The 144179-nt window shown below is 40.3% G+C and overlaps 1 protein-coding gene across 6 annotated transcripts; it reads right to left on the minus strand.

Moving 5' to 3' along the window:
• Positions 1 to 12380: 12380 nt before the first annotated feature.
• Positions 12381 to 90689, minus strand: LOC140483081 (exportin-1). Of its 6 annotated transcripts, none has more exons than XM_072581005.1 (26): positions 90132 to 90673; positions 88831 to 88940; positions 87814 to 87971; positions 75429 to 75530; positions 72818 to 72890; positions 68066 to 68127; positions 67938 to 67982; positions 65368 to 65549; positions 65222 to 65270; positions 65024 to 65143; positions 64801 to 64929; positions 61082 to 61240; positions 60784 to 60981; positions 59984 to 60122; positions 51848 to 52029; positions 44067 to 44223; positions 42317 to 42480; positions 42047 to 42181; positions 40159 to 40342; positions 38221 to 38327; positions 28371 to 28565; positions 20071 to 20239; positions 19846 to 19980; positions 17404 to 17563; positions 17222 to 17318; positions 12381 to 13499 (listed from the first exon to the last, which is right to left on the minus strand). In XM_072581005.1, exons 3-26 carry the CDS (start codon positions 87937 to 87939, stop codon positions 13353 to 13355), a joined length of 3216 nt encoding a protein of 1071 aa, XP_072437106.1. In that variant the 5' UTR covers positions 87940 to 87971; positions 88831 to 88940; positions 90132 to 90673; the 3' UTR covers positions 12381 to 13352. The 6 variants fall into 6 exon arrangements, with proteins under 6 accessions (XP_072437106.1, XP_072437108.1, XP_072437109.1 ...); XM_072581007.1 differs by having other exon boundaries at positions 90526 to 90669; XM_072581008.1 differs by lacking the exon at positions 88831 to 88940 and having other exon boundaries at positions 90526 to 90689.
• Positions 90690 to 144179: the final 53490 nt, after the last annotated feature.

Below are 144179 nucleotides of genomic sequence, written 5' to 3' on the forward strand. Positions count from 1 at the left end.
AGATGAGGGAGGGGTATTTTGATATTTTAGGGGAATTTGATATTAAGGTGGTGGTGGTGTTGGGTGTCTTGAAAAATGTTAAGGTAGATAAGTCCCCTGGGATCTACCTCAGGATACTGAGGAAGGCTAGGGAGGAGAGATTGTTGAGGTTTTGACAGATTTTTGTTTCCTCTTTAGCCACAGTCAAGATCCCAGAAGACTGGAGAATTGACAATGTTGTTCCTTTGTTTAAGAAGGATGACAGCAATACTCCAGGAAACTATAGACCGGTGACACTTGCACCAGTGATAGGGAAATTATTGGAGAAGATTCTTAGGGATAGGCTTTATTTGCATTTGGAAAAGAATGGACTTATTAGACAGCATAAGGAAGTCTTGTCTCACATACCTGATGAGTTTTTTCAGCAAGTGACAAAGACAATTGCTGAAGGTAGGACAATGAATACTATCTACATGGATTTTACATAAGCATCTGACAGGGTCCCTCATGGTAAACTGGTCCAAACATTTGTCATATGTTGAGTCGGCAAGTTGGATACAGAATTGGCTTGGTCATTGAAGATAGAGAGTAGTGGTGGAATGGTGTTTTCTGACTGAAGATCTGTGACCACGAAAATTAGTGCTGGGACATGTTATTTATAAGTTTGCAGATGACATGAAAGTTGGTGGAGTTGTGAATAATGAGGAATGTTGTCAGCAGGATATTGATCAGTTGGAAAGTTGAGCAGAGAAATGGCAAATGGACAAATGTGAGTTGATGCATTTTGGGAGGTCAAGTGGAGTCATAGAGTCAGAGATATACAGCACAGAAACAGATCCTTTGGTCCAACTCGTCCATGCCGACCAGATATCCTAGATTAATGTAGTCCCATTTGCCAGCACTTGGCTCATATCCCTTTAAACCCTTCTTATTCATATACCCATCCAGATGCCTTTTAAATGTAATTGTACCAGCCTTCACCACTTCCTCTGGCAGCTCATTCCATACAAAAGCCACCCTCTGCATCAAAATGTTGCCCCTTAGGTCCCTTTTAAATCTTTCCCCTCTCACCCTAAACCTATCCCCTCTAGTTCTGGACTCCCCCACCCCAGGGAAAAGACCTTGTCTATTTACCATATCTATGCCTCTCATGATTTTATAAACCCCGATACGGTCACCCCTCAGCCTCCGACACACCAGGGAAAACAGCCCCAGCCTATTCAGCCTTTCCCTATAAATCAAACCCTCCAACCCTGGCAACATCCATGTAAATCTTTTCTGAACCCTTGCAAGTTTCACTACATCCTTCCTATTGATGGGAGACCAAAATTGCACATAACATTCCAAATATGACCTAACCAATGTCCTGTACAGCTGCAACATGACCTCCGAACCCCTATACTCTATGCTCTGACCAATAAAGGAAAGCCTCCCAAATGGCTTTTCACTATCCTATCTACCTGCGACTCCACTTACATGCAAAAGTATACAGTAAATGGCGTGACATTTACGAGCATCTATGTGCAGTGGGATCTTGGGGAACAAGTTCATAACTCCCTGAAAGTGGCAACACAAGTGGATAAAGTGGTAAAGGAGGTATACAGCATGCTTGTGTTATGAAGATGTGGCTGTACTGTACCTTTAAAAGAGTTGAAAGCTACCAGTGACAGCACCAAGTGTTCTCAATAAGCTAAAGTGTAATGGGTGCTCCATCTGCTAGGGTAGCTGGTTGCGTGAAATGACAAAACAGATTTAAATTAGACCAATCAATTTACATTATACCCTGAAAAATACCAAACTCCAATCCAGTTTGAATTTAGTATATTGACAATCTTAAAAGCCAATGACACAATCTGATACTTTGGGGCAATAAGACCAGGGAAAATTGAACAGTTGAGAGGAGAACTGCCAAACTACCAGTGTGTAAAAAGACTGCCTGAAAAATAGCTCTCTTAAAAGTACTTTTGTCGATCAGTAACCTGTTAAGCAAAATTCCTAAGAAGAAAAGAAGACACAGGAAGATCCAAATAGAAGAACAAACGCTGCATGGTTTTGATAAGATTAGATTCCCGACAGTGTGGGGACAGGCCCTTCAGCCCAACAAGTCCATACTGACACTCCGAAGAGTAACCCACCCAGACCCATTTCCCTCTTATTAATGCTCCTAACATTGTGGACAATTTAGCATGAAAATGTGTTGCTGGAAAAGCGCAGCAGGTCAGGCAGCATCCAAGGAGCAGGAGAATCGATGTTTCGGTCATGAGCTCTTCTTCAGGAATTCACAAGGCAATTTAGCATGGCCAATTCACCTAACCTGTACATCTTTAGACTGTGGGGGAAACCGGAGGACCCAGAAGAAACCCACACAGACATGGGGAGAACGTGCAAACTCCACACAGTCGCCCAAGACTGGAACCAAACCCGGGTCCCTGACTCTGTGAGGCAGCAGTGCTAACCACTGATCTACCATGCAACCCCATGGCCAAAATAAAAGAAGTTTTGTTTTGCAAGTCTTAATTGGGAGTTTTATCAGACTTATAGAAGGGAAGGTAAAAGATAGGTTAGAGTAAGGAATTGTAAATAGTTGTTAGTTAATTATTCTCTGTTATACAGGTACACAATCCTTTATCTGAAACCCTCAGGGCCAGCTGGTTTATGGAATTCAGAATTTTTCAGATTTCAAATAAGTGACAGTTTCATGGAGAAATAAAAAAACTTACCAAACAGCAGATACACCTGTGAATACTACGAGCCCCGAGACAGAATTGACGCCTGCCAGTGCTGGGCCATGTCCCCATCTGAGTGACGTGGGTCAAGTGGGTGTAGAGTTGGGTTAACTGTTTGCACGCCAAACAATCTTGTTATGGAGAAAAAAGCATCACGAAAAGAACTTTGGATTTCAGATAAAGGATTGTGTACCTGTACTTTAAGAAATAAAGTTGTTAATTTTTACTTTAATTCTTGGCTTCTCGAATTTTCACAGATTACTGCACTGGATAAATCTTTTGTGTCGCTGGTTTTAAATTAAGCAGGAGAGCTTACCCTCTGTCATAACAGTTGACATCATTGGTGCACTGAGTATAAAAGCTGGCAACTTATGTTGTCAATGTTTAAAACTTCAGTTAGGCCATATTTGAAATACTGTGCACAGTTCTGGTTGCCACATTATGGGAAGGGTGTGGAGGCTTTGCCGAGGGTATAAAATAGGTTTACCAGGATATTGCCTAGATTTAAGAGTATGAAGTACAAGGGGAGGTTGGATGAAACCTGAATTATTTTGGCTAAAGTGTCAGAGACTGGGGAGTGATCTGATGTCTGTTCCTTGAAAGTAGAGTCCCAGGTAGACAGGATAGTGAAGAAGTCATGTGGTATGCTTGCCTTTATCGATTAGTGCATTGAGTAGAGGAGTTGGGAGATCATGTTGTGGCTGTACAGTTCATTGGTTAGGCCACTTCTGGAATAGTGTATGTAATTCTGGTCTCCCTGCTTTAGGAATTATGTTGTGAAACTTGAAATTACTCAGAAAAGATTTACAAGGATGTTGCTAGGGTTGGAGGATTTCAGCTATAGGGAGAGGCTGAATAGGCTGGGGCTGTTTTCCCTGGAGCATTGGAGGCTGAGGGGTGACCTTATAGAGGTTTACAAAATCATGAGGGGCAACTCTGGAAATCGCCAACCGTCAATATAACAAAGTCCCAATTTCACTTATTCCTCCCCCTGTTTTTAAATAAGGTCCCCTGATCCTATTCTTGCTAAGACCGATTCTTTCGGGCTGGACTAGAAAATAGATTTGGGGGGGGGGGGGGGGTGTTGGTGGTCAGGTTGGACACAACTTGAATGAAAGGAAAACCAAATGTATATAAAACACTCATGTCTGGCCAGCTGAATTCCTCAACGCTCAGTAGTGATGGACTTCAAGGCTCTTCCACCGCTGTCCACGATCCGTCCTTGCCGAACCACAAGTCACGGTATCAAATGAAGATCTGAATTCCCAGGAGGGACCTCTCAGTTTCGCGATCAGGCAAAAGAATCACTCGGAATGCAGTCTGTTTAAAGCAAGGTTACCAGTTTAATAAAATAAGGCAGCCTGGTGCAGATTTGTCCAGCAACACAGAGGCTAAAAGCTTCTGTGTTCCATGGAGAAATCACACAATTACATTTGCAATTTTTAAATGTTTTTAAGACAGTACAGTCTTAATTACAAGGAAGGACCAATCAAATGTAATAAGTTGACATGATTGACAGTAGGTTAATCAACTTTTTAGGTGCTTTTCCTTCGGACATCTTCCTCCAGAAGTGTTTCAGCCCTTCAATAAGCAGTCATGGACCCAAGTCGAAATGAAATATTTTTGAACCCCCGTTTCCACAAGAACTGGCCAATCCCCTGCTGATATTGGTAACCATGCTGCTGATGTAGCTACAAAACAAGCCGCTCGCAATCTCCTTATGATTGTGCCTAAAATGATGAGTCAGACTGAAAGCTCTGACAAGAGTGGGTCTACCTTGGATAAATTAATGCTAACCCATTCAAGATATTGTTATTTTACAGAGGGACGCCTCTTAGTCTGAAAGGCAGTTGTGGTCCAAAGCCAGCTGTTGTTGTAATCCTGTTATTAAACAATGGACCACTCCAGCTGGATAGATTTGTATGTCTGATGGTCTTGCTTTCTGGGTCATTGATTGTCTTCATAATGCTACACACTGTGATGCTCACTCAACATCTGGTCTGCTTTTAAACACTTGGTGGCATCCACGCCTCCAACAGATGGCCCAACAAGTAAGTGATGGATGCCTCACCTGCCAAGAACACAATCCGGGGAAGGGTATTCCTTGCCCTATGGAACAGACACCTCTCCCTGAGGGACCTTTTCAAACTCTTCTACTTGATTTCATTGAATTAGAAAAGTGTCAAAACTATAAGTATGTTTTGGTTGTTGTTGATGTTCTTTTTTCGAAATAGGTTGAAGTTTATCCTATTTCCAAGGCTACTGCCAAAACTGTTGTAAGTATCCTACTTACAGAGATTATTCCCTGCTTTGGTAGCCCCTTTGTCTATCTTCTGACAATGGTCCTCATTTTACTGGTGACATAAGTGAGGAATTATGCTCTCAATTCAGCATCCGCCATCAACTTCATTGTGCTTATCGCTCACAGGCTTGCAGGTCTTGTGGAGCATTGTAACCAGACTTTGAAAACTAAACTCGCAAAATTAACTTGAGACAGGCCTTTTCTGGGTTAAACTATTGCCTCTGGTTCTGTTTTACCTATGCTGTACTCCTGCTGGTAGAACTGGCTTATCCCCTGCCAAAATAGTTTATGGCCATGCCTTGTGCATACCTTGGAATGACAACACCACCCTTGTCCAGACTATTAGGGTGTAGTTGCCTTTTTGAATAGTAATATTCCTTCTGTTTTAGATATCCTAACCCTTGCTTCAGAAATGACTACCAGGATCAGGATCAATCTGCTATATGGACTTGCCATTGCCAGCATTAGTGCACAAGAAAGGACCATCTATCTGTGTGATCCTGAACATCCAGAGACTGTATACCATTTATGCCAGGATGATGTTCTTGTATGCCATGAAACTGACTCCTTTGATGTGTGGAATATTACTCAAGATGACTGTTGTGGTGGTCAACTACATCAACAAGATCAATTTACAGAACAAGCCCCAATGGTCTTTACCTTGCCAAGGTGTTATGTGCCAGTTTGATTTCAGTTGCCCTAAGGGCAACCCCGGTAAGCCTTGCCCCCATTCAAATAGAGAAAAAGGGGAAATATGATCTTTCACTAACAATTTGTTTCTTGAAAGCCATAATAGAATATTTGGGAAGGATGAAGTGGTTTGTTATGTCCTTACTTCAGCAAAACACTCCTTGACCCCTTTTATCCTCCCAAATCCTAACATGGAGCTATGGAATGGTTCTAAAGCATTTATGGAATATAATATTTCTTTTAATTGTTATTTATCCCCACCCACTACTTGATTATGGACTTCCTCCAATAAATCCGGGATAACCTATCCAAATTGCTACAATGGTAAGGGATGGGGGTGCACTTATGTAAAAGTGCCTAAACTATCCCCTGTGCTATGATCATACGTACCAGTCGCCACTGCTTCCCTGAAGGACTTCACATCTCATGCGTATGCCTTAAGGAGGAATGGGTCTCTATTACCACTAGTATTCAAACCCTTTGTGGGGTGGGTAATAACACCCACCTTCATTATGAAACCCCTAATGGCACCAATATCTTCACAATTATGGGATGGGTGGAACCGTTCTGGGACAATAACCACGTCTCTTATCGAGAGACCCATCTCATTCAATAGGACAATTTTCACCTTCTATGTTTGGGATCAAACTATGTAATCATGGACTATCCACATACTCCAGGAAGTCACAAAGATAGGCCTGCTTCTTATTAGGAAGGTTCCTCCATTATCTATACTAAACTTTTTTTGTTTAGTCATAATAAAGCATCAAACTATTTTGTCTTGAATGAAGCAAATAGTCCTCATGATGCAGCTGGAGGAACACATTTTCCAACTACTGTTCCCTGTCCAATTACCTGGCAATAAGATTGGAATTCCCCTGTCAAACGTTCAGTCTCCCCTGAGTTTTGCGCAGAATGGAAGAATCCAAAGGCTCTACGAAACAGTAAAACTCACTTTTTGGGATATGCAGCTCTTAGTGTTTTTTTCTGCAGGAGGATCTTCAGGAGTTATTAGTCATCAAAACCATAATTATCTCTCTCATTTGTGGTCTCACCCTTTTGGGTAATGAGACAACTGCTGTCCTATCAGAAATTAGGGACATGTTCAGAATTGCACCTATTTACCCAACAAAACCGATCTGCCCTCAAATACCTATTTGCAAAGGAAGATGGAGTTTGCACCAAAGTTAAAAGTAAATGCATCATGGGGGTCACTGACCTCATCGAAAACATTACTAGTCATATAGATAACATCCCAACCTTTGTCAGTCAAATGAATGAAGGTGCAGGATAGGGAGATTGGGGTTTTAGCTCATGGTACAACTGGTTAATCAATATGGCTATATATGCTGCTATTATTTTTAAGTTGGTCTTTTTGTTGATATCACTATTATTAAGTGTATTATTGCTAAGATATTAGCTTCTATTGACAACATTGGTTCCACCCAGAAAATGCTTCTTCTCCACTTAGATGAAGATGAGGAAGCACTGTTGCCTGCTCCTGGTCCCTCCCCAGAAGTAGTAGTATGGCAATCTTTGGCTGCCACTGAATTGGATTAAATTTGATCCATGCCTTCGCATTTATGGTGTGGTCATAGAATGACCAAAAGGGGGGAGACGAGGATTTAAAATTTGAATATAGGCTGTTGTCAGAAGCAGCAAGTATATGTAGGTTTTATTAACCATAAAATGACTTTTCAAATTAAAATAGCACAAAATGGTTTCAAGTTATGATTTGACAGTGAACCTGCATTTCTAATTCAGCTAACTCAGCAAAGCAGAAGATAAAGCAGACAATGGAGTCTTCATAAAATGAATCATAAGACATTAACTAACCACTCAAACTGCCAGTATGAGACGATGACAAAACCATTTCTCAGGAAATATCATTGGATTAACCTGCTGTTAATCATGTCATCTTATTACATTTGATTGGTCTTTCCTTGTAATTAAGGCTGTACTGTCTCTTAAAACATAAAAATTGTTTCTTGTTCAAATGTAATTGCACAATTTCTCCATCGACCACAGAAGCTTTAAACTCCACGTTGCTGGACAAAACTGCGCCAGGCTGCCTTATTAAGGTGCATTCCTAGTGATTCTTTTGACTGATCGCGAAACAGAGATCCTTCCGGGGATCTAGATCTTCAGAAGTACATGAAATTTGAGGGGTATGGATAGGGTGGACAATCAGAATCTATTTCTGGTGGAAATGTCCAATACTACAGAGCGTAGGTTTAAGATGGGGGGGGGGGGGGGGGGGGGGGGCGGGGAATTTAAAGGAGATGAGCAAGGCAAGTATTTTACCCAGAGGGTGGTCAGTGCCAGGAATACATTGCTGGGGGTTGGGAGAAGTAGATACAATAGCAACATTTGAGGGGCATTTGGGCAAATATATGAACAGGAAAATATAGTTGAGATTTGCATGCAGTTGAGATTTGCTTAGACTGACATCATGATCAGCGTGGACATAGTGGCCAAAGAGCCTGTTCCGAAGCTACCATATTCTATGTTCTATATTGTTTATGTATGTTGAGCCTAGGACACTAACTCGAGAAACCCATGTTGTGAGCAAATCCACAGAAGGCACACCAGCACATATATAATACTCAACCTCCTTCAGAATAGTGATAGGCCAGTCCAGCTTCATGAGGTTGGTTCACCATTCATTCCTTTTTCTAGAGTCCAGTGATTTGGACTTTCAGATGGACAATTTCATGCAGAGGTACAAAATGGTCATTTGACAGAATGAGATGAAGTATAAACTAAATGGTATAATTTTCAAGATGGTTCAGAAAGAGAGATTTGGTGGTGTATTTATGAAAATCTTTGAAGGTGCTACGAAATATTGACAATGCTACAAGGCAGCTTGGATGATGCTTGGCTTTAATAATAGCAATTTGAGTGCAAAAACAATGAAGTTACATTAGATGTGTATAAAATCTAGTATGTTCAATTCTGGGCCCCATAGGGAGGACATTCAAGTACTTCAAGGTGGTGCCAAAGAAACTTTCTAAAGAAGTAAGAAGGATGAGAGACCAAAAGAACTGCATATGCAGCAAATCAAATAAAAACAGTGGCTGCTAGAAAATCTCAGCAAGTCTGACAGCATCTGTGAAGAGGAGTTGACACACAGTTAACGTTTCAGGTCCGGTAACTCACCCTCTCATTGCCCAAAGCCGGCTATCTGCAAGGCACAAGCACAAGTCAGGAGTGTGACTGGAGTTCAGATCCAACAACACTCAAAGAGGCTAGACATTCATCCATGAGAAAACACTTAACTGCCACCTCATCCACCAAATGAACATTCACAATCTCCATCAATGCACAGTGGCAATATTCTATCCTGTCTGCAAGATGCATTCCTGCAACTTACCAAACCTCTTTCAACAGCACCATCTAAACCCAGAGATTCTACCATCTAAAAGCAGCAGACACATGGGAAAACAATGGTCTCCAAGTTTACTGACCAGGAACTGTATTGCCATTTCTTTTTAACGGCCAAGTAAAAAACATTTTTTAAGAATGTAAAGTTACAACAGAAATGTACATGTCTCCATACCACAAGCACTGCAGCAGTTCATTAAAGTTCACTGTCCTTTTTCCCCTCCCTTAATCTCTCCCTCCATGCAAACACTCATATGATTGGGTTCATCTGGGTGGGACAACACTAACCAATTTGAATACAACCAGTCTCACTCTCTGCTCCTGCATTGTAACGGCTATTGTCACCCCCACCCCCACCCCAACTCCCAAATTCATCCTCATGCTATTTCTCATTAGTATGCTGCCCCTTGATGACATCAACCAAACTCTCAGCACATCTCAATTATTGTTAAAATTGTCAAACTTATTTCTTTGGAGAAAGTGAGGACTGAAGATGCTGGAGATCAGAGCTGAAAAATGTGTTGCTGGAAAAGCGCAGCAGGTCAGGCAGCATCCAACGACCAGGAGAAGAGACGTTGCGAGCATAAGCCCTTCTTCAGGAATGAGGAAGGTGTGCCAAGCAGGCGAAGATAAAAGGTAGGGAGGAGGGACTTGGGGGAGGGGCATTGGGAATGCGATAGGTGGAAGGTGGTTAAGGTGAGGGGGATAGGCCGGAGAGGTCAAGAAGGCGGTGCTGAGTCCAAGGGTTGGGACTGAGATAAGGTGGGGGGGAAAATGAGGAAGCTGGAGAAATCTGCATTCATCCCTTATGGTTGGAGGATTCCTAGGCAGAAGATGAAGTGCTCTTCCTCCAGGTGTTGTGTTGCCATGGTCTGGCAATGGAGGAGAAACTTATTTCTTTTCCAAGATCATAATGTTCATGGTTTCTTTCAAGCTTGACATTTTTTCTCCTCTATTTCCAAGTTGTTGAATTACAAGCATATACATACATATATAAAATTTGTGTGCATTTGTTCTGTTGCACATAAAAATGGCATCTGCTCAAAGCTTCATTTTCCAAGAGTTGACTTCAGAGGCCACATGACTATGACAATTCACAGTACATTGCCTGCACTATACCTTTTAATTGCAAGTTGGCCATATGCAGTCAAAAAACAAGTTGTCATGCATGGGCAGAAAACAGTTAATTCTAGTCTGTCTCACTCAGGCATCATATGCAATCTTTATATCATTAGAAAATCTGAATGCTTTGTGGGTAGGCTGTTGGTTTTCATTTGGTGTCCCTGGGGGTAAGAGTAACTTTCTTTCTAATTGTTTTACTGCAAATACATTGCATTTATTAGGGAGCAGTCCTCAAAAGTCTGATGATCTATCCATTCCATGTTCAGTTAGCAAAATGAAATCTTCCTTATCAGTGCCAGTTGTGAAAGATCATCATTTTTGGTTACAAAAACAGAAATTACTGGAGATTGCCCAGCAGTTAGTTGAATGTTGTGTTCTTCATTTGGCCCATCAGACAAGTCATTAAGTTACTGGAATATAACTGCATCCAATCTTACCTTCAGTGGCAGGCGACATACCAATAAGTGTGCATTTAAGGTTGTACACACCTGTAAATATATTTAACATTAAAACAGGTAAATGGACACTATTCAATAAAGTTTGTAGAAATTAGGTTTCTTTTGCATTAGATATTGAGGTGGTTCTTGAGCAGTTTCACTCCTTGTGAATGTACATTACCAGTTACTAAAGCTTCTGATTTATTGTAATTAATATTAATGCAGTTACTGACCAAGATATGGTTCTAAATTTAATGATGCATCTGAACAGGAATCTTAACCAGATTTTTTTTGGGGGAGGGTGGGGTGAGTTTAGCTGAATGATTCCTTGGAAACCCACTGATCTGTTCCAGTCAATGACCCAAAACAGACAATACACAACCTACACAACAGTTTTAATATGCCAGATTAATGTACATTTTTTTCATAAATTATCAACTTAATCCTGTGTATTTTGATTAGAAGAATCCAGTAAATAATCCTTTATAGCTAAGCATGGTTCATTTCACATTATGGCCAATCAATAGATTGTTCTTAACCAGTAGATGCAAAGTAGAATATAGTAAATGATATGTTGGTTTTTCCATCAAGTCGTCATCTGGTGATAGCTACTATCAGTTCTGAAGGAGGATCACTGGACTCAAAACAATAACTGTTTTCTTTTCACAGATGCTGCCAGACCTGCTGAGTTCTCCACCAATTTTTGTTTCAGATTTCCAGCACCAGCAGTTCTTTGCTTTATTTTATCACCATGTGGTGTGAAATCTAGGAATGTAATCACAACAAAATGCAAATACTTTAAATTTCTTCAGTAAGCTTAAAACTCAAATTTTAAGATGACCGAAATCATTGTCTGCATTTTAATACTAGATAAATACATTGCATTCACTGGAGTAGGTAAGCAAGGGGCTAGATGAGTACAAATCCACAAACTAAAAACAGATTAACAAAGCCAATTAAATACAAATTATTCACTGGGAGTTATGTCTAGAGGAACTGGGAGAGAAATTGATTAGGCAACATAATTGTGTTCTACATAACACAAAAATAGAATGTAGGGACAGTGTAAAAAATGTTTGCAACCAAGATAATCACATTTGAGGTTGAACATGCATGAAAAAAAAAATTACTAAAGGCAGTGACCCAACAGTTCTTTAAAATTCTGAATAGGGAGAATTAGAAATTTATGGCAGTGCCCAAACACTGGTTACAAATATGAAAGTCAATATTTGCAAAAAGAAATTTAAGATATACTTATTTTTAACTGGAGGGTAGAATAGAATGTGAACTCACTATTGAACAATGGAGGTGAACAGCATAAGATGTAGGAGGATATGTTGAGGAATGAAGAAACAGAAGGAAGTGCTGATCAGCTGAATGGAAGCAGGGGTAGGAGGCAGCTGGTGTGAATACAAGTACCTATTATAGGTAAGGTGGGCTAAATGGCCTGTTTTTGTATCGCAAATCTTAGTAATGCATTCTGCAGAATAGTAATGTTACACCAATGAAAAGGATGGAGTAAGTTGCATTTGAAGTTGTAGCATCATCCAAAGTAAAAGATCTAATTCAATGTGTTGAAAATACTGTAGCAAATGTGGTTCACAACTGATGGATAAATGTCAGCAATGTTAAAACACCTGCTAAAATTTGATAGTGCCAGTGAAACAATTGAGAAATTCAGGTGAATTTTATTATTTTGGGAGAACAAAGACAAGCAATATCAAAATCAGAAGTCACCGATTTTAAATGTAAACCAAATTTATTTTGCTCTTAAGTAGTGTTCTTGAAGCACTACAGCATGGTAAACAATGTAAATTAGTACAAGTCATTTCAAAAGCCATCAGTATTTCCATGAGCTGTTTATAAAGATGCAGCCTATGCTAACTCGATAAATATTTAACCACTTTCACTTAGAATTAATGAAAGCTCACAAATGAGCAACACTCCTCATTGAGGAAAACAAAAAGCTGTTGTCGACAAAGCGACAGCACATACATAGACAAAAAAAATTCATAAAAAATAACCAAGTGTACTGTGTTCCCAAGTCATTCAAGATGCTTTACACTGGGATGATATGCACATGATCTTGCCGCAAACCCATCTGGCTAGAATTGCATTAATTCAAGTCAAGCATTACCATTTCTTCCAACTACCCATGGATACAATTGATAAGCAGCACTGGGACATGCCTGACAGACAACCCTTTTGAACATTGCTTCCCCCATAGATCACTTTAATTCCTAGGCTGCAAAATGAAAAGAAAGGCTACACTATAACAAAAGTAACACACACCTAATTAAAGAAATTGGTGATCATTTCCAGAAAATAATTCCTATATCTGTTGTACACTTTGCAAACAGAGGCACAAGCAAAGTCCACTTCTCAGCTGTCCTCTGTTACCCCCTCGCAAAACCATAAAATGGGGCACAAGTGATCTTTAAAAAGTGATTTAATTCATACAACTGCATGCAAATCTAAACAAAGATGACAAAACTTTTAATTTATAACAATGGAAAAAAGGTATTACACAAGAAAACTGCTTATAGAAATTGCATACTAAGTAAAAAGAGCTACCAGGTGACAAAGGGTTTAATATACATATATTGGCATCGTTTTTGGTCAACACACATAGATGTGCAATTACCTTCTGCAAAGCTACATTAATGGTGGCTGAACAGAAGAAATAGCACAACTTGGTTTACTCCATATATTTCAATCAACCATTTCCTCTGGAATTTCATGTGGGTTTAGAATACCAGGAACAGACATCTGAAGTTTATGCTTTTCTTCTTGGGCCTGTCGTAAAGCAGCTTCTCTCTCTTCCAAGAACAAGTCAGCACTATCTTCCCCAGCAAATTCCTGCAGACAGAAATATTGTTAACAGGCAAAAATAAAAGAATCCAGTTAATAACAATTGTCTGTCACGTTGAAATTAGACTAATTCCATTCTTCTGCTGCAAAAATAGCAATCTCAGTGCCCATTATGTCATATTGACTTGTGCCAATATGAAAGTAATCCTAAAAACCTACTCTGCCTATGTTGAGCTGCAAAGTAGTGTTCTTTCAGAATAATACAGTAACCTTTAGTATATTACATCCTGAAAATTGTGATTTTATATGAATCACAATTTCTCATAGGAATCAATGTTAAAACAGTTATTACTGCACAAGGTATACTTAAATAACCTATGTACAGGTTGAAATATTGTACCCTCTGTGCATTCTTTGCTGAAATACCTTACTAAATAAATACTATAATTTTGAACATTGACTTTTCTTAAGGTTCAAATTGAAAAGCTATATCTTCCTAAATATCCTTGGAATATTAATGGAAATAAAAATTTAAATGCTGTAAGTGTTTTAAAAAATTGCGAACTTAACATTGTTTTACGCTATTATCTAGTGGCAGATTGGTTGACTCAGGGAGCAACTGAATCCCAGGTCTACCTGCACTAACCAACTTTTGCCAATAGCTGGCACCCAAGAACTAAGCACAAATTAAGAATAGAAGCCAAGAGCCAGAAAATGAGCAAGTTACTGGTGGTAGCAGAGGTGGACAAAAAAAAATGGACAATAGGAACAAGAGTCAGATTAAAGGGAAACAAATATGGGCTTCAGACTGGAGGGCGAGAGCAAAGAAAGTATTGAGAAAAAGTGTGTCATGCTTGCATGTCAGGTCACAGCACAGAAGTCTGTGGCAAGCAATATTAAAAAGTGAAACACTCAAAATTAAATTGATATACTAACACTGTTAACAATGTTGTCTATTTACACTTCCATGGTTACTGCTTCCAGTATTTGGCTGAGACGGGCAAAACTACAAATTGAGTACTTTCTTTAAATAGGCATTCATGTGCTTGCTTATCCAGCAGGTACTCAATGTCATTTTTAGAAATAGTTGTCATTTTTAAAACACAAATTAGAATCAGGCATGAGTAGGAACCCTGGCCCACCCCAAAATCATGCTACAATTTGCTGTTAGCAAAAACTAAACTCTAGGGTTCAAATCTGAAACGTTTTGTAACTAACTACTAGGAATGTAGTTAAAACACTCTGTAGTATAGCTCCAAGTCAAATGTGAGAAACCTTGTACAGTGTTTAATTAAATGTTGGGCAACAAGTTTTAATGAAGGTATTCATTTAGAGGATAACCACACAAGTTAAAATCTGCATACAACTTTGTTAAGAAATGAAAACGTCTTTGCCTTTTCTATAAATAGCTCACATCATAAAATTCTATTTGCTCAAATATTTGGAAAGCCAAATTTTCTTTTTCACAAAACTACAGATGGATCAGGAATGAGTCTTGGTTGCATAATGAGATATAGAATAATAACTCTGGAAACAGATCAATGAAATTGGACTGGTTTTGTTACACAGAATAAAATCTCTATGGTAGAACAATGTGCATTCACACTTAAATAGATTCTGCAAGCAACAACTCAAATTTGTGAAAAGTGACTGGAGAACAATGATAAGTTAGAAACTATTAGAAAATTACCTATACTGACTATCAACCAACAATAATGAGGCCCACAATACACAAGGAGCAGCATTAATTTTACAGTCATAGAGCTTTACAGCACAGAAGCAGACTCTTTGGTCCAACTCATCCACGCTAACTAGATATCCTAACCTAATCTAGTTCCATTAGCCAGCTTTGGTCCATATCCTTCTAAATCCTTCCTATTCTTGTACCCATTCAGATGTCTTTTAAATATTGTAATTGTACCAGCCTCCATCACTTCGTCTGGCAGCTCATCCCATACACACACCACCCTCTGCGTAAAAAGGTTGCCCCTTGGGTCCCTTTTAAAATCTTTCCCCATCCCATGCCTTATGCGCTCTGGTTTTGGACTCCACCCCCTGCTCTCCATGGAGAAAAGACCTTGGCTATTCACCCTATCTACGCCCTTCATAATTTTATAACTTCTATAAGGTCACCCCTCAGCCTTCGACACTCCAGGGAAAACAGTGCCAGCCTATTCAGCCTCTCCCTATAGCTGAAATCCTCCAACCCTAGCAACATCCTTGTAAATCTTTTCTGAACCATTTTAAGTTTCACAACATTCCTAGAGCAGGGAGACCAGAATTACACACACTATTCCAGAAGTGGCCTAACCAATGTCCTGTACAGCCACAACATGATCTCCCAACTCCTATACTCAATGCACTAATCGATAAAGACAAGCATACCACATGACTTCTTCACTATCCTGTCGACCTGGGACTCTACTTTCAAGGAACCATGAACCTGCACTCCAAGGTGTCTCTGTTCAGCCACACTCCCTAGGGCCTTACCATTAAGCGTATAAGTCTTGTTCTTGCCAAAATTCAGCATTGCACTTTTATCCACTCCTTGGCCCACTGACACATCTGATCAAGGTCCTGTTATACTCTGAGGTATGACAAGATTGTTGTTGGCTGTCCACTACACGTTCAATTTTGGTGTCACCAGCAAATTTATTAACTATACCTCCTATACTCACATCCAAATCATTTATATAAGTGACAAAAGACAGCAGACCCAGCACTGATCCTTGCGGCACACCGCTAGTCATGGGCCTCCAGTCTGAAAAGCAAACCTCTACCACCCTGTCTCCTAACTTCGAGCCAGTTCTTTTTTCAAATGGCTAGTTCTCCCTGCATTCCATGTGATCTAACCTTATTAGCCAGTCTACCATGCAGAAGCTTGTCACACGTCTTACTGAAGTCCATTAGATCACATCCACTGTTCTGCCTTCATCAATTCTCTTTATTACTTCTTCAAAAAACTCAACTATGTTAGCAAGACATGATTTCCCATGCACAAAGCCATGTTGACTATCCCTAATCAGTCCTTGCCTTTCCAAATGTGTAAATCAGTCCCTCAGGATTCCCTCCAGCAAATTGCCCACCATCGATGTCATGCTCGCTTGTCTATAGTTCCTAGCTTTTCCTCATCACCTTTCACAAATAATGGTATTAGGCAAGAACTTTCAAAAATTGATTGGGGTCAGATATTTGCAGGTAAAAGGATGACTGGGGAATTGGAAGCCTTCAAAAATGAGGTAAAACATTAGCCAACCTCCAGTCTTCTCTTATGGCAACTTGTGATGCAAGGGGCACAGTAATCACTTCCCTAGCTTCCCACACTTCTAGGGTACATTCGATCAGATCCTGAGGATCTCACCCCCTCTTCCTTCCTGTAGGATCTATACCCTGGAACATTAAGCTACTGTCCTGTCCACCCCTTAGCCTTGTTTCTGTAATTGCTATGGCATCCCAGTCCTATGTTCCCAACCATGCCCAGAGTTCAACTGCATTACCAGTCAGGTCTTTCGCACTGAAATGTAGTTTAAATTTATCAGTCCTACCTTATTTTCTGCTTTGTTCCTGCCTGTCTTGACTATTTTACTCTTACCCCACTTTCCTGTTAGTAAGATCAGCTCAGGCTCAAACAGTTAACACATCTCATCTTTCTTTATTTGTTCATGAATACCATTCAATGAAACCTGGAACTCTTATAACATTTTCATGTAACTACCTTGGTAGACAATTTAACAACATTCCAATATTTTATTATTCTTAATCTTCTTTACCTTGATTTGCACAAGAAAATCTCTCAAATGCTCTTTAAAAGCTGCAATATCCTGATTTAAACTGAAAAGGCCCGTTACAAATAATTTCACTTGTGCTCTGTTTGGAAAAAAAGAAAATTCAAATTAGGAAGTAAAGTAACAACTGATTAAAGCAAGCTTTTTTAAAATCAAGACCAACATACTCTTGTAGATGTGGAAAAGCAGATTTCAGCAGATTGGCCACATAATCCTGAATGAATACATGATTAGTGACAGGATTTGTCGGGTTAAGAGGCACTGATATTTTTCCTTCCTCCACCAAGTTAAACATGTATGCAAGTATTGATGCATGCATTGTCAAACCTACAAAAAAAAATAGAATGTTAAAAACTAATTTTCACATGAACATTGACTTCTAGATGCAATTATGCAAACATTTATCTACAATCCTGAATTTCACAGATAAGATTTGGTGAAAATTAGTTTAAACTTTAAAATCAGTTACAAGCAATCTAAATTGCAGTATATCATACTCTCAAATGGCAGAAATAACAACTGCAGCATTCAGAATTTACTATTATATCCAGCACCAATTTCTAATCATCAACTATCATCTCTCAAAGCTTAATTCTGAAATTAAAATTCTTCCATGGCTTTATCCCTACTTTTCTCTTTAAACATTGTCCATCTCTAGTTTTGTTCGTATTCCTTAGTTATAAGTTTTGCCTCTTATTAAAAGTAGCATTTTCCATTAAATATATTACAAACCTGTAAGTTTACACTATAAAGATAAGTTGTTGATTTCTTTGCAGCTAAGCAGGTGACAACCAACCTAACTAGAAGATGGAACCAAGAGTTGGAACATTAAGGAGATATTGAGGGGATCTGGTGGTATACTGATGTTGTCACAGGACTCAAAATTCAGACTCTGGCTAATGCTCAAAGAACGTAGATGGATTTTATTTCAATTATTTGTATCCATTACTGAAATCTAGCCTCCGTAATAGTGACCATAAAATTTACTTTGATCGTTGGAAAAATCCATCTGGTTCACTAATGTCCTTTAGCAAAGGACATCTGTCACCCTTGACTGGTCTAACCCATACATAACATTCATGCCATTTCAGAGGACAGTTACTTCTAGGACAAAAAAGGATTGCCAGCAATACTCACATTTTGTGAAACATGACATTTTTTAAACGTCTGAAGTATCTTTTGTTTTATAACACTAGAAACAGTGTAAATTGTATCTTAAAAGGTGACAACTTTACTGCTTAGGAAATATCATAACAGTTTAGTTTTTACTAATATATCCTCACTTATAATGCCAAAGTATGGAACAGTTTTTGTATCAATAACTTCATAAGCAACTTCGCAAAAAACTAGCTAAGATTTGTCAACCCTCAACTTTATGTTGAATTTACTTTCAATCATACATCACAGAAACTGAAACACAGGCCACTTCTACCTGTGAGACAGTATGAACTTGCAGTAGTAGGACCTGATTCCAACAACCCTTAACGTTAAAGGGAAACCTACTTGCCTTGAAGATAGACTTCTGATTACATGGCACCAATTAACCTCTCAGACAGACCAAAGTACTTTACATTTCAGAAGAACATGATCTGGTATAATCACTATTGTAAAGTAGGACAGTCAGGAGTCAAATTGCACAACCAAAGTCAAACAACCTTCATGTTTCTGTTATAACGCGGTAGTTCTGTTCTCATGCAATCCCATGTTATAAGAAAATTGTGTAATGGCAGCACCATTTAAGTGTTATAACTAATACACACTTTAAAAATTCCCTGTTTAGAAAGTATCCCCAATTCATCAATTGCATCACAGTAAATTTGCATTAATGAAACATGCGTTATAGCAGAACAACCTGTGTTAATTTTAGATCTGCTTCCTTTCATTGCTCAGTAAAGGAATGAGTTGTAATTTTATATTGTTGACAACATCTATTGGATCTATCCTTAACCTTTACTGCCCCAAATTTCAAAATTATCACATCTTCAATGTGAATCTACATTTCTTTTTCATAACCCCAATAAGTTTGCCCAAAATGCCAGTATTCTAGAGGCATCAAAACCATTACAGTCTTAAACTATACTTGCTGTATAATGTTGTTAGAATGAACTAATGGTTTCAAAATTTTTGGTTCATTTCACAAATTATTAATTTGCATGAACAAAACACGAAAAAATGAAATCTTATGAAAGATGAAATTAATGCAGAAGTGGTCTATAGAGTCAAATGGCAAATTGACTACCAAATTGCTACTTGCATAATTACAATTGTAAAGGTTCAGCATTTTGCAGATAGTCTTATAAAGAAAGATGCTGTACAAAACCATAAATATGAGAACACCTAACCTTCAATTCCTGGATTATTTTAAATTAATTTTAAACAGACAATTGTTGGGAAGCTGCAGTAAAACAAGTTAGTAATTAAGAAGGAAACAAAGAATAATTTACTCAACGCAGACATTAATTACATCACCAAAGTTTCCCAATTTCCCCATGCAAATTACTTTTCAAATCAAACTTCTCTACCAATCTGGAACAAATATTTAGTTAGTTGTAACCAAATTCTACAACAGTGAAAAGAAATATTCATTGCTACTTATGCAATGTGCTCACCAGCAGTATGAGATGTATCTGTGACAACAGAAAATATATGCTGAAGAATATCACAAAAGTATGTCTGATAGAAACTTTGGGCAGCTGCCTCTTCTTGGGCAACATTTTGTAGCAGAGTATAGAGGATTTGCAGACCTATTATATAAAACATGGTTGCAAAAAGTCAATGGTCAGAAACAAAATTATACATAGGAAATTTGATAAAAAATATAAAGTTAAACAAACCTGTATCAGCAACATTTCTCATTGTGTGCTTAAAAGCCCATATTATAGAATCTAAAACTAGTTTAAATTGTGCTGGAGGAATGGCTAGGAATGCTGGGAAACAATGCGAATTTACAGCTTGTAAAAGTAAGAAGAAATTTGTTCGATGTTCAGGATATTCCTCGAAGTCCTGAAATTAAAAAAAATAGTTGAGACATTACAGGAACTTTAGAAGAATTCATTTGTAAAGAACACAAACATTCAAATCTCTACAAGTAGAGAAATGCCACTGTACACATGAAAATTCCTGATTATGGCTGCATTTCTTTCAATTAAAATAGTTTTTATTTTGAAAGTGTTAGCCCTTGGACACAATAGTATGCAGTCATGCTACTTTCCACCTGGAAATAGGCTAAGTTTGCAAACAGATTCTGCATGGCCAAGATCAGCAAAGACAAATGTGGGACAAAAGAGAAGGCAGTTCATAAATTTAGATATTAAATACAAAATGAAGGAAAATACCACTTCCTGATGATGCACAGCTTAAAAGTCTACAAATACATTAAACTAGTTTTGAAGATCTTTTCAACCCTACTTCACACTGCAACATTTTCATGTAAGTAGCATCCCTGGCCTCGAACAAGTGATTTTTCTTGAGGAAAATGCCCAGAATGCTGGAACAAGCTGTCACATTTTGTCCCATGTATCCACTCATGACAGCAGGGAAAGTCAGTGTGTGGGAAGTTAGACAATTTACCTGTTGCCCACAACTTTTTGGGTCAGTGTAGAAGAAATCCAATACAGCATCCTAATATGCATTTAGAATGGAAAAAGCTAAAGACAAAATATTGCTCTTAATATCCCTTAATATGCAATAAACAATTAGTTTAATTTTGGTCATCTTTGCTTTCAAACTAGAAATCCTTAGTGGATTCAAACCAGAAGTCCTTATTGGACAATTATTCTCATTCCTTACGGAGGTCGGAGGATCCTGTGGTAGCAGTAGAACCATGCACTTTGAAGCTTACCGTATCAGTTTAGAACTGAAAGGATGGACTTTGGGGGCAGCTTTATCTTGCTCAAAATGTTTACAACTACTCACCTCATGATACTAGCTCAGATTTTGCAACCAATGGCAAAATGACATGGCCCACCAAAACAGGAAAGTGCCCAAACTCTCTTTAATTTTCTATTAATGTGGACAGCCAGTGGGTTCTACCATGCTATTCTCCTTCAAAGTGCTGCACTGCCATGAAACTGGAAAAGAACATGGCTCGTGAACAAATTTGTTTCCTGTGGCATATTCCTTATTGCTGTGCAATCACACAACTTTGAGAAGCTTGGTCTCTTCAAACAGTGAGTGATCTGTGTGGCATTAGTTTCCTCTTTCCCAACATTAGTTTAACTCAAATCAAAAAGCTGTCCAGATGCCCAGCTGAAGTGTAATGAATAAACAGGATAACAACCAAAGTTCTCAGATAGCAAATTAGGAATTAAAGACACTGCCTATTTTTTGTTTTCACATTTTAGAGATCAAAATAAATGATCAGCACATACCTTAATAAAATCTAAAATTAAAAATGTGCAAATCACAAATGGAAAAATTATGAAGTCTACTCCATTTATAAATCCAGTTACATTGCATTGAAAGCCTCCAACATTCCAGGGAAAATCACCCCAGCATATTCAGCCTCTTGGTATAACTCAAGCTCTCCAACCCTGGCAACATCTTTGTAAAGACTTTGCTGAATCCTTTCAAGCTTCACAACATCTTTGCTTTAACAGGGAATGTACTAAGTATTCCAAAAGTGGCTTAACCAAAGTACTGTACACCCCCAACATGACATCCCAATTCCTATACTCCATGCACTAACCAATAAAGGCAAGCACACCAAATACAGTAGCGCCTCAACATACGAACGACCCCATTCACAAACAAATGAAGAGGATTGTACGTAAAGTTTTGCTTCAACATACGTACGAAATTCAAGGTACGAACGCAAAAAGCCCATGTGCAACCATGTGGTTTCAATGTTCTGCTTTGCTACACACTTGTTGAATGCAAAAGCTCTCGGGCCCTGCATGATCTCATTCAGTTAGTCTTTGGCACGCGCGCTGTGTTCCTTACGAACAATGGGAAAAATTGATTCATTTCGCAAACTTTTCGGTTCGCGAACCAGGTCCCGGAACGGATTAAGTTCGTAAGTCGAGGCACTACTGTATCTTCTTCACTAACTTTTATACCGTGACTCCACTCAAGGAACTATAAACCTACACTCCAAGGTCTCTTTGTTCAGCAACACTCCCCAGTCCTTACCATTAAGTGTATTAGTCTTGGCCTGATTTGCTTGTCCAAAATGCAGCACTTCATATTTATCAAAATTAAACACTACCTGCCACTCCTCAGCCCAATGGCCCATCTGATCAAGGTTCTGTTGTACTCCAAGGTAACCTTCTTTGTTGTCGGCTGCACCTTCAATTTTGATGTCATCTGCAAACTTACTAACCATACCTCCTATGTTCACATCCAAATCATTTATATAAATGACTGAAAAGCAGTGGGCCCAGCACGGATCCTTGTGGCATACCAATGGTCACATGCCTCCAACCTGAGAAGTAACCCTACACCACCACCATCTTCTACCTTGGAGTCAGTTCTCCCTGCCTTCCATGTGATCTAACCTTGCTAACCAGTCTACCTAATGACAAACCTTGGTGACCGTCTTAAATGAGGTCCACGTAGATCACACCCACTGCTCTGCCCTCAATGCTCTGTTACTTCTTGCTCATTTTCCCAACTTCACCAGTCTCAAACAGATCTCTTTCCTCACTGTCTCCCTGGGTCCCTCCCAACACTCCCTTCCTAGTTTAAATCCTCCTGAGTAGCTCTGGCAAGTCTCCCCACCAGTACACTAGTCCCCTTCCAATTTAGGTGCAATCCGTCCTGCTTATACAGGTCACTTCTACTCCAGAAGAGATTCCAATGATCCAAAAAGTGAGAGTCCTTCTTTGCATCAGTTCCTCAAACACACATTCAGCTGCTCTACTCTCATTAGCTCATGGCACGGGGAGCAATGCAGATATTACTACCCTTGAGGATCTACTTTTAAAATTCCTGCCTAACTTCCAATATTCTCCCCAGAATCTTGTAGTTTTCTTTTCCTATATTGTTAGTTCCAATGTGTGCATTGTCCTCCTGCTGGTCCTTCTCCCCTGTGAGAATATTCTGCGTCCTGTCCAAGATATCCTTGATCCTGGGACCAGGTAGGCAACAAACAATTCTGAGGTCTCATTGTCAACCACAGAAATGTTTGTCTTTGCCTCTGAATAGACTCCCCTTTCACAATCGCTTTATTTGGAACCTGACATATTCTTTGTTATAGTAGAAACCTGGCTGTCAGTGCTCCATTCCCCCTCATCCCCTACATTTTCCAAAGCAGCATTCTTGTTTGAGACACCAGCACTTGCTGCCTATCCCTCCTACCTTGCACATGTATGGGTTTAATGTTTCAAAGAGCAACAATGGTGAAACCCAATTGTTTTACATTATTACTGCTGGCTCATGAATACTTTTTAATGAATAAATTTATTATAGGCCACGACATAAAAATGACTTTTTTTAAAAACCACAATATTTCTGAATATACTCAGCATAAGTCAAGCACTTTTCAGCCATGATATGCTACACTCATTAGTAGTCAGCCTCAACTTTTTAAGTCAAATAGCTGCTTTACTTCCCAGCACCTTGGAATGAATGGGATCAAGAAAGCCACGTTTCAGGCTTTTTTTTCTAAGAAATATCCTCACACTATTTGACTATTCCTATAATTAGAAGGCTGGATGAAATTTTCGAACCTGGTCAAACACCTAATACTGAAGTAAATCTTAGCATAGTTTTTTGCTTTTTTAAAAACTGCAGCCAATCAAATTACTTATAGCACACCATCACTTCCCGAAAGCTCCTATCAATTACCATGCACTCCAGCATCCAATTGCTTTCGCTTTTCATCTTAACCATTTTAAATTAATATTGTTCATATTGGCTTAAAGGTATCAGTTACTAATCAATATTAAAATTATCTGATTGCATTGCTTCTCATTGCCTCAATTTTATATATTTCAGCATCAAGCATTAATAAATGTTGCTTTCAATGCAATTCTCAAAGAAAAAGCAATGGTAACGATACAATCACAGAAATGTTACAACACAAAAGGAATGCATTCATTCCATCACTGCACCAGCTCCCCAAATGAGCTATTCACTTAGTGTCATTCCCCTGCCTTATCTCCATAACCCTGCATATGTTCTTTTTCAGATAATAATCCAGTTCCCTTGTGAATATCTGTCACACTCACTCAGTCAACAATTTCCAGATCCCAGCTACCTACTGCATGAAAAAGTTCCTCATGCCTCAATTAATCACCTTAAATCTGTGCCCAGGTTTTTGATGTTTTTACCAATTTTTTAGATTAATACATTACTCTTTAACCTCAAGTACATGCTTCATATCCAGATATAAAGCAGATTATCTCCTTCATGACTGCCTGCATTGGTCTTACGGGGGCATCCTTACTGCATACACTGAGATAATCTGTAGTTCAATTTTAGAAATATAATTTTCAGTTTAATGAGACAATTGAAATCATCACCTCTTCTAAATAAGGGTTTATGCAAGTTCTAGTAAATGTTAAATCCCAGTTCATCCCAATGGAATCGGTCTTAAATATTTAAGATAACTGTAAAATTGACCTTTTCACTTGCATTTTCAGATGATTATCAAAATAGAAGGCTGAAATATCTGCAAGTGCCTTCAGTAACAATAGTCAAAAAGGATACCACTGTGCCTTCTCCCAAAGTCTGCACTACATACCCTGCCAACCAAGATAAGCATTCACCAAATAAAAAGAGGGTATAAACCTGAGTATCTTGACTAATGTTAAATAACTCCACACCAAAACAAACGAACCCCAAAGGAGTGTTTTTTGTACAACTATGACATTAGTATCTGCTCAAGTGTGGAAGGTCATAAGGGTTTAGCCAATCTGTCCAAATCTACTCCACCATCTAATTGAATCACAGCTGTTCTCATTATGACCTTAATGCCATGCTCTTGTGCCCTGCACTCCCCCAATCTAAAAACCCTCAATTCTCATGTCAAGCAAAAAAACAGTCCAAGTCAGCCTTAAATATTTTTAATCACCTAGCCTTCATTGCTCTCTGAGGAAGAGTCTAAAAATGACTCTTATCTTTGTCTTAAAAGGGAGGTTCTCATTTTTAAGACAATGCTCCCTAGATCTAGACTCCTTTACTAATGAGAAACATCCTCTTAATCCTCCTCCAGATCGAATGTTTCCTCAAAGTAAACACATTCATCCCAGATATAAGCCTTGAGAAGCTTCTGTGAACAGCTTCCAAAAGCAAGTATATCCTTTCCTTAAGTTAAACCAGTAAAACTGGACATAGTACACCCCTAGATGTAATCTCACCAATGCTGTCCAGTTTTAGCAAGAGCTCCTTACTTTTAAACTCTATCCTTATACTTTCAGGGCAACATTTTGTTGCAACACACTGGAAATTCAGCTGTCCTATTCCTGGAGTCATCAGAAAAGTTAATAGATTTTATATAAAATGCAGAATTCCTTATTTTCTGTCTTTCAAACTCAGGTTGACAGAAAGCAGGGACCAGGTTTCAGCACTCAAGAACTTCTATTACAAAAATTCAAGTTCTTACTACAGATAAACAATTATGAAACATCGGCATATGACTCTAACCCCTTAACCTCAATTTACACACACACACACACACACACACACACACAGATATGAACTTGTGTTATGGGCTAAAGCTATAACTGGAAAGGCAGTTCAACAGACCCTGGCTAGATTTGCCAAGGTGTTCCCTTTGCCAAACAGAATGCTGCTTCTTGATCTTCCTTTTCCAGATACTTTTACTTCCTTGCTGGTGATTTAGTGGCAGAAGCCAAACATGGCAGTGAATGGCTGTTTGAGAGACTAGAGGCTGTTGTCTATAGTGCATAGATTGTAACAGCAGGGACATTATGTTGGAGTTGTACAAAACCTTGGTCAGGCCATAGCTAGAGTTGTGTGTGCACATTTCTGGTCACTACACTATAGGAAAGATGCAATTACACTGGAGGATACAGAGGAGATTCAGTATGGTATGCCTGGAATGCAACATTTTAGCCATGAACACAGGTTGGGTATGCTCGGGTTGTTTTCTTTAGAGCAAAGGCAGAGTGGGGACCTCAGAGATATTTAAGATTACAATAGGCATGGACAAGGTGGATTGGAATCAGGTGTTGCCTGTAGGTAAAGGGTCAATAACAACTTGCATACTTCTAAGGTGAATGACAGGAGATTTAAGGAATATATTTTTATCCTTAATTTTAAATACATTGCCTGGAAGGTAGCACAGGCAAGAAATCTCAACTTTTAAAAAAGGACATGGGTGTACACTTGAAATGTCATAATTTTCAAGGGTATGGACCAAGTGCTGTAAAGTAGGATTTATAGCTCATCAAGTCTGCACTGACTTAAGGGCCTCTCCTGACTTGTATGAGGCACAGGTACACTTCTTATAAAGGTTAATTAACTAGTTAATTAGATGTCATTGCTGAAATCAACAGATGATGGGAAAAACTAGGTTTCAGGCCTGAAATGCTTTCGACCACGGATGAAAATAAGCACCTTCTCTTCCAAGATATGGCTTCTACCCTGAATATTCGTATCCCAAGCTGTTCCGCTGTCTGGGAGCTAATCATATGGTTGCTGGCAGGCAAGGTAACTAAGTGGTCATTGATAACTTGTCACCATTTCATTGAACAATCAGCGACTTGATGTCAGCCAAATATCTCTGGACTCCATCTGCAACTAGTGCCTCCCACCAACGTTTGTATAAAGTAGCAATGCAAGCAGCACTTGAGTGTCAGGAAACTTGCTTTTATAAAGTAAAGAAATCCTTCAAAAATCCATGAACCTTAAATCAGTTATTTCCCCATTTCAATCTGCAATCAAGAATATAGTAAAAGAGAGGGGTACGGACTTTACAATTTTATTTGCCTTCTTAATTACTGGAGGAAAATTACCCTACCCATACTTTGCACACAAATCTAATCTGCTAATCATTGTTTTAATCAACCTCAGTGAATTAAGACAACTGTGGAATTCATCAAATAGTGTCATTAAATCACACCTCAGTCATCATCTGCTCAATTTAGGTATCAGGATAACAATTGTTTTATACCCTATTACAGCCTTGAACCATACACAAGAGCTGAGGGGTGACATAAGGTAGGTAGCCTCAATGCAAAAGTAATTTGATTGAGTATGGTAAAGAACCTCAGAAAAGTTCAGGTCAATTGGAATCAAGAGGGAATTCCTCAAATTGTTGGACAGATATTTGGCAAAGGCAGGAAGTTGAGTCAAATCAATCACAGCCCATCACATAAGTACAAGAACTCCCAGAAGACTACTTAGCCCAAACTTTGTGAGCTGCTTAATGATCTGTATTTGTCAGAACAAAGTTCAGAATTGCTTATTCCCTGAATTTCAGTATTAACTCACTTTCAACAATCTGGACAAAGATGGGGTCACCTTTGGAAAAAGGTGAGGACTGCAGATGCTGGAGATCAGAGTTGAAAATTGTGGCACTGGAAAAGTGCAGGTCAGGCAGCATCTGAAGAGCAGGTGAATCAACATTTTCAGCATAAGTCCTTCATCAGCCACATTCCTGATGCAGAGTTTATTGCCCATAGTGTCGATTCTCCTGTTCCTCAGATGCTGCCGGACTTGCTGTGCTTTTCCAGTGCCACACTTTTCAATTCCGAACATTGAAGCCTCATTAACAAGGCTAAATGTGGATGAGTATTTCATCTTTCAAGAAACTCAAAATCAGCATTATTGTGGCTGTAGGATGTACAATAACAATCACCAAACCTCAATAATCAAAGAGAGGCAGAGGCAATATTACCTCTTAAGTTCTTTGATCACTGACACAAAATCTAAAAGCATCAAGAGGGCATCTTTCTGATATTTGTGGATACTTTCAGAGCATCAACGGATGGACAATAAATGTGGACATGAATCTCTCTTTCTGGGAGCAGAGTATAAAAAAGTGACAAGCTGTCAAAACCTCAACAGTACCAAATTTTAATTTAAAAACCTTTTATTTCCAACTTAAAATCCATGCATCATTTTTGTAATTCCAGGAGCTCAACACATGTCTGGGTATGCTATTTTCTACCTATATTTCTAGTCTGTAAATACAGGATCCTTGTATCCAATGACCCGTTTACCTTACCTTGTTAATCATATTTAAAGTGCATTCGAAGACAGCATCAAATATCTGAGGAATTTCAGAAGTGATATGTCCACCCAGTTTATTCACAATGGTTGCCATGGTGCTAAGTACTTCTGGTTCTCTAGCAGCTGGCACATTCCTCTGGTAATCAATAAGCACTGCATCCAGCAATGGAGGAACAAAGTTTTCGCCTACCTACAATGATCAACATTGTAAAAATTAACTTTTTGCACAAGAATAGGACAGTTTAAACAGTAATAATTCTTGAAAAGAATCAGTAGTCAAGTCTTATCTCCACCCTAGCTTGTCAAATAAACAATTTTTGTTATGATTGTTACTTTAGAGAAAAATCCTATGAGATTGCAAAAAAAACCTCAGTATGGCATTGAAAATGTTTACATCAACCTCCTCCAATGGAAGATCCAATGTTAAATGTCCACATTTAACCTCTAAACAGTAGTTTTCATTGTGATGACTTATAATGTTAAATGTACTGCAGCATACTTCTTCTATAATACCATAGATGTTGATATCAATCTGTTACATTAGGCCGTAAAGTCTAGGCAAACTCAATAGTGTGTACACAGTTTCAGACTAACTCGCAAATGCTGCTGTAGAGGTATTCGGAGATTCTCCACCACCTAAGCCTGTCAGTCATTTATAGAAATGGAGTGATTAGCATGATATACATGCATGGCAATACCAGCTACTTGTAATAGATGTCCCTGTGCCAAAATGAATTTGCACACATGTGGCTGATTTCACTATGTTCTGTGCAATAATCTCACATTGGTTGTTTATGTACACCTCCTGAGGTTCAAATTCGGAGTGCACCAACTGTTTAGCTGAGGACAGACAGTACAGGCTCAATTTGGATTGGAGAAGGAGGAGGGGAAGGGAGTACTGACAGCACCAAGGACTTTCCACCAATCTGGCATTCAGCGATCACTGTTTCACTGAATGCCAGAAGGTTGGTTAAATAGTCCAATCCTGTCAACAGAATGCATTCACTCACTCACAGTCACTCACTAATGACATAGCACTGCCATGTAGAATTTGTGCCTGTGCTCCTTTCACCACCTAGAAGCTGGGTTCTCTTAGCACCAGTTTACACCTCTCACTTCAGCGATTCTGGCTGATTAGACTCCCCTCCTGGCTGTTTCTTGACTTTCGTACAGTTCCTTATTACAGCCAACCTTCAATTAAAACTTGGCTAATGGTAACAATTCCTGCATCATTACTGAAAATATAACAGAAACACAAGTTTCACAACCACTCCTGCACCACATGTGAAAAGTGATCAGCTCTCCTTTGTACCTGAATTGTAAGTGAATATCAATACCCAATCATGCGCAACTTGAAAAGACAATGCATCATTTTAAAAAAAAATTTCAGGATTAAGATAATTAGATTTTGAGTTACGGTCCCAAAGAAATGAGGGGTGATTTGTTGCTGACAAGAAACTAGTTGCAGTTGGAGATGCAAAGGGAATGTAATCATAGCCAAGTCATGCTTAAACAATGCACAAGTTTTCAACTTTACGGACATTTGAGACACATGAAGAGGCCAAACCAAAAAGGTTCACTCAAATCTCAAGATCTTTATGGCCAAAGTAAAAAAAAGTAGAATAGAATAACATTAGGCTGATCAATAATCCTAAGCATTCCCAGTCACTCCCACCATCCTGATCAGCTGAAATTTGCAGCCTGAAATTTCACTCCTTGAATCAAACAACTGATTCAAGCTCAAGCCCATGATTCCTCACTGCCCTCAAAATGATATCCAGACTCAGGCTGAGACCCAAACAGCTCTTGCCTCAACTTGGCGAAATCATGGGCCCAGTCCCAACTGACACATTCCTCACTCAAGTGAGCAGAGTAGTAGCTTCTCAGAACTTGCTTCATCATAGTCAAACTCTCCTTCATGCTGCGGGACAGCCAGAAATACAGATTTCCTCTGCCCCACTCTTGGCCTATTCAATCATTGATTTTGTCTCAACGGGTAGCAAAACTGGGAGAGGGAAACTGCGAATGGAGTAACAGCTCTTCTCAGATCCTGCTCATGTGCAGGGACCTATTGCTCTGACTGGTTATCCTCATGATTGATATCATAGAACACAGAACAATACAGTGCAGAACAGGCCCTTCGGCCCTCAATATTGCGCCGACCTGTGAACTATTCTCAGCTCATCCCCGTACACGATCCCAAAATCATCCATGTGCTTGTCTAAGGATTGTTTAAATCTCCCTAATGTGGCTGAGTTGACTACATTAGCAGGTAGGGCATTCCATGCCCTTTACCACTCTGCATAAAGAACCTGCCTCTGATATCTGTCTTAAATCTATCACCCTTCAATTTGTAGTTACGTCCCCTCGTACAAGCTGACAGTCATCCTAGGAAAAAGACTTTCACGGTCTATCCTGTCTAATCCTCTGATCATCTTGTATGTCTCTATGAAATCCCCTCTTAGCCTTCTTCTTTCCAATGAGAACAGACCCAAGTGTCTCAGCCTTTCCTCCTAAGGCCTTCCCTCCAGACCAGGCAACATCCTGGTAAATCTCCTCTGCACCTTTTCCAATGCTTCCACATCCTTCCCAAAATATTTAGCTGCATTGAACTCCATTTTCCACCTCTCAGCCCAAGTTTGCAGTTTATCTAAGTCCCCCTGCAACCTGTAACATTCTTCCAAACTGTCCACTACTCCACCGACTTTAGTGTTGTCTGCAAATTTACTAACCCATCCACCTATGCCTGCTTCTAAGTCATTTATAAAAATGACAAACAGCAGTGGTCCCAAAACAGATCCTTGTGGCACACCACTAGTAACCGGACTCCAGACTGAATATTTTCCATCAATGACCACTTGCTGCCTTCTTTCAGAAAGCCAGTTTTGAATCCAAACTGCTGAATCACCCTCAATTCCATGCCTCTGCATTTTCTCCATCAGCCTACCATGTGGAACCTTATCAATGGATGTACTGAAATCAATGTATACCACGTCAACTGCCCTACCCTCATCTACATGTTTGGTCACCTTCTCAAAAAACTCAATGAGGTTTGTGAGACACGACCTGTCCTTGACGAAACCATATTGACTATCTGAAATCAAATTGTCGCTTGCTCGATGATTATAAGTCTTATCTCTTACAATCCTTTCCAAAACCTTTCCTACAACAGAAGTAAGGCTCACTGGTTTATAATTACCTGGGTCACCTTTACTGCCCTTTTTGAACAAGGGCACAACATTTGCAATCCTCTGGTACTAAAACCTGTAGACAACAATGACTCAAATATCAAAGCCAAAGGCTCTGCTATCAACTCCCTAGCTTCCCAGAGAATACTCTGATAAATCCCATCCAGCCCAGGGGACTGGTCTACTTTCACTCCTTCTAGAATTGACAACACCTGTTCATAACTAACCTCTATCCTTTCTAGTCTAATATCCTGTTCTCATTCTTCTCCTCTACAATATTCTCCTGTTCCTGAGTGAAAACTGATGAGAAATGTTCATTTAGCACCTCTCAGGTCTCCACAAGGTCCACACTCAACTTCCCACTTCTGTCTTTGATTGGTCCTATTCCCACCCTAATCATCCTTTTATTCCTCACATACCTATAGAAAGCTTTAGGATTCTCCTTTATTCTATTTGCTAAAAACTGCTCGTGTCCTCTCTTTGCTCTTCTTAACTCTCTCTTTAAATGTTTCCTAACTGATCTGTAACTCTCCATCGCCTCATTTGAACCATCTTACCTCATCAACACATAAGCAGAAATTCTTCTTAACAAGAGATGTAATTTCTGTAGTAAACCATAGTTCCCTTACCTTATCACTTCCTCCCTGCCTGACAGGGACATACCTATCAAGGACACACTATCTGTTCCTTAAACCAGCTCCACATTACCATTACCTGCATCCCCTGCATTTTGCTACCCCATTCTATGCATCCTAATTCTTGCCTAATCGCATTATAATTGCCCTTACCCCATCGATGACTCTTGAACTATTCCTATGTACCTATTCCTTTCCATCACTAAACTAAACGTAACTGAATTATGGTCACTCTCTCCAAAGTGCTCACCTACAACTAAATCAAACACCTGGCTTGGTTCATTACCAAGCACCACATCCAGTGTGGCCTCCCCTCTTGTCAGCCCTTCAACATACTGTCAGGAAACCCTCCTGTACACATTGGACAAAAACTGATCCATCCGACATACTACAGTTATAGCTTTTCCAGTCAATGTTGGGGAAATTAAAGTCCTCTATAATGATCACCCTGTTCCTTTCACTCCTACCCAGAATAAATTTTGCTAATCCTCTCTTCCACCTCCCTGGAACTCTGCGGAGGCCTATAAAAACTCCAAGCAGTGTGACCTCTCCTCTCCTGTTTCTAAGCTCAGCCCACACTACCTCAGTAGATGAGTCCTCATCAAAAGTTCTCTCAGCCACCGTCATACTATCCTTGACTAACAAGGCCACGCCTCCTCCTCTTTTACTGCTTTGCCTGTTCTTAATGAAAGATCTAAACCTTGGAAACTGAAAAATCCATTCCTGAACCCTGCTCTTTCCATGTCTCCGAAATGGCCATGACATCAAAGTCCCAGGTACCTATCCATGCTGCAAACCTCGCCTCCTGCCCCATCCCAGGGTTTTCAGGAAAAGCATTCATCTGTCAGCACAATGTATTTTGACACTCACCCCCCAACACAATTTTAGTCTGCTTGCCCTCAAAACTAAAACTGCTACTGTCAAAGTATTTTCATGACAAAAATTGGGAATGTGATTAATTGATTCTGTTTACAGACAACATAGAAATAGTTGGCAGATGAAATAGAGTATGAAAGAATGAGGTGAGGGAGATGTATAGCAAGTGAATTTATATATATTTTAATATCACACTGTAGAATTAGAATTTTGAAGTAGCTTTGAACTAGATTTTAGTTTGTGCATATAAAAAGGAGAGGTGGGGGTGGGAGGATAGGACGAGAGCAGGAGCCGAGCACATGGTGGTGGTGGTTGGGTGGAAGAAGAAAATCTATTTGCAATGCAGAGGTTTCTATGAGCTGACAGAATAAAAATCAAACAGGATAATCTTGCTTTCAGTTAGGACGATCTGGAATTTTTTTTTGCTGCAGTGAGAGGGAAACCCATAGCTTGGGAAAGGACTTCAGCTCGGAAAAGTACTGGCTGGCATTAGATGCAAGAAATAGTTTTCCAACCAGAGTTAACTTGTATGACTTAAGAAATGGGTTACCCCAGTATAAGGAGTTCAATTGGCAAGTTCCAGATTAGAAAGTGTTTGGTTAGAGGGGTTATTTGGAGCTTGGAAAAAAACTCAGCTCAGTTGTATGAAACTCTAGAGGCTATCTTACTTTCAAGACTGGGAATTTAAAACACCAGTTAAATAAAAAACTACAGATACAATAGGAAAGAGACTTTTTTTCTCATATTATGAGAATTGTAAAGGGATGCTATTGGGGGCAGATGGAATATTATATTTTTAAACTATTTTGAAATCTTTCAAATTGTGCTGTATGTAAACAGCTAGATTACATTTAATATTTTCCTCTGCATATAAAACCTGTTTTCTTATTAAATTATAAAACAAAATATGATCTATCAAGCAAGATTTTAGTCTGGGATGAGAATTTTCCTGTAGTAAAATAAACTGGGATCATAACAGGTGACAACTTCAGCAATGTATAGGTGAAATATAAAACCATAAAAGGATAAAACATTGATTTCAGCTGTACAGAAAGAAAAGTTGGTAATCTATTTGGAGCGTGTGTTCAAAGACAAAAGGGATCATAGTTACATAAGAAATAAAAGAACACCAAATTGCCTATCAGAAGCTGCTCCTTCATTTATGGTTCCCACTCCGCTTCTCCATCTGCTCCCCACATTCTACAATTACCTGGGACCAAAAATCTTTTTAACGCAGCCTTAAATATGTTCAGTGATGGCACATCCACAATACCCTGGGAATGAAGAAGTCCGTGGGGTTGGAACTCTTTAGAATTCTCGATTTTTGAAATTCTAGATTTTCAATTGCTAAATATATACACAAGACAAGTCAGTGGAATAGTTTGGATGAAATGCAGAAAATACAAGTGGTAGGCCATTCAGCCCTTCAAGCTTGGCCCACCATTCAATACATTGGCTGATCATCTAATTCAGTACCCTGTTCCTGCTTTCTCCCCGTACTCTTAATCCAAATCTTTGATTTCAATATTTTGGCCCCAACAGCTTTCGGAGAGAGTGAATTCCACAGGCACACCACTCTGAATGAGGGAATTACTCATCTCAGTCCAAAACAGCCTACTGCATAACCTTAAACTGTCAATCTGATCCTGGACTCCCCAGTCATCAGGAATATCTTTCCTGCATTTCTCCCATCTAGCTCTGAGAACTGCATAGGTTTCAAAGAGAGCACCCATCCCCATTCTTTCAAACTTCAGTGAATATAGTCCCAACAGATCCAGCCCCTCTTCATAACTCAGTCCTGCCATCCCAAGAATCAGTCTGGTAACAGTTGTTGTTCTACCTCTATAGCCACATCGTTCTTCTTCAGATAAGGAGAACAAAGCTGCACACAGATCCAGGTGAGATCTTACCAAGGCCCTGTACAACTGCAGCAAGACATTTTGCACATGCACTCAAATCCTCTTCATATAAAGGCCAAAATATCATGTGTCTTTCTCACTGACTGCTGCAGGACAGAGGTCTCATTGCAACTCTCCCTCTCTTAATCTATTGTCATTCAGGTAATAACATACCTTCCTGCTTTTGCTACCAAAGTGGATAATCTCACATTTATCCACATTTTCCCATTCATTCAACTTGTGAATCACACTGGAATATCTCTGCACCCTCCTCACAGCTCAGTCTACCACCCTGCTTTTGTCATCTACAAACTCATCTAAATTATTAATATATATTGAGAATAGCTGGGGTGCAAGCATTGTTCCCTATGATATTCCAGCTAGTCCCTGGTCACCACTGAGAAAAAGATCTTTGTATGCCTACTCTTTTTCAGTCTGCCAATCATTTCTCTATCCATGTTCAGTACACCATTCCCAAAGCCACGTGCTTTAATTTTACTTGCTAATTTCTTAAATTGGACTTAATCAAAAGCTTTTTTAAAGTCACAAGTAAACAACATCCATTGGCTCCCCGTATCAACTTTCCTACTTATAGCCTCGGAAACTTCCAGTAGATTAGTCAAATACGATTTCCTTTTATTAAATCCATGCTGACTTTGTCCAATCCTGTCAGTGTTTTGCACTGAAACCTTTGGCCCTACTACCAATGATGTCTGGCCAATCGACTTATAATTCCATTTGCTCTCTATTGTCTTTTTAAAATAATGGGGTTAAATTAGCTGTCCTTCAAATAGTCAGAATCTACAAATTAGCTGTTTTTCTATACAGATGCTGCCAGGTTTGTTGAATATTTCTAATACGAACTATTTTGTTCTTTCACAGCAAAAGGAAAAAAAAAATTTTGTTTTTATTTCAACTAACGCTAAGTCCCAATGGACAAAATTACCAGAAACCATTTAAGTATAAATGTGAAAAGCTAGGAGCTGACTAGAACAAGTTACATGTTTCTGTAAAAAGCAGATAATATATAACCAAAAGGCAAGGAAGAAATAATGTCCAGTAAGCTCAGAGCATAACAAGGTCAACAATACAAATTTCAAACAAATTACGTGGGCTGATGCACAGTCATTCAAGTTCAAAGGTTGAGACTGCAAATGGAGGATAGGTGAACAAAGGGATTTAGGGATTTAATATTTATTAAGTTTAGAAAGTGGAAGCATGGCCATCAGAGGTATGATGTTTCCTCATGTGGGGGAATCTAGAACATGAGGCAATTGTTTTAATTCTGCTACCCATTATCCTAGAACAGAGATGAGGAGAAATTACTTCTTTCAAAGAATCGTGCATATGTGGAAATCACTATCCTAAAGTGTGATGGATGCTGGGACATGGAGTATATCTGAGTTGATGGGCAGATTTTTTTTAATTCTTAAGGGGTTGAAAGGTTATGGAGAGTGACATTGGTGCCTAGAGGAGATCAACCATTACTGTACCAAATGGCAGAGCTGGCATGAGGGTCTGAACTGCCTCCTAGTTCTTATGAAAAGAAAGGCAAGGATGAGGAGTGTCAAAAGGTGTGGCGGTAGAAAAGCGCAGCCAGCAGCCCACAAGCAGGACAGTCAACGTTTCAAGCATAAGCTTGAAGAAGAGCTTGGACTCGAAACATCAACTCCCCTGCTCCTCAGATACGGCCTGACCAGCTGTGCTTTTCCAGCGCCACACTTTGTGACTCTGAGAGCCAGCATCTGCAGTCCTCACTTTCTCTAATGATAAAGAGTGTTAGAAGGAAGGAAGAATGGAACGATTGAGGCAAGAAAAATACTTGGGATTTACTGCATCTTCACATAATGGTTATCCATCCCAAGGTGCTTTAAAGCTGATGAATTTAGGAGCACCGTTGCATAAGTTAGGGAAACATGACAGCTAACTTCTTGCTGCAAAAGCCTACAAACAGCAATAATAACTGGATGATACGGTTTTAGTGAAATTCAGAATAAATGGTGTTCGGGATATGGAAGTATTACTGACACTATACAGAATAATAGCTAGACCACTGACAATTGGTCTTGAGTACCAACAGGTTGGCAGAGGTCAAATCTGAAATCAATTACAACTACTTACAATATAGGAAATTAGCTACAAGAAATTGGATAACTTTGGAGAATATTCCCTTCAAAGTTGAGAGAGTTGAAGGCAAATCTACAAAACAATGCTAAAATGAGACAACGTAGATGGAAGTCAACATTTCAAGGAATGGAACTTTAACATAAAAGACAAAGCTCTTCAGACTAGAGTGAGATACCCCGTAAACACAGATACACAATCAATAGCAAACCTAATAAAACTTGCAGAAGTATGGGCTTTAAAAAAAGGACAGGGACAAAGATATATGGTCGATGAATAGAGTAGATAGGCTTTATTGGCAACAATCAACTTAGAAATAAGATGGTTTGAAAATATCAAATAAGAAAGATCACTTGCACAAGAAAGCTACAACATGGACAAATGGAGTCAAAGCTCAGTAATGTACAAAATCAGTTCCAGACTGTCAACACCTCATCGGGAATCATGTGATCACCTGATAACTTATAGTAGCCAAAAGTAAAACCACAGCAGGATTACAATTGTAACACTTGCAGAGGATAAAAATAGAAATTGCCAGGAAGGCTCAGCAGGTCTGGCAGCATCTATAAAGAGACAGAGTTAATGTTTCAGATCAAGTGTCCCTTCCTCAGAAGGAGATCATCCCTTTAGCTTTAAAAATTAGAACTGGCACTCGGATAAAATGAAGTGCTAAAGCATTTAACAGTCTACTACAACTATACAGTTCTAAACAAGTGTCTTTTGAATTGGAAAAATTTACTCCGTTTCTGCCCTCAGATGTTGTCAGAACAGAGTTTCTCCAACACTTTTATATCAGGTCTCCTGCAGTACTTTGCTCTTTTGCTACAAAATACCATTGCGTAGTACCAAACTTGTCTCTCTTGGTCATGAGCCAAAATAAAATCAACATTTTCCACACCACCCCCACCACTATTCCTCAGGTGGAAGATAGAATGACGAGAATAGAAAATTTTATGCTGGGTGTTAAGAGTAGAAGATACACATAACACGATGGAGTAGAGATTTAATCAGGCATTCTTGATCAGTTCAAGAAAACACTGGACAACCCAACACAAACTCTGCATCAAAAAATAAATTAACACTTTATTCCTCCACATTCAAGTTCCTATTTATCCATCACTTACCATCTGTGGATCATTGGATCGGCTCACCCAACCGGAAATAAGCTTCAGGGTTTCCCTTTTTACTGTGCGCATACTTCTGATCAGGGGCTGTTTTGTAACGACATCACCTACAATATAACAGATATCAATGAAAATATAACATACCTTGCTGAGAGCCATTTGTTTTTCTAACCAACACACCTAGTTTGTAATGAATTTTCACATGACATTTCTATTCAGGGTGAAATCACAGTTGTAAGTTCCCCAACAAAATCTAATAAAAATCAAACCAAAATGTACAAACTCTGATCATTCGATTGAAATTGTACCAACATATATTTAATTCACATTGGAGATTATTAAATTACAAGAATCAGAGATAACATACTTCATAATAGTAATACAGCATAGAAAGGGGTCCTTTGGCCTAAACGGGTCCGTGCTGACCATGGTGCCCACTCAGTTAATTCCAAATGCCCACATTTGGCCCATTTCACACTAAACCCTTCTTATCCATGTACTGATCCACACTTTAAACAAAATGTTGCTATTGTACCTGCCTCAACCATTTTCTCTGGCAGCCCATTCCATATACCATACGCACCACACTCTGCGTGAAGTTGCCGCCTTTCAGGTCCTCCTTAAATCTTTCCCCTCTCACTTTAAATCTATGCCCTCTAGTTTTCCATTCCGTGTGCCTGGGAAAACTATTATGTGCATTCATTCTATGCTACTCGTAATTTTGTACGCCTCAATAAAGGTCACCCCTCATTCTCCCATGTTCCATGGAATCTAGTCTTACCCTGGCCAACCTCTCCTTCTAACTCAGGCCTACTAGTCCAGGCAACATCCTTGTAAATCTTCTTTGCACTCCTTCCAGTTTAAGTCTTTCCTATAACAGCGAGATCAAAACTATACACAATGCTCCAAGTGCAGCCTCAACAACAACTTATATAACTGTAACAGAACGTCCCAACTCCTATACTCAATGCCTCGACTAATAAAGGTTCGCACTCTTCACCACCCTGTCTACCTGTGACGCCGCTTTCGAAGAACTATGTACTTGTACTCCTAGGTCCCTGTTCCACAACACTCCTCAGGACCGTATCCTTTACTGTACAAGTCTTAGCTTAGTTTGACTTTCCAAAAAGTGTAACACCTCACATTTATCTATATTGAATTGCATTTGCCAATCCTCAGCTCACTTCCCCATCTGATCAAGATCTCTTTGTACTTTTTGATCTTCCTCACTACCAAAGACACCTCCTAATTTTATATCATCCGCAAACTTACTAATCATAGCTTGTATATTCACATCCAGATCACTTAAGTAACAAATTACAAAGATCCCAGCACTGACCCTTATGGCACATCACTAGGTCACAGGCTTTCGGTCCAAGAAATAACCTTCAACCATCACGCCAATTTTGAATCCAATTAGCTAGCTCTCCCTGGATCCCATGCAACCTAACCTTCATGACCAGCTGCTATGTGGGATCTTGTCAAAGGACTTACTGAAGTCCATACAGACAATATCCACTACCTTATCCTCTTAATTACCTCTTCAAAAAACCCCAAGATTTGTCAGACATGACTTCCCATGCACAAATCCATGCTGACTACCTCTAATCTGACCTTGACTATCCAAATGTACTTCAACAAACAAAATGCCCAATCATCCTCTCAAAACATTAAAGTTTGGAAAGCATTGTATTCTTGGCACTGGATCTTAATTAGTATTAACGCTAGTTGACACAAATTTAAACTGCAATCTTCTTTTTAAGTGCAAACAATTCCAATATTCTGATAAGCATTTAAAAAGCAACCAACAAAGCCTTTAAGAAATCAAGCAACTTTCTCATTCATGCTCATTTAACTTGTAAAACAATTTATCTTACTATGAATCCATCATTTCATATTAAACAAGCCTATTTTAGAAACACAAAATATTCAACCAACCATTTGTTTGAATTGCTGCTGAAATATTTTCACTGAGGCACTTGTATACATTCAACATATCCAGATATATTCGACCAAGCTGGATGACAAATGGGTGACCAACTGCTTTGCAGGCTCGAACATTAGTTTTCAGAATACTGCCAAGCTGTTTTACAGTTTCAGGATCCTTGAGAATGTCAACATTCTACAACGGAAAGGTGAAAAAAGAAATCAACTAATTGGTTTGTTCACTGGAGAAGTTCAGAAAGGAGATGCACCACATTCACTTTTTTTGTTAAAGGCAAAAAGCTGCTAGATCATTGCAATGCACACAGACAAAACTACAGGATTTAAATAAGGTCGAGTAATACATAAATGCTTCTAAATAATCAACACAATGGTCAAAAAACAAATTTCAAAACAGAATTAGTCTGAAGGTTAATATATTCCTTAGAACTTATTTCTTCTTACAGAACACTGTTCAAATGAATAATTCTGGAAGATTAAGTTAGTTCCCATTATGATGGCTGTAAAACTATCAAACATTGTAAAAAGCCATTTGGTTCATTCATGTCCTTCAGGGAAAGCAATTTGCTACATGCCAAAATTGCTTACTTGCAACTCAAGACAACTCAACTACCCTCTGAAATGGTATGGTGAGTCACTCAAATCGAAGGGTAGTCAGGGACAGACAACAAATGCCAGTGATACCCACATCCCACAGCCAAATAAAATAAATGCTAAATGACCTCACCAATGCCCTTTCCAGCCACATGACATCCAAACTCCTATACTCAATGCGCTGACCAATGAAGGCAAGCGTGCCAAGTCTCCTTCACCACCCCCTATCTACCTGTAATGCCACTTTCGAGGAACTATGCACCTGCATCCCTACCTGTTTTTGTTCAGCAACACTCTCCAGGGCCCTACCATTAATAGTACAAGTCCTGCCCTGCTCTGCCTTACCAAAATCCAACAACTCACATTTATCTAAATAAATTCCATCTGCCAATCCTCAGCCCATCCGATCAAGATCCTGTTGTACTGAGATAATCTTTTTCACTATCCACTACACCATCAATTTTGGTGTCATCTGCAAACTCACTGACATAACATCTATATTCACAAAGCAGTCTTTGGACTATGGGAGGAAAGTGGAGCACCTGGTGGAAACCCATACAGACACAGAATCTGCAAACTCCACACAGTGACCCAAGGCCAGAGCTGAACCTGGGCCCCTGGCACTGTGATGCTGCAGTAATGACCAGTAAGCCACCGTGCCATCTATTGTGTGCCACCTCCATGAAGACATCTGTAATGGCACATAGACCACACCTGACCACAACTAGTTTACCATAATAAATCAATGATTGATATCAGAGTCTAGAAAAACACGAGTTCCACAACAGTACAGAGGGAAAAGTTCCAGTCTTTGTTGTTTTAGCAATTCTAATTACACTTTTCTGTAAACTTCTTTCTAACATCCATAACATTTGATAAGGGTCAAAATTGTTGTCAGGGACTCATGAGGAACCTCGATTATCCAGCATTCAATTATCCGAATATTGGATTATCCGGCAAGATTGCAAGGTCCCGATGCTTGGCAAAACTATGTAATCCAGTATTCAATTATTTGGAATTTGATTAGCTGAACGAAATACTCCCCGCCCACTTCCTTCAGATAATCAACGTTCCTCTGTAAACACAATTAGTAAAAGGAAAATGCAGTAACAGCAGGGTGAAAAAAGGGAAACACTTTAAAATTTATGCAGCATCAAGTATGCCAATTAATCTGGTTTAAAAATGCAACTGGATTTCAAACAAAATCACACTTCCATGGCAAGAATTAAAATGAGAAATTAAATGATTATAAACTTTCCAATACTTAAACAAAAATACCATTACTTACTTTAGTTGCCTGCTGAATTATACTGTCCCAGACCTGATTTGGCAGCATCATATATTTTTCTATTAAATGTTCTTGAACGGCCTGGTCAGTCTGAGCACCTATCATATAACCAACCGCCTCATAAAATGTGTGAACCTATCGACAATGAAAATATAAACAAACATTTAAAAACACTATTAAACCAACGTATTCTAAAAAATAATTTGCATGTTAGCCTTTCAATCAACATCTAAATTTATTTTTTATTTTCAAACCATTTTGTAGTCTCACCTGTTGTGGCTGAAGATCACAGATTATAGTATTTATATTATTCAGGATCTCATCAATGAATGGCATTACTTCACCAACTTGGACCTGAACAAAGTGTCGACGACATTTTTGTGCAATTTTAATGAAAGTATCACAAGCCATATCTTGAACTCCATCGTGGGTTTCTAAATTCATAAGGTAAAATGAACATACTTTTTAAAAAAAAGTCTGTTTGACCCAAGGATTTTTTTTTAAACCATAAAAATGCACAAGTCTCAAAATTCAAATGCAATTTACTCAGGAACAGATCATTCTTTATATTGCATTAATAGAAAAACTACAATATTACAACAGAAACAGATAAAGCACATGAAATGTCACCTTGTCCAGGTGAGTATCATCTCAGAACCAAAAATGTTGTCGAGGTTTCAAATCCTATCTTGGACATGATGCCGTTACACAAGTTAACTTTAAACTCAAGACTAATGGAGCCTTCAAATCAAGAGCTCAGCTGTTCAGTCAGCAGTTTAAAAATAATGTTATAAAACAAAGTTGAGATGTTATTGCTGTAGTTTGGAACTTGTGATACATACAACAGCGTTAAGTTTGCCTGTAAATCAATAGCTGCTCTGCCTCGAAGTAATCATTAATATAAGAAGCATTCAACACATTTGTGCTGAAGCAAAAACAGAAATTGCTATAAAAGCTCAGCAGGTCTGGCAGCAAGTGTAGAGAGAAATCAAGAGTTAACATTTCATGCCCTTCCGCAGATTCCTGGGATGGCAGGACTGAGGTATGAAGACAGGCTGGTTCAGTGAGGACTACAAGATCACGAGTTTAGAAGAATGTATGCGCGGGGGTGTGTGGGGTGGTGGGGGGAAGATCTTATGGAAACAAAATTCTAACAGGACTACACAGTAAATGCAGGAAAGATGTCCCTGATGACCAGTGAGCCCAGAACCAGGGTCACAGTTTAAGAATACAGGGCAGGCCATTTTGGTCTGTGAAGCAAAGAGAATTCTTCAACCAGAGAGTGGCCAGCCAATGGAATTCTCTGTCACAGAAAGCAGCAGAGGTCAAAACAATGTTTTCAAGGAAAAGGATACAGTTCTTCAGGCTGCAGGGATCAAAAATGTATGGGGAGAAAGCAGAAACATGGCACTGAATTGGATAATCAGCCATAATAAATGAATTGTGGATTAGCCTATACCTTTTCATATGTTTCTATCACCGATTTAGTTTTTATTAAATGAATATGCTAAATAGATCAGTATATTTGTGAAATGACGACACCAGTCACAGCAAATAATCCATTACTTTTGCCAAAAAACTTTTCTTCTTGTTTCAAATAGTGCATAAATAGAAACCATAAATTTCATGACATATGGGTTGTTCTCTTAATTTACATCTTCAAACAATATCATGAACACAACTTTGAAACGTACGATTTAGATGGAATCGATGACTTTATCATATAGCTGGAGAAAAACAGCTGACCATTAATAGATTTGAAGAACTGAAACATTCTGAAACTTTTGGGCAAAATTCAGTGTTCAGATTAAACACACAAAAAATGTATTCTACACAATTTTCACAAACCAGAGTTCTGGTTCTACAAGTATTTTTAAATAATAATGCCTACAAAGTCCCTTCACATTCGTTTCTAAGCAAAGGATCCAAATTCTAAGAATGCTGACTGTCAGCAATTTCTTTTAAATATGCACTTAAAAAAAAACTTGTGTTTCTTCTTTTTCCAACCTAATAAACTTACCATGCATAAACTCAAAGAGTTTATTAACAACAGTCTTTAAAAACTTCCAGTGAGCTCTCAAGAAACGTGGGTACTGACCCACAATATACATGATATTTGAAGCAATGATGGCTTTGTTGTCTTTACCCCTTTTCTGCTCACACAGTCCTAAAAGATCCTGCAAAGTTAACAAGAATACATATCACAATTTGGACCCAAACAAAATCTGAGCAATTTAGACACTAAATTCAGAAATTGTGTTTGGGAGAGAAAAATAAAACAGAAGATATATAGCAATTAACAACTTTTTTCATCAGTGGATAGGTGTGAAAGCACGGTCTTTTAATTGGTTTTATTTATTCTTGGGATATGGACATCACTGACTGGGCCAGCAATTGCGCCCATCCCTAGATCCCCTTGAGATGGTGGTGATGAGGCTGCCTTCTTAAAAATGCTGGAACTGATTTGCTGAAGACCCCTACAACGCTGACAAGGTGGGGGGGGGGGGGGGGAGGGGGGAAGAGAGGAGAAAAGAGTTCTAGAATTTTGACACAGCTACAATAAAAGGTACAGCAATATATTTTCATGTCAGGACACAGTGACTTGTAGGGGAACTTGCAGGTGTTCACATGTATTTACTGCCCATATCCCTCTAAATGGAAGTGATTTTAGGTTTGGTAAGTGCTGTCTAATACAATACAACCCTAATGTTAAGTAAAATTGCTTCAAAATGTTAAGTGGATCATTAGAGTGAGGACAGAAGGAGAAATAACATGTTTAATTATCTTCTCCATAGAATTGCTTTTAATTGTTATAATTGTCCTTGTACATGAATCACCCAGTTAGGACCCATTGCTGGATACTGTAAATCAGAGACAAAAATAGAAATTGCTGGAAAAGCTCAGCAGATCTGGCAGCATCTGTGGAGAGAAATCAGAGTTAGCATTAGCTCAGTTGGCTGTACAGCTGGTTTGCAGATGCAGAGTGACGACAATGGAGGTTCAAGTCCCACACCAGCTGAGGTTACCATGAAGGCCCCGTTTTCTCAACTTTGCCCCTCACCTGTGGCATTGTGACTCAAGTAAATCTCACCCGCAGTCACCTCTGAGACTATGGCAACTTTATGTTTTACCAAGGAAAAAATAGGAACAGTCAAACTTTTGAGGAAGTACTACAAAACAACCTCGATTACCCGATCGAGACGGGCATGGAGTATTTTGTTCAGATAATAGATAACATTTTTACGGAACCTTGAGATCTTGTTCAGATAATCCGAAATTCAGATAATTGATGTTTGGATACCCGAGGTTGCTCTGTATAAATTTACTCAGAGACAGATAGAGTCAGACCCAGGTGAATCTTGGAGAAGTGAAAAAAAAAACTGTAGGATTTTGAGTATCCCGATATTAACAGAGATCGTTTTAGTTTGAAAGGAATTGGCAGAGAATATCGCTTGTCATGCATTAAGGAGAATTTATTTAGCATACCGTAAGACCAACAACAAAAGCAGCACAGGAAGTTCTGAAGGGTCACTGGTCTCAAAAAAAATGTTAACACTGTTTCTCTCCAAACCTGCTGAGAGTTTCTCCAGCAATTTGTGTTTTGTTTCAGATCTTTAGCATCTGCAGTTCTTTATTTTGGTTAAGAGAAGTTTAGGACTTAGTTCTAGGAAATGACATTGAGCAGGTCAAAAGACTTGCCAGTGGGAGCATTTTAGTGGTAGTCCTCAAAATCCAGGTGGCTTTCACATGACTACAAAAAAGGTCAGATAGATCAGGAGATAAGAGTTCTAAACTGGGGCAACACCAATTTTATTAAGCTGAATGATTTAGCAAGAGTTAACTGGCAACAGCTATGTGAGGTAAATCAGAGTTAGAGTAATTGGGGAGGGGGGGGGGGGCAGCATACAAATGATGTCACACAAGATATTAATGTGAACATGCTTTCAGAAAGAAAAACAACTGAGATGGCCAAATCCAGAGACCCCTAGACATGAAGAAATTTAAAGGCAGAGAAGGAAAGCCTATGTTTACCCACAGAACCTGATAATAGAAAATGCTGCAAGTGTAGCATATGGACAAGGGAAATCGAACAGCAAATTAAAGGTAGCAAAAAAAAACCCACAGAAAAAGACATTAGCAAGCAAATCAAAAGGTAAACTCAGTAGAGGAAAACAAAAGGGAACTACAGGCCACGTAAAAGTCCAAAAAGGCAACCTTTGTAAAGAGGCAGACATTGCATAGTGCTTAATGAAAAGTTTGTATTGTCTTCACAAAGGGTGGGACGATGCAGTTAGTTCTCAGTCTGGAGGAATGAGAAGTATTTGACGCAATAAACATAGGGCGTGGGGAAGAATGAATGGGATGCACATACATTGAAGTCATAAATCATGGGGTTCAAATGAAATGTACCCCGAGCGTTAAAAGAAGTCAGGGAGAAAATAGTGAAAGGTCTAACCCTTTTCCAATCCTCACTGGATACAGGTGCTGTGTCAGATTTGGAAGACTGACTTTGTACCTTTGTTTAAAAAGGAAGCAAGGGATAGACCCAATAAGTATAAATTAGCCAGTCTAAAAACTTAGTATTGGGCAAATTGTTGGAATCAATTGAGAGGGCAGATAAACTGTCATTTAGAAAGAATCAAGGATAGTCAGCTTGAACTTGACAACGGAAGACCATATCTGACTAACAACTGTTGTGAAGAGGTAACAAGTAGGATTGAGGAGGCAGCGCCATTTACATAGTCCGTAAAGATTATGCCAAGGCTTTTGATAAGGTCCCACATGGCAGACAAGTTGAAAAGAATGCTGGGGAATGCAGCAAACTGAATACAAAATTGTCTCAGTGGGAGGAACAAAGGATGGTGGAGAAGATCAATTTTGCAGACAAGAAATTCACTATGTGGTTGATAGCAAGGAGGGTAGCTGCAGATTGCAGGAAGATATCAGTAGACCGCTTAGGTAGACAGAGAAGTGACAGATGAAATTAAACCTAAAAATGGGAGAAGATGCATTTGGGGTAGTCAGATAAGGCAAGATAATGCATAACTTAGTGGGGAAATATTGAGAAGTGCAGAGAAAGTTAGAAATTTCAGATTAAGTGTCCATTTATACCTGAAGATAGCAGAACAGGTTAATAGATTGGTTAAAGATGGAATTAGAAATTCCTTCTTTTATCAGCTGAGGTACAGAATACCCAAGTGAAGGGAGGTTATGCTGGAGTTGTATATATTATTAGTTGGGCCAAACAGGAAGACTGTGCACAGTTCCGGTAACCCCATTACATGTAATTGCACTCCAGAAAATACAGACTAAATTTACATAAATGGTGGCATGAAAAGACTAGAAAAATGCAGTTATGGGGAAGAGATCGGACAGACAGATTGTTTCTCCTTAGAACAAATGGAGGTTGAAAGGTGATCTAATTGAGATGTACAAAACCTAAGGAAGCTGGACAGTGTGGACAAGAATGAACTACTTACCTTAGCACAGAGGTCAGTGACTAGCAAGTGTAAATTTAAACTAAGTGATAGAACAATTATAGGATAGATTAAGAAGTGGGAAGGCAATGGCCTAGTGGTATTACTGCCAGACTATTAATCCAGAGATCTAAATGTCTGGGGACCCAGGTATGAATCCCGCCACAGCTGATGGTGGAATTTGAACTCAAAAAGAAAATCTGGAAGTAAGAATCTACCGATTATGAAATCATTGATGACTGTCAGAAAAACACATCTGGTTCACTAATGTCCTTCAGGGAAGGAAATCTGCCATCCTCACCAGGTCTGGTCTACATGTGACTTCAGACCCACAGCAATGTGGCTGCCTCTCTCCTGCCATCTAAAACTGCCTAGCAAGTCATTTCAGTTGTACCAATTGCTACAAAGTCTCAAAGAAATGAAAACTGTACACATTACCTGGCATTTACCGAGGCATTAGAAAACACAATGGCAGAAACAGACTTGTCAACCCTGCAAAGTCCTCCTCACTAGCATTTGGGCTGACAGTTACACACACACACACACACACACACACACGGTGATGTCTTGTCTCACGAGCAGAGGTGGCGGCACGGTGGTATACAGTCAGGCAGGTATTGCTCTGGGAGTCCTCAACACGGATTCTGGGCCCAAGTCTCATGGCTTCAAAAGGAAAGGAAACAAAGGCAAGGAAACCTCTTGCTGAATAACACATTCCGCCCTCCCTCAGCTAATGAATCAGTATTCCATGTTGAACAACACAGAGGAAGCACAGGGGCTGGCAAGGGCACAAAATGCACTCTGGTTGGGGATTTTAATGCCCACCAAGAGAGGCTCAGCAGCAGCACAACCGATAGAGCTGGTCGGTTCCTAAAGGACATAGCCGCTAGACTGGGTCTGTGGCAGGTGGTGAAGGAACCAAGAGGGCAAAACATACTTGATCTCACCCTTACTAATCTGCCAGCTGCAAATGCATCTGTCCATGACAGTATTGATAAGGGTGACTACTGAACACAGAGCTGAAAATGTGTTGCTGGAAAAGCTGGAATTCCTGAAGGGCTGATGCCCGAAACGTCGAATCTCCTGTTCCTTGGATGCTGCCTGACCTACTGCGCTTTTCCAGCAACACATTTTCAGCTCTGATCTCCAGCATCTGCAGTCCTCACTTCCTACTGAACACAGTCCTTGTGAAACAAAGTCCTGCTTTCACATTGAAAATAACCTCCATCGTATTCTGTGGCACTATCACTGCACAAAATGGGACAGACTTCAAACAGATCTCGCAAGTCAAGACTGGGCATCCATGAGGCACTGTGGGCTGCTAACAGCAGAATTGTACTCCAGGACAACCTGTAACCATATCCCCCACTCAACCGTTACCATCAAGTCAGTAGATCAACCCTGGTCCAATGGAAAGTGCAGGAGGGCATGCCAAGAGCTGCACCAGGCATACCCGAAGATGAGGTGTCAACCTGGTGAAGCCACCAAACAGGACTAATTTCATGCCAAACATCATGAGCAGCAAGTGATAGACACATCTAAGCAATCCCATAACCAATGGATCAAATCTAAGCTCCGCAGTCCTGCAACATCCAGTTGTGAATGGTAGTGGACGATTAAACAACCCACTGGACCTGGAGGCTCCACGAATATCTCCATCTTCAATAATTTGCTGAGCCCCTACATCAATGTAGAAAATGAGGCTGAAGCTTTTGCAGCAATCTTCAGCCAAAAGTGTTGAATGGATGATCCATCTCGGCATTCTCCAGGTGTCCCCAGCATTACAGATATCAGTTGAATCCACATATCAAGAAACAGTTGGAGGCACTGGATACTTAAAAGACTATGGGCCTTGATAACAGTCCAGCAATACTACTGAAGACTTGTGCTTCAGAACTTGCCACTCCCCGAGCCAAACTGTTCCAGTATAGTTACAACACTGGCATCTACCCAACAATGTGGAAAATTGCCCAAATATGTCCTGCACATAAAAGGCAGGACAAATCCAACCTAGCCAATTACTGCCCAATTAGACCACTCGCGCTCATCGGTAAAGTGATGGAAGGTGGCATCAGTGCTATCAAGCAGCACCTGCTCAGCAATAACACATTCGGAGACGCCCAATTTGCGCTCTGCCATGGCCACTCAGCTCACTTCACTACAGCCTAGGTTCAAACATGGATTAAAAAGCTGAATTCCAGAGGAGAGTGACAGCCCTTGACATTAAGGCTGCAATCAACCAGGTGTGGCATCAAGGAGCCTCAGCAAAACTGTGATCAATGGATATCGGGGGCACTCTCCGGTGGTTAGAGTCATTTCTGACATCTAGAAAGATGGTAGTGGTTATTGAAGGTCAATCATTCTCAGTTCCAGGACATTCTCATGGTAGTGTCTTAGGCCCAACCATCTTCAGCTACTTCATCAATGACCTTCCCTCCATCATAAAGTTAGAATGTGTATGTTCGTCGATGATTGCGTCATGTTCAGCAGCATTCGCAAATCGTCAGAACTGAAGCAGTCTGTGTCCAAAAGCAACAAGATGTGGACAATATCTTGGCTTGGGCTGACAAGGGGCAAGTAACATTCAAGGCACAAATGCCAGGCAATGACCATCACCAACAAGAGACAATCTATCTACCGCCCCTCGAATCCCATGGTGTTACAATCACTGAATCTCACACTATCAACATCCCGAGAGTTATCACTGATCAGAAACTCAACTGGACTCACCCCACAAAAATGGAGTGGCTACAAGAACAGGTCATAGGCTAGAAATGCTGCAGTGAGTAACTCACCTCCTGACTCCTCAAAACCTGTCCATCATTTACAAGGCACAAGTCAGGAATTGATGGGATACTCTACACTTACCTGGACGAGTGCAGCGCCAACAACACGAGAAGCTTGACACCATCTAGGATGAAGCAGCCCACTTGACTGGTACCACATCTACTCCTTGCACCACTGATGCTCAGTAGCAGTGTGTACTCTCTCTGATGCATTGCAGAAATTCACCAAAGGTTCTCAGACAGCACCTTCGAAACTCACAACCACTTCCCTCTACGCAGCAGACATATAGGAACACCACCACTTTCAAGTTTGCCTCCAAGTCACTCACAATACTGACTTGGAATTATATCACTGTTCTGTCACATCACTGGGTCAAAATCCTGGAATTCTCTCCCCAGTGGCATTTTGGATCAACCTTGGTGGACTGCAGTGATTCAGAAAGGCAGCTCCCCACCACATTCTCAAGGGCAACAAAGGATGGACAATAAATGTTGGCCAGCCAGCAACACCCACAGCCCAAAAAAAAATAAAAATAAATAAATAATATATTTTATCCAAAAGGGTGACAGACATCTGAAACATATTGCCTGAAAAGTAGATGAAGAAGAACTCTTAAACCTGTAAAAAAGATGCTGTAACCTGCAGGATTATGTACTAAAAACTGGAACGTGGGATTAGGCTGGGTGATTCATTTTTTCAGCTGGTACAATCACTACAGAATGGGTGTAAACTGACTATAATTTTCAGGGTTTTTACAACAGTTCAGGGCGCTGATAAGAAAGCACTGAGAATTGTGTGGTTTTGGTAGTCTTGCTCAAGAAAGGATAAATGCTCATTGGAAACAGTTAGATGGTGGCTGACTTCACTGCTTTCTGGGATGAAGAGTTTTGCTGTATGAGAAAAGTTGGAGCCTATGTTCATTGTACTTTAGAAGAACCAGAGGTAATCTGACCGAAACAAAGTTTCGTTGGGACATTTTCAGGGTGCAATTGTGGAGGGTGGGGGGGGGGGGGGGGGGGGGGGTGGAAACGGACCAAATTCCTGCTGTCAATATAAATGAAGACTTTTCAATACCAATTACACAACTCCAACCACCTTGGGTTTACTTGTACTGCTTTCTTTAGATTCTATGTACTTGCTCTATCATTCTGTGCAGTGAGCACCATCAGCAAAGTCTCTGCTTCAAACATGCTTTCTTCTTACATATACTAAGGGGCATTGCTCTCAAGTTCACATTTATTTTCAAGCAACACATTGCTGACACTTCAGGAACATACTACTATTCAAAACTATCCATTCTGTGGACATCACAATTGAAGTATCAACACATGTACCAGCATTCTGCTCAACCAATACAAACACAAACACACTGGGCATTCTGATTAGTTCTCCATGCATTAGATCTGGCAAATTTACTGGAAATAGATTGTCACAGTATTTTGCAATCCTCACTTTATTGACACGTATGCAATTGCGTTACCCAACGAAAACAAATTTCCAACTTTCTAAATGAAGTCATTAGAAATATAACACTTACTTTTATTACAGTCACCAGAAATCTCTTCTCATCTTCCTCATGCATAGCGCCACTAATTGAGCCAATAGCCCAACAGAGGGTGTTCAAATTTTTCCATGACCATTCAGTACCATTTACCTGGTTGTGAAGTTTGTCAGTCATAATACGTTCTGTATCTGCATAATCCAAATGAGTAAGGTATACTGCAACAAAAAAAAAATTCTAGAACAGTTTATTCTCCTTGCAGATCCACTATGAAGATGGTGATACAAGTCTATAGCTTATATTTTGCTAAAAGCAACTTACAGGAATGTAGGGATAGAAATACACCACTTATGTTCAACGCTGATCTACCATTCAATGAGATCATGGTCAATGTGCAAAATAATTTAACCTGCCCAACCTTTTCTTATATCCCTCAGCATCTTTACGGTCAACAACCCATCAACCTCAATTTCAAAACTGACCGACTTGGCACTAACTTCCACTTGCAGAAGAGTTCCAAACTTCTACCAGACTTTGCCTGGAGGAAGTTATTTCTAACTTTACTCAAAAGATTTGCATCGAATATTTAAGCTATGCCCCCAGATCCCAGACTCCCCACACAGCAGAAAGTGTTTTGGTCCATTGAAAAATGTTGATACTTCATTTAAACCTTGTATAGTAAGATCTTCAACAAACAAAAAAAGAGGAAGTACTTCAAATTCTAAAATAGCTGATAAAAATGGACACTAAATGCACAGACAGGGCTAGTGACAGCTACTCATTACAAGCTTCAAGATGCATTCATGCATGCACCCTGGGTGTCACATGCTGGATACAATGATGTTAGCATCAGCACATGCACAAATTGCTCCAACCTTATTGCATATTAGCTTTTAAAAGTGATGACCAATCCTATATACTGCCTCTGCTTCCACTTGCATTCTCTTACATCTCCTTGAGCCACTTCAATTGTGGCAGGAGCAGTGCTAGTTGATCCCATAAGCCTGGTATTTTGTCCCCATGTGGCACATGTTTTCCTCCTGGTTGAATATTTAAAATTAGTTATTTAACTCTATTACAGCCTTAGTGAACAGTCTCTGTTGAACTTAGCAGTTATTAACCTTTATTCTTTCCACAGTAATTTCCAGAATACTACCTAAAAATGTGAAAAACATCCTAGGGACAGTAACATTGGCCAGTTTCCAACTTAATTTAAATTTTTTTCCCACTCACTACAGTTATTCTGAAAATTTCCATTGCTTCCAACTACTGTCATCTTCCTCTGTGCATGTGTGCTCTTTCTTCCATCTAGACATGGAATTTGAACTAGCCACAGCAATATTAAAACTTAAGTTCAGCCACAGTGAGAGGGTCAGTCTGTTGGAGAGTGATACTGAGAAGTTAATAATGGGTACAAGGAATTGCCATAAATCAGAAGAGGCAAAGAGACCAAAACTGTACATAACACTTCAGTGACATATAACCAGGGCTCCATATAATTGTACTAAGATATCTTATACAGACAATTTCTCTTGTAAGCCAGCATATCATTTGGATGAAATGCTTATTATGCTTGCATGTTAATGTTCATTAACTGATGAACAAGGACCTCAACTCCCTTTGGAGGATCAAGCCCTCTTAGTATCACACCATTTAAAAAACATTACTTCCATTTTTGCCAAAGTCGATGACTTCACATTTCTCCATACAGTATTGTGTGTCAATCTGAGGCCCATTCACCTAGTCTCTCCAAAGCCCCTAGATGTGTCCTTGCATCTTTTAACTCTCACTTCCATCTATTTTTGCTGTCATCCACAAACTCGAAGAGTTAGTTTTTATCATATTCCCAAATATTTGACAGACTTTATAAACAGTTGGGGATTAAGCACCAATTCTTGTAGTACCCCACTAACACATTAACCAGAAAATGATCCATTCACTCTTAATAGGCCTTTTGTCCGATGACCAGTTTTCAATATGTCAACATATTCTCCCAAAGTCCATCCATACTAATTTTGCTTACCAATCTTATGTGGGACTTTATAAAAAGCTTTCTGAAAATCTAATGCATCATATCCACTAGTTCTCCCTTGTCAATCCTTCAAGTTACATCCTAAAAACTCCAAAAGGTTTATTAAACATGATTTCAATTTCATAGATCCATGTTGACTGTCCAATCCTAACACTGTGTCCTGTTATCACATCCCTATTACAGATTCTAGTATTTACTTTATGACTGATGTGAGGCATTAGTTCAGTTTTCTCTCTCCCTCCTTTCTTAAAAAGAGTGGGCAAGGCATCACAAAAAAATCTTACTACTCAAGGTAAGACCTCTTGGATAGTGACTGGTTCGCCAACAGGAAACAGTGAGTCAGGATAAATGAGTCATAAAGCTGTACAGCACGGAAACAGACCCTTCAGTCCAACTTGTCCAGGCAGACCTGATATCCTAAATTAATCTAGTCCCACTTGCCAGCATTTGGGCATATCCCTTTAAACCTTTCCTATTCATATACCCATCCAGATGTGTTTTAAATGTTCTAATTGTGCTAGTCTCTACCACTTCCTCTTGCAGCTCATTCCATACGCGCACCACCCTCTGCGTGATAAAGTTGCCCTTTAGGTCCCTTTTAAATCTTTTCCCTCTCACGCTAAATCTATGCCATCTAGTTTGGGACTCCATCCCCCATCCCCAATAAAGGCAAGCATACCAAACACCACCTTCACTATAGTGTCTACCTGCAACACTACTTTCAAGGATCTACGAATGTGCATTCCAAAGGTCTCTTTGTTCATCAACACCCCAGGACCTGACGATTAAATGTATAAGTCCAGTCCGATTTGCCTTTCCAAAATGCAGCACCTCACATTTATCCACTCCTCGGCTCAATGATCATCTGATCAACATCCCATGGTACTGAGATAACATTCTTTGCTGTCCACCACACAACCAATTTTGGTGTCACCAGCAAACTTACTAACCATACTTCCTACATTCACAACCAAATCATTTATATATATGACAATGAGCAGCAGACCCAGGACCAATCCTTGTGACACACTGCAAGTCTCAGACCTCCAGTCTGAAAAGCAACCCTCCACCATCAACCTCCCTCTAACTTCAAGCCAGTTCCGTATTCAAATGGATAGTTCTCCCTGTATTCCATGTGATTTAGCTTTCCTACCCAGTCTACCATGCAGAATCTTGTCAAATGCCTTGGTGAGATCTGTATAGATCATACCCAAAACGGAGTCACTTTCAAACTGAAGAATTGTGACTAGTAGAATTACAGATGGATTTACAAGGAGGCCTCAACTACCTACAAAAATAAAATACCAAATCTGCAAAGGAACAACCTATTTGCTGATGGTCAATGTTTGAGTTCTGACTAAATTACAAGCATGTACAAAAAAAAGGTGACCTCCAGAGGTGAAGTGAGAGGTGACAGCCCTTCATCTCAAGGCAGCATGTGACTGAATGTGTCAAGGAGTCCTACAAAAACTGAGCTCATGGAGATCAAGGAACAACTCTGCTGGGTGGAAGTCCTATGAAGACAACTGTGGTTGCTTGAAGTCAATAGTCTCAGCCCCAGGAATTCCTCCAAGAAGTGTCCTAGAACAATACATTAGCTACTTCATCAAATTATCCTCCCTCCAACCTAAGACTGGATATTTGCATAACATTCAGCTTATTCACATTTGTGATGTTGAAAACGTCTACATCAATTTTCAGGAAGACCTGGACAACATCCAGGCTTGGTGTGATTAATGTCAAGTTACATACTTGTCTCAAGTTCATGCAATAACTATTTCCAAAAAGAGAAACTATCATTCCTGGGCATTCAATGGTATTATCATTGATGAATTCCTCACTATCAACATCCTAAGGGGTTTTTACATGGTAATGACAAAGACGTGACAGAGGAGTGGCCAGGTGCTTGGAATGGGAATCTACCAGGTAAGACAGTGGAATAGCTATGATGGAGCTTCTGGGGGTAATTCAGGAGGCACAGCAAAAATGCATCCAAGGAAGAAGACATGCACTAAGGGGAGGACAAGGCAACAAAGGCTGACACGGGAAGTCAGTAAAGGCATACAATATGGTGAATCTTAGAGGAAAGTTAGAGTCTTTAAAAAAAATCTAGCAGAGGATAATTCACAAAGCAATAAGGGGAGAGGAAACAAAACATGAGAGTGAGCTAGTGAATAATACAAAGGAAGATTGCAATAGTTTTTTTAGGTATCTAAAAAGTAATAGAGAGGCAAGAATGGACAATGGACTGATGGAAAATGAAGCCAGAGTAGTAATAGGAAATAAAATGGCAGAGGGCCAGAATAGGTACTTTGTTTCAGTTTTCACAGTGGAAGATACCAGCAGCTTATCGTACTCCAAGCAAGCCGGGGGCAGAGGCAAGTATAGCGGCCATCGCTAAGGAGAAGGTTCTGGGGAAGCTGAAAAGTCTGAAGGTGGATACATCACCCAGACCAGATGGACTATACCCCAGTTTTCTGAAGGAGACAGCTGAGGAGATTGCAAATGCACCTTTCAGGAATCACTGGAGTGAGGGAGGGTATCAGAGGACTGGAAAATAGTTAATGTATCACCCCAGTTTATGGGAGGGAGGCAGAAGACAGGAAATCCTATGCCGGTTAGCCTAACCTGTCATTGGTAAGATTTTAAGAGTCGATTATTAAGGATGAGATTGCAGAGTACTTGCATGCTCGTGACAAAATAGGTCTGAGTCTGCATGGCTTCATCAAGGGGAAGTCAAGCCGAACAAATCTGATGGAATTCTGAAGAGGTTAGACAAGTTAGACAACTAAGAGCCAGTGAACACGCTCTATTTGAATTTCAAGAAGGCCTTTGACAAGGAGCTGCCATGAGGACGCTAAATAAGAGCTCATGGTGTTAGGGACAAGTATTGGCCTAGATTGGCAATTGGCTGACTGGCAGAAGGCAGAAAGTATGAATAAAGGGGTCCTTATCAGGATGATAGTTGGTGACTAGTGAAGTTCCATAGGGGTCAGTATTGGAACCATAGCTGTTCATGTTATAAATTAACTATCTGGACAAAGGAACAAAGGCAGTGTTGCCAAGTTTGCAAACGACACAAAAGATATGTGGAAGAATGGGCAGGGCTGAGGAAGAGGAAAGGCTACAAAAAAGACTTGCTCAGGTTAGGAGAGCAGGCAAAGCAGTTACAAATGAATACCTATGGTAAAGTGCGAAGTTAAGAGACTTGGGTGAATACTGAACTAGGACCTCCAAGGTTAACATGCAGGTTCAATTGAGTTAGGAAGGCAAATGTAATGTTCGCATTCATTTCAAGAGGGTTTGAGCAGAGATGTACTGTTGAGGCTGTATCAGGCTCTAGTCAGCCTGTATTTGGAATATTGAGCGCAGTTTGGACCCAGTACTGAAGAAAAGAAGTGCTGGTGCTGGAGGGGGTCCAGAGAAGGTTTATGTGAATGATCTCAGGGAAGAAGAGCTTGTCATACGAGCAGTTGAGGAGTCTAGGTCTGTACTCAATGGAGTTTAGAAGGATATGGGAGGGGTATCTGATTGAAGCTTACAGAATACGGACAGGCATTGACCGAGTGAACGTAGAGACAATGTTTCCACTTATAGGAGACTAGGACCAAAGGGCAAAGCCATAGAGTTAAGGGATGGAGGTGGAATCTCTTCAGCCAGAGGATGGTTAATCTGCGGAACTTACTGAGCGCTATGGAGGCCAACACATGGAATATACCAGACAGATAGATAGATTCTTGACTGGCAAGTGGATAATGGGTACAGGGAGAAGGCTGGAGAATGGGGGGCTTGAAACACATCAGCCATGATCAAATGGCTGAGCAATTTCTGCCGAATGGTCTAATCCTGCTCCTGTGTCTTATGGTCAGTGACTAGAAACTGAACTGTGCCATCCATATCAATCCTGTGGCTCCAAGAGCAGGTCAGAGGCTGGAAATTCTGTGACATGTAATTCACCTCAGTATCCCATCCTGTCTACCATCTACATGACTGGATGTCATGCCACCAGGTTACAATCCAACAGGTTTATTTGAAATCACACTTTCAGAATGCTATTCCTTTGTCAGGTCACCCTACGTTGCAACACTGAAATTGTGTAATTTCAAATAAACCTGGGGTCGTGTGACTTCTGACCTTGTCCGCCCCAGTCCAATACCGACACCTCCACATCATGGCAACGATCTACAAGGCACTGGTTAGGAGTGTGATGAAATACTCTCCACCTATCTAATTAAGTGCAGCTCCAACAAGTCACGTTTGACACTATTCCCAATAGAACAATCTCCTGCTCCGTCACCTTCAAAATTTTATTCCCTTCGTCAGCAATGTACGAAGACAGTGTGTACTATCTACAAGACACACTGCAATAATTCATAGAGGTTTTTTTTCTCACAGCATCTCCCAAACGCTCAACCTCTACTACCTAGAAGGAAGAGGGCGACAGATGCATGGGAACACCATGGCCCACAAGTTTCCTTTCAAGCCCCCCACCGTCTTGACTTGGAAATATACTCCTATTCCTTCAGTGTGGCTGGGTAAAAATCCTGAACTCCCTTCCCAACAGCACTGCGGGTGTGTTACACCCCAAAGACTACAGCTCTTCAAAGGTGACAACTCACAGCTATCTTTTTCAGGGTAAAAAAGGACAAGCAGTAATTGCAAACCTATTCAATGGCACTCATATACCCTGACCAAATACAGAGAAACCTCAAATATCCAAATTTCAGATTATCTAGCAAGATGGAAAGGTCCTGATGCTTTGCAAAACTATACTATCCAGCATTCGATTAACTGAATGAAATATTGCCCACCCGTGTCCTTCGGATAGTCAAGGCTCCTCTGTAAAAAGGATATTGATAACTTGAATGAAGGGAATGAGTGTACAGTAGCCAAGTTTGCTGATGACAAATATCAGTAGGAAAGCAAGTTGTGAAGGGGACATAATCTGCACGGGATACAGATAGGCTGTGGACAAAAATTTGGTGGATGAAGTATGACAAAACACACTGCCCACTTTGACAATGGAAAGGTTGAATATTACTTAAGAGAGATAGCAGAAATCTGTGGTGCAGAGATTTTGAATCTCAAAAAGCTAGAATGCAAGCACAGGCAAGTAATGGTAAGATCACAAGAAGATTATCAATTATCACAATATAAGACAAGATGGTGCTACAGTTATACACAAGGTCCAAATGACAGCAACTCATAATACTGCATGGTTTTCTTCCCTCTGCTCAAGGGAGGTACATAATTGCATTCAAAGCATTTCAGTGAAGCTTCATTCACTTAATTTCTAGGGTGAACCACTTGCCTTATCAAGGAAAGGCTCAGCAGGTTAGGTCTATACACACTGCTATTTAGAAGGTGGCTTTATTGAAGCATGCCAGATTCTGAGGGGACTTAGAGTCGATGATAGAATGATGTTTGTCCACATGGGGCAGTCTGGAACGAGGGCCCACAGTTTAAAAGAGACAGATCTCCAATTAAGAAGAAATGGAGAGGGACTTTTCTTTGAAGGTCACTAATACTTTGGAATCTTCAGAAAGCAATGACATTTGGGTGAATACTTTAAAGACTCACTTAAGGTAGATTTTTGATCGACAAAGGAGTCAGAGCTTTTGGGCTATGCAAGAAAGTGACAGCAAAACCATTATCAGAACAGCCATGATGTTACTGAATGAACTGCCCCCATGACTTGTCCTACGTGCCTATCTTCTTTTCCACCTATCCACTCCACCCTCCCCTCGCCCTATCACCTTCATTCCCTCCCCCACTCACCTACTGTACTCTATGCTACTTTCTCCCCACTCCCACCCCCCTTCTAACTTATCTCTCCACCCTTCAGGCTCTCTGCCTGTATTTCTGATGAAGGGCTTTTGCCCGAAACGTCAATTTTACTGCTCCTCGGATGCTGCCTGAACTGCTGTGCTCTTCCAGTACCACTAATCCAGAATCTGGTTTCCAGCATCTGCAGAGAGTCATTGTTTTTACCGACTGAATGGAAGGTTTACTCCTACTTATGTTTAAGTTGATAAACGTCTACAGGCATGGAAACATGTTGGAGTGCTATTGTAACCATCAACTTGCTTAGTTTTAGCCATGTTTATAAATACCCCAGTTGGTGGAATGGAAAACCTTACCAAGAGTTTCTCTCATATTTTTATACAAGTTGATAGAGTCTGTATCCTTCATGAACTCTCGTACAACCTCGCCTTGGTCATTTTCCACCACAAGTACTTCTTCTGGTTTGGCCATGCGACTGACCATTAGAAGGCGCACCTTTGAGGAATATTTTATAGTTATATATCATCAGTCTTACATACAGCAAATGAAGCAACCATGCTAGAATATCATGATTTGGAGGTGTCTGTGTTGGACTGGGGTGTACAAAAGTTAAAAATCATGCAACACCAGGTTATAGTCCAACAGATTTATTTGGAAGCACTAGCTTTCGAAGCATTGCTCCTTCATCAGGTGGTTGTGGAGTATCACAATCTTCACAACCATCTGACGAAGGAGTATTGTTCCAAAAGCTAGTGCTTCCAAATAAAACGTTGGCCTATAACCTGGTGTTGCGTGATTTTAATGAATATCAAGTCACATTGAATGATTCACATTCAAGTGTGACATTTAAATATGCAAACAGCAAATCCAATAAACTGTCAGTTACTTTCAAAGAACTTCAAAGACTGTTTCTAATGAAAGTGAACTAAAATGTTGCTCCAATAAGCACTTACATACAATGAAGTTAGAAAACATTTTGATCTGAACATTAAAGCAAAGGAATGATAGACATTTTATTCACAAAGGACAAAGAATCTAAACGGTGTGATTCCCTCCACAGCAGTACATCTCAGAAGAACAATGCAATGATTATGTCCAGTGATTAAATTTTACTGAAGCAATAGGATAGATTTCTATTAACTGACTGAATGCTTACCTTCGATAACACTGGCAAATAAAGTTGTCTTCTTGGAGGAACATCAAAATGTTGACTTCCAGAAAGCACAGGCGATGCAGGTGTTGAAAATGGACTTTCCCTATAGAGTTCAGAAGCCAAGTGGTTCCAATACTCGAGGCAAATTTTGAATATCTCTGTTTCCTCCACTTCTGACACAAGCAGCATATAGTGAAGAGCCTACAGAATATTCAAAAGATTTAAACTGAATTATTCTTTCCTCAGTTATGCACAATAATTTATGATAGCATTATAAAGAAAGATTTGCTAAAACTCTTACCTCCATAAGTGTTTCTCTCAAATTCAATCGTTTTTCAATAAGTTGCCCATGTTCTTTCAGAAATGTACAAAGAAATAGGCTCAAATTCTGGATGAAATTCTGTTCATCATCTTTTCCATTAGCATAAGCCACTCTAATATTGGTGTTCAAAGGAAGCATCTAATAGTAAGTAAGAGAAAACAAAAGTATTACTCTCACACTGAATTGTCTACAGCCACAGTTCAACTGTTACAAACAAGCTCTTATCTGATCAAATCTAATGGCTATTATTCTTGTATAGATAGGAGATCATTTGCAAAATTCTGCAGAAGAAGAACTTAAAGTTAGATGTTTTTTAAACTGTCATCTTGAATAATATATTTAAATCTCAATGAAGATTGCAAGGGTGTGGGAAATGAGTACACAGAAAACAAAAAAGGCTGTTACAAAATGGCAATTAAGTTTGTTTTCAAATTCACTTAGCAGAATTAGAATTACTGACTATTGTTGTGATACAATTCTCAACTATGCTTTTGACACACTGAAATTATTTACTAATGTCTGCATATTAACAAACCAGTGCTTACACGACAAAGCTGCACTAAGTTTTGGATTTACTGCATAACATTATTAGTCATATAGAGATGTACAGCACAGAAACAGACCCTTCAGTCTAACTCACCCATGCCGAGCAGATATCCTAACCTAACCTAGTCCCATTTGCCAGCACTTAGCCCACGTTCCTCCAAACCCTTCCTATTCACATACCCATCCAGATGCCTTTTAAGTGCTGTAATTGTACCAGCCTCCACTAGTTCCTCTGGCAACTCATTCCATACACGCACAAGCCTCCGTGTAAAAGTTGTCCCTTTTAAATCTTTCCCCTCTCACCATAAAGCTGTGTCCTCCAGTTCTGGATTCCCCACCCCAGGAAAAAGACCTTGTCTGTTTACTCTATCCATGCCCATCATGATTTTATAAACCTCTATAAGGTCACCCCCCAGCCTTTGACGCTCCAGGGAAAACAGTACCAGCCTATTCAGCCTCTACCTACAGCTCAAATCCTCCAACCCTGGCAACATCTTGTAAATTCTTTCTGAACCCTTTCAAGTTTCACAGCATCCTTCCGATAAGAAAGGAGACCAGAACTGCACACAATATTCCAACAGCGGTCTAACCAATGTCCTGTACAGCCGCAACATGACCTCCCCACTCCTATACTCAATGCTCTGACCAATAAAGGCAAGCATACCAAACGCCTTCTTCACTATCCTATCTACCTGCGACTCCACTTTCAAGGAACTATGAACCTGCACTCCAAGGTCTCTATTTAGTAACAGTCCCCAGGACCTTACCATTAAGTGTACAAGTCCTTCTCTGATTTGCTTTCCCAAAATGCAGCACCTCACATTTATTAAATTAAACTCCACCTGCCACTCTTCAGCCTATTGGCCCATCTGATCAAGATCCTGCTGGACTCTGAGGCAATCTTCTTTGCTGTCCACTACACCTCGAATTTTGGTGCCATCTGCAAACTTGTTAACTACGCTTCCTATGTTCACATCTAAATCATTTTATATAAAATGACAAAAAGCAGTGGACCCAACACCAATCCTTGTGACACATCACGGGTCACATGTCTCCAGTCTGAAAAGCAACCACCCATCACCACCCTCTGTCTTCTATTTTGAACCAGTTCTGTATCCAAATGACTATGCTCCCTGTATTCCACGAGATGTAACCTTGCTAACCAGTCTCCCACGAGGAACCTTGCTGAATGCCTACTGAAGTCCATAGACATCACGTCCACTGCTCTGCCCTCAATCCTCTTTGTTACTTCTTCAAAAAAACTCAATCAAGTTCATGAGTCATGATTTCCCATGCATAAAGCCATGCTGCATATCTCTGATCAGTCCATGCCTTTTCAAATAAATGTAAATCCTCAGGATTCCCCACCAACAACCCGCCCACCACCGACATCACACTCACCAGTCTATGGCTCCCTGGCTTTTCCTTACCACCTTTCTTAAAATAGTGACACCAGGTTAGCCAAACCAGAATCTTTCAGCACCTCACCTGTGACTATCGATGGTACAAGGAGTATACTTCAGAGGGAAATTGGGAGGGCAACAGGGGGACATGAGATAGTTTTAGCAAATAGGGTTAAGGAGAATCCAAATACATTAAAGGACAAAAGGGTAATTAGGGATAGAATAGAACCCCTCAAAGATCAGCAAGGCAGCCTGTGTGTGGAGCCCCGGGGAGATATTAAATAAGTATTTTGCATCAGTGTTTACTGTGGAGAAGGACATGGAAGATATAGAATATGGGGAAATAGATGGTATTCTTTCAATTCATGTGATCAAATGTTACTGAACTTTCCACCCAGCTTCAGGAACCAAAGTAGCAAAATAAACCATTCCCCTGATGTACCGAAGAAACACACACAGCCACATCTTTGTCACCAAAAACATTGATGTTACCCTGCTTAAGCACATAACTGAAAAGTTCTTTCCATTTCAAAATCATTAGTGTGGCTTTGACAGGCCTGAGCTCCCATCATATACTTCCACAAAATACAATTCATTACATAAGCCTGAAACATTAAAAGTATTCTCATGCAATTTCTTGTATTTACTAATGACATTCCTGAACCATTTTCTTACTGAAGTAGATATATTTGCTTAGGCGAGTCCAGAAGCCTCATACAGGAGACGTTACACCTATTTTATATTTTCAAACTTGTTTAGAATAATATGCCCCTCAATCCTGATCTGCCATTTAATACCATTAGAGCATCTTTTCTGCCAAAATCCACTTCTATATTCATTTGTTTTAATGATAATCACCATGGTCACTGTTGGGCTAGCGGATTATTCCAGATTTTTACTGAGTTCAAGTTCCACCATTCCCCAAGGTGGAATTCGAATCCGTATCCCAGGGCATTAACATGGATTACCACCCCAATTACATTTCTACAATGTCACTGCATCCCTTTGTTTTACAGATGTTCCTGTGAAGCCACTAGGTCACGTCCAGTATTTTAAAGAGGCACGACAAAGTTGACCAACGATCTTTTGAGAAGCTTACACATTCTACTTCCATTCGCTCCCCTTTATCCGCCTTACTCGATACATTTGCCTTTGTTAAATTATCTTTGTTTTTGATCATACTATGACTTTAAGTGGATCACAACTTTCTTAATTATAATTTCAGCAATTTCTGATGTTTAATTTCAGACTAACTGGTCTATACTTCCCTGATTTCTCTCTTTTTTTAAAAATTAGTAGTGTTTAATATAATTACTTTTAAAACAACTGGGCCTTTCAGCAACTTTGGGGAATCAGACCAGTGCATCCACTAATCACAGAAACTCCCTCTTACAGAATCTTAGGACATGTGTCAACAAGTCCGTGTGATTTGTCAGATTTTAATGTTCAGATTTCTCTCTCCTAGCAGCTCCATGGTTACCTTCTCGATCTGGGTATGAAATTTCTGCCTTCTAAAATAACAAAATATAGTTTCAATATGTCTGACATTATTTACCTTGTCTCCTGTTGTGAAAAAACAGATATACTCACACAATGTGCGTGTATATTCCAGATTAGTTTGCTCTTGATACATGCCCACCCAACAAAGCCCACATGACCAGAACAATTTAAAAATTTTTAAAAACGTAAGCCTCTTTTGATATATTATCATACTTGAGAAGAGAAAAAGAGAAGAGGGAATTAACATACCTGTTTCAGTTGTATCATTGTTAGTGTAAACAGAGTAACAAACTGCTCTTCATACTGGCTGACACTCACTCCAGCAATCTCTGTCAGGCACTTCAGAGTCACATTTCTGAACATAGGCACATTCAGAAACTAAAACACAAAAGCCGTATGTTATTTAAATGTTCTTACCTAGACTAGCTTAAAAGAGGTTTCTACAGATCCTGAAAATAAAGAATGCACATACCTTATATATCAGTGTACTGATCAATTTTGTTTCAAAGATATATCCAAGTGGAATCCAGTTCAAGAATCTCAACAATGTTTCCAAGGTAGCTTGAACAAGTGGGGCATTTTGAGAGTTTTCCTACAATGGAAAATAGTTTGTTGAAGCCTACCTAAATTATTAAAACTGCCAGATTTTAAAATTAAATGACTTATTTACCATGACAAACTGGCACAGCTGGAATATCTGAGAGAATTCATTGCACATGCTGCAAAGAAAGAACAAGTTATATTTATGTATGAGAATAAGTTAAGAATATTGTTGGACCAAAGTTGACTTAAATGAAGTACAAGTCCAGATTATACCTGTCCTTCAAATGCTTTGCTTTAACCTGGGTCATCTGTCCACTGGAGAAATCAAATACTTCCTCACTCAGCAATTTAAGAATAATCATGTTGTTCTGGCACAAGCTCTCACTGGTTCTACTTGCACCAACAATGTCACTGATGAATGTGGGCCAATGTTTTGGCCACTCCTGCTTCAGTATCTGTGTAAATAATGATACCAAATTATGCATTTACTGCAAAATTAAACATCGAAAAGAAGGACAGTTAACATTTTCCTCTGTCAGCTAATACAGCCTGTCAACCTGAAGACAATAAAAAGATAGACGTTCTTTAGGTTATAATTCTGATCAAATTGTCGTCTGTCTACAAGTGCAGAATCCCCATTAACAGGGAGCTTAAAAAAAGCTATATAACTTTGCTATCCCTTGCAATCATTGCCTTCCACTCAAATCTCAGGAGAAGCTAGCTTTAATCTCATTTAAACACTAACCAATTTAGATTAGATTACATTCCCTAGTGCGGAAATAGGCCCTTCGACCCAACTAGCCCACACCGACCCATTTCCCTCTGACTAATGCATCTAGCACTATGGGCAATTTAGCATGTCCAATTAATTTAGCGTGGTTTTTTTAGGAAGTTCTTGTACTAATATCTCTACTCAGTACGGATAATGCAATCTATTCCAGAAGTAAAATAAGTCTATATTGAAAAATCCAGACAGTGCAATGATTTTGGTATGTTAAAAGATTGCATTGCATGTGAATACAATTTCTATTGCTGCCTTGTTTTATTTCTAACAAAGCAGCTGAATTTGTTTTGAATTAAGATTATCTGGATGGGTCTCCTGTGAACTGAATCTACAGCCAGTTGTCACCTAGACATCATCTTCAGAAACTGCAACACTGCGAAAGAAATGTACTACCTCATGTGAGAGTGTAACTTGAGTTCTAGTGTGTTTTGATAACATTTCATGTGCCAAGTTTCCAATTATAAAATTTGAAGATACATTTTTGGTAATATAGTTTCCTTTCACACCCTAATTTTTGTTTAGTGTGACCACTGCAAATACTCAATAGACGATAGGTGCAGGAGTAGGCCATTCTGCCCTTCGAGCCTGCACCACACAAATTGACTTCTATTCCATAAACTTAAAATATTCAGGGTGATTTGACTTAATTTTTCAAGATAATACGGTGAACTGTTCAGGTTAATTGGTAGAAACTATTTCTGATTTGGACATCAACAAGGAGAGCATAGCCTAAAATTTAGAACCAGACCTTTCAGGTGAATTTAGGAAGCATTTCCATATGCCGTGATTGAGGTTTGGAATTCTTGCTTACAGATAAAAGTTAACAGTTGATACAAAGTCAATTGTTAAGTCTGAGTTGATTTTTGTTAAGAAAAGGATTAGGGAAATTGTGAGTATATGGAGTTAGGTTACAGATTGGCTTTTGATTTCATTGGAATTAAAGGGATTAACTGACTTACTCCTCTTCAAGCGTTGTTTAAAAAGTCGCAGGTATTCAGAAATTAACGAGATGCGGGGTCAGAATTAAATGTATGGTTTAGTTACTGCTCATGCATTTCAGCTGATTCCTAATGCAACTTGCCAAACTGGTGGTTTGGGTAAATTCTACATCAGCATTTGTTCTTCAGGTCAAAGAACAGCTAAATTCCCACATTTACAACATTTAAAAGGCATTTGGACAATACATGGAGAGGAAAGGTTTAGAAGGATATGGGCTAATTGCAGAGAAATGGGGTTAGTGTGCTGGTCACTTTGGTCGACATGGACCAGTTTGGGCCAACAGGGCCTGTTTCCATGCTGCAGGACTCTGAGTCAGATATTTAGCAGACAGTATATTCACTAAAGGTCAACACATAGTGTGTTAACACTAAGTTCGCCTTTCAAGAAACACCATTCTGGCTATAAGGAATGAGATCCCAATTAAAATATATATTAGAGTTAGAGAACAGTCTGCTGCTCACCCTTCTTTTTAGATTGTAAAGTCAGGGTTAGAGAGTTTCCAACCAGAAATGTGCAGATACTTATTATTCAATTGTACATTACACCCACTTCCTCCCATTTTGGCAAAAAAGTTCAATTCTATGTGGGAAGAGGTGTCTTTGTTTTGCACCAACCTGAAAAGATTCAACAGGAAAATAAAACCACCAATTTACAATCAGAACAAATTTCAAATTTTTAATTTCAGAGTACAGAACCTTCTTATCACCTGGTAAAAACATTTAAAACCCAAGAGATAGTAGTACCGAAGAGCAAAATAATTCTTGACATCTCTCTTTGGGTACGGAGCACAAAAAGGACAGAATGATCAAGATAAGAGGTGTGTTCAATTTGTAGCCTAGGTTTACAACTTCTGAACATGAAGTGCGTTGAACAAACAATATCCCGTGCCCTAGTATAACTCCAGAATCTTATGCTAAAGTAAAAAATAAATTAGAAATCAACTGAGAAATAAAATAAGCTAACAAGTTTATTTTCAATAAAAACTTTGATACAAATTTAGAAATACAAACACATCTAAAAGAACTAAGTGAATCTACTCACAAATCATCTTGAATCTCACCTGAACCAAAATCATATTTAGTTTTCCAATGTAAACCTTCTCCTTCTAAAACAAAAAGAAAACAACTCAGTATACAATTATGGACTGAATTCAGAAAATCTGCATAATACAATTTAGTGAAAACTCACCTCAATGTTAACAGGATCAGATGAAGTTTTTATAATCAATCCAACAACGTATTTTTTAATGCCTAGATACAATGGAAAAGGAACAATAAAGTCGATAAGTGACATAGGTGGTTCATTTATTAGTAGCAATTATATTTGACTTTAAAAGATGAAAATATTAAACACCTAATCAACATACTGTTTCTTAAAAGCTGCATGTAAAACGTCCTATATTCAAGAGCTCAAATTTGCAACACAACAGTGATCTATTTTCACATGCTTAGCACCAATTAGAGCTGGAAAGAGAAATAATGCTGGAGAAACTCAGCACGTCTGGCAGCCGCTGTGGAGAGAGAAACAGAATTAACACTGCAAGCCAAGTATGACTCTTCTTTAGAACAGGGGAGACTTTACTTCCATAAAATTGGACATTGGAGTAAACAAATTACTCAAATAAAAATACACTATTTAATAGAATAAACTGACTATTTTATTCTTTTTTTTCTTCATAGAGTCATAGAGATGTACAGCATGGAAACAGACCCTTCGGTCCAACCCATCCATACCGACCAGATATCCCAACCCAATCTAGTCCCACCGGCCAGCACCTGACCCATATTCCACCAAACCCTTCCTATTCATATACCCATCCAAATGCCTCTTAAATGCTGCAATTGTACCAGCCTCCACCACATCCTCTGGCAGCTCATTCCAGACATGTACCACCCTCTGCGTGAAAAGGTTGCCTCTTAGGTGTCTTTTATATCTTTCCCCTCTCACCTTAAACCTATGCCCTCTAGTTCTGGACTCCCCGACCCCAGGGAAAAGACTTTGCCTATTTACCCTATCCATGCCCCTCATAAATTTTGTAAACCTCTAAGGTCACCCCTCAGCCTCCGACGCTCCAGGGAAAACAGCCCCAGCCTGTTCAGCCTCTCCCTGTAGTTCAAATCCTCCAACCATGGCAACATCCTTGTAAATCTTTTCTGAACCCTTTCAAGTTCCACAACATCTTTCCGATAGAAAGGAGACCAGAATTGCACGCAATATTCCAACAGTGGCCTAACCAATGTCCTGTACAGCCGCAATATGACCTCCCAACTCCTGTACTCAATACTCTGACCAATAAAGGAAAGCATACCAAACACCTTCTTCACTATTCTATCTACCTGCAACTCCACTTTCAAGGAGATATGAACCTGCACTCCAAGGTCCCTTTGTTCAGCAACACTCCTTAGGACCTTACCATTAAGTGTATAAGTCCTGCTAAGATTTGCTTTCCATAAATGCAGCACCTCACATTTATCGGAATTAAACTCCATCTGCCACTTCACAGTCCATTGGCCCATCTAGTCCAGATCCTGTTGTAATTGGAGGTAACCCTCTTCGCTGTCCACTACACCTCCAATTTTGGTGTCATCTGCAAACATACTAACTGTACCTCTTATGCTCACATCCAAATAATTTATGTAAATGACAAAACGTAGAGGGACCAGCACCAATCCTTGTGGCACTCCACTGGCCACTGGCCTCCAGTCTGAAAAACAACCCTCCACCACTACCCTCTATCTTATACCTTTCGGCCAGTTCTGTATCCAAATGGCTAGTTCTCCCTGTATTCCATGAGATCTAACGTTGCTAACCGGTCTCCCATGGGGAACCTTGGCGAACGCCTTACTGAAGTCCATATAGATCACATCTACTGCTCTGCCCTCATCAATCTTCTTTGTTACTTCTTCAAAAAAAACTCACTCAAGTTTGTGAGACATGATTTCCCACGCACAAAGCCATGTTGACTATCCTGAATCAGTCCTTGCCTTTTCAAATACATGTACATCCTGTCCCTCAGGACTCCCTCCAACAACTTGCCCACCACCGAAGTCAGGCTCACCGGTCTATAGTTCCCTGGCTGGTCTTTACCGCCCTTCTTAAAACAGTGGCACCACGTTTGCCAACCTCCAGTCTTACGGCACCTCACTTGTGACTATCGATGATACAAATATCTCAGCAAGAGGCCCAGCAATCACTTCTCCAGCTTCCCATAGAGTTCTCAGGTACACCTGATCAGGTCCTGGGGATTTATCCACCTTTAACCGTTTCAAGACATCCAGCACTTCCTCCTCTGTAATCTGGACATTTTGCAAAATGTCATCATCTATTTCCCTACAGTCTATATCTTCCATATCCTCTTCCACAGTAAATACTGATGCAAAATATTCATTTAGTATCTCCCCCATTTTCTGTGGCTCCACAGAAAGGCCGCCTTGCTGATCTTTGAGGGGTCCTATTCTCTGCCTACTGACCCTTTTGTCCTTAATATATTTGTAAAAACCCCTTGGATTCTCCTTAATTCTATTTGCCAAAGCTATCTCATGTCCCTGTTTTGCCCTCCTGATTTCCCCTCTTAAGTCTACTCCTACTTTCTTTATACTCTAAGGATTCACTCGATCTATCCTGTCTATACCTGACATATGCTTCCTTCTTTTTCTTAACCAAACCCTCAATTTCTTTAGTCATCCAGCATTCTCTATACCTACCAGCATCCTAGGTATTAACTCAAGACATATTACTATTACAGATATGTAACAGAGGGGACTGATTTGAACATGCATTTCCACTACGCTGTTTAAGGTCAATGCTATTACACTTATACAACTCTTCCTCTAGATTTTTCTCCCCTGCCTGGTTGATACTATGAAACTACAATACTAAAAAAAATCCGGTTTTGTTAAGAGCTTCCAGCTCTCAGAGGCAGCTTCAGGCCAATCCAAATTCAACATAATCAAATTTGACAGCTGTGAAAAATTGCACTACAGGAAATGAGACAACCCACAACATCCTTAAAGAAAAAGTCAACTCCACCTCTTGGTGTTAGTGGATCCTTTAAAAATTACCAAGATCCAAATCCACAGCTTTACTAAAGCAAATCAGTTCTGCCTTGAGTCACACCAGGTGTACCCAGTTTTGTTGAAATCTATCTGTAAGGTATATACTGGTTAACAAACAAGGGCAAAAACATTACCTCTGCCCACTTTCAGTGGCAAGGGAGGTGGATAGTATACCATATTCTCAGCATTTTACAGCATTCTGAACATTGGATCCATCGATCTTCACACTTTAGACAAATTTAACAATCACCTTAACAGGTCATAGCTAAGAATGACATCCACCTATGTGAAGCTGCATATTTAAGTTCAAGCAGTGCATTCCATCCTGGCATATATTTAGAACCTCTTACAATAAACATATTTACAGTACAGGTAATGCAGTTCATACTCCCAATAGGTACATGGAAACATAAATAAGATTAGCATTGTTAAGGTTTTACAAACCCACAGAACAAACTAATTGCATAATAGTATACCTTTACTAGTGGATTAAAATCAGGGGATTTCCTACCAAAATCATGGATGCATCCTTAGCATACCAGCAGCAGCTCAAGATGGCTCACCATCACCTTTAAGGGCATTAATGAATTGCCAATAAGGCGTGGTTTTGACACTGTCACCCACATATCAAGAACGATTAAAACAAAAATTCATTTGATTCCATTTTGACAAGTACATTTTACAGTTTCCTCTGATGTCAGGTGACTGCTCAGATGACATTACCAGTGTTGCTCAAACCAAATAGCACCATAATTCATGGCTGAGAGGCTAGGTGCTCAGCTGAGCAAAGTGATCTCAGTTACAATTTTCATGCAGTGCTAGATTATCTGGTCCTGAAAAGCTTTACACTGCCGTGGGCAAATGAAAGGATTAAATGGATAGCTGTTGCTAAGAGGAATCCTTCTCAGTTTTCATTCAATTAAAGCATGACAATGGAATTCAGAAAGACTAACTACAATGAACTTCTACTGGATATTAGATGTTGTTAATGAAGGCCAAATGATGCAACTTGGGATTGGTAACATCCTGGACTCCACAGTTTGCATCCAGTGTACGTTAAGATACAGAGAGAAAATTGTGTAAGTGTTAGCTGGACCATAATCCTCTTAAACATTCTAAGCTTGCTTTGTGCCATTTCACAGCAAAATTATTCAAATATCTGGAAGGGTGGGAGAGCATGCATCCAAGCAACTGTTGGCCAGTCAGTTCATCAATTCTGTGGATATAACTAGAATCTGTTAATGAGTATGTTGTATCTGGAAAATAGGCTACTGAACACCAAAGAGATTTAGGACTCTTTGGTACATGCAATAAGCTTAACCAAAAGGCTTTTACTTCAAAAGGGCTGCAACTACAAAAAAGGGAGGAAAAGGCAGTATGGATTGCCAAATCTACTGGAGCTTCATTCAGCTGCCATGTGAGCCTCAGGAGATATTGACCTAACAGAATAACACATTAAATTAGAATAATACCATACTTAGAGTTAGATGCAGATAGTTGCATAAATTTGGCTAGCATTCCTTTGAACATATACGATTAAGGATGGAGGTAGCTAAAATGTTAAAAGGAGTCAGTACGTTAAACAAAAGAAAATATTCCCTGAAGAAAGGAATGCAGAGGGGACAAAATTTGAAATCCGCAACTCTACCCTAATCATACTGATTCTGGGACAAGCTGGAAGCTTTCAAAACTGAAGCCAACAAATTTTTATTAGGTGTCGATATCAATGAATATGGAGCTACATAAGGTAAATTGAGTGAGCTATACAAAAATGATGATTGAAAAGAACAGTAAACACAGGACAGTACATAGTTAAATTGTGTACTGTCCTCAAGTTAGGAAGGGAAGTGGTTTTCATCTTAGAGATATTAATTAAGTAATTTACCTTCACATTGATTTCTGGGCAGAATCTTCCATCTGGTTTTTATTACATTTTCCAAGATTTGCAGGGCATAGTACTGTAATTAGATAAAGGCAGTATGAAAAAAATTAATTTTCATGCATTTAAAAACAATATCAACCACATTCTCAAAATGCTTGTTTTCCATTTCTCTAATTTCTAATGAAAGTCTTTTCTGTTAATGTAAAAAATCTAAAGCAAAATCTGATGTACTACAGTACTTTACGCTTGAGAATTAATATTTCATGCAATTGCTACAGCTATTTCATAAAGCTATAAATATTAAACTGTCAAGCAGTCCTGCTGTTGGTCAGGGCTCACACCAGCGAGAAATGCGGTAGGTATAGCTCAGCAGTACTAAGTCCCACAGTCTGAAGTTTCCAACAGTTTGTAAACAAAGCGCTCACTTATCCCCCTGGTGTTGCTCTTCATGAACAGCAAGACAACCCACAGAGTTGTTTACACTGGAGATCTCAATTTCCCCAGATAACAGTACTAAGTTAGGATTCATAAACATTTAAATCTTAGTTATCAGTTAATTTAAGTAACACCATATTTCAACCATAGGGATCAAATGTTTAGTGAAACAATGAAGCAAGTACAAAATATCAAAAATGTTATATATTGCAATGCAAGTACAGCAATAGATTTGATTCTTTAAACATAAGCTTTTAAACAAAAAGCTGGACCAAGCATCAAGCAAGTTTTTGAATTACAGAATTAGCTCATCAGAAGCAAGTAATGTTAAATGATAAGATAATACTTTTTAATAAGTCTCAAAATTTAAAATTTTCTGGACATTTCTCTAAGGCAGGCTAAGGTAGAAATTAAGATAGTTATATTAGGTTTCAAGTCTCATCGAGATTAATATAGTGCAACATACTAAATGATGGGATGGCAGATAATGGTCCACCCCCCATATCACCACCAATTTGACTCATGCAACCCAGAGGGAAGTGGGCCACCATGCATCATTTACTGCAACATAGCCTAAGATCCAAACATTCACCTGACCAAGTTCAGTGAAAGAACAGTGCATGGTGGCAAGGAGAGGTTTAAACTTAAATATCCATTTGAATTAAGAAAAAAAAAAGGATTGTATAATTGTACTTGAACTGCATTGAAATTTGGATATATTAATTTGAATTCAATGTTTGGTGTACTTCAATTGTACAGGTTGTATCCTCACAATCTAAATCTTAAAATTTGTCATACTGCCAAAATCACATCAGCAATCAAATTGGTTAGTAACTTGGCATCAGTTACAAATTGTGTGGTCTGGTTGCTTAATGTCAAGAATAAATCTATTGGCGAGTGAGTAAAAGAATAGCAGAAATAAATAAATAGGACTACTGATCCCTACAGGAGAAATAATACACATTTATTCCCTATCTACTAATTCCTTCCCTTAAAACAAAATAACTGATGAACAGAATGCAGTAAAAGGGAATCAAAAGGGGAGACCTTGTGGAGGCCTGCCGCCAAAGCCTATCTGTGTCAGTTGCACAGGAAGACACCCCTTTTCTTCCTGTTACAATCAACATAATGGAATATTATGATTAATGTCAAATAACATTAACAATTTGTATAAAAATCTAAAAATAAAGTGACGCATAAAACTGAATAAAGCCAAATATCAGCGCATAAAATTTAGCAATGATTTTAATTTTAGGTATTCAAGAAATTCTTTACCTTCAGTTTTGTCTGTTCCTCTAATCATCTCATTTGTCACAAGATACAATTTTGAGAGTTTTACAAATACTGTTGACAAATCGGCTTAAAAATTAGTAATAACGGTCAGTAACAAAGCAACGTAACAGGCAAGAAAACAAGGCAAACACCTGCATTTCATTTAGACCTAACTTTGAGGAAGTCCTAGATGTATCCAACATCAAGCTTAACTTTTGCAAAAATATTAAATAGAGCAGATTCCCTTCTAATTTTTTTATAAATCTTTGCCAATTCATTTGACAGGTACTACAATTAGATAATTTAAAAGTACTGTTTTGTGCTAGATCCCCATGAGCAAATCACACAAAAAAGTGAAATAAAAATAAAATGTTGGAAATACTCAATGGGTCCGGTAATATCACTTTTAGCTATGATTTCCAGCATCTGCACTATTCTTAGGAAAAAATTGCATTTTTTTGAAAAATAAAATCAGTTAGTTCACTACAAATTACCCTGAAAAATCAATGAGTGGTGGTGCTGTGCTTCCAAACAAGACAACTATTAGAATAGATGATCCAAAATAAGCCTACATTCCACTAGATTGTTTGGCAAGAGTGAAGACTTTTTCAGAACCCACCCAAATTAACACTGTTGTCCAGAATATTATCAATACAATAGCTAATTATACTTTAGGTTCACTTCATACCTGTACAGCCAGTTTTTTGAGTTCAGAAACTGAAACAAAATGTATCTTAGCTCAATGGTACTTTTTTTTTAAAAATGGCTCACACAACTGCTATGCGGCCATGCAAACATCTAAACTCCTTCAAACCTAGTACAAAAATAGCTTAAAATTTGCTAAATTGTATTTCCCAAATGTTTACCAAATTCAAGATTCAGAAGATTTCTTAAACATATCACTTACTTTTGTGTTCATATTTTGTGAAAATTCCAAAATAGTGTCAACTCTAGTCCAAGCATCAGGATGCTCCTTTAAATGGGTTAAGACCTCCTGTGCCATTCTTTGCTATTAGAAGAAAAAAATCCTACAATTACTTTGAATGAGGGTACAAAACAAAGTAACATAACAAGAAGTCATTAACCATTATTCCATACAGTTGTAAAGTCACTATAACCACATCAAATTAACAAAATATAGCATTAGCAAATCCTGCAGAGCAGATAACATAGCTTTGGATGTTGAAAATCAGGGTAGCACTAATTATCATAGAAGAATTATTAAAGTTCACAACACTGAAAACAATTTTTCTTTAAGAGCAACAATAATTACCTGAAAATTTATAATTCTATTTGGTGGGGTCTCTGACTCAGAAACAGCAGCTTGGACTAAAGGAGCAAGAAACTACCAAACAAACTTGAATAACCCAAGGTCTTTGAAAAAATTTTAAGTTACTGTCAAGAAAGACTCACACTTATTCAAGGTATTGAACATTATATCAAACTGGTGAAACAGACTTCCAAACCAACTGGTAGATTTGGAAGGAAAGCATTAACTGTCTGAACCTTGCCTCTCAGCCATAAGATGTTAATGTTTAGCAAACTCTTATAATTTCTCCTTTACCAATTTCACCTGTGTGGGTGGTTTAGCAACATCCCAAACAAACCTACCGAAAACACAGCAAGTTTGTTGCAAAGTGGTGATTTCAAAATTTAGAATGTTTAGAGGAATGCACAATTCATTTACTGATCTTGCAGCTTTGTGCTCATAATATGTAAAACATCATTCCCATGAATATCAATCCATTATCTACAAAATATCAAGACAGCCAATTCAATTTCCACCAGGTTTCACTAGACACAGTTCGAGTGGCCTGTTAATGAGGACTTTGTTAAATAACACTTAACTCTTTCATAAGATGGGCATGTGTGACATCCCTAACTGCTCTTGAATGGAGTGGCTTGCTAGGCTAATTCAGAGGATAGGAGAAGGTGATGGCTGCAGATGCTGGAGATCAGAGTTGAGAGTGTGGTGCTGGAAAAGCACAGCAGGCCAGGCAACATCCAAGGAGTAGGAGAATTGACGTTTCCGGCAGGAGCCCTTCGACTCAGAGGAGAGTTGAATCAACCACATTGTTGTGGATCAAGAATCAGATTTGAAGACGACCAGGTAAGGGTGACAGACTCCCTTCCTTAAAAGGGCATAAAGTCACAGAGATGTACAGCATGGAAACAGACCCTTCAGTCCAAGTATGAACCTCCACCACTTCCTCTGGTAGCTCATTCCATACACGTACCACCCTCTGCATGAAAAAGTTGCGCTTAGGTCTCTTTTATATCTTTCCCCTTGCACCCTAAACCTATGCCTTCTGTTTCTAGTTTCCCCCTCTCCAGGGAAGAGACTTTGTCTATTTATCCTATCCATGCCCCTCATGATTTTATAAACCTCTGTAAGGTCACCCCTCAACCTCCAATGCTCCAGGGAAAAACAGCCCCAGCCTGTTCAACCTATCCCGATGGCTCAAACTCTTCCAACTCTGGCAACATCTTTATAAATCTTTTCTGAACCCCTTCAAGTCTCACAACATCCTTCCGATAGGAAGGCCATAACTGCACGCAATATTCCAACAGTGGCCTAACCAACGTCCTGTACAGTCGCAACATGACCTTCCAACTCCTGTACTCAATACTCTCTGACCAATAAAGGAAAGCATACCCAACACCTTCTTCACTATCCTATCTACCGGTGACTCCACTTTCAAGGAGCTATGAACCTGCACTCCAAGGTCTCTTTGTTCAGCAACACTTCCTAGGACCTTACCATTAAGTGTATCAGTCCTGCTAAGAATTGCTTTCCCAAAACAGCACCTCACATTTATTTAAATTAAACTCCATCTACTTCTCAGCCCATTGGCCCATCTGATCAAGATCCCATTGTAACTGAAGTAACCTTCTTCGCTGTCCACTACACTTCCAATTTTGGTGCCATCTGCAAACTTATTAACTATACCTCTCATGCTCACATACAAATCATTTATATAAAGTGATGAATAGTGGAGCCAGCGCCAATCCTTGTGGCACTCCACTGGTCACCTTGCTGATCTTGGAGGGGCTCTATTCTCTCCCTAGTTACTCTTTTGTCCTTAATGTGGTTGTAAAAACCCTTTGGATTCTCCTTAACCTTATGTGCCAAAGCTATCTCATGTCCCCTTTTTGCCCTCCTGATTTCTCTCAAGTATATTCCTACTGCCATTAGACTCTAAGGATTCATTCGATCTATCTTGTTATACCTGACATGCTTCCTTCTTTTTCTTAATCAAACCCTGAATATCTTTAGGCATCCAGCATTCCCTACACCTACCAACCTTTCCTTTTATTCTAACAGGAATATATGGTCTCTGGATTCTCGTTATCTAATTTCTGAAGGCTTCCCATTTTCCAGCAGTCCCTGAACCTGCGCTCCCCCACTGGCACCTCAGTCACCTGCCTTGTCTTATTTACCAAGAGCAGGTCAAGTTTTGGACTCTCTTTAGTAGATACATTCAGGTACTGAATCAGAAAATTTTCTTGTACACTCTAAACCCTTAACACTATGGCAGTCCCAGTCAACGTTTGGAACGTTAAAATCCCCTACCATACCACCCTATTATTCTTACAGATAACGGAGATCTCCTTACAAATTTGTTTCTCAATTTCCCTCTGACTATTAGGGGGTCTATAATATAATCTTAATAAGGTGATCATCCCTTTCCTATTTCTCAGTTTAACCCAAATAACTCCCCTGGATGCATTTCCAGGAATATGCTCCCCCAGTACAGCTGCAATGCTATCCCTTATCAAAAAGGCCATTCCCCCTTCTCTTTTGCCTCCCTTTCTGTCCTTCCTGTAGCACTTGAATACTGGAACGTTAAGTTGCCAGTCATGTCCATCCCTGAGCCACATTTCTGTAATTGCTATGATATCCCAGTCCCACGTTCGTAACCATGCCTTGAGTTCATCTGCCTTCCTTGTTAGGCCTCTTGCACTGAAATAAATGCAGTTTAATTTATCAGTCCTACCTTGTTCAGTGCTTTGTCCCTGCCTGCCCTGACGATTTGACTCACTTTTTTCTCAACTGTACCAGTCTCAGACCGATCTCGTTCCTCACTACCTCCCTGAATCCCAACCCTAAATTCAAACAACGGCTGCAGTCAGATCTCAACTGATGTCCACACAGCAGAAGGGACATTTGGATGACTAGACCAGTGGCATTGCCAGTATATCCCCTGACATAACAAATGTATTGGCGACACCAACATTTTAGACCGTAAGACACAGAAGCAGAAATTAGGCCATTCAATTTTGGCTGATAAGTTTCTCAACCCCATTCTCCTGCTTTCTCCCTGTAACCCTTGATCCTCAAGAACATATCTATCTCAGTCTTAAATATACTCAATGACCTAGCCTCCATAGCCTTCTATGGCAATGAATTTCATAGATTTACAACTCACTAGCTGAAAACATTTCTCCTTATTTCGGTTCTAAAAAGATCCACCTTTTACTCTAAGGTTGCGCCCTCAGGTCCTAGTCTCTCCTACCAACGGAAACATTTTCCCAACATCTACCGTGTCCAGGGCATTCAGTATTCTGTAAGTTTCAATTAGATTCCCCCTTATCATTCTAAACTCCATTGAGTACAGGCTCAGAGTCCTCAAACTTTTTTTTATATCCTTCAACCTGAGCAAATGCAAGGTCTTGCATTTTGGAAAAAAAATACAGGGATGGACTATTTTCTGAACAGTGAGAAAATTCATACACCCGAAGTATAAAGGGATCTGGAAGTGCTAGTCCAGGATTCTGTAAAGGTTAACTTGCAAGTTAAGTGTGTTATTAAGAAAGCGAATGTAATGTCATCATTTATCTCAAGAGAGTTGGAACATAAAAGCAGCGAGGTGCTTCTGGGACTTTATAAAGCTCTAAATGGGGCCTATTTAGAACACTGTGCCAAATTTTAGGTCTCACGCCTCAGGAAGGACATACTGGCACTGGAGCATGTCCAGCGGAGATTCACAAGATGATCCCTGGAATGGTAGGCCTAACCGACGATGAATGGATCAGGATCCTGGGATTGTATTCATTGAGTTTAGAAGGTTGATGGGAGATCTAATGGAAACTTAGATGATGATGCATGGTTTAGAAAGGGTGGACACTCAGACATTGTTTCCATTAGGCAGGGAGACAAGAACCAGTGGCACAGCCTTAGAATTAGAGGGGGTAAATTTAGAACAGAAATGAGGAACATTTCTTCAGCCAGAGAAGAAACGGGCCTATGGAATTCATTGCCACGGAGCGCAGGACATTAAATGTCTTCATGGCAGAGTTTGACAAATTCTTCATCTCGCAAGGAATTAAGGTCGATGGGGAGAGGGAGGGTAAGTGGAGTTGAAATGCTCATCAGCCATGATTAAGTAGTGGAGTGGAGTCGATGGGCTGAATGGCCTTACTTCCTCTCCTACATCCTATATGTCAAGCTTTTCATTCCTGCGACCATTCTAATGAGCCTCCTCTAAGCATGCTCCAACGCCAGTACATCCTGAGACATGAAGCCCAAAACTGTCCATGGTACTCCAAATGTGGTCTGACCAGAATGCTATAGAGCCGCAGAAGTACATCCCTGCTTTTATATTCAAGTCCTCAAAATAAATGCCATTGTTGCATTTACCGCCCTAACTACTGAAGGTAAACTTACAGGTTGAGTCAGAGAATCTTGGACTAGAACTCCCAAGTCTCGTTGCACTTCAGATTTCTGAATTTTCTCCCCATTTAGATAATAGTATGTGCCTCAATTGTTTCTACCAAGTGCATGACCTTACACTTTCCCACATTGTAATCCATCTGCCACCTCTTTGCTCATTCTCCTAACCAGTCCAAATCCTTCTGCAGCCTCCCCACCTCCTCAATGCTACCAGTTCCTCTACCTATCTTTGTACTGTATACAAATGTAGACAGAATACCTTCAGTTCCTTCATCTTAGATCGCTAATGTATAAACTGAAAAGTTGTGTTCTGAACACAGCCTTGCAGAACACCACTTGTCACCAGCTGCCACCCTGAGAAGGACCCTTTTATCCCCACTCTCTACTTTCTGCCATACAGACAAGCTTCTATCCACGTTAACACTTGCCTCTAAAACCATGGGCCCTTCTCTTACTCAGTAGGCTCCTGCGAGGCACCTTGTCAAAGGCCTTCTTGACAACCAGGTAGATAAAAATCCATTGGATCTTCTTGGTCTAACATGCTCATTACTTCCTCAAAGAATTCTAGCAGATTTGTCAGGCATGACCTCCCCTTGATGAAACCATGTTGACACTACCCTATTTTACCATACACTTCCAAGTATTCAGAAATCTCAGCCATCACAATGGATTCCAAGATCTTACCCACAGCAAAGGTTAGGCTAATCAGTCTGTAATTTTCCATCTTTTGCCTCACTCTTTTTAAACAGGGATGTCACATTATTGGTCTTCTAGTCGTCTGGAACCCTCCCTGACTCTAGCGATTCCCAAAAGATCACCACTAATGCCTCTGTTATCTCTTCAGCTATCTCCCTTAAGAACTCTGTGGTGTAGTCCACCTGGTCCACGTTATTTATCCACCTTCAGGCAATTCAGTTTTTCTAGCACCTTCTCCTTGGTGATGGTCACCATTCTCAGATCTGCCTCCTCACTTGAATTTTTGGGATGTAACTCATGTCTTCCACCGTGAAGACTATTGTGAAGTAATTATTCAATTCTTCAGTCATTTCCTTGTTCCCCACTATTTCTGTAGAGTAATTTTCCAGCAGCCAAATATCCACTTTTTCCCTTTATATATCTAAAGAAACTCAAATCTTCCTTTATACTACTGGCTAGCTTCCCTCATATTTAATCTTCTGCCTCACTTTTTTTTTAAAATCGGTCTTTGTAAGCTTCCCAACCCCCTTAGCCACATTTTATGCTTTCTCTTTTGCTTTTATGCTGTCCCTGACTTCCCCAGTCAGCCATGATTGCCTCATTCTCCCTGTATTTTTCCCCATTGGGAGGAATCTCTGCTGTGTCTCCTGAATTACTCCCAGAAACTCCTGCCACTGCTATTCCACTGTCTTTCCTGTTCGGCTCCTTTCCCAGTCAATTCTACCCAACTGCTCCATCATGCCTCTGTAGTTACCTTTATTCAGCTTTAATACCATCACTTCTGATTCTATCTTCTCCCTCTCAAACTGCAGTGCAAATTCAATCATATTATGATCACAGCCTCCAAAGGGTTCCTTCACCTTAAGATCCTTTATCAAGTCTGCCTCATTGCACAACACTAAATCCAGTCTGTTTCCTAATGGGGTCCACCACAAGCTGCTCCAAAAAGCCATCTTGTAGGCATTCCACGAATTCCTTTCCTTGCAATCAACTACCAACCTGATTTTCCCAGTCCACCTGCATATTGAAATCACATACTGTGATCACTAACTTTGCCTTTCCTATACATCTTTCCTATCTCCTTGTGCCCCAGCTCCTGATTACTGTTTGGAGGCCTAAAAGTAACTCCAACTATGCTTTGCTTTACCTTTGCAGTTCCTCAATTCTACCCACACAGATCCTACACCATCCGACCCTACTTCGTTTCTTACTATTGATTTAATTTCATTTCTTACGAATAAGGCAACTCCACCCCCTCTGCCCACCAGCCTATCTTTTCAATAGGATGTATATCCTTCAATATTCAGCTCCCAATCCTGATCCCCTTACAGCCACGTCAGGATTGTCTTTTTTTGCCCCCATCATACCTGCCAATTTTGATCAATGCCACAAGCTCATTTACTTTATTCCTTATACTGTGTGCATTCAGATATAACACCTCCAGTCCTGTAATAACAGCCCCTCTTCTCATTGTCCAATGTGCTTGAAGTTCAATTGCAAACCCTTTCCTAACACTGTCCTATTTTGCTGTCAAATCAGAGGTCCAGTAACATCAAGTAATAGAACTTTTAATTAAACTTTGTCATTTGTTCCAGTCTGCACATATGTGCAAAATTCTAACTAAAATGTTCACAGATCTGTTAAGAATGATACTTCATGGCTCGACATATTTTTATAGTGGCCATGTGCACTGTGGCTACTGACTCCTTTACGGCAATGATTTATTTTAAGTCACTAATGGGATATCAGTGTCACTGGCTGAGCCAGTACTTACTGCCTCTCCCTCGTTGCCTCTCAGAAGATTGTGGTGAGCTGCTTTTTTGAACTGCTGCAATCTATTTGGCACTGGTACAACCACAAAGCCATTACAGGAGGACATTCTAGGATTCTGACCCAGTGACACTGAAGGAATGGCAATTTTATTTTCTCACCACGGTCCTACAAGACCATAGGGGTGCTCTCTCAAATCAACATGATTAACCTGAGTGTCACTATCCCTCAGGCAAGGGGAAAGCTTGAAAGCTTAGCCTTTAGAGTAATCTCAATCTGTTTGAGAACTGAACCTCTGTTATTGGAACCACTCTGCATAATAAACCAACTGCCCAACTGAGAACTCTATTTCTAAGTCAGGATAGTATCTTGGAGGAGAACATGCAGGTGGTGACATTCCATTTTATCTGCTGCCTTTGTCTTTCTAGATGGTTGTTTGCCATGGGTTTGGAATGTGCTGTCAATGGAGTTTTAGTGAATTTCTGCATTGCGTCTTCTGGTTGGTACACGTTGGGTGCTACAGAGCATCAGTTGAGGAAGTGAATATTTGTGGACGTGGTGTAAATCAAGTAGATCCCTTTTGGCGATAGCATTGTCTGGAGCATTGTTTGCAGGGAATAATTCTGAGAGTATGATTATGTTAGGCTGCAGCTTGGCCAGTCTGAGACAGCTCTCCCAATTTTGACATCAGCCCCCCCCAGATGTTAATAAGGACTTTGCAGGACTGACAGGGCTGTTTGCCATTGTTGTTTCTGGTGCCTTAAGTCAATGCCAGGTTGTTCATCCAGTTTTATTTCTTTTGTCCTTTCCAGAGGTAAATGCAACTGGCTTGCTAGGCCTTTTGGGAGGGCAGTTAAGAGTCAACCTCATTCAAGTGAGACTGGAGTCACACGTAGGCCAGACAAGGCAAGGACATTCATGAACCAAACGGGTTTCACGACAATCTACAGTGTTTTCACGGTAATTTTTATTGGATTCAAATTCCACCACCTGTTGTGGGGAGATTCAAACCCAGGTCCCCAGCATATTAACTAGGCCCCTAGATTGCTGGTCTAGCAATAATATCACTGGAGCATGCACCCCATTTTGCATTTTATAAAAGAACAAAATACTCTGCTCCTTTTGTACCACCTACCAAAATGAATAACTTCACAATTAACCTGCCCAAACACACAGCCTAACTTCCCTTGAAGCTTCTGTAACTTCCATACAACTCATTTTCAGATTTTATAAAACTTGGTGGCAACTTGAAAACAGTACATTCTACAATGAAATCATTGACATAAACCATGAAGACCATGGAGTCCAAGTACTGATCCTTCTGGTATCCCACTAGTGATATCTGGCCAACCAGAGAAAGCTTTCTGCCAGTTAACCAATCCTCAATTTATGCTAGTATACAACTCGCAGTCTAATGCAGTTTAATTTTGTTCACCAACCTCCCTTTATCTGAAACTCCAAATACATCACACCAACTGCTTTCCCTTATCCATTCTGCTAGTAATAAAAATTTCCCTTCATTTATCCATATTGATACTGTCCAATTAGACAATTATTATTTTTACATATCCTGTAATCACATCCTCTATAATCGCTTCTAGTATTTAACCTCTTGATATCGCACTAGCAGATCTGTAGTTCCCAGTTCTCTCTCTCTTCTGTCTTAAACAATGGGATTAGATTTGCATAAAGGAGATCTCTGACCAGCAAGACAGGATAATAAATCTCTAACAATGACTTTGTAGTTCCTGTTCCATAGTCAGCATAACCTCAGGACACCTTTAAAGGATTGCATAGCAAATTAAAATTTTTGAAATGTTATCACAGTTATTTGTGCACAGCAAGGTGATAAATTACCAGACAATTTGTGCTTGTACTGTTGGCAGAAATGGAGTTAAAGGGCTCTGTCCAACAAAGAAAAATGCAATAGGCTTTAATGTTTAATAGCAGTAAATGCCAAGAGTCTTGCCATTATTTCTGCTCCAAATTTTCTATTACATAATTGAGAATAGGTTCTTCTGCCGTTCCTATTATCAACATTAACCCACCTGGTTTATAAATTCCAATACTTGTTCAAAATATGCTAACCTAAATTCTGGCACTATTCAACCTCTCTCTTTCCAAGCTACTATGAAATGCATTTGTCATATATTGCTAAAAAGGACAGATTATGACGTGCACTCATCAGGACAACTTAAAACTACCAATAAACAGAGAACCCAGCATTTTTACTGCATGGCACTGCTGACTGGTTGAAAGCGATATCGCCATTGAGATTTGTTGGCATTAATGATGATTAAGGGACTGATCAAGAGGGGGAAAAATAACATGCAACTAAATGAGTGTGAAATCTTCTACAGGTGTGTGAAGAGAAAAAGAACAGTCAATGTAAATGCAGGTACTCTACAGACAGAAGCAGAAATGTAATAGGAAAGAAAGAGATAGCAGACCAATTAAACACATATTTTGGTTTGGTCTTCATAAAAGGGAGACAAAAATACCATCCCAAAAATATTGTAATTGAGGGGAGGAACTGAAGGAAATCTGTATTAGTGGGGAAACTACAGGGGTAAAATTGATGGGAATATAGGCTGGTAAATCCCCAAAACCCAATAATCTCAATACCAAAGGAAATGGCTTGGAGATATTGTGGATGCCAAGTTTCAAGATTCTGTACACTCTGGAATAGTGCCTATGCACTGAACAATATGAAACAGGAATCATTCTTGACAAATATATTGAAATTCTTTTGAGAATAAAACTATTAGAGTAGGTAAGAGGGAGCAGTGGTTGTGGCTTATTTGAATCTTCATTCAAAAGGCTTTTAATAAGATGCCTCATAAGAGACCAGTATGTAGAAGTAAACAGCATGGGATTAGTGGTTATGCACTGTCTGAGATAGAAAACCGTTTGGTAGTTAGGAAACAAAATAGGAATAAACATGTTTTTTCTCGAGTGGCAAGCAGTGACTACTGCGGTGCTGGAAGGACTAGTGCTAGGACTCCAGCTATTCACAGTATATATTAAATGATTTAGGTAAGTGAAATAAATACGATGTCTCAAGAGTTTGAAAAAGACAACGCTGGTTGAGAGAATGAACTGAGAGAAGAACGCAGAGAAGCTTCAGTTTCTCTGGTCAAGTTGACTGAGTGGGCAAAAGCATGACAGATGAAGTATAATGTGGATGAATCTGAGGTTATCCACTTCAATAGCAAAAAACAGGAACTCAGATTATCTGAATTGCGGGAGTCACGGAGGGAGTGGTCTTTTCGGAACACCGATAGGGGAGGGAAGGGAAATATATCCCTGGTGGTGGGGTCCGTTTGGAGGTGGTGGAAATGATGACGGATGATACGCTGTACATGGAGGTTGGTGGGATGGTAGGTGAGGACCAGTGGGGTTCTGCCCTGGTGGCGGTTGGAGGGGCAGGGCTCAAGGGCGGAGGAGCGGGAAGTGGAAGAGATGCAGTGGAGGGCATCGTCGACCACGTCTGGGGGGAAATTGCAGTCCTTGAAGAAGGAGGCCACCTGGGTTGTACGGTTTTGGAACTGGTCCTCCTGGGAGCAGATGCGGAGGAGACGAAGGAATTGGGAATATGGGATGGCATTTTTACAGGGGCAGGGTGGGAGGTGGTGTAGTCTAGGTAGCTGTGGGAGTCGGTCGGTTTATAGTAAATGTCCGTGTTGATTCGGTCGCCAGAGATAGAAATGGAAAGGTCTAGGAAGGGGAGGGAGGAGTCTGAGACGGTCCAGGTGAATTTGAGGTCGGGGTAGAAGGTGTTGGAAGGTGTTGGTAAAGTGGATGAACTGTTCAACCTCCTCGTGGGAGCACGAGTCAGCGCCGATACAGTCATCGATGTAGCGGAGGAAAAGGTGGGGAGTGGTGCCAGTGTAGCTGCGGAAGATGGACTGTTCCACATATCCTACGAAGAGGCAGGCATCGCTGGGGCCCATGCGGGTGCCCATGGCTACTCCTTTGGTTTGGAGGAAGTGGGAGGATTGGAAAGAGAAGTTGTTCAGGGTGAGGACCAGTTCAGTCAGTCGAAGGAGGGTGTCAGTGGAAGGGTACTGGTTGGTACGGCGGGAAAGGAAGAAGCGGAGGGCTTTGAGTCCTTCGTGATGGGGGATGGAGGTGTACAGGGACCAGATGTCCATGGTGAAGATAAGGCGTTGGGGACCGGGGAAGCGAAAATCATGGAGGAGGTGGAGGGCGTGGGTGGTGTTCTGAACGTAGGTGGGGAGTTCTTGAACTAATAGGGACAGGACCATGTCGAGGTATGCAGAGATGAGTTCGGTGGGGAGGGAGCAGGCTGAGACAATGGGTCTGCCGAGGCAGTCAGGTTTGTGGATTTTGGGCAGGAGGTAGAAACGGGCGGTGCGGGGTTGTGGGATTATGAGGTTGGAGGCGGTGGATGGGAGATCCCCTGAGGTGATGAGGTTATGGATGGTCTGGGAAATGATGGTTTGGTGGTGGGAGGTGGGGTCATGTTCAAGGGGGCAGTAGGAGGTGGTGTCCGCGAGCTGGCGTTTAGCCTCAGCGGTGTAAAGATCGGTGCGCCAAACTACTACCGCACCTCCCTTGTCTGCTGGTTTGATAGTGAGGTTGGGGTTGGAACGGAGGGAGTGGAGGGCTGCACGTTCCGAGGGTGAGAGGTTGGAGTGGATGAGAGGGGTGGAGAAGTTGAGGCTGTTAATGTCGCGGCGGCAGTTGGCTATGAAATAGAATTCCTACAGTTTAGAAAGAGGTTGCTCAACCCATCGAGTCTGCACCGACCTTCTGAAGAGCATCCCATCCAAACCCAGATCCCCACCCTATCCCCGTAATCCCACATTCACCATAATTAATCTGCCCAGCCTGCACATCCCTAGACACTACGGACAATGTAGCATGTGCAATTCACCTAACTTGCGCATTTTTGGATTGTGGGAGGAAACCGGTGCACCCAGTAGAAAATCACGCAAACACAGGGAAAGAATGCAAACTCCACACAGTCATGTGAATTTCGAATATTCTTGTGAATTATCCTGATAACTACAAGACTAAAAGCTTTAACAGTTTTTTTCAGCAAAACTCATTTTGCATTACTAAATGCTTATTTATTAAAATAAACTGATATTAACTGGGTGAATTTAATTTAAATTGACTGTGTTACCTGTGCACCTTCTCCGTGATACAAGCAATTCACCACATTATCCAGAAGATTTATATCAAGCTTCTGAGTGAAGTCCAGCAGCTGGCGAGCTGCATGGTCTGCCAAAATTGTCATTATGGCTGGCATAGATTACTGCAAGAAATAACTTGATGCAATTCCTAAATAAAATTAAAACAAAAACAGTTAAACATTTGTTGACAAACACACAAGTGACAGTCTTCAATCAGAAAGCAACAAAAGAAAAAAAAAGTTACAGAAACAAAGAAGCCAAGATGACAACAATACCAAACTTAAAATCAAAACACAGCCAATTATTATCCTTTTAAACTGTATCACAAGACTCACCGTCTTGTTCAAATGTACCATATTTGTATAGATTGCAAACCTACAGTCAAACTGGAGGCAGAAGAGATAAGAGTGAAGATAAACAAGAGTTTATCTTAGAATACGTTTTTTTAAATACAAACAGACATTAAACACAACATAGAACCAAGTTCCAAGTCACAAGCTGCCTTGGAAACTTTTCACTACTGACTGAACAACCGCCAGTCAAGAATTCTTCCATCTGAACTACAATATCATTAGGTCACTTCTGGCCACAGATACAGTTCATTAAGGATGGGAAGATGCCCTACTTGCAACCAACTAACTTTTCCCTCTATTTTTATAACGTCTACTTAAAAGTTTAAAAAATAAATTGGCATGCACAAGTGGGTAAACTCATGAACCAAATGTTCTTTTGAAGAGTTTCCACCTGCAGTTTACTAAATTACTTGATTTCAGACGAGGTTTTAACACTGTTTAAAACAAGCTAAAGGTCACTTCCCTGTTTTACAACTATCCCAGCATCCCAGGACAATAACAGGGAGAAAAGAGGACACAAAAACAAAACAAAAGGAGTCTCACTCCTGTCAAAGTGCAGTGACTGCGACTGGAATGTACACTGTGGATGTCAGGCAAGGACAGGACTGCATTCAGATGTGATACCCCACAGTGAAATAGCCTGCCAACACTCACTGTCTAGGCTGGCACTGAACAGTAGCCACTTGGGCAAGATACCAGAGGATGCCCAGCGCTGTGGAACAGTACCCCCAGTACGAGTCAACATCTTCAGGAAAAGGTGTAAACTGGAAAAAAACGTTGGCAAATGTACACATTTTAAATTAAGTTATGCACAAAGTTGAATTAACAAATATATTATAGATAACAACAGGCTGCAAAATGACCTCCCCCAGCCCCGAATGGGATCGAGGGTGAGAAAATTACTTTGAAAGTCTAAAAACCTAGCCATCTGCTTTACAGTACTATGAAATTCAACATTCTGCTAGACACCAAGTCATCAATTCAGTACTTGAATGTGCAGAAACATGTTAAAGAAAGAACTCACATCTAACTTTCAAAGTGCTCCAATGTTTGAATTCTCCATTATTGCTCATCTTACTTTAGCAGGAGCATGGATCAACTCAAAGAAACAACCCCCCTTAAGTCAACTGAAGGCTTTGCGCATACAGAAGGAACTTTGGTAAGATTTAATGTATGAAGCAAAAGATCAGCTTAAACGACAAATATTCTGATATACACAATGTGCCATTGTCCAGTTTCTTGCTCCACTTAAATGGTTTTAAATGTAAGCAGTTATAAATTGACAATTTATAACTGCTAAAGAAATTTCTATACTAAACCGCTTACAAAGTACCTCAAGGCCTACCCATCTTACCTGAAAAGTGATGGCACTAGCATGATTGAGCTTGCTTTGTATTAATAATAAAAAGCATCCAGAACCCAGACTTGTCAATTAGTCAAGTGTGCTTTCAAGGGAAATTCGCAATATTAAAAGCGTCCAAAAACTGTTTACCAAAACACGGTATACGTATACACCGTAGTAATAATGCCTCTTAAAATAAACACACTTCCTAAGGAGTCCCCTCCCTCAGAATCGGAGCATGGCGAGACCATCACGTGATTGGGAGGCGCAGTGATTCCGCAGCCGAACCTCGGCCGTTATTTCTGGAACGTTCCACTCCAGATCTCAAAAAAACCAGTGGTCAGACGCACTCAGTAGGATTTAAAATGTTTATAGTTATAGCGACCTAAAGTGCTTAACTCCCCATGCCAGTGTTTACTATCTCCTTCCCGCCGGCCCCACTCCCCAATCCCATTCGAGTTTTTTTATTTGGTGGTCGCACTACCCCCACACAGCGGCTCCGTGTGGTAAACTCGGGTCGTGCAGGCCTTTCCCTCGGCACAGTTTGAGTTTGCAGCCAGGCCTCGGCGGCAGCACCAGCGCAGAAAGAATCTTAAAACTTATTAACACTCACCCAAAATGGTTTTGGATTTGGTTAAACTGCTAGCCTCCTTCAGTCTAAATGAACGAGCTTCCACCACACACCGACTCAGCAACCTTTTTTTTTAAAAAAGATCTTACCCAACACACAGTAGTTCGGTTGAACAGGGGAGGGAAGGGGGCAAGACGGAAAAAAAATCAAATGGCGGGAATTTAAAAAAAAATACAAGCACACGCTCAAGGTTCGCTCTTCCCTTTTTTTGCTTCTCTTGGTCCAAACACGAAAAGCATAAAAAAGAAAGTACTTGAGCTAATCAGCCACAATTTGGAACACTCACTCCTCTGCAAATTTGTTAAACTGTGCGAGTTAATAATTATAACAATTTAACAAAAATGAAAACAACCGCCATGCCCGATGCTTAATTTACTTTTTTTCAGAAAGATTTTTTATCTCTTCCGATTCATGTTTCGAGAGCGTTTTTGTAGCAGACCGTGTTCTACTAACAACCTCGAAAGCTTCTCTGGCAAAACTAGTAACTGGTTGTAACCGGTTCAGACTGGGAGATTCCATCTCGGTTTAGTTTTCTGCCGATAGGGCGTCAGTATCACAAACAGACCAGTCGCGCCGCGTCCTACGTCACGACGCACGGGCGCTGTCAAACAGACGTTTGGGAACATGAGGCTCGTCCGCATGTACGCGAGATGACTCCAAAAAAAAACACACACTGTCCTCAGGTCGCTGCCTGGGAGCAGTCGTCCGCTGCGTTTTCGCTGGGAGTCGGCCTCTTGGAGCTGGTGTTGTTACTGAGCATTATTTGACGGGGCAAAGATGCGGACCTGGCAAATTCGTGTTTAGACTACCGGGAGAAGCATAAGTTTATATGGTCACAAACGGAAACAGAAAGTGCTGGGGAAACTGAGCAGCTCTGGCAGTGTCTGTGGAGAGGGAAAAAAAACGATCAGATTTTCTCTCCACTAATGCTGCCAGTTTCTCCAGCGCTTTCTGTTTTTGTTTCGGATTTCCAGCGCCCGCAGTTCTTTATTTTTATTTTAGTTGACATAATCAGTTGTGCGTGTCTACTTAGATAAGTAGCCAGTTCCCCAATCCCCGCCCTGTTTTACTTTTTAAAAGCCTCACAGTACTTTAGAGGTCTGTGCGCAAAAAAAACAGATTCAGCAATGCAAAGTTTAACTGATTTTATTGGTATCTGTGTGTAGATATTGATGGTGAATAATGACATTGCCTTGGAAATAGAGTTCCCCGTAGTGTTTCTGTACCGTTTTGTGCATTCGATCTTGAATTGTTAGCTTGAATATATTATTTTTTCACATTAATTCCTTGAAGAGTAATATGACGTGTTGTCAGAATTTGCAGGCCGATTAACCAGTCAACGCATATCTTTGTTTTCCTTCTCTGCTATGGCTCCTCTTTTCCGAGGTCATCTTGTCCAGGGGAGGAATTAAGGGCCACGGGGAGAATGCGGGTAAGTGGAGTTGAAATGCCCATCATCCATGATTGAATGGCGGAGTGGACTCAATGGGCCGAATGGCCTTACTTCCACTCCTATGTCTTATGGTCTTATTGCTTTGATCGTATTCCCACTTGCTGCTGATCATGCATCTTTTGTTGCTAGACCCGATGTTAGCCGATATATCTCTTCACATGTTCTCTTTTCGCCTTTAACTCAGGCATTATCACACCACACCCTTCTCATGTTGATTCCACATCTTCAAATTACCATCCAACATCCCTTCCCTATCCTTGTTAACGTCTCAAATGCCTGTCTAGCTTTCCAGGAACTAAGTTTGAATTGCTACAATTAGCTTTTGCCCCTGCTGCAGTTTCAAAATGGTTCTTATCAAAGTCATAATTAGCAACCTATGCGACTGACAAAGATAATCTCTTCCTCCTTGTCATTCTTGACTTGTCTGCAAGTTTTGACATAATTTGCCAACATCTTCCTACAAGACCTCTTCACTGTTATCCAAGTGGGTGAGAATACTCTCTCACCAGGTCCTATTCTAATCTACGAGGAGAAAGTGAGGACTGAAGATGCTGGAGATCAGAGCTGAAAATGTGTTGCTGGAAAAGCGCAGCAGGTCAGGCAGCATCCAAGGAACAGGAGAATCGACGTTTCGGGCATAAGCCCTTCTTCAGGGATAAGGGCTTATGCCCGAAACGTCGATTCTCCTGTTCCTTGGATGCTGCCTGACCTGCTGCGCTTTTCCAGCAACACATTTTCAGCCCTATTCTAATCTATTCAATCATAGCCAGAGAATTACTTGCAATGTGCTTCATTCACGTTTCCCAAGGTTTTTTCCTTGGTTTCTTCCAAGTATGTATCCTGTTTCTCATCTGCGGATTGCTTGATCTAACATCACCTTATGTGGCTCAGTGTCATACTTTGTTTTATTTCTCCTGTGACTTGGATCATTTATTACCATGTTGAGACTCATGTAGTGGTCAGACTCATGTAAAGGTTGACTTGGCCAAAACATGGTTAATTATTAATATGCCATGTTTATAATTTTCAGCCAAAAATTCCAAGCTCTTTGTTCTTAAAATCTGCTGACTACTGAATTCAAACTTTTCCTGGTGCAAGCCTAGCTTTTTATATCATGGAATAGCACAGTATTGAAAGTGACTAGTCAGCTCGCCATGTCTGTGCACATCAACATATGATGTACACACTATGTTCCTACCCATTTCACTCTTTAAAATGACAGTACGGTATCAAGTGTGGTAGATACTACATAGTTCAATTCAAAATTAAAGTCAATGACATTGCAGACCAGACAAATAATTTTGCAGCAGGTAGTGAGTTCAATGTATTAGAGAAGGACATTGGAGTTTAGAGGAAGTTCCGACACAACTTATTCAGGTGCCCAGAAACAAATTTGCAAAAATAAAGCATTAAAATTCTCAGAATGTGCCCTTAGTTTCTTGAAGATCTATTTGAATCTTTGCTCTGAAACAAACAAGGAAATCAGGCATTGCAGATTTCAAAGCCAGTCCTAAAAGGAGTAACGGGCTTATGAAGACAAACAATGTTGTAATAGAAGATTTGGATTTCATAGTATTCTCCCAGGAGAACGTGACAACAGCTTTACTGCATTTTAGTGATTTATGACTGTTAGGAAGTCGAAAGGGTGTATGTTCACTTTAAGATGGGAAGTGTTTTCTGAATTTGAAAATAAATTTAAAGTACAGCCTCTGCTGCCAGAACAAAACAGCTAAGGGGTGGGCTTTTCCAAAAATAGAGACATGTAACAATTGGCTATTAAATGGACTTTAGATTGCTGTTTTGACAACAATTCAAATTTAACCAATTAATTTAAATTGTGTCCAGGATACTAAAATCCAACTGAGTTCGGACTTATTGTATCGACAACATCGGACCAATGAGAGGGAACGATATTGGGGGGGGGGTGTAAAACCAGGCATTTTGAAAATTTTCAGAGCAATTGCCGTAGAGCTAACCCCATCTAATATGAAAAGCTCTCAAAGAAACAGAAGGCACTATTTATCAAAAGGTATCTTTTTATGTAAAAAGATTTTGCAGTATAAAGAAAGAAGACCCAGGGAGAAGACAGCAGAATCAGAAGACCAGAAGGAAGATAGCATACGAGACTTGAGATTAAGTTTACGTAATATTTAATAATTGCGCAATTGGACCAGCATTTTGATGGAATTGTGTTCAGTTAAGGGATTGTGGTTACTTAGGGGAAAGTATGTTTGGTTTGTTAATAGTTTAGTGTTCACTATTAGAGTTAGGAAAATAATCTGTTATTTTTGTTTAAAAAGTGGAAATTAGGAGTTGTAGTCACTGGCACATATTTTAACAGATTCCAAGGTGAGCTTTTCTGGGTGTTTGGTTTGAATTATCATTGCAGTTCGACCTCCACATCGTAAAAATAACAAACATCAACAAAAAAGAGGATAGAGATTGGCCTATATTGGGAATATAGATGGGACTCCCATTTGACATGCAAGCCAGTCAAATGGTGAGCAAATTTGGTGAGAAAGTAGTATTAATGAAGATAATGGCCCACGAAAAGAGAAAATTCACAATTGTGTTATTGTCTGTGTCCAACAGGACAAAAATTAAATTGATGTTGATATTCAAGAGAAAAAAATCCCAGAACAGCAATTTTCAAAAGGACTAGTTGTTCATATTCATGATAAAGGATGGCTGAGTGAAGATGACTTCAAAAATGGTTGAGAAAAGTTTCAAGCTTCCAACCAGAAGGATTATGTTGAGAAAATGTCTTCTCATCTGGGACATGTTCATAATCACACACATTGTTGATGCTGTTGCTGAGATTGGCTCATAAAATGGTCACACTGCAGTGATTTATAGTGATCTAACCAACTTTAATCAACAGTTGGATGTCTTTGTGTAGACAAACACTTAAAAGATAATAGAATGACTAGATGATTGGAGGGTAATCAAAGGAGGCAAAATACTACCTCTGACATTATTAATCCGATATGAGTAGATTGTAAAGATCTGAAATGAAATCAGAAGTGATTGTCAGCAATATTGAATGCACAGACGTAAATATTTTTGGAATAATGTAGCTGATGATGACATGAATGCTGATGAATATGGTGGCTGTTTACACACTGTAGGGATTCTATGTAAAAATATGAAATATAATACTTGGAGTGCAGGTTCATAACTCCTTGAAAGCAGGTAGATAGGATCGTGAAGAAGGCGTTTGGTATGCTTTCCTTTATTGGTCAGAGTATTGAGTACAGGAGTTGGGAGGTCATGTTGCGGCTGTACAGGACATTGGTTAGACCATTGTTGGAATATTACGTGCAGTTCTGGTCTCCTTCCTATCGGAAAGATATTGTGAAACTTGAAAGGGTTCAGAAAAGATTTACAAGGATGTTGCCAGGGTTGGAGGATCTGAGCTATAAGGAGAGGCTGAACAGGCTGGGGCTGTTTTCCCTGGAGCGTCACAGGCTGAGGGGTGACCTTATGGAGGTTTACAAAATTATGAGGGGCATGGATAGGATAAATAGACAAGGTCTTTTCCCTGGGGTCGGGGAGTCCAGAACTAGAGGGCATAGGTTTAGGGTGAGAGGGGAAAGATATAAAAGAGACCTAAGGGGCAACCTTTTCACGCAGAGGGTGGTACGTGTATGGAATGAGCTGCCAGAGGATGTGGTGGAGGCTGGTACAATTGCAACACTTAAGAGGCATTTGGATGGGTATATGAATAGGAAGGGTTTGGAGGGATATGGGCCAAGTGCTGGCAGGTGGGACTAGATTCGGTTGGGATGTCTGGTCAGCATGGACGGGTTGGACCGAAGGGTCAGTTTCCATGCTGTACATCTCTATGACTATTTAAGAAGCAGGTTGAAAGAAGCTACTTAATTCTGAGAAAAAGTTGGTAATTTAATATTTTTTAAAGCTGTTGAGTACATGCTGTTCTAATAAGTATTATTCTTTCCAGGCTCACTAAGGTTCAAAATGCTCTGTTGTCTTTGCTGCAAAGTTTCAAACTCATATCTTCAGCTGTTTTTGGGAGGTGGTTTTAAAAGTAAACGTTTGATTGTAACTCCAAAATAATAACTTTTGCCATGGGTTGACCCAGTCCAAAAAGGATTACCCTTGTGTCTTTATTCCCTCCGCTCAAAGGTTACAAGATTATTTTAAAACTGTGAAACATTGGAAATTCCTTGTTCCTACGTAATTCAATGTGGACATATTGCCTGACCCTGATGGCATGTCTTCAGCCTTTTGAAAGAATGCAGTGTGGTGACACTGCTTTGTTTACAATTTTCTAGTGTTCCATAATGAATGTGCTCTTGGAGAGCCTGGAATGTAAACACCTTTGTTAAAATATGAAGATTAACTTCATAACTGTACACAAATTAGTAATCAATTAGTATCAATTGTGAGCAAACTTTTGGAATCTCAAATTTGAGATGAAATAACTTTTGGTATTAGAAATGAATAGGGTTGACAAAGACAGCTAACATTGATAAACAGAATTTGTTTTTTAGCGAAGTCAATGATTGAATAGTGTAATAAAATGCATATTTATTTTGAAGGCATTCTAGAAGAAGCCTCACAAAAGCTCATTAGAAAATACCTAAATATAGTATGTGAAGAAGTTTGGCAGTGTGGATAGAATAGATATAAAATATTGTGGATGTTGGAAATCTGAAATAAACCAAGAATACTAGAGAAACTCAGTAGGTGTGGCAGCATCTCAGGGAGAGAAATAGAGTAAATGTTTTAAGTCCACTACGACTGTTAAGAACTGGATAGAAAATTGTTTGATGTCCAAGAGACAAAAATTTAGAATAACTGGATGTTGCTGGCATTAGATAATATGAAAAGTTATGTATTCGGGATGATTTGTGATCCCAGATTCATTTTTCTTGATTTTTACTGATGATTTGGACTTAGTTCATGGGAACGTAACCTTAAAACTTACTGATAAGAATAATAGGGGAATTCATAATCAACAAAGAGGACAAAAGGCTGCAAAGTAGAGACTGGATTTTACAGAGTCAGTTGGAGCCTATAAATGCCCCACCCCTTTCCAGCCAATATAGTTTTTGGAGAAATGTGGTGAATCTAGTTGTTTTAAATAATGGAGAAAGTGAGGACTGCAGATGGTGGAGATCAGAATCAAGGATGTGGTGCTGGAAAAGCACAGCAGGTCAGGCAGCATCCGAGGAGCAGGAGAATCGACATTTCGGGCAAAAGCCCTTCATCAGGAATCTGGGTTTGCATCCATTGTAAAAAGATTAATTACAATTTCCTTGGGTAATGGGAAGCAGTGGTCCATGTGGTTTGATAACACTTGACCTAGAAAGAGAACCAGCAGGAAATAAGTTAATTAAACCTTATGACTAGCAGACACAAAGTAGAGCTTCAGATATAAGAGAAGCATACAGAGAGAGAAAGAGGAAGACAAAAACATCTTGTGAGGAGAAGAAGCAAACCACCTCTTCGGAGGTCATTTTGCTTAATGATTTTCAGAAAAAGAGACACAAGCTGTTTGAGGTACGATGTGAGATACCTTAGTGATGCTAAAGAACAGCATATTTTGTCAGCAGTGGTTAGAAATATATTGGTCCCATCACCAATTTACCATCAAGACCACCTTGGCCTGAAAGCGAGAGAGAGAGTTTACTAAAATGTAGTTGGCAAATTATAAGTGTACCTATTAAATGTTGAAGGTGAAAGCTTTTATCAAATCAGATTGCTGACCTATCTGATCTGAGAAAAACAGTATATTGTCAATATTCCTACAAGGTTCCACATTCATGCAGCAAGTTATGTAAATGTTTGTAGATACATAACACATAACTGTTTTATTGACTAATGTGGAACTCTCTTATTTGATGTACTATAGGTGTGCTACTTCCTGTTTAATTTATGTTGTTTGTGATCTCTGTTAAAGTAAAAGTTACAAAATGTGGAATCTTGTTTGGTAGTTTTTTCATTCATTTAGGTAAATGTGGTTATTTTGGTTTACAGTTCCACTAATTAGGATATCATAACATTGAATAGAAGGTTGGTGTTAATAACATATCAACCCATTTGAAGGATTTTAAAATCTTCAAATAGATATCATAATTAGGAGTTTATTTCTGTATCACATGTGCATGAGTGAGAGCCCTATTTGACTGTAGGAAGTTTTTCCTATTTCATTTCCCCCAGCACTTAAGGACCACCTGCAGTGGATAGTGGACATGTGGCTATGGAGGTGGCACGGCAATATGAGGTATCATGGGGCTGTAAGGTGGGATGAGGCATATGAGTTTGCATTGTGGTAACATACGAGTGTGTGCTTGCGTGGGTGGGGCATAGGGGTGGGGGGATTGAGGTGTGAGGGCAAAAGGACTGAACAGACTTTTATGAAACTGGACCAAAGTCTTAGACAACTGAAGTTAGCCTTCTAACTACCCCAATAAAGACACCATATGCCTCCATGGCCACCTCTGAACTTCCTCCTGAAGTTTAACTCAACCATGCCGTCAGCTCCCGCAAAGAACCATTTTGTGTAACAGGGCCTTTGCTATCAAAATTAGGGCAAAAACTGCTCTTTGAAAGGCACAATATAATTTTAAATTCCTTACATTCTCTCTAAATTACATTCTGTCTACAGGTGACATAGGTTTAGGGAATAGCTAGAAATATGGGAAATACAACCCATTTAGATAAGAAAAGTAGTATCATGGAAAGTAAAAGAATCAGAGTATCAAAGAATGCAAGTACATACTTAATGAAAAGGACCGAAAAAATATAAATGAGGTGAAGACTTAGGACTTCAAATGCACAATCCATAAAAGTACAAATGCATGTAGATAAAGCCATAGAAAGGCTAACACAATTTTAGATTTATTGATATAGACATGTGGACAGACATGATGAATCTATGATGGATTTACTAAGATTGGACAATAACTAAGGGATACTGAGAAACTAAGGCAAGCCTTGATCAAAGTGACTGTGCTAGTAAACATGCTTAGAATCCAGAAAGGCTGCAGCTACCAATAGACAATTTGCAACCAATCTGGTAACTGCAGACCCTACAATACACACCCCAATTTGGGTTTGAATGGAGTCAATGGAATGCCATCCCCAGGGCGATCGGAAACATCAAGGTGCATATCAGACATGGAGGTACCTCACATAATTATTTGGAGGAGGTTACGTACACCGAGCACCACCTAGAATAGGTACCTAAGGACCACCCTGCCATCAACATGCCAAGGCCTGGTTGGATCCAATCGATGAGAATGATCGAGCCTGATTGATCTATTGGAAGACATTAAAGACCCTCCCAAGAAGGCAAGAAGATTTTGCAGTATAAGAATCATTGCAACACCACTCTCAGTGCAATAACTCGAGGAACCACTGGGAAGGTACCCCTGAGATCAATTAGAGAAGAAGACCAGACAATATCACCACATGCAGCATGGCCAAGTTCTAGTGTGGTGGTATATGATCATCCAGAGTTAAGTTAAAGCATAAGATAGATTACTAGTGTAAATTGTTAATTTATAGTATATTTTGTTGTGATCATATTAATTGTGTCAAATAAATGAGTATTATTAGATGTGGAAACAGGCCCTTCGGCCCAACAAGTCCACACCGACCCTCCGAAAAGAAACCCACCCCCCTATATTTACCCCTGACTAATCCACCTAACACTATGGGCAATTTAGCAAGGCCAATTCACCTAACCTGCACATCTTTGGACTGTGGGAGGAAACCAGAGCACCCGGAGGAAACCCACGCAGACATGGGGAGAATGTGCAAACTCCACACAGCAGTCGCCCGAGGCTGGAATTGAACCCGGGTCCCTGGCGCTGTGAGACAGCAGTGTTAACCACTGAGCCACCGTGAGTCAAGGATTTACATGTACTTGGATGGGCAAGGACTGATTAGAGATAGTCAACATGGCTTTGTGCGTGGGAAATCATTTCTGACTAACTTCATTAAGTTTTTTTAAGAAGTAACAAAGAGGATGCTTGCAGGCAGAGCAGTGGATGTGATCTATATGGATTTCAGTAAGGCGTTCAACATGATTCCTCATAGTAGACTGGTTAGCAAGGTTAGATCACATGGAATACAAGGAGAACTAACCACTTGGATACAGAACTGGCTCGAAGATAGAAAACAGTGGGTGATGATGGCGAGGTGCTTTTCAAACTGGAGACCTGTCACCAGTGATATGCTACAAGGATCAGTTCTGGGTCAATTGCTTTTTGTCATTTATATAAATGATTTGGATGTGAACATAGGAGGTATAGTTAGTAAGTTTGCAGATGACACCAAAATTGGAAGTGTAGTGAACAACGCAGAAGGTTACCTCAAGAGTACAATAGGATCTTGATCAGATGGGCCAATGGGCTGAGGAGTGGCAGGTGGAGTTTAATTTTGACAATGCAAATCAGGGCAGGAATTATACACTTAATGGTAAGGTCCTGGGGAGTGTTGACAAACAAAGAGACCTTGGAGTGCAGGTTCATAGTTCTTTGAAAGTGGACTCTAAGGTGGATAGGATGGTGTAGAAGATGTTTAGTATGCTTTCCTTAATTGGTCAGAGCATTGGCTTTATGAGTTGGGAGGTCATGTTCCGGCTGTACAGGACATTGGTTAGGCCACTTTTTGAATATTGCATGCAGTTCTGGTTTCCCTCCAATAGGAAGGATGTTGTGAAATTTGGAAGGGTTCAGAAAAGATGTACAAGGATGTTATGCAGAGTCGGAGGGTTTGAGCTATAGGGAGAGGCTGAATAGGCTGATGCTGTTTTCCCTGGAGCATTGAAGGCTGAGGGGTGACCTTACATTAAAACATTTCATAGATTGAAGAGGGAAATGCTGTTTTTCTTGTTTTGGGAATCATTGACAAGTCATCATGAAAATTAATTGCTCGTTAAGAATAATGGAAAAGCTTGCAAGAGTTTCTTGTTGGATTATTGGCACGTGAAATACTCTACGATAGGAAGTTATTGAAAAATAGAATCAGTAAATTTACTGCACAAAAGGGGATTAATTAGTCCATCATACCTGAGTCAATTGAAAATGAGTTATTCAGCTTCTTCCTACTTTCTGCTTCTTAATGCACAGCTTTATGTGTTACAGCACTTCAAATGCATATCTAAGTATTTTGTAATGTCAAGAGGTTTGCTTCGAGGCAGTGAGATACCAATGCAGTTATCCACTGGGGGAAAGCATTTTATCTCAATATCCCTCCAATCTCAAGACTAATTGCTTTAAATCTATGACTCCTGATTAATGATTTCTGCTAAAAGGAATAGGACCTTCCTATTCATTCTATCCAGGCCTATTACAATTTTATGTACCTTAATTAATCATCCCCTCATCCTTTACAATGATAGAGTCATGCAGCATGGAAGAGGCTCTTTTGCCCATTGAGTCTGTATCATCAAAAGTACCTACTACCTACACAAATCCTACTTTACCGCATCAGGCCCACAGCCTTGATTGTAATGACACTTCAAGTGCCTATCCAAGTACTTTTTAAACATTGTGAGATTTCCTGCCTCTACTGCCTTCCCAGGCAGTGAATTCCAGACCCCCACCACACTCTGGGTGAAAAAAAGGTTTTCCTTAATTCTCTCTAAACCTGCTATCTTTCACTTTAAAATTATGCCCCATTGTTATTGACTCATCGAATACTGGGAACGGCTGCTTCTCATTCCCCTTGTCTGTGCCCCTCATTATCATATATGTTTCTGTCAGGTCCCCCTTCAACTTTCTGTGCTCCAGAGAAAACAACCCAAGCTCATCTAGACTTTCTTCATAACTGAAATGCTCCATCCCAGGCAATATCCTGGTAAATTTCTTTGCAACCATCCAGCGCATTCACATCTTCCCTATAAGAAAGGTGACCAGAACTGCACACTGTACTCCGGCTGTGTACTAATCAAAGTTCTGTACCGCTCCAACATAATCTTCTATGATCTTGTTTCAAAGAAAATAATCCCAATTCCACTCTTTACAATCTTCCCTCATACATAGACTTCAAGGTAGCAGCATTGTAAAGCTGATATATTCACTTTCTAATACACTCACATCCTTCTTGTAATGTATTAGTTATAATCTAACTAGTGTTTTACACTTTTTAGTATAACATCTCTGCTGCTAAATCTATTCCTCAGCTAACAAAGAATTTATTCTGTTAGATTCAGGAAGCTGTGGTTATGTACTCTTGGATCCCTCAAGTCTCAGGACAAGTAGGACAGATAAGGGAGGACCAGTAGATGTAATATATTAGAATTAGGTTTATTGTCATATGTACTCAAATACATAAGTACAGGAGTACAGTGAAAAGTGTACAAGGTCGCCATTCCCAGTGCCATCTTAGGTACAAGAATACCAAGGCACAAAATCCGAGGTACGAAGAAGAAAAATAAAGAAATACAGTTAAAAGTTCAACATTACACTCCTATAACCTTGGGCTAGCAATCACTCCATGCTGGGCTTTCCCCACAAGACCACACTCTCCCCCCACGCTGGACTGAGTCCCTCACTGCCAACTGCCATCTGGACTTGCCAGCAACTTTGTCATGGACTGCCATCCGGGCTTGCCACTTGCTTCGCCTCTAGCCGCCATCTGGACTCACCAGCCGTTCTGCCAGTGAATGACATCTGGGCTCGCCGGCTGCTCCTCTGCCAATTGCCAAAGTCCCCTGGCCCCAGCCACAACCACACTCCAAACTCCCGAATCTGACATTGTTGCCACGCTGCCTCCATGACTCCGCTCTCTCCAGAAGGTATATAAAAAACACAAACTAAAACATTTAAAGAAAGAGAAAAAAGACGAGGAAAGAAAAAATACAAGGAAAAGCAGATGGAATGGATGAGCTTTGGTCTCAAGAGACCAGATGCTGTCTACTCTGCCATTGTCATCTTAACCTTTGAATAGTTTGGATTTTCAAAAAACGTTTGGTAAGATATTGCACATAAGGCTACATAATAGTAAATTAGCATGTGTAGAGGATTGACAGACAGGATAATATGTATTTTCAGGATTTTAGTTTGTGTTTGGTGGAGTGCCACACAAACAAATGCTGGGCACCACAAAATACTAATGATTTGGATGTGAGAATGGAATGTACTTTGTACTATTGCCTGGTTTGCAGATGATACAAAAATATGTGGGAGTGCAAGTGGTGAAGATCACTCAAAGTTTACAGAGAGATATGCACAGGTTAAGTGAGTGGGCAAAACTTGACGAGTGGAATGTAATGTAAGAAAATTAAGTTTGGTGGGAAGAGTAGAGGAGTTAAATATTATTGAAATGGGAAATAAACTGCAGAAAGCTTGCAACGTAATACGATTTTGGGGTCATCATACATGATTTGCAAAAAATTCATCCAAGTTCAGCAGGTAATAAGAAAGTCAAGTCAAATGTTCGTCCTAAATTCAAAGGGAAGGGAGTATAAAAATAGGGAAGAGTGGCTAGATCTATGCTATGCACCAGTCAGAATTCATTTGGAATACTGAGAAAAGCTTTGGTCCTGTTATCTCAGGAAAGATATACTGGCATTGGAGGTAGTCCGTAGAAGGTTCAGTAAAGTAATCCCGGGTTTGGACTGATTTTCTCACGAGGAACAGTTGAATTAGAATTAGGTTTTACTGTCACATGTACTCAAGTACAGGGAAACAGGAATACAGTGAAAAGTTCACAATTAATGACGCCATTTCAGGTACAAGATACATAGGTACAAACTCATAGGTAGAAAGTAGATCAATAAAGAAATAAGTTAAAAGTTCAGCAATACAGTCCTTCTTAGTATAAAGTAGTAAGTAAAGAAATAAAGCTAAAAGTTCAAAATTACAGTCTTTCTTCAGCCATGGGCTTACAGTCATCTATGCTGGGCTTTCCCCATGACAGCTTGCACTCCCCATGAGGGATCAATCTCTCCCCACATTGAACTCAATCTTGCAAATCCCCCCAAAACCGATTTCTTCCCCATGCTGAGCTCAATCTCTCACTCACCATGAGGGATTGATCTCTCCCCTGTGTTGAGCTCAGTCTCTTCTTCGTGCTGGGTTCCATCCCTCTCTCTCTCTCTCTCTCTCTTTCTCTCTCTCTCTCTCTTGCATTGGGCTCGATCTCTCTCCTGCACTTGACTTGATCTCTCGAGCTCCATGCCTCCAAGCTGTCATCTGGGCTCACCAGCCACCTCACCAGAGACCGCTAGAGTCCTGCTCTGGTACCGTTCCAGACCCCCAGCCATTTCCACAATCTAGGCCTTGAAGAAGCTGCAATGTTTTTGAGCGCCAGAGTTCTGTTCGGGCACACCAGCCACCTCATGGTTGACTACCCAAGTCCACACTGTGGGCCCCCAGCTGTTGCCCAGGCTATGCTCCCTCGAGAAGGTAAGTAGGGGGCAAAAGCTAAACAAAAAAGTAAAAAGCAACAAAAGAAATAAAAGAGGTCTGAGTGGACGATCTGTGACTCAGGAGCCCTACTGTGCCACTATCTTGAACATGGAGTAAATTGGGCCTGAACTCAATGGAGTTTAGAAGAATGAGAGATGGCTTTAGTAAAACATAGAACAATCTTAGGGAGCTTAACAGGGGAGCTGTTGAGAGGTTGTTTCTTCTTGTGGAAGAGTCTTTAACCAAAGGGCATAATCTCAGAATAAGGAATCACCCAATGAAGACAGAGATGAGGAGGAATATCTTTTTTAGATTAGATTAGATTAGATTACTTACAGTGTGGAAAGTAGGGAATAGGATAGGGAATCTACGTAATTTCTTATTGTAAAGACTTGTTGAGGTTGGCTGAGTAAGAATATTTAAGAAACATTTTTAATCAGTAAGGTATAAAGTAAGGTATAATGAAGAAGTATGAGGAAAAGGGTAGAAATTGGATTTGAGGATAATTAGATCGGCAATGATCTCTTTGAATGGTGGAGCAAACTCAATGAATGGCCTATTTCTGCTCTTATGTTTTATGATCTTATGTGGTAGAATCATAGGAATCTGAGTGATGTGGGCTGTGGTGTGTTTGTAACCGAATCAGACAAGAAATCTGGCAAGGCCAAAAGCAGTAGCATCTTGCTCCACTTTTTGTGCTTTTGCGAAGTGAGGAGATGAGTAAGTCTCTTCCTATGTGATGGCAAGTTGCCAATTAAAGAAATTATAGCTTGTTAAAAGCTTATTAATGTCACAACTTGCCTCATTAGTATTCTGCTTCCTATGTTACCAAACAGGCCAAACAAGATAGATGTTGAGAAATAGAAATCAAAGTGGGCGCCTGGGGATTTCAGCTCACCATTGGCTGTAAGGAGTCTCCATATTTAAACGGGCATTGGACAGGCATATGGAGGATAGTGGGCTAGTGTAGGTTAGGTGGGCTTGGATCAGCGCAACATCGAGGGCCAAAGAGCCTGTACTGCGCTGTATTTTTCTATGTTCTATGTTCTATATTGCTCAGCACCAAACAGTATCTCAGAGCATGATCCATGGGCACCAGCTTGCACACACTTCTCATCCACAGACATTAACATCAAACACTTACTACTAACCCTTCATGGCACCTGTCCAATCCACCAGCAGGCAGTTTAAGAAACACTGATCAACATGACACATGGACAACTAGCATGGAGAGGTTGCTGCCAGGATGTTTTGCAAGCAGGGATAGGCATCTAACTCCGAGATTGGAGCCGGCTGCTTTCTTGCTCTCTTTAGAGATTGTTCACCTAGTGGCATCCCTTGTCTTGCCTCTCATACCATGCTTATTGTCTCTTCAGTCAGTGTAAAAAAATTGTCAATACTGTGACATTCTTGTGCTTTTTGTGCAGATGCACAGGTAGGCTGCTTGTCAGTAAACTACAAGAAGGGATTTTTGGCAGTGACCTTCATTGTAATCAACACATACGAAGTATAGAGGAACAGGGTGGGCATCATTTCAGTGTAATGGAGGACAGGGTGATGGGTCGAAGGGGTAGTTGGGGTAGTATGAAACTAAAGGGGACATGGAGGCTCTGGGGTATATCTGGTAGCCAGCTGGAGCTCAGTGTCGATAGTGTCCACTGTGAACTACACTTCTTATCATTACTTTCCATTCTTTGGACATGAAGTGTGACTAGAAAATGGTAGGGACTGTGTTGAAGATAAGTACAGTTAGTGTCACTTTAGCAAAAACACAGGATCCACATCTGCTGGATAATAGGACACTGAAAGGACATATCTGGGGGCAATCCAAGTTGGCAGTGACCTAGGACGATCACAATTGCTGGGCTCCATGCCACAACATCAGCAGGGCAGAACTAAAACCCATCCCATCCATGTTACTGTGAGTAAAAAACCAGTATAGAGTCATAGAGATGTACAGCATGGAAACAGACCCTTCGGTTCAACCTGTCCATGCCGACCAGATATCCCAACCCAATCTAGTCCCACCTGCCAGCACCCGGCCCATATCCCTCCAAACCCTTCCTGTTCATATACCCATCCAAATGCCTCTTAAATGTTGCAATTGTACCAGCCTCCACCACATCCTCTGGCAGCTCATTCCATACACGTACCACCCTCTGCGTGAAAAAGTTGCCTCTTAGGTCTCTTTTATATCTTTCCCCTCTCACCCTAAACCTATGCCCTCTAGTTCTGGACTCCCCGACCCCAGGGAAAAGACTTTGTCTATTTATCCTATCCATTCCCCCAATAATTTTGTAAACCTCGATAAGGTCACCCCTCAGCCTGTGACGCTCCAGGGAAAACAGCCCCACCCTGTTCATCCTCTCCCTGTAGTTCAGATCCTCCAACCCTGGCAACATCCTTGTAAATCTTTTCTGAACCCTTTCAAGTTTCACAACATCTTTCTGATAGGAAGGAGACCAGAACTGCATACAATATTCCAACAGTGGCCTAACCAATGTCCTATACAGTCGCAACATGACCTCCCGACTCCTGTACTCAATACACTGACCAATACAGGAAAGCATACCAAATGCCTCCTTCACTATTCTATCTACCTGCAACTCCACTTTCAAGGAGATATGAACCTGCACTCCAAGGTCTCTTTGTTCAGCAACACTCCCTAGGACCTTACCATTAAGTGTATAAGTCCTGCTAAGGTTTGCTTTCCCAAAACGCAGCACCTCGCATTTAACTGAATTAAACTCCACCTGCCACTTCACAGCCCATGGGCCCATCTGGTCCAGATTCTGTTGTAATCTGAGGTAACCCTCTTCGCTGTCCACTACACCTCCAATTTTGGTGTCATCTGCAAACTTATTAACTATACCTCTTGTTCTCGCATCCAAATCATTTATGTAAATGACAAAAAGTAGAGGACCCAGCACCGATCCTTGTGGCACTCCACTGGTCACAGGCCTTCAGTCTGAAAAACAACCCTCCCCCACCACCCTCAGTCTTCCACCTGTGAGCCAGTTCTGTATCCAAATGGCTCGTTCTCCCTGTATTCCTGAGATCTAACCTTGCTAATCAGTCTCCCATGGGGAACCTTGTCTTACTGAAGTCCATATAGATCACATCTACTGCTCTGCCCTCATCAATCTTCTTTGTTACTTCTTCAAAAAACCCAATCAAGTTTGTGAGACATGATTTCCCACGCACAAAGCCATGTTGACTATCCCCAATCAGTCCTTGCCTTTCTAAATACATGTACATCCTGTCCCTCAGGATTCCTTCCAACAACTTGCCCACCACTGAGGTCAGGCTCACTGGTCTATAGTTCCCTGGCTTGTCTTTACCTCCCTTCTTAAATAGTGGCACCACATTTGCCAACTTCCAGTCTTCCGGCACCTCACCAGTGACTATTGATGATACAAATATCTTAGCAAGAGGCCCAGCAATCACTTCTCTAGCTTCCCACAGAGTTCTCGGGTACACCTGATCAGGTCCTGGGGATTTATCCACCTTTAACCGTTTCAAGACATCCAGCACTTTCTCCTCTGTAATCTGGACATTTTGCAAGATGTCACCATCTATTTTCCTACAGTCTATATCTTCCATATCCTTTTCCACAGTAAATACTAATGCAAAATATTCATTTAGTATCTCCCCCATTTTCTGTGGCTCCACACAAAGGCCACCTTGCTGAGAAAATTTGATTTACCTTACCTCTTGCTCCGGGAGAATGCCGAAGAAAGGAGGAAGCTTGTCCGGGGCCAGGGCCGCGGCTCAACCCACCGAGGCGGCAGGCTTACTTACTTACCAGGCCCTGTTTGAGGAGCTTGCCAAATCCCATGAGGTATTGGGAAAACAAATTGAAGAGAAAATTGAGGAAAAGCTGGCTCCGCTCTCTGCTATGCTGCAAGACCTGGGGAAAAGGACTGATGAGCTTGAACGCCGGGCCATGGGGTGGAGGCAGAGGCTGATTCATCCAAGATCAGATTGAATCTCTGGAAACAGAGTTCCATGGCTTGCTGGATCTGGTGGATGATCTTGAGAACGGGGCAGAAGAAAAAACATCTGTGTTGTTGGCGTGCCGGAGGGACGGAAGGTGAGTGGCTAGTGGAAGTTTTTGAGATGTGGTTCCCGGATTTCCTTAATTTGGAGGCTGAAAAGGGAAGGATAAAGATTGAGAGAACCCACCAGATGGCAGCACGAAGGCGAGGAATGGACAAGCACTCTCGCCCTTTTCCTGGTTTGGTTCCATCATTACAAAGACAGAGTGTCATGGGAGCTTCCAGACCCCAAGGGAAGGACCCAAGGACATTGGTTCAAGGGTTCCAAGGTCATGTTCTTCCAAGACATTTCAGCGGCAGTAATCCAGACAAGGAAGTCCTACGATGGCATCCAGAAGAGATTGAGAGAGCTTGGGATCCAGTACTCTCTAAGACATCTAGCGGTGTATCAGGTTCATTATGACGGATCTGTATATTTATTTGACTCACCAGAGAAAACGAGGAACTTATGTGAACACGCTGACTTAATAAGCACAGACAACAGGGTTGTTCAAGTTTGTTCTTCTTTAGAGAGGACTTGGTGGAGTTTCCTTTTGTTGGTAATAAGTTGCATTAAATTATGGTCGGGATGGATAGAGTATTTACCTTTAATTTCTAAGTTATGTTATACCAAGGGATGGGTGACATATTTATTTTTAACTTACTTGTGTATATTACTAACCTTGTTTTTTTTTCCCCCAACTGGATTGCTTATGTGTATGGTGCAACCCTAACTGGTGTGAGTTAAGAGGGTGGTTGGGATGGTCAGTAGGGTTTTGGGATGTGTTGGTGCCCCCTTTGAACGGGGGTTAAATTCCTCTAATCAGTGCCTTTGGTGCTTTCTTGTTTTCATTTTTGGTGTACATAATTTTTGCAAGGTTTGTGAGTTTGTTTGTTGTAGCTGTTTTAGATTATGTAGTTTTTGTGTTTTGTGGACTCTCTTGTACTGAAGCTCAGTAATTTGTAGTTTGAGCTCTCCCTCTCTGGAGTCTAAATGGTGCTGTAGAAGGTTATGGCTAAGGATGTGTTCAAGTGGTACTTGGAACATTAAGGGGAGTCACTCACCTGTCAAGAAGAAGAAGGTACTTTCCAGTCTTAAAAGGGATGTTGCCCTATTGCAAGATACACACCTAAATGATGCAGAGCATCTGAAACTGCAACAGAATGGGTATAACCTGGTTTTATTTCTCATCTTTCAATACTAGGAGTAGGAGGGTTGCGATTCTGGTTAGGAAGAATCTCCCATTTAAGTTGTTATATTGTATTAAAGACACACACAGTAGATTTGTAATCCTTAAAGCTTTGATATATGTGGAAGAATTCAGGATCTTAAACGCTTGGAGTCTGACGAGATAGGAGAAGCGCTAAATGAATATTTTTTGTTGGTATTCACACTGGGAAAAAAAAATGTTGTCAAGGAGAATACTGAGATACAAGCTACTAGACTAGATGGGATTGAGGTTCACAAGGAGAAGGTGTTAGCAATTCTGGAAGGTCAGCTGGATGGGATTTGTCCTTGGATTCTCTGGGAAGCCGGGGAGGAGATTGCAGAGCCTTTAGCTTTGATCTTTATGTCATCATTGTCTGCAGGAATAGTGCCAGAAGACTGGAGGATAGCAACTGTTGTCCCCTTGTTCAAGAAGGCCTTTATAAGTATGTGAGCCTTATTTCAGTTATGTGTAAAGTGTTGGAAAAGGTTATAAGAGATAGGATTTAAAATCATCTAGAAAGGAAAAAGTTGATTAGGGATAGTCAACACAGTTTTGTGAAGGATAGGTTGTTCCTCATAAACCCTATTGAATTCTTTGAGGAGGTGACCAAACAGGTGGATGAGGGTAAAGCAGTTGATTTGGTGTATATGGATTTCAGTTAGGGGTTTGATAAGTTTTGGTAGGCTATTGCGCAAAAGACAGAGGCACAGGATTGAAGGTGCTTTTGTGATTTGGATCAGAAATTGGCTAGCTAAAAGAAGACAGAGGGTGGTGGTTGACAGAAAATGTTCATTCTGGAGTTCAGTTACTTGTGGTGTACCACAAGGATCTGTTTTGTGTCCATTGCTGCTTGTCATTTCTATAAATGACCTGGATGAGGGCGTAGAAGGATGGGTTAGTAAATTTGCAGATGCCATTAAGGTCAGTAGAGTTGTGGACCATGCCGAAATATGTTGTAGGTTACAGGAGGATATAGATAGAGCTGGGCTGAGAGGTGGCAAATGGAGTTTTATGTGGAAAAGTGTGAGGTGATTCACTTTGGAAGGAGCAACAGGAATAAAGAGTACTGGGCTAATGGTAAGATTCTTGGCAGTGTAGATGAGCAGAGAGATCTCGATGTTCATGTACATAGATCCCTGAAAATTGCCACCCAGGTTGATAAGGTTCTAAAGAAGGCATACAGTTAGCTTTTATGGTAGAAGGATTGAGTTTCGGAGCCACCAGGTCATGTTGCAGCTGTACAAAACTCTGGTGCGGCCACACTTAGAGCACTGTCTACAGTTCTGGTCACTGCAATATAGGAAGGATGTGGAAGCTTTGGAAAGGGTTCAGAGGAGATTTAATAGGATGTTGCCTGGTATGGAGGGCAGGTCTTATGAGGAGAGGCTGAGGGACTTGAGGCTGTTTTCGTTAAAGAGACAAAGGTTGAGAGGTGACTTAATTGAGACATACAAGATAATCAGAGGGTTAGATAGCTTGGACAGTGAGAGCCTTTTTCCTCAGATGGTGATGGCTAGCACGAGAGGACATATCTTTAAATCAAGGGGTGATAGATATAAGACAGATGACAGAGGTGGTTTCTTTACTCAGAGAGTAGTAGGGGCGTGGAACACCCTGCCTGCAACATTAGTAGACTTGTCAACTTTAAGGGCATTTAAATGGTCATTGAATAAACATATGGATGAAAATGGAATAGTGTACGATAGGTAGGCTTCAGATTGGTTCCACAGGTTGGTGCAGCATTGAGGGCTGAAGGGTCTGTACTGCAATTTATTGTTCTATGTTTGATGTTTATTGTTCTCCGGTCCACCCCCTCAAGGTCTTGATAGACGTACTTTGTGGACTGGTTAACCTTGCATCTCAGCATATTATCATGGGGAGGATTTTAATTGTCTAATAGATCCTACGGTGGACAGATTGCCTAAAAGGCCCCGCAATATCTTCTTCACGATCTAAGCAATTAAGAGATTTGTGTGTTGAACTAGGACTGGTAGATGTTTGGAGGCACCTTCACCCTACTGGCAGGGATTTAACATTTTTCTTGAATCCGCATAAATGCCATACCAGGATTGATTTCTTCTTGACTCCCACAGTGTGTTTGGGTTTGGCGGTGTCATGTACACTTGGAAATATCACTATTTCTGGTCGCACTCTAGTGTATCTAATGGTCAAGAGTAAGGATACTATGGTAGGTTCGAGGCATTGCTGACTGGATCCCTTCATCCTTAAGGATAGCAAATTTACTGAATTCTTTTCTACTGAATTCAGGACTTTTTTTTAGACATTAATTCATGCTCGGTCAATAACCCATCCCTTCTCTGGATACTGCTCAAGCCTATGCTAGGGTTTAGTAACTTCCTATTCTGCCAGTAAGAAATGGCAGAAGGATGAGCAGCAATGCTTCTCGAGACATGTCTGAAGGCAGCTGAAAAGGCATACTTTGATAGGCCCTCATTGGCTAAACTGCAGAGGATCACAGCACTTCGGACTGCACTGAACTCCATGCTCACATAGACAGCTAAAAGGGAGCTTCCATTTGCAAACCAAAGGCTTTTTGAGCATGGAGATAAACCGGGCAAGTACTTAGTGTATCTTGCCAGGAAAAGGAGTGCTGCCCAAGCCATTACCTCGATCAGGGAAGATACTAGAAATTTACCACATGATTCTAAAAGGATTAACACGGCATTTCGGAAATTTTACTTCGAACAAGACCATTCTGAAAGTTGTGAGGATAGGCAGGTTAGGATGGAGTCTTTTTTTAAGAATCTGGATCTCCTAGGAGTGACCTCTGAGCAAGAGTCTCTCCTGAATGCCCTATTGTCAGTGCAAAAGGTGCAGGAGGCTGTGAGGCAGCTTCAGAATGGAAATGCTCCTAGTCCTGACAGACTTGCCAGTGTGTTTTATAAGGAATTTATAAGTATACTATAAGGACTGGTGCTTAGTATGCTTAACACCTCACATAGCCGTGGCCTCCTCCCGCCATCCTTAAGACAGGCAAACATCCCTCTTATTCTTAAAAAGGGAAGGCCCTGGAGGACTGTGCTTCCTATAGGCCCATTTCACTCCTGAATGTTGCTTTCAAAATCCTATCTAAGATTCTTGCACTCAGACTAGAAACTGTGCTGCCCTCCATCATTAAGGAGAATCAGACGGGCTTTATAAAAGGTTGCCGGTCATCGAATAATGTCAGGAGGTTACTTAATATGATCCAAATATGTCAACAACGATTGGTATGGGGATTAGTGATCTCTTTAGATGCAGAGAAGGCATTTGACCGGGTCAAGTGGCCATATCTTTTTTATACTTTAAAGCAATTTGGCTTGGGAGAAGCCTTCATCTGATGGGTGAAGGTTTTGTGTAGTGACCCTCTTGCTGCAGTCCTCACCAATGGTGTGCGGTCAAGCAATTTCAATATCCTAAGGGGCAGTCAACAGGGCTGTCCCTTATCACCATTGCATTTTACATTGGTGATTAAACTGCTGGAGGAGGCAATACGTAGGGATCCCAATATATCCGCACCAGAAGTGGGGACAAAGTCGCAGAAAATTGCATTGTATGCAGTTGATGTTCTTATCTTTTTATCGAACCCAACAGTTTTGGTGCCTCATCTGATACAATGTATTAATTTGTTTGGGGTTTTTTTGGGTTACAAAATCAACTTTGCAAAAGCAGAGGCCTTGCCCATGGAGGGGTCTCCCGAAAATGCCTGGTCCTGACGACAAATCTCAATTTTCATTTAGATGGTCACAGGAGGGCTTTCTGTACTTAGGTGTATTCATTTACTCCCGTCTTTGATCGGCTATTTAAAACCAATTATCCCCATTTGTTTGACAGAATCAAACAAGTCCTTCGAAGTTGGGAGGCATTTCCGATCTCTTGGTTAGGTCAGATAGCCCTCATTAAAATAAACATTCTCTCCCTCCTGTTGTATGCTATGCGAATGCTCCCTTTGTTTTTTACCAAGCAAACATTTAGAAGACTGAATGGTTGGTTCAGTTCCTTTATCTGGTATCGCAAGCAACCCCTTATTAAATTAACTAAACCACAGCTACCCCACAAACTGGGAGGAGTGGACCTCCCAGATATTAAAAACTATTGACTAAACTCGTTGCTATCTTACGTGAATGACTGGGCCCGGAGGGACTCTCATTCACTACGTGTGGACATCGAAGCATCTCAGGCAAGTTGCCCCCTTACTAGCTTGCTGTTCTTGGACAAAATGAGGACAGTTAAGGAATATTGTCATAGCCTAATAGTTATTAATATGGAGGGCAATGCGCCAGAGTAAGGGCAATATTGCCAAATAGAGTCATAGAATCATGGAGATGCACAGCACAGAAATGGACCCTTCAGTTCAACTCATTCATGCTGATCAGATATTCTAACCCAATCTACTCCCACCTGTCAGCACCCAGCCCATATCCCTCCAAACCCGTCCTATTCATATACCCAACCAGATGGCTTTTAAACGATGCAATTGTACCAGCCTCCACCACTTCCTCTGGCAGCTCATTCCATACTCGTACCGTCCACTGCGTGAAAAAGTTGTCCCTTAGGTCTCTTTTATATCTTTCCCCTCTCACCCTAAACCTATGCCCTCTGGTTCTGGACTTCCCCACTCCACAGAAGAGACTTTGTCTATTTGTCGTATCCCTGCCCCTCATGATTTTATAAGGTCACCCCTCAGCCTCCGACGCTTCAGGGAAAACAGCCCCAGCCTGTTCAACTTCTCACTATCGCTCAAATCCTCCAACTCTGGCAACATTCTTGTAAATCTTTTCTGAACCCTTTCAAGTTTCACTATAGGCGGCACAGTGGTTAGCACTGCTGCCTCACAGCGCCAGAGACCCGGGTTCAATTCCTGCCTCAGGCGACTGACTGTGTGGAGTTTGCACATTCTCCCCGTGTCTGCATGGGTTTCCTCCGGGTGCTCTGGTTTCCTCCCACAGTCCAAAGATGTGCAGGTTAGGTGAATTGGCCATGTTAAATTGCCTGTAGTGTTAGGTGAAGGGGTAAATGTAGGGGTATGGGTGGGTTGTGCTTCGGCAGGTCGGTGTGGACTTGTTGGGCTGAAGGGCCTGTTTCTACACTGTAAGTAATTTAATCTAATCCTTCTGATAGGAAGGAGACCAGAACTGCACGCAATATTCCAAAAGTGGCCTTACCAATGTTCTGTACAGCTGCAACATGACCTCCCAATTCCTGTACTCAGTACTGTGACCAATAAAGAAAAACATACCAAACGCCACCTTCACTGTCCTAGCTACCTGCAACTTACTTTTAAAGAGCTGTGAACCTGCATGCCAAGGAATCTTTGTTCAGCCACACTTCCCAGGACCTTACCATCAAGTGTATAAGTCCTGCTAAGATTTGCTTTCCCAAAATGCAGCACCTCGCATTTATCTAAATTAAACTCCATCTGCCACTCCTCAGCCCATTGGCCCATCTGGTCAAGATCCCGTTGTAATCTGAGGTAACTTTCTTCGCTGTCCATGACACTTCCAATTTTGGTGTCATCTGCAAACTTACTAACGATACCTCTTATGCTCACATCCAAATCGTTTATATAAATGACAAAAAGTAGTGGAGCCAACACCGATCCTTGTGGCACTCCACTGGTCACAGGCCTCCATCATCATTTTTTACACCCATAGGTGGTACGCCAGGTTTTCGCTGGGGTGATAGACTCGGGGTTTAAGCTATGGGCAGCTGGTGCGTGTCTTGCCTGGGTGATTTATTCAAGGGAGAATATACTGATGTCTTTTGACCAGTTGGTCCAGAAATATGAGTTGCCCAGTAGGGACTTCTTCCGTTTTTTTTTCAAATTAGAAGTTTCATACGAAAAGAGACCAGACTTCTAATCGATCCTTATAGATCTGACATGGAGAAAAGGGTGCTGAGTGCTGAGAACACACTTTCTGTCAGCGATATCTATCACGTATTGGGAGAGGGTCCCTCGGATGAGTCGGACCAATTCTGTAAGGTGTGGGAGAGGGAGCTGGATATTGAAATCTGTCCTGAAGTATGGGGGGATATCTGGGAAAATGCAAGGAGAATCTCCATTTGCAACAGGACCCATGTCTCGCAATTGAAAATTCTCCATAGGGTCGACTTGGATCCAGACCACCTTTCAAAATTTAAACTCTGAGTATCTCCATTGTTTCCTAAATACAAAATGGGCATGGGTAAGCTCACTCATTGTCTCTGGTCCTGCCACAGGATGTGGGCATACTGGAGTGATGTGGTCAGTGAAATAGAGAGGGTCTTGAGTGGGCAGGTAGAATTGGACCTGGTATCTCTTCTTGGTCTTGTTAACCCTCTTCCATTGGATGTGCACAAAATAAAGCGTTTCAGTCTCCTCACTTTTTGTGCATGAAAGAACATTCTATTAGGTTGGGTGCCCCAAAATCCCCCAGGGGTGTCGGGCTGGCATATGCTCGTCATGGAGCACATCCTCTTGGACGTTCTTACAAGTATGGTGCACCATAAAACTGAGAATTTTTATAAGATGTTGAGGCCTATTTTGGACTACTTGGGTGTGGATTTGTTTGTCATTCTAATAAGTGCCTTTATATAGCCATGACAATGCTGTTTAATGAGTCTGGTATCCAGAGAGGAGGAACTACAAACACGTGAATATGTAGAAATTTAGGCTCTCGATAGTCGAGTGCTATTACTATGTTTCGTTGAGCTGTATTGTTATTATTCTTATTATTATTAATACTGTCTTCTTTTAATTACTAGTTATTGTTTATTTAATTATATAATTTGTGGGTTTCTGTGTATTGTTTTGAATCGTTTTGGTTTGTATTTGTTGTAATATTCAAGAAATTCTTTCTTTTTTCATTAATAAAAATATATTTAAAAGAAAAGGACATATCTATGAAGCAGCCATTTGAAATCCCCAGCTACATTTATTTTGCAATCATTTCATTGTCCATGCATTATACATGCAGATTGAAGGTGCATAAGGATAAAATGCTCATCAAAGGTTATTTGCATCCTGCCATTGGTGCTTACAAATTGAATATTTGCATCTCAATAATGAAGAAGTTAGCAGCAATTACTTAAAAACAGGCTAAGGCTGGTCAAAGAGTAAATCATAATCTTCCAAGTATTTGTGAGAGGTGGAGATGATTTTTCATCATCTATCATGTAAATTTAACAATTATCTATACTGACGACAATGAAAAGTTGAATGAGTAATATGAATCTGGGATTGCAAGATTGTTGAAGCACAGCATTTCAATGTACTGTGTTGGTCACACAGCCAGTATCACATCTTCACCAAGTTGGTGCACTTACTGAGGCCCTTGTTATCAGGGTGCTGCTTGTCTTGTTATATGGTGCAGAGTGTGCAACTGTCATCTGCAGGGTGTGCCACCAATCCACTTCTGAGACCTAAGAACCTCTTTCACTCCTTGTGTTCTCAACATTGATTGTTTCCAGCAAGAGTCCTGTGCCCATTTGCTGGTAGGATGCTAGTCACTGTGGCTGCCTTCATAAGAAGGCAAAGGTGGATGCAGAAGAACAGGGCTAACAGCAAGCTCGAAAGCAGTAGCAGTCCACTGTAAAGGGCGATGAGGACCTAGCTTAGAGAGACGTTACATCATTCAGGGTGCATGGGTTCCACAGGAGGTTCAGAGCTTTTTGGCTCTGACTCCATTTCCTGGGGATGAATGAGGTACAGTGTCAACACAAGCTGCATATGCTCAGGGCCACTATGATAGAATTTTGCTGGATGCTGGAACAGGACCTGAGGTCTGCAGGAGAGGGAGGCCATCCTCTGCTGGCAAATGTAAAGGTGACAGCTGCTTTGAAATTCTATGTGACTGGCTACTTCCAAGAGTGACGGGAGACCTTGTGAGATCTCTCAGTCACACATCTATAAATGCATCGGGACAGTGACCAATGATGCTTTTGCAAGAACACATGTTTTATTCATTCTGTTTCTCCTTAATGAGGTCAGTGCTGCAGCTCAGGCAGTACAATTCAAAATGTAATTGGTTCCTCCAAGTATAAGTTGCCATTGATTCCACACACATGCCATTGAGAGGATCTCATTACAATGCTGCAGAATTTATTAATATGAAGAGATTCCAACCAGTGATATCCCGGTTATTGGTGATCACCCTTATCACCTCTTGGAGGTGTGTCCCCTCTCTCTCTACCATCCTAGAGCACTCTTGTGTTCCTGGTGCATTTGATAAGATACAATGATAAATCTTGCTGGGCCTCTTAGTAAGAATACCTCCAAAACACTTGATGCAATTCATACTTAGCCAAAAGAACATAAGATTCAGCCCATGGCCTCTGTTCCTGTACGATTTTCATTGTCTCACCTGTTTCAGGTTTTCCTTTTCTTGTTGGCATTCCAATGCATACCTCACACTTTACCAGATTGAATTTCCACTTTCCACTTGCTACAAACATGACATTAATAATCCATTGATCGTTCCCTGCAATCTACAGCTTTATTTTCTCACTATCAACTGCATAGCCAATTTTTGTTCCATCTGCAAAGTTCTTAATCATGCCTCCTGTTTTTCAGTCGAAATGAGTGATATATACCACAAACATCAAGGGGCTAGAACTAAGCCAATGAAACTCCACAACAAATAATTTTCAGGATAATTAGAGGCTACTACATCTATTAAGACAATGCTGTGTAACTATAAGAATTAAAGGATTATATAGGTTACAAAATGAGATGTGAGCTATAGGGTTGCGACCGTAAATAATCTGATGGATCAAATGTCATTTGTCTGTGTTATAAAATTCAACAGTGATGTTATACATGTAATTCCTGAACATTTATTTTGTTATGTGTTACGAACATATGAATTTGGAGCAGAAGTAGTTATTCAGTCCCTCATGGCTGCTTCACCACTCATTAGGATCATGAATGATCTGTTTGTGTTTTGAATTCCACATTTCCATTTATTCTGGTAATGTTTGATTCCCTCACGTAACAAAACTATTTCTGCCCCCACTTGAAACTATTCAATGTTGCAACTTCCGCTGCCTTCCACTGCCTTCTGAGGCAGAGAGTTTCAAAGTTGCCTAAACTGGAGGAAAAACTCACCTAACCTTTGTCCCCTAAAAGGGCCACCCCAATCTTTGATTAGAGCCCCCAAGTTCAGGACTTGCCCACAAGAGGAAAGCTTATTTCTACGTCAATCATGCAGGATTTTATATACTGCAATCAAGTCACACCTCACTCTTCTAAATTCCAACCTTACCCCTTAAGACAATCTGTGCATTTCAAGAATCAATCTCATAAACCTCCTCTTAACCACTTCCAAAATATTTACATCCTTCCGTAAATAAGGAGATCAAACCTGCATACAGTATTTGAAATATGGTCTCATCAATGCACAATATGACTGTAACATTCTCCCCTTTATATTAACAGAAAATTCTGGTGAAACTTAGCAAGTCTGAAGCATATGTGGAGCAAGAAACAGAGTTAACATTTTGAGTCCGTTATGACTTCTGCAACTACCTATATCCTCTTTACAGCGTATTTTCCTACCTATCTTTTGCATCATCTCAACTTTAGCTGTCATACCTTAGTTCCTTTCATTTGGTCTTTGATATAAATTATAAAAACTGAGACTCCTGCATCACACCCTGCCAGTTAGAAAAATGACTCATTGACACCAACGACATAGGTCGGAAGAGAGATGGGGACTTGAGGCAGAAATTCAGGGAGCTAGGGTGGAAGCTTAGAGCTAGGACAAAACAAGTTTTTTTCTCTGGTTTGCTGCCCGTGCCATGTGCTAGTGAGGTGAGGAATAGGGAGAGAGAGGAGTTGAACACGTGGATACAGGAATGGTGCAGGAGGGAGGGTTTCGGGTTTTTGGATAATTGGAGATCTTTCTGGGGTAGGTGGGATCTCTACAAATAGGATGGTCTTCATCTAAACCAGAGGGGTACCAATATCCTGGGTGGGAAATTCGCTAAAACTATTAAGGTAGATTTAAACTAATACAGCAGGGGGATGGGAACCAAAATTGTAGGACAGGTACAGAAGAGGATGAGAGTAGGGAGTTCCAAGATCAAGTATCTGAACTGGCAAGCGAGAACCTGGTTTGAAGTGTGTGTACTTCAACGCGAGGAGCATCCGAAATAAAGTGGGTGAACTGGTAGTGTGGGTTGGTACCTGGGACTTCGATGTTGGGGCCATTACGGAGACATGGATAGAGCAGGGACAGGAATGGCTGTTGCAGGTTCCGGGATTCAGATGTTTCAGTAAGAACAGAGAAGATGGTAAAAGAGGGGGAGGTGTGGCATTGTAGATCAGGGACAATATTACAGTCGTAGAAAGGATGTTTGGGGACTTGTTAAATGAGGTAGAATGGGCTGAGGTTAGAAACAGGAAAGGAGAAGTCACCGTGCTGAGAGTTTTCTATAGACCTCCAAATAGTCCCAGAGATGTAGAGGAAAGGATAGCAAAGATGATTCTCGATAGGAGTGAGAGAGGCAGGGTAGTTGTCATGGAGGACTTCAACTATCCAAATATTGACTGGGATCACTACAGTACGAGTACTATAGATGGGTCAGTTTTTGTCCAGTGTGTGCAGGAGGGCTTCCTGACACAGTATGTAGACAGACCTACAAGGGGCAAAGCTACTTTAGATTTAGTACTGCGTAATGAGCCTGGCCAGGTGTTAGATTTGAAAGTAGGTGAGCACTTTGGAGACAGCGATCACAATTCTGTCAGGTTTACTTTAGTGATGGAAAGGGATAGGTGTACTCCACCGAGCAAGAATGACAGCTGGGGGGAGGGAAATTACGATGCAATTAGAAAAGATTTAGGAAGCATAGAATGGGGAAGGAAACGGCACGGGATGAGCACATTAAAAATGTGGAGCTTATTCAAGGAAAAGCTCCTGTGTGTCCTAGATAAGTATATACCTGTCAGGCAGGTAGGAAGATACAGAACACGTGAGCCGCGGTTTACTAAGGAAGTGGAATCCCTGGTCAAGAAGAAGAAGGCTTATGTTAGGACAAAATGTGAAAACTCAGGGCGCTTGAGGGATACAAGGAAGTCAGAAAAGACCAGAAGAGAGAGCTCAGAAGAGCCAGGAGGGGACATGAGAAGTTGTTGGTGGATAGGATCAGGGTTAACCCTAAGGCTTTCCATAGGTATGTCAGGAATAAAAGAATGACAAGAGTTAAATTAGGGCCAATCAAGGATAATATGGGAAGGTGTGTGTGGAGTCAGAGGAGATGGGGAAGCACTAAATAAATACTTTACAACAGTGTTCACTATAGAAAATGAAAATATTGGTGAGGGAGATACAGAGATGCTTGAATCTAGACTAGAAGAGATTGAGGTTCACAAGGAAGGGGTATTAGAAATACTGCAGAGTGTGAAAATAGACAAGTCCCCTGGACCAGATAGGATCTATTCTAGGATCCTCTGGGAAGCAAGGGAAGAAATTGCCGAGCCTTTGGCATTGATCTTCAAATCATCATTGTCTACAGGAATAGTGCCTGAGGACTGGAGGATAACAAATGTGGTTTCCTTGTTCAAAAAGGGGAGTAGAGACAACCCTGGTAATTATAGACCAGTGAGTCTCACTTCAGTTGTTGGTAAAGTGTTGGAAAAGGTTATAAGAGATAGGATTTATAACCATCTAGAAAAGAATCAGGGACAGTCAGCACAGTTTTGTGAAGGGTAGGTCGTGCCTAACGAATCTTATTGAGTTTTTTAACAAAGTGACCAAACAGGTAGATGCGAGTAAACAGGTTGATGTGGTGTATATGGATTTCAGCAAGGTGTTCGATAAGGTTCCCCACAGTAGGCTATTATACAAAATGCGGAGGAATGAGATTGTGGGAGACATAGCAGTTTGGATCAGGAATTGGCTTGCTGAAAGAAAACAGAGGGTTGTAGTTGATGGAACGTGTTCATCTTGGTGTCCAGTTACTAGCGGCATACCACTAGTGTTGGGTCCACTGCTGTTCGTCATTTTTATAAATGACCTGGATGAGGGCTTAGAAGGGTGGGTTAGTAAATTTGCGGACGACACTAAGATCGGTGGAGTTGTGGATAGTGACGAAGGATGTAGTAGGTTGCAGAGAAACATAGATAGGATGCAGAGCTGGGCTGAGGGGTGGCAAATGGAGTCTAATGTGGACAAGTGTGTGGTGATACACTTTGGATGGAGTAATTAGAATGCAAAGTACTGGGCTAATGGTAAGATTCTTGGGAGTGCAGATGAGCAGAGAGATCTCGGTGTCCATGTACACAGATCCCTGAAAGTTGCCATCCAGATTGACAGGGTTGTTAAGAAGGCATACAGTGTTTTGTCCTTTATTAATAGAGGGATTGAGTTCCAGAACCAGGAGGTTATGCTGCAGCTGTACAAAGCTCTGGTACGGCCACACTTGGAGTATTGTGTACCGTTCTGGTCACCGCATTATAAGAAGGATGTGGAAGCTTTGGAAAGGGTGCAGAGGAGATTTACTAGGATGTTGTCTGGTATGGAAGGAATGTCTTACGAGGAAAGGCTGAGGGCTTTGAGGCTGTTCTCATTAGAGAGAAGAAGATTGAGTGGTGACTTAATAGAGACATACAAGATAATCAAAGGGTTAGATAGGGTGGACAGGGAGAGCCTTTTTCCAAGTATGGGGACGGCAAACACGAGGGGACACAACTTTAAAGTGAGGGGAGATAGGTATAAGACAGATGTCAGAGGTAGTTTCTTTACTCAGAGAGTAGTAAGGGTATGGAATGCTTTGCCTGCAACGGTAGTAGATTCGCCAAGTTTAAGTGCATTTAAGTCGTCATTGGACAGGTATATGGACGTACATGGAATAGTGTAGGTGGGATGGGCTTCAGATTAGTATGACAGGGCGGCGCAACATCGAGGGCCAAAGGGCCTGTACTGTGCTGTAATGTTCTATGTTCTATGTATACTTTGTTTTCTGTCAGCCAGACAATCTTCTGTCCATGCTAATATGTTAACCTCTACACCATCAGCTTCTACTTTTTGAATTACGTTTTGTGTGGCAACTTGTCAAATCCATTCTAGAAATTTGAGTACAGCAATCAATGGGCTCCACCTTAGCCACAGCACGTTACTCCTTCAGAGAACCCCAATAAATTGGATAAACGTGACTTTTTTTTCTTCATACACTATGCTGACTCTTCCTGATTACCTTGAATTTTTCTAAGTGCCTAGCTTTAACCTTCTGAATGAGCAATTCTAACAGCTTCTCTACAACAGACATCAAGCTAACTAACTATAGTTTCCTGTTCTTGGGATGTGAATTTCTTTTTAATTGCAAAAATATACTTTATTCATAAAGATTTTTATGATAATAAACAGTTTGGTATTGTACTATACAAGAGAAAATGAGGATTGCAGATGCTGGAGATCAGAGTCGAAAAGTGTGGCACTGGAAAAGCATAGCAGTCAGGCTGCATCAAGGAGCAGGAGAATCAATAAATCTCGGCATAAGACATTCCTGATGAAGGGCCTATGCCTGAAACGTCGCTTCCTGCTCCTCGGATGCTGCCTGATCTGCTGTGCTTTTCCAGCGTCACACTTTTCGACTATTGTACTGTACAGTCTTCACATATGGAGAACAAACTAACTTGGAGTTTGACTTGCAACAAACACAGAGTCAATTCTTATTTATCCACCATACTATTTACATGTATTTGAGGCACCAGGAGGGTCTGAGACCTGAATAGACTTTCATTATACTTTGGCAGAAAGCCCTTAGATAGTGGTCTTTTCCCATTGCACTTTGGCAGCAACTGTGCCAAGCTTTAGTGCACCACTCAGCATGTAGTCCTGAACCTTGGAACATGCCAGCCTGCAACACAGGTTGAAGTCAACTCTTTGCACTGGAAGACCAGCAAAGTTTGGGCAGATCAAAGAGTGTCTTTCACTGAATTGATGGTCCTCCAGGCACAGTCAATGTTTGTCTCAGTGTGCATCCTGGGGAACAGACTGTAGAACACAGCGTCCTGCATCTCAGAGCTGCTTGAGATGAACCTCAACAAAAACCACTGCGACTTTCTCCAGACTTTCTTTGCACTGGCAGTGTATGGTGGTGGAGACAGTCTGGGCATACACGGAGGATCTCATGGGTAGTGAATGCCCTTCTTACCACCGGCCAAGCAATGTCTTGGTGCTTGTTGCAAAGTTCTGGCGGTGACACAGTTGGCTCAAGGAACAACTTGACAGGGTCCACCCTCTCACCTTCCTGCAGGGTCTCATGGATGCTATGTGCTGACCACTGCCTGATAGACTTTTGGTCAAAGGTGTTTCTTTCACAAATTTTTCACAAAGGACAGATGATACAGAAAGGCCAGGCTCATCCTTCGCAACACTGTGGACAGGTAGAACCTCAGTATGTAGCAACACTTGGATATGATTGATGCTGGCAAAGCCACATTTTTTTTTTACCATTTTCTACTTATTTTAAATGAGGTGACAACGAGCATTCTCCTTAGACTACCTTTGATGTTGTGGCGATGGTGCTTGTGTAATGGCGTTACGAAACAACAGATCAGTGAGAATATGTCCAGGATGATCTATTACTTGGAAGCAATTGGTGTAGCCACAGTTTAAATTTGCATTGGGTTTCAAAATAACAACAAAATCAGATTTTTATATAATTTATTCATAGGATGAGGATATCCCTGACTAGGCCAATGTTTATTGCCCATCCTTAATTGCCCTTGGATGGTCAAAAATGTTTTCTCATTTTCTTAATGATTTAGAAGATCAAAATAACTTCAATTTACACAACACCAGGATGTTCAAAAGATTTTCACAATGTAGCCACTGTTAAAACACAGCAGTGACTTTGTATGCAACAAGGGGTCTCTCAAACATCGAAACTAAGTAGATGCTATTTTTGGAGTAATGTTTCAGGGTTAAATAATGATCTGGTAAACTCCTCTGCTTGTCTTAGAATAGTTTGTTAGTTACTTCTGAGAAGACATGTTTGCCCTGACAATAATTATCTTTCAAACTTTGTCTTCCCCAAGTCACCTCTTTAATGATTTGAATGGTCCCAACCCACAGTTTATGTTATGATTTTATGCTGGGATCGTACAAGGAAGTAGACCCCAAGTTTACCTCAGCTGGAAAGTGTTATTCTGAACCACATGCCAGCTGTCTAACCAACTGAGTTAACTGGCTTCCTGCTATCTAATTATCATCTTGAAATGCTGACCTGAATTATGTATTGAAGTCCTGGAGTGAGTCTTGAACCAATGAATTTCTAACTCAAGGAAGAGTATTGCCAATGAACCAAGACTGATTTTGAAATTTAGCAATAAATATTCAATAAATAAATGCATTTGCTAATTAAGAACTGACATCTTTTTCATGACTTACTCCAAACCCCATGTAGGAAACCATGTAAACTGAATTCAAAATTGAAGATGCATTAACATAAAAAGACCAGCATGTGTCATTCAATATCTGCATTAATTCAAATTGCAAATTTAGAGAAACATCAGTTTGGATCTAATTTGGATTTCTTCCAATCTGGCAGAAGTACAATCTACTAATACAAACATGCATATTTTCACTTGTCTAGTTTTGCCATGGCAATTTGAGGAGAATTTGAAGAATTCAACTCAGTGTGATAGAGGGGCTAAGTTCAAAAACTTAGGATTGAGATTTAAAATACTCCCATCATTCTCCTTTCCCAGAAACTATTTGAAGGAGTTTTTGCAGGACACAAACTTCTTTTACAGTCAAGGCTTAATTCATAGCATTGCATAATACCTCTAATGCAAAAAAATCTGACCATACAGTACAACCTGTTTCATGTTACTATTTATATTGCAAGGGCTAAAACTTCATTTCCCAATGTTTGCTCAGATTTGTAACTTGCTTACGTCAGTTCCATTAGAGGTGGACAGCACAAGGATTTAGTGCTCCTTCCTCAATTATTTGACAGTAGTCTAGTTCCAAGTGGGTTCCCAGTTATTGGTATCTTCTTTGCATTCCTCACTACCTATACTCAGCAGAGCACTGAATAGTCTTTACTGAACTCACGCTGTAAATAGAGTCATAGAATCAAATAGCACAGAAATCAACCCTTCAGCCCTTGTCCATGCTGTGATGATGCTGCTCCTTTAACAAGGTTATGTTGTCCTTGGTATTTTGTTCAGAGGGATCATAAAGTCATGGGTTCTGAGATGTTTGGGTTTATCTACTTGAAGAAGCTTTAAAGTTTTAAAAAAATACTTGTACAATGAAAGAGAGTGACTGGTTTTTCCAGCTGCTTTTCTCTGGTTTGGTTTGGTTTGCTTTAACAATTGGTCTATTCAGAGCCGTGGGGTCCATTTAATCTGGGAAATCCAAAGAAACAGCAACACTGGAATGAGATTCCATGCTAAGTCTCTCTGCCACCTCTCTCTCCTGGAAGAACCTGTGTCTAATTTTACCTTTTTGCCAAGGAGGTATTTATGTTGCAGACATTTGGAACGGCATCATTAAGTTGGGATAGTCTAATGGGTTTTTGGATAGGTTAAGTTCTTCTATATTCTGTTCTCTTTTGTTTGTATTTCATTCAGTACTCTGTAAATAAATTTTGTTTTATTTAAAGCTGAGGGGTTTTGACCAGCTGCATCAGTCCTGGACTGTCCACTGTACACCTACTTAAAACAACTAGCTTCCGAAATGTTTTGAGGGGGTCTGGCCCAGCCCGTAATAGATTGAGGGCTCTTTACAGGATTTGTTCTATACTTTCAATTTGGGATTAGGGTTGCTGGACTCCAAGGCAACGAGCGGTAGGTGTTAGTGTCTTTTGTTCTGGGTGCTGATTTTGGTTGTTTAAACAGTGCTTGAGATAGCAATGGCTCTTTCAGTCATTAGGAGTTTTCTGGGGGTGGATGAAGTGACTTTGGGTGTTTTACGAAAGGTAAACAAGACAACACTGTTGGAATTGGTAATTCTGAAAATGACAGTGCCACCAAAGAAAATGTGTCTTTTACCGAAATAGCTTAACATTGTAATGGCCTTGCTGAAGAAGTTCTGGAGTTTGAAGATGCTTCCCAAATTTGCCAAGAAAATTTTTAGAAAGACAGAGGAAGGATATACTTTTAGAATTAGCAAACATTTATGAATTGGGTTTAACTAGGGACAAAAGGAAAGCTGAAATTGTAATGTAGTTGGTCAAGTGCTTGGGTATATCAAAGAAACAGAGAAATGCAGTGGAGTTAGAAAAACTTAAATTGCAAGTGAGGCAACAGGAGTTCGAAGATAAAGAAAGGGAATGAAGAGCCATGTTAGAAGATAAAGGAAGAGAAGGTTTTTAGTTTCACAAAAAGAAAGGAGAGGAAGGCCCTAGTAGATGAAAGAGAAAAAGAACAATTCACGTTAGCAGAACAGAAAGAAAGAGAGAGAAAAGGAGAGAGCAGAAAGGAAGAAAAAGAGAGTTTGAACTTTAGAAATTGGCACTTAGACAGGAAAGTCAGCTTAAGAGGATGGAGATGAAGACTGAAGGTAAGTTTAGTGAAGAAGAGAGTGAGGTTAAGCAAATCCATAGTAGCCAAAGGCCTGGTGAGAATCAGTTTAAATATATTCAATCATTACCTAAATTTGATGAGAAAGATATGGAAGCCTTTTTCCTCTCATTTAAACAGATGACTAAACAAATGCAGTGGCCAGTGACCATGTGGGTTTTGTTGATCCAAACAAAACTTGTGGGTAGAATGAGTGAGGAATTTGCATCACTACCAGAAGAGGTATCTGGGGCATATGAGGAAAGCCATCTTAAGTACATATGAGCTTGTGCCAGCAGCCTACAGATAATATTTCAGGAATTTAACAAGGGACCCTGGTCAAACAACATTGAGTTTGAAAGGATCAAACAAAGTACTTATGATAGGTGGATAAATTCACTTCCTGAGGTAGTGAGAACACATGTGGAAGAGCAGAGAGTTAAAATGGCATGATGAACAGCTGAAATGGCTGGTGATTATGAGTTGGTCCATAAATGAAAGTTTGGTTTCCAACATCAATTTCGATCCATGAGGGATAGAAATTGGGGAAAAGAGAAATCCTCACGTGGTAAGGGAAAAGTAGATCTCAGTGAAGATCATAAGGATAACCTACCACAGGGTGAAAAGGAAGCCCTTGAAGGGAAAGAGAAGTTAAAAAGCTCTGGTGTTTTCACTGCAATAAAGTAGGCCACTTGAAATCACAGTTTTAGTGGTTAGAAAAAGCACTGGCAAGTCAGATGTAGGAAAATAGGATAAGCCAGTTAATATTGATGGAGTGGTAATAGAAAACACAGTGGAGCCTAAAAAGCTGCACCAGATTGTATAACCTGGTCAGAGGTTGGTTAAAGAGGAAGTGTCAGATCTTCTTAAATCATATAGTTGTGAAGGTAAAGTTTACTTGTATAGGCCAGGAGCAGCAGGTAAAGAGGTTACAATATTAAGAGATAAAGGATCCTCTCAATCTTTGAAGTTGAAAGATGAGAAGATATATAACTCTGAAGGACTATTGCCAGAAAAGGTGCTCGTAATGGGAATTCACGGTGAGACAAGAAGTGCTCAATCATATAGCGTGAGGTTAGCGTGTCCAGTGAGGAGTGGAGAAGGAGTAGTGTGGTAGGAGTGCTGGACAAACTCTCAGCTCCAGAAATATATTTTGTCCTTGCTAATGATAAAACTGGTTCACAGATGGGAGTGCTGGCTACTGTGGTTGAGAAGTCAATGGAAACTCAGGCAACTGAACTATTAAATGACACATATCCTAAGATTTTTCCTGACTGTGTGGTAACAAGGTCATAAAGTTACCAGTTGAAACAGGAGAGATCAAAGAGTATAGATAAGAAAGTTGAAATGGAATTAGCAGAGACCGTCTTTGATCAAATGGTTGACGCAAAACAGGAGCAAATAACTGACAAAGTAAAAATATTTAACTCAGATAAATTAACTGAGTTACAGCAGAAAGATGAAAATTTAAAGCAAATGTATCAAAAGGCATATACAGAAGAAGAATCTGAATGTATCCCTGAATACTACTACCTTAAAAATGATGTCTTAATGAGGAAATAGAAACCATCATGTATTCAGGCAAAGGAGAAATGGGCAGAAGTTCATCAAATTGTATTGCCAGTGGACTAGAGAAAGGAGTTGTTGCGGCTGGCGAATGAACCACCAGGGGGAGATCATATAGGGGTAAGAAAAACCCAAGCTAAAATACAAAAATATTTTTACTGGCCTGAACTGCACAAGGATGTTGTTGAATTTTGCCAGACATGTTATACATGTCAGGTAATTGGAAAACACAGGCAGTAATAAAAGCTGCACCTTTAATACCTATTCCTGCATTTAACAGACCTTTTTACGAGGATCTTAATTAATTGCATAGGATCCCTACCTAAAACAAAAACTAGGAATCAGTATTTATTAACAATAATGGATGTGTCCACTAGACTTTCAGAGGCTATTCCATTACACAATATCATAGCTAAAAGGATTTTACAGGAGTTAGTCAAGTGCTTCACTAAATATGGACTACCCACAGGGATATAATCAGATCAAGGGTTAAACTTTACATCAAAATTATTCAAGGAAGTTATGGACAGCTCAGGAATAAAACAATTCAAATCTACTGCATACCATCCAGAATCGCAGGGAGTGCTAGGAGGTGGCATCAGACATAAAAGACCATGTTGAGGGCTTATAGTCAAGACTATCCAGATGATTGGGATAAAGGAATTCCATTTGTACTTTTTTGCGATCAGAGATGCACCAAATGAATCGACTAAATTCAGTCCATTTAAATTAGGTTTTGGGCATGAAGTAAGAGGACATTTAAAATTGATTAAGGAGAAATTGGTAAGTTATAATTCAGAGACCACATATTTGGATTGTGTGTCAGATTTAAGGGTGTGATTAAATAGAGCTGGGGAGGGTGTTAGCTAGACAGCATTTAAAAGTATCACAGTATTCAATGAAATGGGAAGCTGACAGGAGTTAAGAATTCACAATTTTGCTATTGGAGATAAGATGTTAGTGTTACTTCCAGTGGTAGGTGAACCTTTAAAAGCAAGGTTTAGTGGACCTGACCAAGTCGAAAGGAGATAGGGTGAACTATTTGATAAGGACTCAAGACATAAAGAAATCTCATGTGAATATGCTGAAGGAAAGCCAAAGGACACTGTGTTATTGATTACAACACAGAGTGAAAACCAAGTTTGTAAGATTCTGAATTGGACATTCCTCAAATTAAGTTGGGCAATGAGGAGCTTGTCAAAAATTGGCATACATTTTTGAGTTACCTTCCAGAGGAGAATCAAAATAACCTGAAAGAGTTATTGCTCACACAGGGAGATATGTGGAAATAAGCTGGGTAGTACTAACCTAATTATGCATGATGTAGATATAGGAAATGCTGTTCCAATTAAACAATATATTTATAGGCATAACCTTCTAAAATTGGCACAGGTTGAAAAGGAGTTTGAACGCATGCTCCAGACAACATAATTGAAGTGAGTTACAGTGACTAGAGCTCGCCTGTAGTAATGGTGCTAAAGCCACATGGTACCTAGTGGTTATGTGTGGACTATTGCAAAGTCAATGCAGTTACAAAAACTGATGCATATCCAATTCTACATTTGGAAGACTGTGTTGAAAAGGTGGGAAAGCAACTTACATTTCTAAATTAGACTTGCTCAGAGGATATTGACAGGTACCTTTGTCCAAAAGAGCAAAGACTATTTCAGTTTTCATAACACTAAACGGAATATATCATTTTAAAGTCATGCCGTTTGGTATGAAAAATGCACCAGCCGCATTTCAAAGACTAACCGATAAGGTAATTTCCGGGTTACCCAATTGTGTCACGTATATAGATGACCTATGATTTTTAGTCTAATGTAGAAGGAACATTTGCAAGTTTATCAGAATTATTTGATGGACTTCAGGAGGCAGGCTTGGTGATAAACCTGGTTAAAAGTAAATTTGCAATGCCCAAGTCACCTTCCTGGGCCATGTTATTGGACATGGAGAAACAACCCCATGGAATGCAAAAACAATGGTAATCGGGGAATTTCCCATGCCATCGACAAAAAGAGCAGTACTATGATTCCTGTGATTGACTGGATTTTATTGGATATTCATACTAAATTTTAGCATTGTGGCTGCTCCACTCACTGAATTACTGAAGAAAGGCAAGAGGTTTCAGTGGACAGCGGACTGTCAGAAGGTATTTGACAGCCTGAAAGCTGTTTTAACCACTGCACCAATGTTAGCCACACCTAATTACACAAAGCCATTCAAGATGGCTATCGATGCGATTGATGTGGGTGTCGGTGCTGTGCTCTTACAGGAAGATAATGGGAAGATAGGAAGACTTATTGGGTATTTCTCCAGGAAACTGAACATTCATCAGCAGAAATATTCAACAGTTGAGAAGGAAACTTTAAGCTTGGTGTTGGCGTTACAACATTTCAATGTCTATGTTACCAGTAATGTATCTGAGACAATCATATAAACTGATCATAACCTATTGAAATTTGTGGAGAAATTCAAAGACACAAATTCCAGACTGTTTAGTTGGAGCTTGTTGTTACAGCCATTCAATTTGAAAATTGTATGTGTGACAGGACAAGAAAACTTGGTTGCCAATGCATTGTCGAGACTTGGATGAGAAATGGAGGTGTTCGATGGCAGAAGTAAATGGACTGGAACAGAATGCAGCAGTGCATGTTTGTAAGTTTATAGTCAATATAATGTATATGAATGTTGTAGTGTACTAACAGGATAAGATTAATGGGTTTTAAAATGAAGCTATCTTTGGATATTGATGTTTCAATTTTTTTAAGGGGGGGGAGCAAGGTGTGACACTGCTGCTCCTTTAACAAGGTGTTATTTTCAGAGGGGTCAAAAAGTCATGGTTCCGAGATGTCTGGATTTATCTACTTGAAGAAGCTTTTAAGTCTTAAAAAAAAACACTCCTACAATGTGGCCAGTTCTCACGACTCAGTTTTCCTCTGGATTGGTTGGTTTTAGCTCTCAGTCTGTTCAGAGCTGCGAGCCCAGTTTAAGCTGACGGATCCAAAGAAACAGCTCCATGCTAAATCTCTCTGCCATCTCTCTATCCTGTAAGAACCTGTATCTGATTTTACCTTTTTGCCAAGGGGGTGTTTATGGGGACTGTTGTAGGCATTTGGAACAGCATTACTAAGTTGGGATAGTCTGTTAAGTTTTCAGTTAGGTTAAGTTATTCTGAATTTTATTCTGTTTTGGTTGTGTTTCATTTGGTACTCTGTAAATAAGTTCTATTTTGTTTGAAACTGAGGAGTTTTGACCAGCTGCATCACTCCTGGAATATCCACTGTATACCTGCTTAAAGCAACTAGGAAAGCTAGGGTCTGGACTTCCTTCCTGAAATGTTTTTAGGGTGTCCGTAACAATGCCAATCAGGTTTCCTAAACTGAACTAGTCCCATTTGCTTGCATTTGGCCCATATCCCACTAAACCTTTCCTACCCATTTACCTGTCCAAATGTCTTTTAAATGTTGTAATTGTAACTGCATCTACTACTTCCTCTGGCTGCTCATTCCCTTTATGTACCACCCTCTGTGTGAAAAAGTTGCCCCTTACATCCCTTTTAAATCTTTCCCCTCTCATCTTAAACCTATGCCCTCTGGTTTTAGACTCCCCTACCCTGAGGAAAAGACTTTGGCTATTCACCTTATCTATGCCCCTCACAATTTTATAAACTTCTGTAAGATCACCCCTCAGTCTCCAGTGCTCCAGGGAAAGAAGTCCCAGCCTATCCAGCCTCTCTAATAATTTGAATCTCCTAGTCTCGGTAACATCTTTGTAAATCATTTTTGCACCCTTTTCAGTTTGATAGCATCCTTCCTATAGTAGGGTGACCAGAATTGTACACAGTACTCTCAATGTGGCCTTACCATTGTCTTATACAGCTGTAACAGTCCTAACTCTTGTATTCAGCTCTGACTGATGAAAAGAAACATGTCAAACACATTCTTCGCCACCCTGTCCACCTATGACACCACTTTCAATGAACTATGTATCTGCACCCGTAGGTGTCTCAGTTTGAAAACACTCCTCAGAATCCTACCATTAACTGTGTATGTCCTGCCCTGGTTTGGCTTACTAAACTGCAACACTGTTCTGGTTCTGCTAGTCAGTTCATCTTTAAAGTAGGCTGCTCCTCTTAGGGAAAAGCTGCTTTGAGTGATATTGCTAGAATTAAATAAATGAAAACTAAATACCAGTGGAGAGGGAGAGAAATGGTTCCAGAATGTTTGATGCACCACTAGATCAATTAATGTGGACAAGAGGAGAAATCTCATGGATCTAGGAGGTGAAGATTTATTGATCTAGCATCAATTGCTATTTGCCAGAGTGATTCTATTAGCCATTGAGTAAAGAGATATTTCTTAATTATCCTTCTGAACAGTCTGGTTCTTGTTTTTCCTAGATCACCAACTATAAAAATACTTTCTCTCTTCTTCATCTGTTCCCCTTAATCTCTTGAAAACTTTAAATAAATAACCTCTTAAACTCCAAGTTCACAGATGTGGTGCTTTGTCATGGAGGTCAGGAGATGGAGATAAGCCATATTTTATGACATTGGAAGAGAGTTTATGGCAATAAGAGAAGGCTGTCTGAGGGGAAGAAAAGCTGGTAACACTGACGATGAAAGAATTCTAGGAACAAGGTCTTGCCACCATTCTGTAAAACGTTCAATGTCCTCATGTGGCATTGTGGGTCCATCAAGTGGACTGCAGCATTCATGAAAGAAGCTCACCACTACCTTCTCAAGGGCATTTAGGGACAGACAATAAATGCTAGCCAGCTAACAAAACCCACATCTCATCAATGAATACAAAAAAAGAAAGTTGTGACACCCAAGGCAAGAGGAGTGCTCTGTCATTCTAATCCCACGACTCCAAGAGTAAAATCATAAAGCAAAAATAATTTTCCAGTTACTAAGATGACCAGTTATATACATCATTTATATCTGAAATTAAACAAAATGATCTGTCAATCAGGTATCATAATAATCACAATTATGGGTCTTTTATCAAAGCAAAATACATTAAATAGAAAGGTAATAATTGAGTAACATAAAGTCAGTAACATCTAAGTATAAATGTTTATCCCTATATGTATCCACAAAACATGTGCAATTACAAACATATACACATGCATACATAAACACTTCCAAGGAAAAAGGAAAAACAAAATCTCTGTAAAGTCTGACTTTCAAAAAAAAACTTTGGCCAATCAGTTATTCTTGAAGGGAAAAGGATAAAGTGTAGGATGTTCTGGAGTTTGTTGCTCTATTGCTCTGGCACACTTGTGCAAGGCACTGATCAGCCATAGTTGTCTCTGAAGTCTTGCAGACAAGAAATATAATCTTGAGATGTTCTTTCAGTCAATTTTTCAAAGGGATAAATAACTTCCTGAACAGATGTAGATTTTTTTTCAGAAATGGCAATCTGGGCAGCTTGTTCATAGTAAACTTTCCTCCAGCACAGTTTGTTGTTGGTAGATAATAGCCTCGGCAGGGTATGCAAGAAAGCAAGTAGTTATCACCAGTCAGATGATTTCTAGGAAGGCTTGTTCAAAAAAGAAATCACCAATGTTCACACTGAACTTTCAATGATCTCTTCTAAAGAAATCACTTCAGGTATGCTTATAAAACTTAAAATAAATTCCCTTTTTCACAATGTTCCAAAATTTAAGTCTTTCAAGCAATACTAGATATAATGCATCTTTGTAACAACGGTGATTGCATCTTCAGAGGACATTTTTTTCCACGATACCATAAACATCTCACACTGCTCGATCCATTACACTCCCATCAATTACTTATCAATAATACATAGCAGGAGAAAGTGAGGACTGCAGATACTGGAGATTAGAGCCGAAAATGTGGTGCTGGAAAAGCGCAGGTCAGGCAACATCCGAGGAGCCAGAAAATCGACATTTTGAGATTCCTGATATAGGGCTTTTGCTCGAAATGTCGATTTTCCTCCTCCTTGGATGCTGCCTGACCTGCTGTGCTTTTCCAGCACCGCACTCTCAGCAATAATCAATAGCAATCAGGACTCAGGCCTAATATTCAGATCGTCCATCTAACCTTCACACACCCTGTTACGATGACAGCCTCATACCCAGCTCTTGCTGCCTTGACATACATCTGGCAATTAATATCTCAGTTTCTAACCTGCACATGCTATGGCCGCCCAGTTTTGTAGTCAAAACTTAGATGGAGATCTACACAGGTTCAGATTGCTACCACCATTACTGCAGATCTCAGTGTTCACTGGGACTTGCACATACTCAAGGTAGTCCAGCAAACTACCATCCAGGGGTTACTATGATGGGTGAGATGCACCACGTGGCAGTGGCATTATGGCACACAAACCTGCTGTCCTCTTTCAGAATGACAGCATTTGTGATCCTAGTGCTGCTGTTCCACTAGTGACCTTGCTGTTATCTTTCAGCTAGCCCAGAATGCTGGTGGTGTTGAGAAGGTGGATCCAGGCTCTGAAGGCTCAGAATTTGATTGACCTGTTAGACTATCTGCAAACATCCCAAGTGAAAGTCAAGAGCCACTGGGTAGCATTGTGTAGCAATGCTTGGGGTGGGGAACACTAACTCTGGCGAAATGGTGCAGTAGTTGTTATAATCCAGAAGCCCAGGCTAATACTCTGGAGACACGGTTTCAAATCCCACTATGGTGCTGATGAAATTTAAATTTGACTAACAAAATCTCGAATATAAAGCAAGTCTCAATAATAGTGACCATGGCATCTATCATGACCCTTTTGATTTAGTCACGCACTGTATGCAATGAAGTCTGTTATCTTGACTGGTATAACTGACATGTGGCTCCAGGCCTGGTATTGTGGTTGACTCTTAAGTGTCACCTGGAAAGACCCAGCAAACCACTCAATTCAAGGGTTTAGGGATAGGGAATAAATGCTGTTCTTTGCCAGTGTTGCCCTATATGTTTTGGAGACCTGAAGGTAGCAGAAATGGCAGACAACTTGAGAATGGAGGCATTATATTAGAATAAAACATGAGGCACTGGAAAAGCACAGCAGGTCGGGCAGCATCCAAGGAGCAGAACCTTCAACACTTTCGGCACAAGCCCTTCACCAGGAATGTGGGGGTGGGGTTGGGGGTTGGGGGTAGGGGGGTTGGTGCCAAAGGGACTGAGAGATAAAGGGAGGGGGTTGGGGCCGGGGTGTAGGTAGCTTGGAAGGCGATAGGTAGATGAAGGTGGGGGTTGATGGTGATAGGTCAAAGTGGACGATACAGTGGATAGGTGGGAATGAAGATGAACAGTTAGGACAATTCAAGAATGTGGTGGAGGGTTGGATCTGGGGTAAAGTAGGGGGAGGGGAGATAGAGAAACTTGTGAAATCGACATTGATACCATGTGGTTGGAGGGTCCCTAGGTGGAAGCTGAGGTGTTCTTCCTCCCACCAGCGCAAACAACCTCTCTCCTATCTGATCTATTCCCTTCAAAATTTTAGACGTTTCTATAAGATCCTCTCTCATTCTTCTAAATTTCAATGAGTATAGTCCCAATCCACTTATTCTCTCCTCATAAGTCAACCCCCCTCAACTCTGAAATCAACCTATGAACCTCTCCTGCCCCTCTCCAGTGCCAGTACATTCTTTCTCAAGTAAGGAGACCAAAACTGTACACAGTACTCCAGATGTGGCCTCACTCCACACAGCTGCAGCATAACATCCCTATTTTTAAACTCCATTTCTCTAGCAATGAAGACAATATTCTATTTCCTTTCTTAATCATGAAAAGCATTATACAAATGAATCTTTTTTTTGATACAGTTACAGATTGTGTACTAGTAGAGATTGGATATGTCACTTGATCCCAGCTAAAATGATCAGTTGTGTAGATGTTTAATTGTGACCTTCATGAACACTAGCAGCCCCTTTTTGACTTGGTATTGTTGAAAGAAATGATATGGTTCAGTGACCTTGGTCATCTCCTTGGTGAATCTGATTTGCATCGGGTATTGATTCTTCAGAAGTTGGAAGTGTAAGAAGCACCTTCAAACTAATCTTTGGTGGATAGGACCTTATGTGAAGAGCAGGTCTTTTTCCCATCTCTGAGACCTCTGCCTCATTTCTCAGTTGTGTTATACATTAAGATACATTAAAAGACCTTGCAACTACTTCTTGCAGAACTGGTTGGACAAATTCTTTGCCTTGCCTAATTGGTTAGCAGCTCATTCAGAAACTTTGAAAGATGAACTATACTTCCACAAACTACCACAGCAGAAATATGTCAAATTATCTCACATACAAGTTGGATGGCAAGCGCTCAAAATGTGGGTGATTTTCAGGGAGTCAGTGTCCTTATACAGATTAATACAGGTTCACGTGTGCGTGATTAACACTTATGTTCAGTTGGCTTGCGTAGTCCAAGTTTGGAAGATATGCATTGATTAGTCTGACAGAAATTACTGCATCCCTTTCCAGTGTTTCTTGATAAAACATGCTTCAGAAGGAGATAAGCACACAGTTTCTTCCCATTGAAAACCCTCTCAAGGATGCAGAGACTTCACTGTAAACAAAGGATCTGACACACAGGTTCCTTCTCACCACCAGCCAAGTTATGAATTGATTCTTGGTTTGAAAGTTCTGGCGATGAGGCATTCTGCCAAATATAAACCCTGGTTGAACTGATTCAAATTAGTTTTAAAATAATTTAGGATGAAACTTCAGAATCATCTTAGCATAAGAATTGCCCTTCTTTAATAGCGTGGCCTGTTGAGGGATGGATTGAAATGAACAAATTCTGATTAGGGACTTGAATCCTCAACTTAATTCAGCCCTCACAATCATGTGAAGAAAGGTATTTAAAAATTTCGGGATGCACTTCTCAAACTTTAAAATCCAAGTCTTTATGTTTGCCAAGGATGTTTGTTTTACACCATTTGAACTTTGAAACAAATTCTATCCTTGAAAAGTGATCGAGAATTTGGACAATACACACTTGTACACATATTTGACATTTTCGCAAATACTGCTGTGTTGCTTGGCAACATACCTCCACAAACATATAAAGTAAAGAAAGGACAAATAGTCCATTTTTCAAAGCTTGATTAATTTACGAGGCATCTGGCCTGGTAGTCTAACTCTTTGCGGAACAGTTTTTTGGGAGAGTATCAGGACAACCATGATGAGAACCGGAAAGATTTTAACTCTCAGGCCTCAATTACATTTGCATGATTGAATTTTCTTCCTAATTACTGTCAGGTTGGTAGTCTAATATTAGGATGACAGGAAACTACTTTTGGGCCTGCAGGAACATCCTCAGAAGAGATTATATCCACTGAGGTGGCTGTGAGAAAAGATAGGAAACTAAAGCAAAGTGGTCCAAGGTTTCTTTGTTGTGACCCAGGTGAGCACTCAACAGAGGCTTATTCTGTTCAGGTTTTCTTGATGTGTGCCCTTTCCAGTGACCACCCAAAAGTTAAAAGTTCATGAGACGCAAGAGAAACATTCATGGCATTCCTGACGTCTATTGCCAAATTGAATCAATTCTGACCTCCCAGAATTTACCCAAAGTAAACAACCAATGAAGCGAGAAGTCCAGAATTCATTATGTGAACTGGGCAAACTGCTTAGATTTGAGTATCAATGGAATATTAACATCATTGACAAAAGGAGAGGTCATGTGACTGCCTAATCCACTGAATTTCTAATTTGAGTCCAGCTTTGAGAAGGCAGCAGACAAAGGTAAGTTACCTTCTCACATACATAAATGGAAATCAGACAGTTTGTCTCCAGTAGATCATATTGGCGCACATCTTTTTATAGGAGTCCAACTGCAGAATTAGCAATGGCCAGAAAACGTTCTCTTTCTTCCAAAAAGGTGTTGAAGGGATATATGGCCCAAAGGAAATCGCCAACAAAATCAAAGTAGGAAAGGGAAGAAGGATGTATACCCTCACTGCATTATACCATAGAAAGGGCTCTTGTGGCACCGTGGTAGTACCACCACTCCATTGGTCTGTTGTAACATCGCTGATTAGGTCAAAAATATCAAAGATTCACAATACATTTCTCTATTTTTTTCCATTAATGAGGTCCATAAAATAGTTTTGGGGCCCTTTGGGTAGAGTTTCAGAAGCTAAGGAAAATATTAATAAACAGAACTGTAAAAGGAGTAGTATCAAACTTACCTAGCAAATCGCTACTGAATATAGAAACAGGAATATGCTGCAGGTAATTGTGTTTTTTAAAAATTAATTGTTTGTTGAGAAGTTGGTCAGAAACAAGTGTTTCAGATTTACATTACATTACTGTGCGGAAACAGGCCCCTCGGCCCAACAAGTCCACACCGAACCGCCGCCCACCCATACCCATTCCCCTACACCTAACACTACAGGCAATTTAGCATGGCCAATTCACCTAACCTGCACATTCTTTTTGGGACCATGGGAGGAAACCCACGCTGACACAGGGAGAATGTGCAAACTCCACACAGTCAGTTGCCTGAGGCGGGAATCGAACCTGGGTCTCTGGCGCTGTGAGGCAACAGTGATAACCACTGTGCCGCCCAGATTTGTGGAGCATTTTGAGCATGAGCTTGGATCATGAAGTGTGGGTGGAGGAGGGATGGAGTGCAGGAGTCAGGTTTCAAATCCTAATAGTTAACAGAACCATCGGGACAAAATCCTAGAGAACTGAGGTGGACATTCTGCACCTACCTCCACTTTGAAACCTGCACTACTAAGAGTACTTTTTCTGTGCCATGCTTGGAAATCTCCTGACCTTGAGCTACCCAGCTCAGGAGGGAAAGCCTGGCCCTTTCACTTTGTTTCTGCATTCACAAATGCAGAATGACTTGCTAAGTACTTCCAATATTTTCTATATTATGGAAGAAACCAATATAGATTCTGTTTCTAGGCAACGAAATAGGGAATGTGTAATGTGATTCAACAGTAAATCAACTGACAATGACAATAACATAGTTCTCAGTGTGGGAATCTCCTATGGCCATTCCCCTGAAAAACACATATACCACTTTAGAAACTGAGGGGAATGGCCTCTCAGGGCAGCAACATCCAGATTTATGGCATCATGGTTGGCTCTGCCAAGAAGAGAAAGAAGTGTGGAAATGCAATTACTGATGGAGGATTCTATTGTAAATGGAATAGATAGGTGTTTCCGTGGCTGCAAACAGGATCGTATATTGCCTCCCTGGTGCTAGGATCAAGGACGTCTTAGACCAGTTTCAGGATACCCTGGAGGATGAGGATGAATGGCTAGTGGTTGTGATACGCATTGGTATCAATGGCATGAGTTAAAAAAAGGGATAAGGTCCTAAAAACAGAATATAGCAAGTTAGGAAGCAAACTGAAACATAGGGCCTCAATGACTTTAGGATCACTACCATGTGCTAGTCAAAATAGACACAGCAAGATATATTGGATGAGCACACAGCTAGAGAAATGGATTAAGGTGAAGAGTTTCAAATTCCTCAAGTATTGGGACTGGTTTTGGGGAAGGTAGGGCCGTACAAACTGGATGGGTTACACTTGGGCAAGACCAGAACTGATGCCCTTCAGTGAGTATCTGCTAGAGTGGTTGCCGACTGTTTAAATTAAAGTTGTCAGTGAGAATGGGACTCTAAGAGTCAGAGGAAGGGGAATTAAGGAAAGAACAAAAGACATTAAGAAGAATAAAGGAAGTGATGGAGGAATCAAAGGTCAGAATCAAAAAAGGTCACAGTAACAAAATAGCGAGAATGGGACAAGGAACGGGCTTTGTGTCTGAACGTACAGAAAATTCAAAATAAAATGGAAGAATTAATCACATAAACAGATATAAACTGGTATGATAAATTAGTACTGCAGAGACATGGCTGCAGGGTGACTGGGGATGGGTACTGAACATCCAGGGGTATTCAGTATTTAGTAAGGTCAGACAAAAAGGAAAAGATTGTGGAATTGTATTAGTGGTTAGATTGGACGAATCAAAATAGTCACAATACCGTAGAGGAGGAATTCCGAGAGTGTATACGGTTTTCTGGACCAATGGATTGAGGATCCAACTAGGGAACAGGCTATCTTAGATTAGATATTATGCAATGAGAGGAATAATTGGTAATGTAGTTGAGAGACACCCTTTGGGGATGAGCAACCATAACATGACAGAATTCTTCATCAAGATGGTGAGTGAGGCAATTGATTCTGAGACTAGGACCCTGAGTCTTAAGAAGAGAAGCTACAATGGTATGAGGTATTAGTTGCCTACGATGGATTAGAAATATTACTGAAAAGAATGACACTGGATAGATAATGGCAAACATTTAAAGAGCAAATGAATGAGCTACAAAAATTGTTTATTCCTGTCTAGCACAAGAGTGCAAAGAAATGGGTGGCATGGTGGCACAGTGGTTAGCACTGCTGCCTCACAGCGCCAGAGACCCAGGTTCAATTCCTGACTCATTCGACTGACTGTGAGGAGTTTGCACATTCTCCCCGTGTCTGTGTGGGTTTCCTCTGGGTGCTCCGGTTTCCTCCCACAGTCCAAAGATGTGCAGGTCAGGTGAATTGACCATGCTAAATTGCCTGTAGCTTTAGATAAAGGGTGGGTTGTGCTTCAGCGGGTCGGTGTGGACTTGTTGGGCCGAAGGGCCTGTTTCCATACTGTAAGTAATCTAATCTAAAACAATGGCCAAATCATGGCTTATGAAGATTAGAGAGGTTCGGTGCAGGAAGGATATTCATGATGGTGGGTTTGTCCAGAACCAGGATGAGATGAGTTTAAGGATGAGATGTAAACCTTTTAGGACTGAGATGTGAAGTTGAGGTCCACTTGCCTGTCCAAGGCAGCTTCATTACTCACACTAAAATATATAACAACAAGCCTCAAGACTGAGACTTCTTATGAGTTGCTTGACCCAGTCAAGCTTCACCCATTCCACTGTAGGTATTTGCACAAATAAATACTTTGGTTATGAAGGAGCCAAATCATTGAAAATGTTTACACTTCTCAGAGCTTGGAAGAAGTCTACCCTGCCAGGCACAAGCCTCAATACATCTTAAGTTTGTTAACACATGCCTTTTCCATTTTAGTCTAACAAGATTGTGCCAGTGTCATTGCACTGGACTGGATCATTCATGAGTATACATGACATCAGAACAACGATCAAAGAAAATTTACAGCCCAGGAACTGACCATTCGGCCCTCCAAGCCTGAGCCTATCCAAATCTACTGTCTAAACTTGTCGCCCAATTCCTAAGCATCTGTATCCCTCTCTACCCACCTACTTATGCATCTGTCCACGCGCATCTTAAATGAATCTACCATGCCTGCCAACATTCCAAGCACCTACCACCCTCTGTGTAAAATACTTGCCACTTGTATCCCCCTTAAACCTTTCACCTCTCACCTTGAAAGCGTGATCTCTCGTTATTGAATATTTCACCCTGAGAAAAAGCTTATCTCTATCTACCTGTCTATACCCTTCATGATTTTATAGACCTTAATCAGGTCCCCCCCTCAATCTCCTTTTTTCGAATGAAAACAAACCTAACCTAATCAACCTATCTTCACAGCCAGCACCTTCCATACCAGGCAACATAAACCTTGTTCTCTGCACCCTCTCCAAAGTGTCCACATCCTTTTTGGTAATGTGGTGACCAGAACTGTACACAGTATTTTAAATGCGGTTGAACGAATGTCATGTACAATTTTAACATGACCTACCAACACTTATACTCAATACTCTGATGAAGGCAAGTATATCGTATGCCTTCTTGACCACTCTATCCACCTGTGCAGCAATCTTCAGGGTACAATGGACCTGAGCTCCCAGATCTCTCTACTCATCAACTTTTCCCAAAGCTCTTCCGTTTTACTGTGTAATTTGCTCTAGAATTAGACTTCCCAAAATGCATCACCTCACATTTGCCTAGATTGAACTCCATCTGCCAGTTCTCTGCCCATCTCTCCAGTCTATCTATATTCTCCTGTATTCTTTGACAGTCTGCTATGCTTTCTGCTATTCCACCAATCTTCATGTCATCTGCAAACTTGCTGATCATACCAACAGTGCCCTCTTCCAGATCATTTATGTATATCACAAACAACACTGGCCACAGCACTGATCTCTACGGAACACCACTGGTCACCTTTCTCCATTTCAAGAAACTCCCTTCAACTACTACTCTCTGTCTCTTGTTGCTCAACCAGTTCTTTATCCACCTAGCTAGAACACCCTGTACACCATGTGACTTCACTTTCTCTATTAGTTTACCATGGGGAACCTTATCAAACACCTTACTAAAGTCCATGTATATGAAATATACAGCCCTTCCTTCATCTATCAACTTGGTCACTTCCTCAAAGAACTCTATTAGGTTGGTAAGGCACGATCTGCCACACACAAAACCATATTGCCTATAACTGATAAGCCCATTCTTTTCCAAATATAAATCAATTTTATCCCTCAGTACCTTTTCCAGCAACTTTTCCATGCTAATGAATACAAAAAACTGACCAAAACTGACCCATCTGAAAGGTTCTGAGTAGGTAACAGCAAAACTTTAAACTACCGTTAGAAAACTGAATTTTTCCCTCTGTCCAATTAAGTTCCCCTGTTTGCCCTTTTGAAAGCTCTTGGGGAAGGAAATTCACTGCCCTGCTTGTTCTGGCTGACCTGTGACTCCAGACTCACAGCGATGAAGATGACTATTATTAAACACTTTATCTCCTAGCAAGTCATTCAGTTCAGGAGCAATATAGAGATGTGCAGCAAATGCTGGCATTACCAATGACATCCACATTCCATGACATAATGTTTTAAAAAGTCATGAAGAATGGGAGAAATAATGCACAATGTTGTTGTCATAGAATTGTTTCCGCACAATAGGAGGGTACTTGACCATCTTGTCTACGTGATTTCTCCAAGTGAGCAGTTCACTGTAACTGTGCACATTATTCTTTTCAGATAACCATCTATTTCCCTACTGAATGTTTTTGCTTATTCTGCCTCAGGCAGTGTACACCTTGACAACTTGCTGCTAGAAAAGATTTTCCTCATATTGCTTTTACATTTTCTTATTGCCCAGTCCTAACTGCCCTTGAGAGGGTGGTATTGAGCAGCCTTCCTGAACTGCTGCAGTTCATTCAGTGTATGAAAACCTACAATGCTGTTAGGGAAGAATTCCAGGAGTTTGACCCAATGACAATGAAGGAAGGCCAATATATTTCCCAAAAGAGTGATGAGAGACTTGTCGGTGGTGCTGCTCCCATGTACCTGGTGGTTGTGATTTGCAAGGTAATGTTAAGGAGTCGTGGTGAGTTTCTGCAGTCCATGTTGTCGGTAGTACATACTTCAGTTGCTGGACCTCGGTGGTGGACGGTATAGATGCTTGTGGCCAGTTGGGAGTGTTCCATCACTTGTGCCTTGATGATGTACAAACTTTGGAAGTCAGAAGGTACATTACTTGCAGCAGGAATTCGAGTATTGACCTGCTCTTGTAGCCACATTATTTATATGGCTAATTTAGTTCAATTTCTGTTCAATGATAACCCATTGTATGTGAATAGGGGAGATGGGTGGGAATGCCTTTGAATGCTAAGAGTCAATGGTTAGATTTTTTTTGAGATAGTCAGTCATTGTCTAACACTTGTCTGGTGAGTATGTTATTGTCAACCCAAGCCTGGATATTGTCTAGGTCTTGCTGCATTTGGCTGTGGACTGTTATGGTAACTTAAGTGTTGTGAATGATGCTGAACATTGTGTAATTATTGGTGAACATGCCCATTTCTGACCTTATGATGGAGGAAAAGTCATTGATGAAGCAGCTGAAGATGGTTGTGTTAGTACACTACACCAAGGAATTCTTGAAGAGATGTTCTGCAGTCGAGATGAAATATTCCTTTGTGCTTG

Source organism: Chiloscyllium punctatum, chromosome 11 (assembly GCF_047496795.1).
Source record: "Chiloscyllium punctatum isolate Juve2018m chromosome 11, sChiPun1.3, whole genome shotgun sequence".
In the NCBI taxonomy this organism is placed as follows: domain Eukaryota; kingdom Metazoa; phylum Chordata; class Chondrichthyes; order Orectolobiformes; family Hemiscylliidae; genus Chiloscyllium; species Chiloscyllium punctatum.

Excerpts from the sequence above, each read along its gene's own strand:
- LOC140483081 (XM_072581008.1), bottom strand. The coding sequence starts at position 87,939 with ATGCCAGCCATAATGACAATTTTGGCAGACCATGCAGCTCGCCAGCTG. Across the intron at positions 65,550-67,937 it reads TAAATATGATTTTGGTTCAG|ATACTGAAGCAGGAGTGGCC; the intron begins GTGAGATTCAAG and ends TTATTTACACAG. Across the intron at positions 42,182-42,316 it reads GTGATCTTCAGCCACAACAG|GTTCACACATTTTATGAGGC; the intron begins GTGAGACTACAA and ends CATTGTCGATAG.